The 144179-nt window shown below is 41.8% G+C and overlaps 3 protein-coding genes across 3 annotated transcripts; 2 read left to right on the forward strand and 1 right to left on the reverse strand.

The window, feature by feature from the left end:
• Positions 1-4889: 4889 nt before the first annotated feature.
• On the forward strand, positions 4890-66392 carry clybl (citrate lyase beta like). Its single transcript, XM_040149269.1, has 8 exons — positions 4890-4976; positions 39469-39682; positions 52208-52396; positions 57239-57340; positions 58873-58966; positions 59793-59960; positions 63989-64113; positions 65697-66392. Exons 1-8 carry the CDS (start codon positions 4933-4935, stop codon positions 65790-65792), a joined length of 1032 nt encoding a protein of 343 aa, XP_040005203.1. The 5' UTR covers positions 4890-4932; the 3' UTR covers positions 65793-66392.
• Positions 66393-81054: 14662 nt separating this feature from the next.
• zic5 (zic family member 5 (odd-paired homolog, Drosophila)) lies at positions 81055-85557 on the reverse strand. Its single transcript, XM_040148609.1, has 2 exons — positions 84492-85557; positions 81055-82989 (listed from the first exon to the last, which is right to left on the reverse strand). Exons 1-2 carry the CDS (start codon positions 85531-85533, stop codon positions 82550-82552), a joined length of 1482 nt encoding a protein of 493 aa, XP_040004543.1. The 5' UTR covers positions 85534-85557; the 3' UTR covers positions 81055-82549.
• A 5605-nt stretch (positions 85558-91162) lies between these two features.
• On the forward strand, positions 91163-94781 carry zic2a (zic family member 2 (odd-paired homolog, Drosophila), a). Its single transcript, XM_040148608.1, has 3 exons — positions 91163-92137; positions 93401-93564; positions 93791-94781. The coding sequence occupies exons 1-3, from the start codon at positions 91165-91167 to the stop codon at positions 93983-93985; spliced, it is 1332 nt and encodes a 443-aa protein (XP_040004542.1). The 5' UTR covers positions 91163-91164; the 3' UTR covers positions 93986-94781.
• The last annotated feature ends 49398 nt before the right edge of the window (positions 94782-144179 follow it).

Raw genomic sequence — 144179 nt, forward strand, 5'->3', positions numbered from 1 at the left:
GCTCATTAATTCAGTTAAATGAAGTGAGAGAGGGGGAATCAGAGTGAACCGAACGGGAAAAAAGCCCTTAAAACCATTTCCTGTGATTTGGATAACATGCAGAAAAGTCAGAGGCTCAGTATTTATCTTTTCTTCTCTTTTTCCATGCCTTTTCTCACATTGTAAATGCATATGCATCTTAATTTTCTCACTTTGGTTTTCCCCAACATATTTATTTCCTTTATAGCATTGCTTCTTTCCTCTCTCTCTCTGTTTTTCTCTTGATTGCTGGGTCAGTAGCTTGGCGGTGGATTGGGTAAGGGGGCACAGTCAGGTTTTGTCCACCAGCCTTAGGCTGTAAAGGCTAATGCCTCCTGACACTCTCAGCTCCATCAGTCCCGGCCGCATCATTCTAGTAATGCAGAAGTCATCAGGGCCTAGGATTGCGTGAGGGCTCTCATCTGGAAACCCAAACAACCTTAACCTCATTGAATTCCTGTTGAAGAATGCAAAAATTAATTAATGGATTAAGTTGCTACTTTGTCTCATTGGATTACACCGTATTGTCTGGGACTGATGTGTTTTTGAAGAAATCTCTCTAAAACATTTCGATATCAGTGATCTGGAACAGCAAAAGAGTTAAAGAATATTTGAAAAAAATGCTACGATAAAGTCCATAAACATACACTACTGAGACAGTTGAGGGGATGTTGTAATTTCTGTTCAAAGGCCAAAGTTTAATCTGGATTGTGCGGCCTCTTTAGCTGGTGTGCTGGTCTTTTCCAACCATACTCCACTTCCTTTACAGGCACTCGACTGAATTGTTGCTTAACCTGCGCAGTGACCCTGCCACATGCTATCTACATCCTTCTACTCCAGATCCACCACTGCACTATTCCCCTTGTGGGCAAGGGTTTTGCTATGCGTCAACCAGAGCCACAGACTAGTGAAGAGAAATCCATAAACCTTGTGTTAGGACAGAGAAAAAAAGTCAGCACCAGTGCTTACTCATCTGTTAAAAACGGAGTGATCTGCAAAGTTTGTATGAGAGGGTTTTTGACGGTGCCCTGCTGCTTTGTCAGTGCAGCACATGCTGCAGGCACTGGCATCCCCTATTGCCTTCCAGGTCATTGGCCAGGCTCAGCAGGAGGTGGGCTTCTAGCCCCATGACACGTCCCTGATTCACAGCTGGATCCGTAACAAGGTATCATAGCAAATGAGTCGGTAAAACATCACTGGTTTGAAGAGCGTGAAAAATTGTCATGATATCATTTGTGATTCCTGATCTGGACTGCCGTTGGTAGGAGAAAGAGAGATAGAGGGTGAGAGAGAGATCAGGTAATGAAGGGGTTTTATTCCTCTTCACCATCTCCACCAGTCTCTGCCCCCTCTCTTCCCCACCAACCCACAGCCCCAAAGTGATGCCTGAGGGGGGAGATCTAAGCTAATGTAAGGAGGCAATAATCAAACATCTCGTGATTCTCAGCCAAGTGGCTTATAGGTGCCGAATTCTTAACATGAGAGCTTTATGACACATTGTCCCATTCTTGCATGTGGCTTTGCTTCTCATTGCACATGACCTGTGAGTGGTCATGATGTGTCAGATTGGGCCTATCCCGGTGTGTTGCTATGATGGTTATGGTGTTTGGGGAGGTAGTACAGGGTAAGTAAGGAGTTAGTCAAATGTTGTCAGGTCAGCATTATCACTCTAGAGGTAATACATCTGCTGAGCATGTAATAAAGAACGGGATGCTTTTAACAATTTTCACAAAATAAGAGCTAAAATATCAACATATAGTAAAATGTATTAATTGTAATTTCATTATAAAAAGCAATCTTTCCAGAACAGACATATGCTGTACAAAAAGATGGTCATAATCTTCAACTATTTGATCAGAAATTGGTTTTAAAAAAATTAAAAGTAAATTACTGTAAGTTATTAGGAAACATTTCAGAATATCCATTGTTTTATTGCCAAACTGTGTCATTGTCAGTAACCAAAATTATTTTATTAATTAATAAATTTTTCGTGTACAGTGCATTTGTCATATTTTAGGCTAAAGAATTACATAAAGAAATAATTAAAATCTGATATACTGTGTAATAATATTCAAGATAAAAAATTAATGTGCTATCATAAAAAATGTGTACACAACACATTATGTATTATGCAATAAAATTAGCTGGATAAACCCTTATGATATTTAACCTTTCTATGCTGAGAGTACAGTTGGCTGCGAGGCTATGTGCAGGTTTGATGGATGCAAAGAATGGACAAACATCAGCTCCCTCTAAAACCACAATGGAGACCTTGGATCTAAATGTCATGGTTTCATAACGGATACACTGACATTTGTGTGATGGGATTTAGCCATGGGTTAATATAGCCATTGCTGGCACACTGCATTGATGTCCATCTCACTCGGGCTGTGAAGTCTATCTCACCATTTTTTTTTTTGGTGCCCTCACAGAAGTTTCTTTCAAAGGGATGAATTGGATTCTATGCTGGTTAAAGCCAATTATTTTATCAGAAAAAAAAACTGTTTGATACATAGGTTTGTTTTATATGATGTTAATGTGCCTCAGGAGCTGTTCAGATCATTCGTTTTTGGTGAGTGTTGGGCTGGGGGTGGGGGCTGTTGAGGAAGGCAGGCGATCAGCATTAAAATCAGAGCCATGTAAATCTAATCAATTATACAGTTTTTCAGATAAAATGTTGGTAAATCAAAACACATTTTCCAAAAGTCACAGTATAATGAGAAATTTAAATTGGAAACAGAAACCATTTGTTTATTATAAATGCCAGGGTGAGGTGGTGACTTGCCATCCATAAATTTCGTTATCCTTTCATAGTCCTTTTATCTATGACTACAGCTTTGGCACTTGTTCAAGATTTTAATGAACCCAGGCTTCTGAGGCATCAAGGCCTAGTGATGCATTGTCCATTTGGATCAGGGAGGACAGAGGGAGGACAAAGGCAAAAAGCTTTTGCCTTTGACATAATATTTTATATTCTATTGCCTTACAGGGGGGTCATTAGGTGACTGCAACATTTAACAACATAACAGATTGACAAGAATAAACACATATTCAGCATATATCTGGAATTAATAACCAGACTGACGATCTTGTGTGTGTGTGCGTGTTTGTGTGTGCATGTGGCAAGGGGCGACTTGAATCAAAAAATAATTTTCTGTGCTTTATGAGGACGCAGAGAACCCCCCTGCTCTGGCGCGACCTGGTGTCGGCTGCTTTCTTGGGCTCAGAGGTTCCTAGGGGAGACCAGAATGGAAGTTGAGCATCTTGCTGTGATCCAAAGAGAGTGTGCCAAATGCTATCAAAACTGGATTAGTAGACAACAATTGTGTTCGATGAACGGAAGGGGGAGGGAAAGAAGTAGTTTCCAAGTAACCCATGGATGGAATTTTCCAACTCCATTGCATTTTTATCCCATGTAGGAATGGATGTGCACATAAGCCCCCTTTGTTTAGGAGGAAAATCTATATTTAAAAAGTCCAAGTTTTTCTTACCTGATGCATGGATGTACTGGAGAAGCAGCAAGCACACTGAGGTGTATTTCAGATTTATTGTCTAAAATCCAGTGACACATTTATGAAAATGAAATATGAAATATGTTTTTTATGCGTTCAGCCGTTGGAAGAGAGGGAAACGTATCTATTAAGAATATCACTTATCCAACAAAATGACCTGGACAGTAAATACTGGCAGATAGTCACATTAGTGGTTCCCAACATTTTTAGTTTGTGACCCTTAAAAGTGACGTTGTGTCTAAACATGACCCCTTGTTATAGGTTGCATATAGGTTGTGAGCTGTTCAACCGCAGGCTGGTGTTTCCTTCTCAGATAGTTTAAATTCAATAATTTTTAGAGGTCACATTATTTCGAAATAAAGACCAAAGACTAGAGAAAGGTTAGAAAAAAATTAAAATAGCAGTAATTTGTCTAGGAAAAGCATGGTTTTTCCCCATTTTTTAAACATAGTGCAACCCCATAGATTAATACGGTGATCCAATGGGGGGGGGCACTGCATTAAAAAAAATCCTTTCTCTTTTACTTTGATATAATCTGTGATGTCAAGGCAGGACACTTCCTACTGAAGCAAGAACAAGAAATGGTCATCGTGGATTTAACACTTTTCCTCTTTTTATTCAAGGTCTGCCACCAGATACATTTGGTCCTACAATCTTCAGTAAGTCCAGTAAGTCCGGCAGCACATTCACATTTAAATACACGCACTGCCCAATGGCTGTCCTCTGAATGCTGACATTTGGAGCAAATCCCCTGCTGACTTAATCATGGCAAATATTGCATGTCATTTGTGCACCACACTCGGACCATGCTGATGGTGGTGGTAGTAATTCACCACTGCTGTGAGAGAGAACTCCTGGGGCGACGTGCCTTGTGCTCAAATCTCTCTTTCCTTTTTTTATTCCTCTCCGTTTCTCTCCGTTACAAGCTTCAGCCCGTCTCTGTCCCCTCTGTCCCAAAGAGCAGAGGGACACCAGAGTGTCACTGTAGACGGAGACCATCCGTGACGCAAATAATAAAAACAAAATCTCCAGAATATATCAAAGACAAACGATTGATGACAAACCAAACACACAGAATATCACTGATTAATCAGTGCTTACCAACTGTTTCTATTACTTCTCTTGAATTACCATTTGTAATAAACAACACTGTCACTAAAACTATCACGAACGCGAGGGTAATTTCCCTCTCAAAAACGGTTTCGCCGCTTGCCGCGCCCCCCCCCTTCTCCACAGCGGCACCGCCCCATTACTTGTTCTCTGTTTACCTTCGCATGTGCTTGCAGCCTCCCAAAGCCCGCCCCTCTCCGTGCTTGGGCAAATGACATGGCTCGGGCCGCAACAGGGAACTACTTATGGAACCAATCGCTGCCCGCTCTTGTGGCGCGTCGTAGGAGGAAACATGGCGGCGCACATAAGCAGTGCTGTGAAACGACTAGTTCCCCAGTAAGTCAGTCTATGTTTTGTTTTGGTTTTTTTCGTATGTCTCCTTTTCATAAATGTGCTCTGTCTCTTGTAGAATAACGCACATGCTAAGATTTCACGACGCTTCCCCTCCATGTCGCGTTAGCGGCTGTCGGTCAAACGTGACCTGTTTTGTAGGCTGGAGAGCGGCCAGCGTTAGGGTATATCCGTTTGTCATCTCAGTTGTGTTTCCCAAAACGAGAAAGGACGTACTCGTTTGTTAGTTTTTTGAATGGGTTTTCGAATCGCTGAAAATGTGCAGAACATAAACACCACCGTGGTCCATTGTGGGCCGTATTTAAGCTTTTAATATTTCACGTGTGTGTGTGTGTGTAGCTAGGGCTATAAGTATTTGGACAGTGACACAATTTTCGTAGTTTTGCCTCTGTATTCCACAACAATGGATTTGAAACAAAACCCTCAATATGTGATTGAGGTGTAGTCTTTCAGCTTCAATTCAAGGGGTTTAATAAAAATACTGCATTAACCATTTAGGAATTACAGCCATTTTTATACATAGTTCCTGGTTTTCAGAGGCTCAAAAGTAATTGGACGGTTGACTGACACTCAGTTTCGTGGCCAGGTGTGGTCTGTTCCTCTGTTATTTCATAACAAATTAAGCAGATAAAAGGTCATGAGTCAAGTCCAAGTGCTGAATTTGCATTTGGTAGCTGTTCATGGGAACTCTCGATATGTGGTCCAAAGAGGTGTTGATGCAAATGAAGGAGGTCATCATTAGGCTGAAAACAGAAAACAAACCTATCAGACAGATGGCAGAAACTTTAGGAGTGGCCAAATCAACAATTTTGTTGGTACATTCTCAAAAAGAAAGAATGCATTGGCAAGCTCAGCAACACCGAAAAGCCTGGAAGACCAAAGAAGACAACTAAAAGTGGACTATTACAGAATTCTCTTCCTTGGTGAGCAAAACCTTCTCACAACATCTAGCCAGGTCAACATTGCTATCATATCATTTGTCAAAATCTACAATTAAGAGACGCCTTCGCGAATGTAAATACGGAAGGTTTTCCACGAGGTGCAAACCACTGGTAACACTCAAGAACAGAAAGGCCAGATCATACTTTGCCAGAAAACATCTAAAAGGCCTGCATAGTTCTTGGACAAGATTCTTTGGACAGATAAAACCAAGATTAACTTGTAACAGAATGATGGGAAGAGAAGAGTATGGAGAAGGAAAGGAACGGCTCATGGTCCAAAGCGTACCACATCATCTGTCAAACATGGTGGAGGCAGTGTTATGGAGTGGGCATGTATGGCTGCCAGCGGAACTTGGTCACTGGTGTTTATTAAGTGACTACCGATAGAAGTAGTCATGAAATGTATAGAGCTATACTACCTGTTCAGATTCAGACAAAGGCTGCAGAACTGATAGGACAGTGCCTCACAAGACAGATGGATAATGACCCCAAACATACTGTGAAAACAACCCAAGACCTGCAAATAGACTCATTCATTTTTTTAATAAATTCCCTTTTGAAAATTAATTTTCCATTAATAAAGAAATGCTTGAAACTTCTATGTTTCACATAACTTTTTTTTGCAAAATGTTCAATAGAGAATGCATGAAATAGAAATACAATCAAATAAAGAAATCTTATGTATAGTGCAAATTTCAAAACAAGAAGTGTTGACCAAGGTGGTTTACAGGGAGATTAAATATTGGGATTATTTTATTGATGATTACAATTGAATTGAATAATAGAAATAATAGACCCATTCTTATGGGCAAGAATACATGTATGTCATGTTCAGTTAAAGTTGTCTTAATTTAAGTAGTAGATCTGTTGGCTGATTGCTTAGGCCTATGCTACCCCTTTCATTAAAAAAAAATACAAACACTGATTGAAAGAAATTTTTTAAAAATAGGTCTACTAAAGGCTATTTGGGCAGGTTTGGCAGAACAAGACAGAAAAATAGGCCTTTAAAAAAAAAATAAAAAGGCTGAATAATTCAATGACATCATCTAGTTTTTTTTTATTTTTTTTATTTTTATTCCAAGACGAAAAGGAAGTTATGGTTAAAGTGGGTAACGCATCACAACATTGTTGTCCAGGGTGGCCCTCTGCATATGTGCTTTAAGTGCAGCATCTGAATGACTATTCAGCACAGTGGGGAACACAGTCATCCCCAAACACTCCTAACTGTAGCCAGATTAAGTAAATATGCTTGTCTTCGTGAATTCTGCAAATAAAGTTTTGTGAAACACTGAAGTTTCAAATGTTCCTTTATTGATGGAAAATGAAAATTGCAAATAAAACGAATTGACCAAACATTGAACTCAGCCAATAGAAGAATCATTTGAAGGTAGAAATGATTGGTGATCTGATCCTTTTGCACTGTTAACTTCATTCACAGAACTACAACATAATGTAGGTCAAAATGCATTGCAAGCCCAACAAGACTTGTGCAAGTAATTGGTATTACACAAGACTTCAGTCTACCACAGTGTCATACATGTGTGACAATGACTTCTCCTTTTGAAATTAAGTAATTTTTTAAACAATTATCATCATCATACCGTATAACCCAGTAAAATGTTGGTAAAGTATTAAGGTATTAAAGAATAGATACCAGCCAACCTCAATGGCAGATTGTGGTTTTAGGAGTTTTGGTTATGTAGCTATTTCCTTTCCATCCGCTCAGTACATCTGTGCAGAGCAGCTTCAGCTGTAGTTCTGGTTACCTGGCAACCTCACTGTGATACCAAGAGTCTAGGAAGGCACTGCACCAGCCTGTGCTTTATTTTATTTTCTGATGCATGATAGCGATACTACTGAAGAAACTGGCGACATCTTATGGTAGCCTTTTACTCATTACAAGCATTTTCATCAGTGTTTGGTGTCCGCCAGAAACTTCTGTGGTCTTCTGTATGACTTGCATCATTTCTGTATTTGCTTGTTTTTTCAGTATTTATCGTGCACAAGGTTATAATGTGCAGTTTCGATCTGCTTTAGAGAGGCGTTTATTCAACTTCATGGTAATTTTGGGGGTTGTAGTTTTTGGTGCTGTAGAAGTGTTTTGCTTTATGCTACTGCAAGTGGTGTTTCTAATATTTAATCTACCTTCACTGATATAAATGGAGTGGACAAAATATTAGCTACACCTCTACAGTAAAAAGATATTACTTAACTATCCAAAGTGCCTATTCTCAAGAAGTGTCCTATATTGACCTGTATCCCCAGATGAACATATTCTTCACACGTTAATATCATTTCTATCTGTATCTTAAAATTCATTATTACGATTATATTTTTCGTTACACTCATATTTCAGAAAGCATTTGCAGTGTCTCGGGACAGCCACTCAGTGCAGCCACACAGCTCTTGTCAGTCACTAGTCGTTGTTCCACTATAGATCCCTTCTCATTGGCTCTGCACACCCACACATTTCTGGCCATCTAAGCTAGGAACATTGTAGTCATAATCTGTCCTATCAACAGTTTCAAGTGTTTACGTAACTACACTCCCAGGTGACTTTTTGTTTTTATATCAATTGATCTAACACTTAACGGAATTATGGAATTATGATAAAGAAGGTTATTGGTGTTGCTTACATGTGTGATTTGAGCCAAAGCCAAGATTAAACCAACTGAACAATTGAAATGACCATACGTCCATTACATGACTGATATCTGTAACTTGAAGCAAAGGTCAGTGGTGTACTTAATCAAAGGGAGTAGACTGATGCATATGCAGGACTAATATTCAGGATATAACCTTTGCTGCTTTTATTTTGACAATTCTTTTTCAGTTTTCTTTTTCAGTTCCCCAAACTTGATATAATCGCAGTACTGAATCACTGGACTTCTCCCTTTTAAGAATACCAAGAAATAGAAATTCTTAATGCTCGTCTGCCTTTTGTAAATTGTGAAAGTCTCATAGGAAGTATAATTACAAACTTCTAACAGTCTGAAAGCGAGTTACAAAGAACTGAAGTGGGTTTAATATTCTAGTAATGTGTCTATACTGGTCAACAACATTGTGACATGTGGCGCTAATTCAAGGCGCATGAATTTCCAGAGGCACAAAGCTGATGATCCTGCCAAATTAGAGTGTGAAGTGACTGTCACGCCAGTGTGTGTGTGTGTGTGTCTTTGTCTGTTTGTGCTCGGGGTGATAGCCTGAACCGATTAGAAATATACTATTTTCTCACTCTCCGTAATCCCTATTTTAACTGAGCATCTCACATTGATTTTAATAAGTGAAAGTAACAATATTTGGATACGATTTTTATAATATCTGATGCGCAGACTTGTGTACAGTATAGGCACATAAAACCATACCATTACCATTATAATGAGATTCATATTTAATTTTGGCTGGTGTTTCTGGGCAACAGGACCTACATGGTTAAATGCAGCCATCTCAGATGGCTCGAGCTAGGAGAGGAATGTGTGTGCTTGTTTTATGGACAGCCTAGAGCCCTTGCGCTGGCATTGGCGGCAGACTGCTCTTTGTCACAAACACCCTCGTGTCAAAGATGCAACAGCATCCTGGAGGAAGCATTGACTGCTGCTATGAAGTCGACAAGTGATGAAAGTAGCCTAGAGGTTGTCAATTAAGAGAGCCAAGGCCTGGACCTTATAAGTTAATGGGCAGTTTCCCCTCTCAGTGCCTGCTAGGGCTTTATAGCACAGCTTATAAAACCCCCAAGTGTAATGCACCCCTATAATGTTTTCAATTAAGAGAAGGGGCATAAAGCAGTGCAGACACTTGGCAGTCAAGCTAGAATGTTTATAAAGTGGCATTTGGCATAAATTGGCAGGGGAATTTCCAATTGCTCCAGTTGTTTTAAAGCAGCAGCTACTGTGCAGAATTTTATTTTGATGGCACTTCATGCTGACTGGAAGCATTACCGACTTCCCGGTGTCTTCCCATTACTAGTTCCTTTAACTTGGTCATATGGACGCACAGCCTGAAGTTTAAAAGCCCCGTCTTCTCAGTTGTAAAAGACATTAGAACCAAGAAAAGACAGAATTTTAATATATACGCATAATATTAGACACTCTTAATATTAGTACAAAGTGCCATTACAAATCAGTTAGTCATTTCACAGTAAATTGGCTAATTTCCATTTGAAACTTTCCTAAATTAACCAGAGGAATTTACATGTAATGCAATTGATGAAAATGAAACAAAAACAGAGTAGATTATTATTTGTCAACATAACTCACTCTTGTGCACCACAAATTTCTTGTTTTTAATGCTATTAGAAATAACCAATGTTTAAAGAAAATCCCTTCACCCATCTGGTGTCTTCTGTGGTCGAACTGGCATTGGCTTCTGGTAGAAAAATAAATGAGTGTTGAATAAACACCAGTGTGTTGACACCTCATTTCCTCATTGATTGGTGGTGGAAGCCGAGCTTGAGGTGTGTGGCCATAATCCAATCAAGCAAGAAAACAACCATGGGGACTGTGTAACCAAATTCTGCAGCTATGGGAGAGCGAGCAGGTTGGCCAAGTAACCTCGAACCCTAAGCTCTACACCTTTCTTCAACTATATAATAGTTTATCTAATCTTTTACTTGACACATTCTTGGCCATTGCCTCACAGTACCAAAGTTTTGAATTTCTTTGATGTTTTTCAAAAACCCGTGAACCACTTTTAAAAGCCTATCTTTTCTATTCTCTTTCCCGTTGTATTATATATTGGGACATCTAGTCTCACAGTTAAACGGGACGATTTGTTGGTCAGGCTGAATTAAACAACACTAGCAAAACACATACACGATGGGGTTCGAGTAAACTAAGTCTACACCACAACATCACTGCCCGTGGATATATTTGCCAGTGCCTACCGAGGTGCTTTTTCGAACATTGCCTTTTTTTTTTTTAATTTTTTGAGCCAATGAATCAATAAATCGCTCTATTACCTGTTATTGACCCAGCAAATACTGCCTTTGAAATCCGTTACAGAGCATTAAGTTAACACATGTTGCTGTGTGAAAACAAAACTCTGGTAACTGGCGTGGAGACCAGCTGAGTAAACGTGGTTGAGGGAGCAGTGTGGGGTTGCAGAGAAGAGAGGCCTACACTTGTCCCAGTGCTCACCAAGGTGGATCCATACGGCCAACAGATGGATATGTTACCCTGTATCCCTGTAGAAGAAAAAACAACCAAAGCAAGTGTCTCTGCTCTAGTACTGAAGTCTTTGATCAACAGCACATCTTTGGCTTCAGAGTAGGACTTCTTAGGACCCCAGAGCGCACATGGAATCGCATCTGTATAAACACGGCCTGGGAGGAATGTGTTAACAATGCAACAAAAGAATTTTGTTCTAGAAACGTGGGGTGGACTTGGCTAATGGGTGGTTTATGTGGTTTAGAGTTTGAGCGTGGTGGTCGGATTGAATGAGAAGCTGGGGAAATATTCTCTGTTTTTAATGATAACACAAGTGGGAAACTCGTGTTTCTGCTTTTTACAGATGTAAGCCAATACAAGTGTTGTGATGAAATGATCCTTTATAAGACTAATGCATGGTGTCCAAAAAATTTTGAAATAGCAATGTTTTGGTAACTATAGTTTTTTTTTTTTCTTTTTTTTTTTTTTTAATTTTTAGAAAAAATTATTATTATTTTTTTTACAAATGTTTTACAAAAATCTTTGTGGTCGGGTGTTTCTGCAGTGTAGTTTTTCAAGTTACTTATCCTTAATCTGTTTACGTATTAGGATCATAATCTATTTGGTCGGTGATTAGCTGTCACATTATTTTACATATTACACACGGACCTCCCTAGAGAGATCAGCCACTATTCTCTTGGCATGTAAAGTTGCAGCCCATGTTGATTTATTTATTGAACTGTATTAGAGCACGTAATGTCGGAATAACTAATAATTTCTAGTAAAGAGTGTGTTGGTCTGGTACAGTTTAGCCCATGTATCATTAATTTGGTAGCAGTCAGAGTTGTGTGTGTGTGTGTGGGCAGGATATTGCTTCCAGGTTTGGAGTCAGCACCTCTGTCAAAACGCCAAAGGGGCTCTTTTGGCTATTAAATAGATAAAGCTTTAGGTTCAGTTTACGGCTCTGAAACCTGTAGGAGTACATTTGCATTGCTGAAATTCAATCATTTTTATCAGTTATTAGGGTAAGCTATGTGTCGTCCTGTTCCCTTTTCCTCTGCCACGATGGTGCTTTGGTCTTCTCACGGCATTGAGGTTGGCTCATTGCCATGGCGATGGTCGGCTAGTTCCAGAGCGATGAGGTGTAATTTACCCAGCATTTCCTGTCTGATACAGAGCATCCTAATGAGTAAGAGGCCTGCTTTTATAGCTGAGTTTTTGTTAACCAGACACAGCAGGGGTAGTTTGTGTGTGTGTGTGTGTGTGTGTGTGTGTGTTTGTGTGAGTGATTCCCTTTGCTTTTCTGCCCTAACATGTTTGTTTTAAGTATCTGTACACCTATAGGTGGGACTATCTATAATAGAACATGGGTCCATGCTGTGGCCACGTGGCTGCAGTTCGTGGTTTAACCCCTCGGTGTCAGTGTTGACAGTGTGCCTTGTGATGAGATCTTTGAGAGCAGCTTATGATGCTTGTTCTAGTACCAACTGAATCTTAAAAATTAAATCTTTGCACACTGTCACTGATTGACTATCTAGGAAACTTGGTTTGGAATATCCACAACTGTGTCTGCATAACAAAGTTGTGCTGCTCAATTAGACATCTTCACCAGGAAAACAAGTAGTATTAGTAATATGTGATATTATTATAAGTAGTAGAACTACAAGCAGTATTAGTGGAAAAGGTAGTAGTGTTGTAACAGTAAACCGAAATTAACATGAGTAAAATAATTTTACTTTGATTTGACTTTTATTACATTTATTGCTTAAAGATTAGTCAAATAATTGAACAGTGTCAAATATGTAATGTTAACAGATGCTCAGATATAGGTTTCTCCGCTTCATGTCACTGTAAATTGAATGTCAAATTTTCTTTTCAAACTGCTGGCTAAGCAGTTGTAAGACATTGCACGTGCATGGGTAAGTGCAAATTTTGACATTTTACAGACTTGATTATCAATGGGTAAATCAGTATTCGTTGACTGCAGCCCTCATTGCCTTGAGCTTAACTCAATAGATGCATAAGATTCGGTATCTTGTAATTATATAATTACCGCTGTCACAAACAGGGTTGTGATTTGATGAACATTACATGCCGCTGAAATGAATAGCTACCAAATACCAAGCAACTGGGCTCTTGCAATGTAAATAAATGATAAGGCTAAATTTCCTGTGGTGACAGTGACGTAAAAGACCCTGGCACCCTTTTTGTGTGTGTGTGTGTGTGTGTGTGTGTGTGTGTGTGCGTGTGCGCATGCATTTACGTGCGTGCGTCCGTCCTTCCCCATAGCCCTAAGGAGATATCACTATAATATTCCCATAGTTTTATAGTGTAATCGGCATTACATTTCCCCACTGACTCCACAGTGTTTTGCAGCTTCTGTACAGTGAGAAAACTTGTCTCATTGACCAGTCCGTATTGGACAGCTAGATGATAATTACCACACAAAACCCTCCACTGAAAACAGAACAACTGTGATATGACTTCTCTCTGAAATTCTAAAAATAAAGACAAATCATATTTCTGATTTATCTGTGCTTGCAGAGACGGGTTGGCTGGTTGGTTTTGGTATTTTGCCATATTTGGAAGGGAATTATAACTTCTCATCACATCACTGGCACAAGTTGCAGACAGGCATCCTCCTGTTAGCACTGCACTTCATTAGAACCAGGTTTCAGTGGTACCACACACATTCAAACAGCAGGGCCATCTCCCTAGCATCAAAGGAGGTTTTATACAAAGGGTTGTCTCTGTGTCTGTCTTCCCATCAGTGTCTGCTAATGATGCATGCTGCACATGTTTGTAACATTGACATCCTCCTCTCCCTATCACTCATTCACACTCTCAATCATTGCATCTATTTCTCGCTCTCTCTCTCTCTCTCTCTCTCTCTCTCTCTCTCTCTCTCTCTCTCTCTCTCTCTCTCCCCTCCTGCCTTTCGTGGTGTTTGTTTGGCTGCTGGGTTTTGTTTGTTTATTGTTTCCAGATGGCAGATGCAGACTTCATTTTGTGTGGCTTTCAAGTTCCCAGAGAGCTTTTTACTGCCTTGGCTTAAGCGCTTATCCTGTTTCCTCCAGCCAGGCTTTATGATGGGCCCTTTATATGTAGCAACTGGAAACAACTGTCACTACCAGTCTGCGTCGGGGAGGACAGGAGAAAGCCCAGAGAAAATGTCATTTTGTTTTGTTTTTTTTTTTTTTTTTTGTGCTCTCCATCTGAACATCTTCATTAGTGACAGAGCAGTTGATCCTAAGATAAGGACAATGTTTTTCCCCCGAGGGTGAACTTTACTGGCTTCATAGAATAAGAGAGAATGTCCTTGATCTCGTTCACCACTCTGCAGTTCCACTGCATCATCAGCAATCCCACAGAGAAATAGGATGAAATGTGCAAAACTAATTCTTTGTTGACATGACAGTTAGGCAGCGTGCTCACAGTAGTGATGAAGCTGGTAGTATGTTGTTTTCAGGGCCTTGCTGAGTCTAGTCTGGGCATCATTAAGCGCTGTGACATCACTTATTTACAGGAACCCAGGAGGGCGACTCACCCAGTAAATGTGGGGGAGGACCGGTGCATGTCTTTACTCATCGGATGCGGTTTTAAGACGGAGCAGTAATCAAAGCTCTCAGCTATATAAAACCCACCCCTTTTCCTTAAGGAGGCCTTTTCTTCTGGCTGCTGCTGAATGAGCGATTACCCTAGCATTCCAACCTGCCTGATCCCATTTCTAGCAGTGATTTAATAGAATAGCAGTGGCCAAGGCACTGCATTCACTGACCTACCCTGAAAAAGTAGTCACTGGAAGGAAATGTCAACCTGTTTTGTGTCATATTTCTATCACATGTTATCAAAGAAAGGGCCAAGCAGACACATTTTCTCAGCAGTTTGGAGGAATCTAGGAAGCCAGCTGTATCACTGTCCCATTCTTCATGCACTGGAAGTCATAGCGCGTGTCTGAGATGACATCAGCTCTAATCACGGGATAATTATGTGTTTGTTTACTATATGTCAGGGTCCATGGTGTGTGCCAAGATAGGGGTAGTACTGCCATATAAGTCGGGAATAGCGGCACAGTCATTGCACTAACCTGATCGTGACCCTGCACAAGGGGATCTGAGCTGAAGTGTGAGGGGATCTGACTTTAATGTTCACGTAATCAGTGGTGTTTGTGTTTTACCACCACTGAGCGCCTGGCTGGCCAGTTAATCTCATCAGAGTTTGGGCTGTGGTGCTGGGGTGATCGAGAGGACAGCCTAGAATGACCCATATCTCCATGCCAGGATGGCTACAACATTCCGGCTCTGCTGCGCAGTTCCATCAGAGTTTACTACGAGGCCCTTTGCCAGGGTATTTACTACTGAAATGTCTGGCACAACAAGATAAAGCCTGTGCTAATGCCCTCCAAGGAAACAGCCACTCTCACTATTGGAGAGTCTGCTGTTTTTCAACATGCCAGACTCTTCGGAACTATATTATAATATTGTGGAGTACAAATTGGAATATAAACTGGGTTTACATTGTAACAGCTGTCCATAGTGTTAATAAATAGTAATTTGTTGCCCTAATTTATTTACACGTGGTAGACAAAATGTCATTTAACAACAACAAACTTTATTTCAATAGCTCTCCTCAAAAAAGCTGTTGCCAAGTACTTAACAGTTAAAAAGAAAGGGGAAAGGGTGAGAAAGAAGCAGGCGAAGAACCTGTGGTAGCTTGTGGACAAATCAGATAAAAATATTCTGATTTTCTTATTTCATTCAGAAAATGGTTTGCTTGTTTACTTATCGTTACACATCCCCTTAGAAAGCCTCACTGCACATTGCATCTTTTCTCTTGAACTTTTGGCAGTCTATAAGAATTGAGTGCGTCTTTAGTCTGTGTAGTCAGATGCACAATAGCTATTTACAATTTTTACTGTTTTCACTGTTTTTCTCCAGTGTGAATGCAAAATGCAATATGACTGCTGAGGAAGAGCTTTTGATTATGCATACAGTAACATCACCTGCATACCCTCTTATATAATGCAGTTTCAGACATGATCATAGAGTTGAATCATCATCTGTCTGACAGTGTGAATCGTGACCAAACATTATAAGCTTCTCAAAAATAATACTTATTCCAGGGAATTTGGATCTTGTTCGATCATACAAGTGTACCTAATAAACTGGTAACTCAGAGTGTATAATGGTGTTTCCTCTACCTTGGCAGTTAGTGGCCAGTCACCCAGTAATCTCAACCAAGTGGCCATTAATCCCCACCTAGAGCTCGGCAACATTACTAAAGGTCGCATTCAGACTGATTTAGCCCTATGGGGGATAAGTATTTCTGCTGTTAACCTTGCGATCGTCCGAACAACAGATAAAACTACGGTTGCTGTGATAACCTTGCAGAGCTGTAAAAAAAACCCGTGTCCAGTATTGTAAACCTCTGTGCAGTGTTTGGAATTTTGAGACTTTCCCCCCTGTAAAAATAAAAAAACAAAACAAAAAAAAAACAACAACAAAAATAAACCCCCATAGATCGTTTGTGCAAGCGTCTTATTATGACCCATAGTTAAATTTCATTGTTAGATGACCTCTAATTCATTGTTAGATGGCTGTAGATATTATGACAGGAGCAAAGAAGGAAGTTAGGTGATGTAGTAAATGTAGCATTTCTTATGTGAAACTGATAGTAACCATTGTTTTTTTTTCAATCCATGACCGTTCCACAACCTTAACCGCTGTTATTGTAACCATGATGATGATGGTCTTCTAACCTTAAGGAAGTACTTATTTTGACCCAAACCATGATCTTTCCCTGCACCTCACCAAACCATGGTGTTCCATAAGCTTAGCCATTATTCTAACCATGACGACAAAGCTCAGGTACGCTGCTGCTGGTACACTATGATAAGTCAACGGTTCATTTTTTTGACAGTCCTATTCTGCCCTAGAAGCTCAAATTTTATACTGAAAATTTTATTATTATTTTCATTAGTATTATTATAGTCATTGTCATTACACCTGAGTACTGTTAGCAGGCTGTATAAAAGGCATGTTTGTGGGTCTCCATTGTGAAATACCTACTGTTATACACGTTGTTTTAGTGAGCTGATACTGTTGCACTCACTCTGCTGCGCCCCTGGGAGGTCAGAAACCTGCTCAGTACTCTCCTTCAACTCACCATCCAACCCCTACGCACACAGGCACGCACACAGACACGCACACAGGTCAAATTTAAACCAGTGGATATTTTTGAGCTATTTCAATCCCCTGACGTCTGTATGTGTGTGTATGCGAGGACACAGGGGCAAAATAAAGGAAGTTCCATTATGCGAGGGATGGATAGTTTTCCTATTTTGCTTTGAAGATGTAATTCTAAATATTTAGTTTTCCATGTTATAACAAGGCCAATCATTGATATGGATGCCAGGAATGGCTGCACCACCCTTTTGTGAGTACCCCTTGATCTGCAGTTCACGTTTACTTATGTTTCATCAACCTTGCTGGGCTCCAAGTAAAGCACACAGTCAGTATCTATTCATACCAAAACTCAGATCCACCACAGTCATGAAACGTTAAAGAAAATTTGTAAAAAGAAAATTTGCCCTCCAACCCATGACCTCTTACAATTCACCTTATGGTAATATAATGTGGTAGCACATGATCTATAGATGGCAGATTCAGATGTGTCTGTAAGTGCACCTTCCAAGTGCCATGTAGTATATATTCACTCAGTGGTGAGGGGAACTGCATATTGAAGAATCAGATCCAGTTTTGCAAAGGTCTGATTGGCCTTTAATTTGAAATAATAATTAATGCAGGATACATCCAACTGAGAACATATGTTCAGATCTAAAACCATTTAAAAGAGTTAAAATTCTCGCCTAGGCCTAATTATCACCTAATAGCTGATGTGACAACAAACGAGTAATTATTGTCTCTTTTGCTTTCTAATAGCCCGGCACATGAATCGAGGCACCTCTGTGTATGGTAATAAAGGGTTTGTGTTGATGAAAAATGACCCTGGGTGCTAAATGCTTGTAAATTTAATTTAAATTTTTAACTCGATCTTTCCTAACTTCAGGAATTTTGGTCACTTGCTGTTGCTGTATTTTTTTCTCCCATATTCACCAGATGTTTGTGCCTGTCTGTGTTTGTGCAGTGCTTTTAAACAGATAAGAAATTATTAGACAAAGAATCTGTGTTCATAAAAATGCACCAGTTGTAGTAAAATCTGTGTTCATCACAGAAAGGTAGGCTATTCTCTGTACTGTAAATTCCATTAGCTATTCAGTTATCCAGATGCGTTACCTATATGCTTACAATTGGTACGTTTGTTTAGCCAACAGCCTGCTACCTCAGCTTATTAAATCAATAGATTAAAAACATGCCTTGCTGCGATGTTAAAGACTAGAATACAGACATGCACACAGACACACAAACACAAGCAGCATGGTAAGTTAGCTTATCTTTGATGTACACCGATTGACAAAGAGACTCCCACCTATCAAAGGATTACAAATAAACTCCATTGAAAAGACTGGTGTACAAAAGGTGGCCTATGTTCTTTGTTTGTTTGTTTGAAATAAAGACTGTTATGAATTAGTAGTTTATGTTTCTGCTTTTGATCTAAATGTACCACCTGATACCTAGTCCTTTTTATAGTGGAATTTGTTTAAAGATGTCCTCCAAGTTTAAGCTCACGTTATAAGAGTATTGTTTGCTATTGGGCCATATTCACCATGAAAAGTAGACTATGCACCGAATCAGAAGGCGGTATAGGTCAGACCACAAGCAAACTGCTATGCCTTTTAGTCCCGTCTTCGATGATGCGGTACTTCCTCAGGCTTTTGTCTCCAGTTTGGGGCACAGCTGTCAGGCTAGGTGCTATCCACACTCCCCTCCCAAAAACCTCAGGCCACGCGCCGCTGCACCCCAAACACTAAATAGGAGCATTAGACACACCATGTTAAGGGCTGCTGGTGTGTGAGCTGTGGCTGTGGGTGCGTGTCTTGTCCCATGGCCAGAGACATGCGCATTATCCCACACACACTCACAGCTGCACAACACACTGCAAAAGGTATCCTCTTCTCCCTACTCTTCTATAAGACAACAGATTTATTCTTTTGTGTTAAATGTCCCATTGTCCTATTTCTGACTTCGCTTTTGTCTGTTGGCCATTGACCCCTCTCTCTGCCTTTAATTTCCCCTGCCTAGCTACAGATCTGCACTGTGAAAATACCCACAAGGCCTATCTACCCATATGTAGTGTTGCAGATTTTGATTATGCACCACCGGCATCACACCCCAGCAGGGTATATCCAAACATGAAAATTAATTCACAGCTAAATGCTGCTATATGCAGTCCGAGAGGGAGTGGAGAGGAGAAATCAAACACAGGTTTACACTAGTGAACAGCCGCAGCATTAAGGAAGAGAGCCTAAAGGCAGGCAGAGAAGGCAGTGCTCATTAATGTGCAAAGTAAATGGAACTGTTACCCCCCCCCCCAACAACGCACACACACACACACACACACGTACACACATATACACACATATATGCAATGGTCATTTCAATTTGATTGTGGGGAATTTCAATGGGCAAACAAATTGACCTAAATAAAATAGATGTAAAATATTCCTGGAGCTGCTTAAAAATCAAGTTAATGAAAAAGAAGAATAAAATCAGCATAATGAGCTGAAACTGTAAACAGAGCCGAGTACTCAAAGGATAGTCACATCGATCATTCTGAAATGAGAAAGTCTGGCCAAAGTGCTCGTCGTGTCTGTAAAGCAAACTTGTTAACTTAAAGTTCTCCACAAACTTACCTAAAAACTCTTCAGATTTTTCTTTAAGTATTTTAAATCATTAGATTTATAAAAGGGGAAAAAAAACCCACCTTTTTCTCAGTTTGATATAAGTTATCTGGTTCTATAGTTGTGACTTTTTGGCTGTAGCTATAGCGTCCTTTTAGACTGTCTGCTATGAACTTAAGCATGAAAGTACTTGGGCATGACTTTGTCTCAGAGCAATGCAAATGGAATTGCCCCCTGATGGTTTGGAATGCGCCCAGCTGGCCTTTAAAAGGTGATAATTGGAAAATACAGGATGAAGCCACAGTCAAAGTTGGGACCTTGTGTTAGACTGAGTTAGCCATAGCAAAGATGGAGGAGAGAGAACAGCAGAGATGTACAAGAAGATGAGGTGAAGAACGTAATACTGAATGCTTTTTATTTTATGTTTTCTCTTTGCAGTCTTTTTCCACTTTGTGCAATATGCGAACGGAATCCAGCCTGTAACTTCAATTTAGAGTTTCTAAATAATCCTAACAATGCCACTTCTTTGCCAGGAGTGTAGTGTGGAAATATTTCAAACAAACTGATGAAAAGCTTGAATGCAAACTGTGTCCTATAATATTTGTCTACAAAAGCGGCGCAAGTGGGATAAGAAATTGTTTGCAAACAAGAAATGAGGTCTGAACATTTACAAAGTTATTCTCTCATTAATACTTCGCTTGGCAGTGTTACCTTTTATACTGTAGAGTAACACTCAAGTTTCAAGTTCAGGTTTATTTACGACCCTTTAAAGACAAAATGGCTCATTAGAGCATCATCTCCTTGCTCTTATGGCAAATGAAAGCACCAACGGAAAAAAAATGGTGACATCTTAAGATATCTTGTTTTGTCTGACCAAAGTCCAAAACCGAATGATCTTAAATTTACTATAATAAAGGTAAAGAAAATCAGTGAAGTCTCGCACTTGAGAACCTGTAGCATAGGTAATATTTTTTGGCATTTTGAATAAACCTATTAATTGATTATTGTTGCAGCTCCAGGGAGTATGAAATTAGAATTCATTGTAGGAAAGGCAGACTTTGCTAGTTAAAATGAAAACTACCACAATATATAGACAACAATTACAAAACACAACTAAATTGTTATTGCTGAAAAATGCTGAACTTAAATCGAGTATAATATAGTGATTCTTACGGATTACAAATTTAATTGGATGTTGATATTCCTCTTAATTTGTTTTTGGTAGTTATTTATTTGTGGTCACGTCACAGAAAAGAAATGACTGAAATTATGATGACTGAAAATATCACTCTAGGTTTTACTGAGGGGAAGTCTAAAATGCACGTCCCTACTAATTTATAAAACCTGACACAGCATTCCTTTACTTCTCGGGAAGGAAGTGGAGTGGGAAGGTCAGGAGGCCTGTACGGGAGCTCTTCCCTTTACAAGGCTACATTCAAAGCATTTCTTCAGTCCTCTCCTTGCGTTAGCCTAACCTAGTGTAAGCCTGTGCATCCGGTCTCCATTACTGTGTTCCCTTCTGAGAAAATGTGACAGTGATAAGGCTCTTTTGAAGTCCAGCTTTACTACAGGCCCTCTACAGAAGGACAAAGCCAGCGTCAAGCTGCCAAAGTGAAGAGAAAACTCAGCTAGCTTTCTTTACTTTTCTGAGCTCCAAGTTTGAGTTTTAAGAGGTCCACTTTTATTACTCAAAAATTTCTAGATATGTTCTGGATATCTTTACCACATGATTCAGAATCTCTTCCTCTGTGGGCAGTTGGATAAGACTCCTATTTGTTCTCGTATATAAAATGACCTATTTTTGTGAAGATTATTAAAAATTTCCATATCATGACATTTCAAAAACACTTTGGTCATTAGGCTACACTCCAGTCAAAACAATCTGCAGCATGTCAACCGTCATGCCCTGTGTCGATCAGCAGACATTTCCACCAACAATATGCCAACACCCATTCTGCATTCTGTTCAGGAAACCTTTTACTAACTCCAAATGGAATCTTCTTAATGACTTCCTGATGCCTGCTGTTGCTATCTGCATTTCAGCGATCGGCCAAGTTTGACTGTACTCCTGACTTTTGTCCAACGTTGCATTTCTGTTGCGTTCATGACCACTGAGAATAATGTCAATGCCAATGCTCAGGTCAGCTCAATGCCCTGTGCATATTATGGGTGAGTGAACCCGCATTCAACTCAAGTTTGATTTACTTGCACTGGGTCCTCAGCTGTGCTTCTGTAGGAATGATAGACTATTGATTTATACAAAAGTGTGCAATACATATTGGCAAAGGTTTTCATATGTTTTGTCATCATTTAAAAAAAAAAAAAAAACCAAAAAAAAAAAGCTAGCTTGGTTAGCTGACCAGTTTCCCCTTAAGTAGATCCCAACACTTTAGCTACAGGGGACAAATCTACTGTAATGTATGTATTTACTGTTGTTTGGACTCAGAGACAAGCATTTGAAATTATTTATGTAAAATGTAAGTTTACGTGGAAAGCTGTAGGAGGATTGTAGTGCTTACCTTGATATACTTTACATTGTTTTGCCCAAGTCACTTTTCCTGAATCTCTACAACCAAGGTTGTGAGTGCAAAGTTAACACAATTCATTAGCCTGAAAGGGTCACAGTTCAAAATTAAGATTGAAACGCACTGGTATTTTTGCAGTGTTGCTTTTGCAGTGTAGATTTTGGTAGCCAATGGTGTGGTGCACAATTTGGTGATTATTTTTTCTCAGACACTTTATGAAATGTGCGTTTACTCAAGATTTACATTTAAGTTCATGTTTGTAGGGCTTAGAGAGTTGGAAATTGCTTCTAATAACTTGCAATGCGTTTATGGTAACTATAGGTTTAGTGTTGTAATTCCATTGTAGCCCAATTATCCTGTAGCCATGTTATACCCAAACTGTGCAGAGCCACATTCAGGTTTTCACAAATCTCTCTATAAGTCTGAATAAAATCTATTTGATCTTTTCAAATGCTAATATTTTCCTGGGATAAAGATGGAAAAACAAGTTGTTTACTTTTGTAGCCTTCACACTTAACGCCTGGGCAAAAACCTATATTTGAAAAGGTGAAAGGGTCTACAGTAGCTTTGCTATAAAAGGGTAAACAGGATTTTAAGTTAAAGTTCTTAAAGGGTTACTCTAACAACCTACTGGTAGGCATTAGCACTCTAGAACTTTCAGCCATAAATGACTTTTTTCTGTCACAAAGAGATATAATTATTATTATTATTGTTGTGAAGTGTAAGTCGTTGCTCTAACTTTTCATAAGCATACAAAAATGAAATACAGTAGTTATACTTTCTTTTCTGCAACCTCTGATATTTTTGTAGAAAAGCAACATTGTAGCAACAATTTTTGAAGACATCTTCTTGATCTTGTGTGAACAGAATCAACCTGTATCTGTGACCTGACATAAGTTTAACCTGAGCTCAACAACCTGGGGTGTTAGTGTAAAAGGGACTTTATTCATATCCAAATGCTGTAGCATCTTTAGTAACATTCATTATTTTGTTGTTGAGAAAGTAAGATTAGCATCTGTTCTTTACTTTTAAACTTCTTGATTGCCAGGCTAGTCGCAATATATTGAGATTTTTTTAACACATTATTTCAGGCTGGTCCCGAAATGATTTGGTGCCAGACAAGTTGAAAATATGACACTGTGTTTAGTTTCCATGATCCTCCCAGAATGGGAAGGAAGGGGCACTGGTCATTGCCTACCCCACCTCCACCACACCCAATATAGGCCAAGGTAGGGTCCTGCTCTTTCCCTGTCACTTTCCACCATGTGGCTTTGTCTGTGTTTATGTTTCTGCATGTTTCATCTCCCAACACACCATCATTAGGTTTGCTACATCAGCCGTTGCAGCCAATATGACAGCCTCAGTTCACCATAAGCGCAACATTTGTCAACCTTTGTCTCCTTCTAGAACTATCACACAGTAGTGCATGGAATTCATCTCTCATTGTCTGTTGGGTAGAAAACAACTAAAAAACTAGAACACTAAAACACAAAAAAGTGTTGGTAGTTTCTGGGATTGTATACTTCAAAATGTGATATTGATTTGCATCTAAATGAAGAAAAATAATAAAAACAAAAATGCCAGTCCTTATATCCAGCAATTATTTAGTAATAAAAGATGAGACTGCTGCTAATAGTAACAAATGCCTTTAATATTAGGGTTGAACTAAAGTGGCTGTTCTGTGACTGTTCTTTGCTTGTCTGTAAATAAGCTGTTGATGAAACATTGGATGTGAGTTGGTTTGTGTAGCAACAGGAACACCTGTGGGATATTTCTAATACAATCCAATAGTTATGGATTAAATACTACCTTTTTTTAAAACTGATAATATTACAATCTAATTAAATTTGGGAAGTCTTGATTGAAATTAATTCTAGTTTTGTTGCTATAGTTTGTCAAGTGTCTTTGTAAAAGACAAGAGTGAAGTTCTTAAACGACAGGAAATACCGTAGTGTTATTTCCTTAATTCTATGGTTGGTATTGCTAGTTACCTAGACCCTTGTTAGGCCCAGGAGACGCATCATGGACCCATTGAAATCATTAGCAAACAGGTTTTTATTTTCCCAGGAAAGAAACATGTTCTCTGTTTATCTGAATGGATCAAGACATGTTATCTTATTCAGGTCTGTACCCCAACACTGTGTAGTTTTGATATTATCAAATGAAGCCTTTACTGAATAGCTGTTGTATTAGTTTGCATTACATTTCACAATTGTTACCTTTTTTTTATTGTGTCCACATCTGGAAGTAAAAGCTTGGCTGGTTCATTGGATTTCTCTTCCGGCAGATTAGAGTCTTTAACTGTAAACTCCCCTCCTCTCACTTGCAACACCTCACTCCTCCCCTTGGACATGTCCAAACCCTTCAGCTTGTCATGTGGAACCTCCGTCAGACTGTGAAGAGTCAGGGTGGTTCATCTAAAATTTGCATCCACTTGTTATTTTGGCAATTTACTAAAATCAGATGTTGACAAAGACGCAGGTGCCAATGGTCCAACAAATCTTTTTTTTATCACCTAACAACAAGGTTTTATGTCCTTTTTTTTTTTTTTCTCCAACTACAAAAAAGATAATTCACAGATGTAGGTTTTTATTTTGTGTGCTTTATTTGTAACATTGTATTAACATTATCAAACAGTACTTGTCCGGGGGAATCCTGGAACACCATGAAGAGAACACAGTGTTTGTGAAGCTCTTGCACTTTCATGGGGCTCACTGACTCATCAGTGGCTGTGGCGGTGAAAGCCCGTACAAGAATTCTCTCCATGTGGTGCACAACACCCGCAGAACGCAGAGCCCTGACAATCTGACAATCCCAGCTTCCTATTTGCATCACTACTTTTGCTACGGGAAATGTATTGTTGATTTAATGATGTGGTGTGTAGGCCTGTTGTTGGGGAGACGTTTTGCTGTATTTTTTTCCCAACGTATTTTACTTAACAGAGCCATACCAAAGGTTTGATGTTGAGGTTGGAAACTTGGATACAACCCACTTTACATGACTTAATGATTTAATTACTGTTGTCAGGCCATTTTGTGGCATAGACTAAGTGCAAACATAGAGTACAGACATTGTAATTTTGTCATAATGTGTATAGTAATTTCAAAAAATGTATGTAGACAAGAGACAAGCCTGATGTAGTAGCTAAGGGTTAACGCAGAATGTGTAGGCATACCTCAGTCATGTAAGATCCCATGGGCCGACTAGAAGGGCTTTCAGCTTACAGTGCTTTTTATGTGGGCTGTGGGTAGGGGCTGTGGGCTGCTATGGGGGGTTGTGGCCTATATAATACTTCCATAGTCAGATATTCAAGAAACTTCCTGGTATGTCAGGATCAATCGGGCCTAAGCCAGTCTTAATTAAAGGCTTTGGGTCTGGGCAGGAGTCGAGGGCAAAAGGCATCCCTGTTGGTAAGAAGAATGAAGCGTCTGTCATTGTAACACTATAGGGAGCATCAACTTTATTATTTAAAATTCCTCTTTAATAACTCTTACTGTACAGTGATGACATGCACAAATAATGGTTTAACTATACCTTTGTTTTTCCCCAGTAGCAATTAGCCGTGACAAAAGCGGTAGGAAAAGTCGACTCATATCTCGAGTTTTTGTGGTTTTCACAACTAAGAATTGACAAAACAGAGGAACATCCATAAAGACAAGACAAGTGATTACTGTTACATTATTAACCTATTTATATATCATTCTGCCATTTTGTAACTTAGTAAAAGTGACAGTTGGTTTTTATGCATTCAGGAGAACCTCTATTTACACACATGTTCTGAAGAGGCTGGGTTGACCCCAAGCACTCGACAATGAAAGAAGAGTAAAGCTCACTCCTTTTGTGAGAAATCTCTGTTCAGCTCTACACATAGTATTTTTTAAGTATACTCAAGTTTGTTATTTAAACATGTTTAGTATTATTATGGTGCAAGAGTGTTAGAGACTTAAGTGCCAAAGTACATTTTACAGTAAATGAGGGAGTTTTCAATGGCTTTGGCTACAGAAGCACAGTTGCTTCACAAGTTTTTAAATAGATGCATTTGTATAACAGATGCAGTTATCATGGTCAACCACTTGGGGGCACAGGCAACTTACAGGGAAGATATGAGGAGCTATGAGCTGGGGTGTGAATGTTGTGTGTGTGGGGGGTTCATTAATGAAATGGAATATGATCCAAAAGACTCTGTGCTCACACATGACACATCATGTCCCACAAGAGAGGAAATAAGACAAATGCCACAGATGTCCCTTTTTTCTCTGTCCTGTTTTTCTCTTGTTATAGTTTTTCTCCAAATCCAAACGTTGGACAGACAGTGCCTTAGTATGTTTTGGTCTCCTGAGTGGATCTTTCCAGTACACCCATCTGTCAGACTTTTTTCTTAGGTCTGAGGAGGGGTACGGGGGCGTGTTTGTGTCTGGGCCCGGGTGGGTGGATGGGTGGGGGCAAGAGACCAGACGCAGTACATATCACATCCTAGGCCAAATATCCTAGTAGTCTGATCTACTGACTGATCTACTGTTCCAGTCATATCCATATCCAGGGCGCATCAAGACACACCCCAGCCCAGATTGTCCCATTTAGTCTATGTTATGGGACCATTTTTTTTTTTTTTTTTTTTTAGCTTGCCAATGCAACTACGCCTTTCCATTCCTTGTTTACTCTCTTTTTCCACCTCAAACTAATCCAGTGCTTTATCCTTTCTCAGCTCCCCCTTCATTATTCTCCATCTCCTCTTTCCATTCATTTTTTTTTTTTTTTTAATTTCATTTTTTTTGAACATGAGAGGACCCCTTGACACCTGTAGACTCAACTAGGTGTCATGTCCTCTGCTTCCACTCAAAATCCTAGTAGAGTGGATTTATGCATATATAAAATCATGCTCGAAATGGACACATTTTTATTTTATTTTTTTATTTTTTATTTTTTGCAGTCTTTTTAGACGCTCTCCCATGACAGTCAGATTTGAGGTTGTATCAGCAGCTGTTTTACCTCAGATAATTACCATAATGAAAGTTGGTTTGACATGCTGCAGCAACATTATCTATTATGGAAATTTGAGGTGGTATCAATTGTGAGCAGTGGGAAGTGTTCTAACCTGCAGAACTAATACAGTTAATGCATTCATATCATGGGTGGTTATGTAACTGTACTAGCTGAGATGGAAAGTGCAGCCACCTTGCCAGTCTTAATGCATTCAAGCTCCACAGTGTCAGATGGCCCCAGTGATCCAGGGGGCTCAAGATGGCAATGCTGTTTTACAGTCCTGAGTGTGTCTGCGAGCAGGCCAGAATATGTATGTGTGTGCTGCAGTGTTTGTTAGATTAGGCTCGGATGTGTGTATCCATATGGTTCGGGGACAACACATTTGAATCTTCCTGGTCTTTTGCCAAATGTGTGAAATTAATACTTTGTGTGTGTGTGTATGTGTGTGTATGTTACTGTCTTTACACTGAACCCTTCCCAACCTTGTGTGTGTTTTGATGTGGCGTTTTTATCCAGGTAGGCCTATTTATATCACATGACCTGTGTATGGCCATGTGACTATATAGTCAGTGTTTATATCCCCAGCCATAAAAGGTGGGGGGATGATTAGTTATCCCATGACATACTGTCAAGGGAAGATAGTCTCAGTACATGCTGGTCTCTTTGCTTTGTAATTGAGAGAGAGAGACTGCTTAAAAGTAAACACCCATCAATCCTCCCTGGCTCCCTGTCTCTCTTCCTCGGTGTCTCCCTCTGCTGCCAATGCAGACAGACCCGGTGACATGAGTTGTGGAGACGGCTCCCGACCTCTCCTCCACCTCTTTTCTCTGGTGCACTGTAATCCTGACACCGAAAACCGCCCCTCAGAGAACAAGTGTCAGCTTCAGAATAGAGCGTGCAGTCAGCTCCCCCTTTATTCTGCCTCTGGTAAGCATGCTAGAGAGTCTTAATGTTGATGGAGGTGACAATTAACTATACAATGATCACAGTGATGGCACTTGTACTGCTGCCTCACAGCCTTGCTAAAGAGATAAGTGACTGATCTCAACACGACTGGGACTGAGCAGATGACAGAAAAGCACATAAAGGGACAGTTACTTTGGTGAACACAGTGTAAGCTTGCCAACAGATGTTCTGCAAGCTTTATGCTGTATATTTGACTTACTTATATCAGCAGCCTATTTATAGTTCTCGTTGAAGCTTTGAACCTTGAAGGAGCTTTAGTCCTTTTATATGTATGGTAATAATTACACATCATATATGTACATAATATGATTCTCAATGTTAAAGGTTGCTCTTTTGAAAACAAAATTTAAGCTGTTACCCAGGGAAAGAGCTGAATTTCCATTTGAAGCAAGTCTGTGGGGAAATACCATAAGTTGGGTTGGAAGAATTGGGACTCACCTTGTTTCTGCCACTGACTGGTAAGCTCACAAGTGCCCACATTCACTGCTGCTGCTTCTGCTGCTGCTGACATCTTTGCCTGGCACCCGTGGCTGATTCTGAAAAACAGGGGAAATGTTTTGGAGACACAACCTGAGATAATGACCACCTTGCAACCCCCACTGTCAGGTTGTGAAACGGCCCAAGGATATTTGCATGAAATAAATGAGAATCTTTCTCACGTCTGGCCCTGCCACAGCCAAAGGTTTACTGTCACAGATGCATGCTCCATCTGGCCATGTTCTCCTCATTTTTTTAACTGTTCGGATACACCATCATGGTTTGTTCTTGATTAGGGATGATATTTGTTTAAAGGCTCAAATTATAATCTTTTAACTTTAGCATCTTATGTTTAGCGTAGCAGGGCATAGATTCAAAATCATTAGGATGAAGTGTCTAAAAGGATACCAATAGTTAAAGAAGTCTCATTAGCCTGAACTGTCACAGTATCTCCAAAGTGAGTCATACTTCTTTGGTTGTTCTGCTTGGAATTTCGGGGAATACAGGATTGAAGGGGGTCAAGTGGTCCTCTACCCTGAGCAAACGTGGACATGGTGACAGCCACTGTGACAACAAACCTCCACGAGAACTGGGCTGTCCTGCCAACATTCTCCCCGCCTCTCCACTACCAGCACGGCCTCCCCCCCACCCCTCAGCCCAGGGCTGTGATCCTGCATAGCCGGTATAATGAAGCCATATAAGCCTGTTATTTGCTCCTTTACGGCTTGTTTTATGAAGGTGAGCTGACAAGCAGCTCCCAGAATGGTTCCTGTCACTTTAACAGACAGCATTACCAAGAGAAAAGGAGCATTGGGAGGGAGGGCAGGGCAGGCTGGAAAATGGGCCGGGGCCTTTATGTTAGTCCTGCCAGGGCTTTGATGGGTAGAGGTCTGGCTGCAGGCTATCACTGGTACATTTTACGTCTTCCACCTTTTGTCAGGGGGACATTATTGACGTTTGACCTATGTTCTTATTCCCACCTCCTCTTCACTAATCAATTACCACATCGATCCATTAATCAGACAGAGTGATGGCCAGTGAAAGGGCCCGTGGGTATGTGTGAAGAATTGTGGGATAGGCCTCAGGCAATCGAGGAGGAGGGCCTTTACCTGTGGAGTGCACTGTTTAGCATGTGGCTTAACAAGTAGTCGTAGCCCTTACTTTAAAGGTATCTGTAGTCTCCTCATTCATGAGAGAGGACATTTTTCTTCATGTGCAATGCATGACATTTGTATGTACATTTGTGTGAAAAATGATTTATTAAATGTAAGCAAAATAAAGCTGATTTCTTAAATTGCCGTAACAAATTCCTCTCCTGGGTGCATGGAACGTTATGGAAAGATTTTACACTTAGACAGCCATCGATTTAAGGTATCACACACGCCAACACACACATAGCTGTGTATGTGCTTCCTCTTATTGAAAAATATATTTATTTCCTACAGTGGGAAATCAGAAACACACAGTTGTTCCCAGCCCAGAAGCCAACAGGGTGAAAACCGGCAGGATGCATTCTTATTAACGAAGCATTATTTAGTATGACTTCTGAAACACTGGCTGAAATATCAGCAGCCATTACACTGTGTCACTAAAAACGAGGATGCTTTTTGAATGAGAGCAAACATGTTTTTGTTCGTCTGACTGTTTCCATGGAGGGTATGCCGTAGCATAATTGTGTTTAGGGCATAAACAGAAACAGATCAGACACACAGACAGCCAACAGATCAAAACGGAAGCTGCGGGAGCGGAACCCACCACGCTTTGATTAGGTTTGGTTTGGTTTCGGTTTGGTGTGTGCAGACTAAAGCCATCACCCCAGTCTGTCTCTGCCCTTGCCAAGTTGTTTGCCAAAAGAGGGAGAGATTTGGGAAAGAAAGTTAGAGTGAGAAAAGCTGTGGGCTGTTATTGTCCACCCCCCTCAGGCTGACCAGGGTCCAGCCGACAGTCACCCAGCTCTTGTGGGTTTAGTGAATTGAGAAGACACTTCTTGTGTGGATTTTTCAATTCTTCAACATGTCATTTGGCCGGGAGTGCTATTGTCCCCTGCCCCTTTTCTCCCTGCTCCTTCTGCTGAGACGAGTCGTGTCATCCCCTCGTGATCAGCACTTTTGTTGCCTTTGTTTTTGGCCCTACCTCAGAAGTCCATCTTGTCTTTTATGTCCCTGCCTTTCATGCATAAGGGAACAGTTGTGGCCTGTTGTGGGGCTGTTCCACTGCATTTCCACCAGTGGGGTTTCCTTTCATTCTCTTCAAAGTGCAACAATGGGGCTCTGAAGGCCTGAATGGCCAATGCAGAGTGCACAATCCTACAGAGCCCGCTCATTTTGTTTTGCCAGAGTCAATAAAAATGCTAAGTTAAAAGCTAACCCTCTTATGCCCTCCTCGAATGGAGCGACTTGTTTGACCTTTTTAAGTTCCCCTCTCAATTAACTTTTAAAGATAAATTCATTGATTTTTTTTTTTTTTTTTTTTTTTTTTGGTAAGCTGACATGTCAAATATATTATTCTGCACACATTTAATTTTGCATTGTTATTCATTTATGTATTTAAAATTAATTTAGCCTATACTGTATATACGGCGTGAGCTACACAATGATCGGTACTGTCTTGAATCGATTTATCGATGACTGACAGACAGACAGAGAGAGAGCTGAGTGACAACTGCCGGTCACCAAAACCAGCTTGTGACTTGCTAATGATAGCTTTTATGTCCTTTACATTGTGACTTTTCCCTGTCCTGAGACCTAGATAAAGACATCTCCGTTCTTCTGAGGAGGAGTGGGATTTAACCAGTTTTATGCGGAGGGATGAGGGATGGAAAAAAAGAAAAAAGGAAAAAGTCTGCAGTCGTCTCTGGGCATTACGGCAGAGGCCTTGCATAAAGGCATTGTGTGCCGATTTGTGAGCTGGGAGAAAGCCGGGGACTTTGAGAAGGATTACAGGTAGACAGACATTGGCTGCTGAAGATAACCTCCATGTCTTCATCCTCATTGTGTAGATTAAGGCATAAAACCCAAACTAATGAGACTGGAAAGGGGGAGAAGACATGGATGGGAGGATGAGTAAGGGGTTTTGTTGATGGTGAGAGAGACTGTCACTGGAATTAGCTTTTTAAAACGAGAAAAAGGAAGATGTAGGGCCAGTAGTGATATAATCTGATGAAGAAGTAAGTCTTAAAAAACAAGCTTGCTCCAATCCCGGCCAAACATTAAATGCTAGATTTAGTTGAATGGCTGAAGACTTAGGTCAAAGAAGGGTACATCACGATCTCTTCTGCATTTAGGAGCAGCGTATTGCATTTTTTTTTTTTTTTTTTTTTTTGATAATGAAGGAACAAACAAAGGCCATGTGTTGCTAATGAGGGTAAGAGGACGTTGCTTTCTCAACTGTTCAGAGCAAATTGAATGTCTGGTCTTGGTTCTTTGATCACTTTTTTTGGTTCGGTAACACAGTACAGTCAGTACGGTAATCATCAACGAAATGTTAACAGGTCCAGAGAGAGGCCATCCCACAGTAAACCCTATAGCCCCCTCCTGATCTAATCTGGCAGGGAACGGATTGCTCATCCCAAGCTCCAATTTGCTGGAGGGTAAGTAATGAAAGCAGGGGGCAGAAAAGAAAAAAGTAGAAGAAAAGTGTTTGATTCTTTCCTTTGCCTGTCTTGGGCGTCTCTGCTTAATTTTTCAGCATTTCTCTGCCATCCAATTCTGTCCTCAGACCTGAGGCGGTGTGGAAAAAAGAACATGCACATACAGCATCATGCTGTGAGGAGGAACATGTGTGGGGAATACCTCAGCTCTCTTTTTCATTCTTAAAAACAAAAAGCAGTGTCAGACAGGCAGGTGGACATGAAGCTAGGTAAATATTGATGACTTTTTGACCATTTTATTTCCCACCCGCAGACAGCTCTCTGCAGACAAAGGGCCTGTCGATGCTTCAGCAATATCGATTCCCTCCCTACTCTTTATTCATCTTTATTTTCCCCAAATTTAATCTGGAATTTTAAGCACCACAGACCTCAGAATGTAGTTTGCATATTAAGAAGTAGCTGATTATCGTGGGGTAGAAACACAGATCTTTAATTTTGTGCATTTTAGACACAGCTTCTGCCTGCACCACCATGCCGGAGATAATTGTGGAAATCTACATATTGAGAGGGAGGCTGTCGTCAGGGCCTGTTTTTGGAGTGGGCCACTTGTTATCTGCTGTAATTCATGTGGTAGGATGAATATTACCCCCTGAATTAGGCTATTATGCTGCCAGGTGGAGGCCAGTAGCGTTACAAGAAAAGGTGATCATCACTTCATGATAATGAAGCAATTACTACAGGCTATTTGTGATACAATATTTACGGCAACCAAAATCAGTCATTTTATTTATCAAAAAATTAATATATTGAATGCTGCAGCTGAGGAGGCTTAGTTTTTGGCATTTAGTTTGTTTGTTATTACTGTTACTGTTGTTATTGCATTATACACATACAAGTCCCCAGCCCAAAGGGACACTACTGACTGTATATAATGTGGACAGCTGCAGTATTGAAACATTTGGCATGCAAGAGCATAACATTACATTGAAAAGTAGGAACGTTGTCTTCCATCCCAAGTTTGACAAATTACACCCTCCACAAAAATTTTCCCCTTCCTAAAACACAACTCAAGATTTTTTTTTTTTTTTTTTTTTTTTAATATAAACATCAGATCAGAGGAACATTTTAAAGACAAGTTTGATCCAAAATCTGAATAATCTGACATTTATATCAGATGTTTGGAGGTTCCCACCCCATATCACCGCTGATGGCCATAAACTGTGTAAACTTGTGAATCCCCAGAAAAAGCAAATACAGTAACTCTGTAATAAAATTATCTTACATGCTCACAAAACCCCAAATGCAAGAAGCAGAATCTCAATCAGGACACACACAAGAAATAAGTTTTGTGTATATGTATCTGTGGAATCCTTGATCCTTTCCATAGTTTGACATTTCTTAGTGACATGCTATTACCTGCTACCTTGAGAAATATCAGTGACCGTGTCTGGATTACATGACGGAGGATTTCAGAGATAAGGAGATGAAACTGGGGGAAAACGGGAGCTGAATATGGCAAAAGTGTACATCAGTCACAGAGTTGTCTGAGAGTGGTGAAGATGAGATGTGAAGTTCAAGGATATGTGGTTCAAGGTAGATTTATTGTAGTTAGTCACTACAGAGAGTGTCAGATCATCAGAGGCTATTCTGTTGAATTGAAGATCAGTTGATGGTTCTATACCAGTGAACGTCTTTGTCCAAGACATTCTCTGGTGTTTGAGGAAGACAGACACAAATCTGCATGCAAAAGGCTGCTCAGCCAGCATGGAGAAGTGCTATACTGGTACAAGAACAATGTTTTTTTGGCAGTTCACGATTATTACTTATTAGACAGCAGGTCCAAATATGACACAGTGCACTGTTGGGTCTGGAAAACTAATATACATGGCTCAGGAAGGCCCATGTCGAGTCTAGCACAGAGCTCACCACCCTCTCACCGCATTCCACCCCCCTATCCTCCCCTCATCCTCACCCTTTCAGTGCCACTAGGCCTGGGTCTGCTGCTGCCTTGCCACTAATGGGAACCAGTCACACCCAGCACCATATAAACCCACTAACACATGCTTACCTCTGATCTCAGACCAGTAAACGTTGTCACTGTGGCCGGCTTCCACCGCTTTACAGCTGCTAGTATAGCCGCATAGCCCTGTGTTATCATAACCTTTTCATGTTAAAAAAAAAAAAAAAGGAAAACAACTGGGTAAGGTAGGTGCATATGGTACTTTGGGGACTGTTAAATATATAGAACTCAAGTATATAGTGATCTAATAACGGGGAAATGTCAACCAGATGTTGGATTGTGTACATAAAAATTTCCAGATTGCATCTAGTATATGGAAGTGATGTGTGTATTTGATGACGGTCCCTAGATCCCCACTGGATTGTGATGTTTATGGCTACCTGAACATACAAACAGCTCCTTTTAGGTTTTATGGGAAAATTTCAAATTTTACTATAGCCCCCAGATGTGCATGTTTATATATGATTTTTCAAACCCTAATGCTAAAACCAGCACCACATTAATCCAATTAAAAGTAATTAAATTGAAAAAAAAAAAAGAACATGTTATAGATGTGATCATTCTTGTGTTGTACTGACCAGACATATACACTGACCATATGCTTTTTAAAGCTGTGTTATTGTACTAGCAGATTATGATTTTAAATAAGATGAGAACATTTTTGAAATTACTCCTATCAATTGAAATATAGTGTTGAAAGTTTAGGTACACACTACTTACCCTGTTGTTAAAAGTAATCCTTTCTTTCTTTCCTATCCACACAAGCAACTGGGTACAGGGAATATTGAAGGGTTTTTCAGGTTTCCTAGCTTTTTGCAACAGTGGAATGTAGGGATATGCTGGTTTGATATCATTGCGAATCTAAGGGGACAAATTAATTGCACTGGAGCATTTGACTTTTTTTCATTTGCTTGAGAAGGATGATCTACAGCTCAGTAACTGTAATAAAATTTGTATATAAGGCTATGCATATTAATAAAAGGAGAATAAACCTTGGAAAAGTTAATTTGAAGTGCAAGCTTGGTGAAAAAAGTAAAAAAAAAATACAAACTTTAGGGGTAACTCCAAAGAGAACTGAAAGGATTAGTCAATTAAACAGCTTTGCCAAATTGACAGAAAAGTAAACGACAATTATATTGAAAATTGATTAATTGTTTAAGTCATTTTTCAAGAAAAAATACCAAACATTCTATTGTTCAAGCTTCTTAATTGTGAGGTTTTGCTGCTTTTGTTCAGTTTCCTATCATTGTAAACTGAATATCTTTGTGTTTTGAACTATTGGTCAGACAAAATAAGGGATTAAAAGATGTAACCTCGAACTTTAGGGAACCGTGCTGGGTATTTTTCACTAGTTTCTCACATTTTATTGAATAAACAATACTTGATTAAGTGAGAAGAGAATCAGAGGCTTAGTAATAATGATATGAAAATAATCATTAGTTGCAGCCCTACTCCAACAGGAGTTTACAGTCAATCAGATTAGCCGTGTATCACTAAGGCAAGACCGCCTTTCTTAGAAATGGCATCATGTTTGCTCAAAGTCTCAACATTAGCCATCCATTACAAAGCCTACACTCTGATACCACTGTTTCTTGTTAATGGATTATGTTTCTAATAATGTTTAGTAGAATTTAGAGGCACAGTTTTATTGTAGCTGTCCTGTAGCTATACAGTTCACACTTGTCTTGCATGTAAGGCACCACAATGGAGCATTACATTCAGTAGACTCCATATATTATGTATCTGTAATGTATGGGGCTCAGTAAGCCTTGCTACTGCTTCCTGGAGACTGTGTACATATAATCCTTTTAGATATGGATTTATTTTTTAAGGGGAACGGAGCATGTTTTATTAGACTGTTGCCCCTTGTAGTTGTTTCCATGCCAGGACGAGAAAAAATGCAACCCACAGGGCTCGACAGTATGAGCGTTTCAATCGCATTTGCGACTAAAAGTACGTGTGCGAGCTGTAAAATGTATTTCGGAGCATGTGTGTGAATGACGATGACGCGGTCACAGCACTGAACCAATGTTGTCTGTTGAAAAAATCACGTGATCCACTCGTCAGAGCAAAGGGCCTTCTAGACACCACTTTTTTTTTTTGTCTAAATGGACTGAGCAGAATTTTTTTTTTTTTTTGGCATTTAGAACAAAGAAAAACTACTTTTATTATAGAGGTCTTATACCATTCATATCATTATACTGTGTATATAGTTTAAAGCAGATTAAAAAAGTATAAATATAAATAATTATTTAATTATTAGATAAATACAGTTTGAAGCAGAAATAATTAAAAACTTTGTGGTGCTTCTTGTATTCAAATAAATTAAATAATTTTGCTTGTAAATTTCTCCTTGTATCCTTTTTTTGGGGGTTTTTTTTTTAAGGAAAAACACATTATTTGATACATTTTCATTGCACCCCTTAAGTTCTTTATGTGCTCTTAAATTTTTCAAACTTAGGAGGGCATGTGCTCTTGAGGGAAAAAAGTAAGTGTCAAGCCCTGACCCAGTTTACCTGGTTCATCCCTTCTTTAACCCTGAGTTACCAGTTTACTGTAAAATGAGGCCTATTAAAAAGTAGAAAGAGGTAGAACAGAGGAATGAGGGAAGAGAAATGCTGATTTTGGCCTCTGTTATTGACCTCTGCCTCTAGTGTGCTGTCTCTAGCGAACATCAAGGCATCGTCACTCCCTCTCCCTGTTTTAGTTTTTTCCTTTATAATAGAACCTACTCTTAAATTACAGCCACTATCTTTTGTACTTCAGTTACATTATAATATATTTGCCTTTTAAGTGGGCACTTAGTATGGCTTTTTAACATTTCCCCCTGAGCAGTATGCATAGAATAGACTGATTTCATTTAGATCTCAACAGCCCCCTCTTGCCCCCTACCACTCAGCACTCCCACTTCTGTCCTTTTACCCACGATTTTCTTTTTATAATTTTTCTGTTTGCATTTTTTTCCTCCCTTCTCCATCCATTTAGAACCTGTAGCTCTGTGTTTCTGAAATGACTTTAAGCTCTACCCATTTTCACTGGTCCACAATTTGCTTGCTGGTTTGCCATAGTCCTCCCTCCAACATTTGCCATATTTTCTGACTAAGCTTTTTGTGAATACTGTCCCTAGCTCTGTGTACCTGGAAGCACTAAAATGCTGGAAGCAACCTGAATTGGTTTAACTGCCTGCTCCAACCGCAACATCTCAGTTTAGATTAGGCCTTATTGGGACTGGAGGGCATGTGGAAGCGTAGTTGACAGGATTAAGTGGCTATTGAAGTGACTTTAGTTCCTTTTAGAGAGCAAAAGACAAGAAAAAAGAGTAATTCAGCCCCCTTTTTTTAATAGAAGGATTACCCCCCTTTCTTTCTCTTGCCAATATGGCCCCTCGAAGGGCTTCTGATGCCCAGCGAGAATTAGTGGTGGGAGAAGCTGTTTCTCGCTCTAATAACATATATCTGATTCTAAACATTTAGCTATTCATTAGGGCCAATTGTTTCAGAAGCCAGATTGATGGAACAAATAATTAAGACGCATGTGCAATGATTGTGATTATTGGTGTACACAGTTGTGTGGGTGTGTGCATATATGTGGATGGCAATGGGTACACAAGCCAACATTACTGCGTGTTTGCAATCTTGTGTTTGAACCTTAAAGGTGCTATATGCAGGATTTTGCTATTGCTACATAGCCAATCTTTGCATTACCAGCTGTTTACTTACCAGTCTAGAAGAAACTTTGAGGGTTCAGAATCAAACTTAATTCCTTTACTCACCAAGAGCTGTCTCCAGTGGTGGAAAGCAACACTAAAGTTAACTCTTGTTTCCCTTGTATTTCTATCACTTCTTTTCTTCTACTGAAGTTAGCATGCTAACCAGCCCGCCAATCTCTTCACTTTCCAGTAATAAGTCACTATGGTGTCCAGGCTGCCCTGAAGAAGTAGCACTGCTCAGATAGCGTATCCTAAGCTCTCGTCTTGTCAACGCAATTATGGCTGAAGCTCTTGGCAAGCGGCCATTGTCACCACCACCAGCTGTCAGCAAGAAATCATGTTTGGCAGCAGAGAAAACGTACATATAACACCTTTAAAAACATTTTAGTGAGCATGTAGAGGTGGGAGATGTGATGATTAGCATGTCAAGCATTAGTCAGGTAAAAAGCTTACATTATTAGGTTATTATGGTGGAACAACTTCATGATCATTTTTGCCTTCATTTCTTTTCATTATATAGTTGCTCAGTACATGTTGCTTTAAAAATTAAATGCTTCTAAAAATGAAATAGCCATGAAAAACAGTTATTCGTATGTTTTTTTTTTTCTGGACTTGTATTAAGCATCAACTGAGGAGTGAGGATACACACTGCAGATTGTTTTAACACTTTAGATTTAGTCATACGTTAACTAATTGTGTGTCTAAAAGAGCAGAATTGTCTTTAAAGTAGTTTTTGCATCTACAGTATTCATAGTAAGAATAAAGGTAGAGAATTTGGCCTTTAAAAAAATGAACTACAACAACACAGCTACAATATCTTTCTCAAACTAAAATTTTTTTTCCATGACTTAGCTCCAACCTTTACTGACACCCTTACTCATTCACTTTCTGCCCTGCCTAGACATCAACAGTGTGGCTACATTAACATATGAGTGGCTCAGTGTTCGGGTGAGTTTGTTTTCACCAAAGAGTGCCAAAGCATCTCTCATCCACTTCAATGAACAGTTGAAGGGCAAACGGAATTCCCCAAATGAATCGTTTCCAGACTTTCATTCTAGTCTGGAGGATGTGGCCTCTTTCTGCATCTTCATGTGTAATATAAACACTGTAGATATTATGAAGATAAATGCAGCAACAACCCTTAATTATTTGTTGCCCTTACTGTTGATACTGGGTGTACTCATGAGTAATGTATGCATCAAAAACATGTACTTGTGCATTAATGGTACCCCTGACTGAGTTTTGTGTATATCTGTGTTGCGTGCACAAACACATGTATGTGCGCCTCCATGTGCTTATGTATGTAAATGTTTGTGTTAAAAGGAGGAGCGGTTGGCCTGTGCCAACATCCTGGCAGTTGTATACCGAAGCACGGCGTCATCACCATCACTCTGCAGGCACCTTGCTGCGCTACATACCCCGCAGGGCGGTTCTCTACTGCCCTGGCAATGATGAGCGAAAATTGAGGAAACTATCGTCGTTGGATGTCGACTGTGCCGTCTTGGACTGCGAGGATGGTGTAGCCCTCAGCAAAAAGGTACACAAATACACAAATGCACATGTATAAATGATATGCAGCTTTGTTTGAACAGGCCAGCAAGGAGCACACAAATGCACGGACAGCTGTTTGATCCTGAATGATTATAATTCCATCTCCCTCCTTCAGACAGGTGCTTGGTCTTAATCACTACAAGGAAAAGTACCTAAGTGACACGTTTAAAACAAGCACATTTCACCCCATTATGATGGTATAAAGGCAGTGGTTCCCCCCTATCAGAGTCCTTTAAAACAAGGTGACCATGTCCCACTGGGCAAGCAGCGGGAAAGCACCAGATGCAGCAGGTTAAAAGCATTCTCCTTCCGCCCACACGACCTCCCGATTGGTCCTCCTGAACTGCCCATGAAATTGTGATTGGAGAGTAGGATAAAGAAGGGGCCTGGGTAAAAAGTTAACTAACAAAGGTTTTAAGTCATGATAATAAAGATGATTGATATGGCTCGAGGCTGTTCCTGTAGTAGACAAAGACAATAAGATGATGCCCTGTGCGACTGACAGGCTAAAACTGTGACCCCGCGATGGAGTTGGTGGATGTCAGAGCTTCTGTCTTTATTACGTTCTAGAGGGGAAATGTAGAGAGGAATGCAGGACTGAAGGAGCCATTCAAGCTTGAGGAGAAGTCAGACACTGGACTCTTGAGCTGTCAGCATGTGACAGGTTCATGTCTCTATTTTATTTCAACAAAAGTATCCTGCTCCAATCCACCTATTTTGCTCACCAACCCACTCATTTCACATAAAACTAAGACATTATTTCCAAATTTGTCTGAGTTTGCAAAACACAATTGTGAATTTTGAATATGATATAATTCATTTCTCCTATCCTTTTCAAAGGACTTTTCTCTGTTATCAATTAGCTGGCGGATTGTTCCTGAAGAGGATATTATTTGGCCTTGTATGTGCTGTTAAAAGTAAAGGAGAAATTGACATAGGCTACAGGGCAGTTCATGTTCCCTTAACATGCAAAATAATTTCCCTCAGCTGGCTTGCTGCTCCTCCTTCCGCTAGTAGCATTCTGAGTAATCAAATCAAAATACCAGCAATAAATTCTGGGAAATAGTGCTATACCTCAATAGGTTCCTGTATTATAATCCCATCACTTTCTTCCTTTCTGAGCCAGCTACATCAGTACTGCATGGTACAAAGCATGGGATCAGAGCTGATTTCAGCCATTCATTGCCACCATTGAGTCTGACTCAGTGTGCAAAAATCATGTTACCTATTATGTGTTTGCTACGTCATACTGTGTAATATAAAAATTAGTTATTTACTCAATAACAAAATGCACCTTTCCTACTGGCAGCCTTTCTTCACTTTCCACACTCTCAGCTTCTTCCTCCACTGTGGCAATTGGAAATCCATGGGGGTTGTTGTGTAGTTATACCTTCCCTTAAGATTTTTTTTTTTTTTTTTTTTTTTTGCTGGATAAACGTGTGTGTGTGTGTGTGTGTGTGTGTGTGTGTGTGTGTGTGTGTGTGTGTGTGTGTGTTGCCAGGAATGCCACTAAGAGATTAGTTCTGGATACTAATTGCTATGTTTGAGCGTAATAATTGTTATATTATTAAATTTTTTTTTTGTCTTATTAGATACATGAGGGATATTTACTAAGTATTTGTGACCCCTCTTTAGGCACTAAACAGTCAAATTGTATTTGGCCATATTTATTATAAGGCAATTTTGAGGAAATATTGTGTATTGCAATATGTACTTTAAGGTGTTCCTGTTAAGAGATACAAAATATGGAGTGAGGGAATAGAAATGTATATAAATAGCTGCTGCACTTTATTTTTCATTGTTGAGTAAATAAAGATCCAAAATTGTAATATCTGGATGAAGAGGGTGTAAAGGCTTGTCTAGAGGCATATCAGCTGCGTATTTGCCTTGTCCATCTCAGGCAAGTCTGACACAAGCCTCTATCTGAATTAATACAGCTGTCTAAAAAGGCTGCATAATGGCTTGTTTCGCACTTCATGCACGTTACTTCGACCCAAAGCATATTTTCAAGCTTAGTTTATTTTCTTCACTTTTGCGCGAATAAATACAGTGAATATGTATTGGGCTCTTAGCGCTGCCGAAGTGCGAATGACATACACAACAGCATTGTGCCTGAACGCATCCTGGATATACTGGTGGCAAACTGAAGCTGCTGCTCCTGTGCTACAAACAAGCAACTTTCACTACAGAAAATTGAATTGTCTTATATTAGAGCCACTACGGTATTCTTTCTCTCCAAAGTGGTAGAGAGCTCTTAACATAACACAAAAATGCTTATGCGCTGCACCTAAGTCTTATAATGGTAGGGAAAACCCTCCTTAATGTAAATAGGTAAAACCATCTGCCAGATGAATGTAATGTAATATAAAGTAAAGATCCTCAATCATTATGCTGATTAAGATCTGTTCTGGGATCAGCTGAATTGTAAGTAGTACAAAATATCAAATTTATTATTACATCAAGCCAAATGAAGACAGAGAAACTACTCTGTACAGGTAAATCATTCCAATCTGAAGGAGCCCTGAACATAAAAGCTTTTTTTTTCTTTTTTTTTTTTTTTCTACCAATTTCCCTAGAGACAAAGGGGACCATAAAGAGGAGCTATTCAGAGTATTGTTAGTGAGTAATTTAAGTATAATGAAATTAAACATGAAATATAACATGAAATTGTCATCTTGTATCAAGAGGGAGATCCAGCTGAGTATATAAAGCATTGTACAATGGTGCATAAACAAAAACAACATCCCAATACAAATCTGCAGAGCCTATTATATATGAGAGGAAGACGATTGGTTTTATGGAATGTAATGGACTGTGCTGACATAGTTTATCAATGTCAGCACAGTCCAGCATCGGTAAAATAAGTTGTGAAGCAAGTATCTGTCTGACATAAAATGTAAAGCTATGTCTGGAACAATACAGGAAACCATTACCAAAATTTACTTTCTTTATAATGTATAAGTGTGGTTTAATTGTCAGCTCCGAGTCACAATCCATACACGCAAATATTTAATTTTATCAACTTCATGGAGGTATATATCATAGTTACAAGCTAAACCCAGAAAGTTTGATTTGGAGTTGATGTTCTGTCTTGTACCATTCTATAACATTTCGTTTTACTGAACCAGGTGTGTAGAATTTCAACGTCAGATTGCAAAGCCTCATGTATTTGTGATGAAGAATATTTAAATGTATATAATAGTATCATCTGCATATAATTGAAGTTGATAGTCAGTAAAAACACCTGGTAGATCATGAATCAAAACAGAAGAGAGAAATGGTCCCAAACTAGAACCTTGAGGCAGACATTTTTGCCGAGGTAGGAAATCTGATTTACGGCAACATATTGCTTTTCATTATGAAGATACAAGTTAAACCACAGCAATGCATGTTGTAAAAGGCTAAGGCATGGTGCTTATCCAAAAGGAGATAGTAGTCCACATGGTCAAAAGCTTTAGTGAGATCAGTAAAAATGGCTCCTGTGAGATTACCACTATCAGATGCAGAGAAAACATCATTAGTGAATTTGAAGACAGTGGTATTTGTGGAAAACATTTGCTCCCACATTTTAGTGTGCTTGCACTGCAAAGTCCTACAGTGTATACAGTAGCTGCGATTATATTAACCATGACAACCACACAGTCGGCACTGTGTGTTTGCCAAGATATGCCAGACCTCAACAATGGACTCTTAATTCAAGCCTGATGCTTTCTAGGGAGAGAAAATGGGAGCAAAGCAGAGACAGCTTTCTAAATGCCATCCTGAACCACTGTTTTGGTGAAGGCAACAATGGGTTACGTGAAACACGAGGTTAGTTACTGGGTATGCATAGATAGGCCTTAAATAGGGCTACTGCGCAAAACTACCCTCTTGTTATGTGTTCATTAATGTATTCTTTTCATTATCTTTCACCTTCACCTTAAAACAGGGAAGGATATTCATGACAAAAAGGTACGCGATGAAGGTCAGTCCACCCCCACCTCTTGAAAATTGAAATCCGGGAGTGCCCGCTTTAATTGCCTCCCGCTTTGACTCCAAAAATGTCTATGCTCCGTCTTGGCAGTAATGCTGACTGCTTAAGAGGCAGGGAGATGAGAAAGGGAGTAAAGGGTAGGAGCCACCCAGAGCTTGCTAACTGTCACCACGGACCCAGAGGGGAGAGGAGGAGGAGGAGGGGGAGGAGAGAGGGGAGGGAAGACAAGGCTGACTGCTCTAACACTCTTACACATATCATCATATCTGTATGATCAGTGGGGTGGAGGAAAAGGGAGGGCAGGTTGAAACCCTGGAGCGGAACTGACGGCTACACCTGTCCTCTCTCCTCCTCTCTCCCTTGCCGTCATGTTCTTTTCATTGTCCCTCTCTCTTGCTCGTATCCCCTCTCCAGGGTCCTCAGGGTTAAGATTGTTTATCTCTCTCTCTCTCATGTTCTCTCTCTGTCTCTTAGTGCCCTATGGTCCAGTATTCCTCCTAGTGTTTCTGTCTCTCCCTCTCTTTTCCCCACATGGGTCCCTCCATCCTCCCTGACTCCCCCTTGCCTCCCTGCTGTAGAGATTCTCTCCTAATCCCTGGAAGTTTGGAACTAATGAACTAACTGCTGAGCCACTGCCACGGAGCTTGGTCCCAAACTATACTGTACTTCACACTCGATTTCCTCTCCAGATGGCATGGTGGCGCGGCCGACACGGCGGGGAGCACCTCTTGCACACCAGCACGCGCCTGCAAATGCACACAGGCACGTAAGACATACGGGACACAAACATGCACACAGGCTTGGACAAACATTCACACACAAACACAAACATACGCACATGTTCATGCAAGCGCATACACAACCTGTTACAGATGACAACCCATTGTACATCACTCAAGTATGACACACAGTGCCCTGGGTTCACTGTCAGTACACTATGGAACCAGGACCACTTGTTAGTGCTTAAAATAAGTTAATCCACTATTGTTCATCTGAAGGTATAAACCGTCTAAAATAACCTCTGTTGATACTGATCAACACCCTCGGCAGCTTTTATTGGGCCCATGTACAAGGCAGAAACCAGTTACTCCTGGATTTTTACAGTTTTATGAGTTACGTGGGTGTGTTTACAACCAACGAACATAATTGATTTTGCGATGTTTTACTGATGCAATTTGTTGAAAATTACTTTTTTTGATGCTTTGATTTAGCAAAATTACAGAAATAAGAGGAGATATTGGAGACTGATTTGTGGAAATTTCACTTGTAATTTCTTTATGTACTGCAACAATATGTATACTGAAGCTACTGAATTTACTGATTACAAAAATACAAATTAATATCCACATTCTACAGAAATGGGCAAAATAAGACCATAGAACACAGCAAATATAAAATAATCAAATACAGTAACACAAACTTCAGCCTGAAAAATTAGCAGAAAGCTGAATCAACACGCTGTTGTCAGAATTTAGGCAAACCTTACAAACTTCACAAAGGTAGTATTTATTGTAGGGATATTGCATTAGGGTGGATTATAAGGTACAGGTACCATGCATCTCATTTAGTGCATCTCACGGTAACAGAAACTCAGACTTGAAAAACGGATCTGGACTTGTATATCTACTAGTGGCTAATTCATATAGTAAACTGTTAACCTTGACCTTTTTTTAAATCCTTTTCATGTAATTGTGCGCTGATAAAAATGTCTTCCTTTTTTCTAAATCCACCCTTTTTTTTGTTGTTCTCCCTCGGTAACACCATTAACCACTAGTCCAGAGATATACCTTTTATGGTTGCAGTGAGAGCAGCTGAGGGAAGAATAGAGGACACATTTTAGAGTGGATGACATTATTATGGTCAATTACCTTTTATTTGGATGTAGCGCAGTCAATATATGAGCTATGGTCTCTGCATGAACTGTGTCTGACACCAGAGATCTTCAACTTAACATAAATTATGCAGCCAACTGTCAACTGATACATGACCTCAGTTCAATGCTCACTGTGTTATTTCAGAGGACACTGAAAGATCTGCTCACCATTTAAGTGGATTCAAATGACTAAGCTCTTGACAGAATGAACTCCTGGGAAATAATTTTAACCCGTTGAATTATGAATACTGAAAATTAGTATTTAGTGTGTGTCAGCAGTATGTGTGTATTTACATTTCTGTGTATATATGTGCGTGTGTGTGTGTGTGTGAGATTGCTCAACACCTCAGAGGACCCAGGAGACTTGAAAGAAACTCCCAGTCAGGCTGCCAAGACTCACAAATGGGATGAGAGCCGCTCAGCCAGAAAATAGACCCTGTTCCAGGCAGATCAGAAAGACCTTCCATTCCAAACTCTACTCTCTCTCCTAGTGGATGTGTGTGTTTGTATGTGTTAAAGCAAGACTACGTAACTTTTGCTGAACAGTGGCAGCAGCGCCACTGCAGCCATAAGTAGTAATTACAGGACCCTGTCGCATTAAATTCTGTTGGGCTTCAAGCCCAAGTGGTTCAGGGTACTGGAAGCAGCGCATAGTGACATAGTGCTGGAAAGCGTTACGCACCTCTCGTGAGAGTGTGTACCTGCTCAGTTCAAGCTACATAGCGCAAGAACAGGTGTTTGGGTTGCGGAGTGGGAATGAAAGAGGGGCCATTCTCCCTATTACAAGTCAGTGTACCATCAAAATGATTTTTGAAGCTTTTTTTGGGGTCAAATACTTGCATTAAGTGCCATATGTCAGGTATCGATTGGAGTCCTTTGGGAGGATACACATGCGAACGAAAGGTCAGGGTGCACAGTAGAGTGATGACAGTGCTTCGATTAGCATTCATTGGTTAGGAATGGATGTCTTGTCCGGTGTTGGAGCACAAAGAGACTGGAGGGATTTTAAGGAGTGAAAGTTTTAAAAATTATTTCTGTGTCTTTTTCGATTCAATATAAATTTGTAAATTTCACAGAATATATTTCAGCTTTCTCAGGTCTGTCGAATGTCTTTCGAAACGCACACTCATGCAGCAGCTCCAGATACCGTGGGTTAAGGGTAAAGATTGAGGCCGAGTGAGAGATCAGAAAATGCTGAGACATAGAGAACAGAAAGGTACTCTCTCCATCTCTCATTATCCTGTTACACCCTTGTGTTTTCACTGGCAGAGCCACAGCCCGCACTGCTCTGTGCTACGTGGGCTGCGCAACGCACCCTACACTTGGAGAGTAACCCCAGTAAGAGGAGTGATGATGGAGAAGGGAACCGGGAGAGGAAAACATGAAAGAATGGGTGGAGGTGGAGAGGAATGGAGCAGATGTGGTGCATGAGAGGGGAAAAAATGAGCAAAGCTATATCTCTTATTCAGCAAGAAATGTATTCAATTTTAATTTTCTGTCTAAATGGCAGGGCATGCTAAGGTAATCACTCTCCAGCTAGCTATCCGAAACCATTTTCAAATTATTTACTACTAAAACAATGATAACAAAACATATGGAGGAGAAGAGGAACATTAAGTTTGGTTTTGTAAATCATATCAAAACATTAATAAAAAGTAACATACACTTGTTTAAATACATTATTCTAAGTAACAAATGTAAATAAAATTGTAAGTATTTTTTTTTTCTTGTTGTTTGTTTGTTTGTTTTGTTTGTTTGTTTTTTTTAACCAAAAAAAAGTACCACATTTAGCATTGATTGCAACAGTGTGCGCATGCCTCCAGTCAAAGCTCTGCGCAGTCCGGTTCTCCATCACCCCAATGCGTTGCAATGGTGGCTGCACTTTTTTACACCAGGCCTCAAGACACATGTTTGCAGTTTACTTGTTTTACTGTCACACCTTCTTCACCTTATTAGCACCTTGGTCACATGAACTGATCATGACACCAGTCTGAGTCAGTTCCAGGCAACTGGGAAAGAAATCCATCCTCACAAGGATCTGCCAAGACTCATTTTTCCCCACATTGCACAGCTTCAGTTTCATTTGAACTACGTCAAGAACATTATAGCAGAATACAAGGTTACAACGGCATTCTTGAGGTCATGAATACTTCTTTGCACATGTTAATTGGACTAATTTGTGCATTATTGTGCAATACCAAAAAAAACCCAACTGTTTTTAATTGTGTCTACTTAAACCCAGCAAAACACATGTTTTGCTCCTTTGTGATGCAGCAGCCACTGCTATATGGTAGGACAATAATTAAACATTACTGTTAAATGACTGTGGAATAGTATAGCAATGATACGATCATACTGTGTATTCGTTTAACAAAATTTTTTGGTCTTAATGTATGATTTTCAGCTAACTATATTGAAAAACTGAAAAAAGTTATTGAGGCTTTTTGTTTTACACGTGTACAGTCTTTCTGATGTAATGCATACAAGTGAAACGCAGATTTTCCACTGAACATCAGTTTTAACCACTAGAAAGGGCCATGATCGGCAGATCGCTTCTGCGGTAATAAAGCCTAATGTGAGTCACTTGCATACCTTAATAATAATCACAGTCTTAAAATCAAGCACAAATTTAGGAAACTAATAGAGAGATGTCAAGTTAAGCGTAACTGGTCCTGTGTTAGTGAGTCCTAGTTAGTGTTGTTGTGAGTAGTCTGGATGCAGCATTTTGGGCAAATGGTAAACTGGACAGACTTTGTTGGTGGAGAGAGCTTAGAATGACACATACATTGTTAAAAATGAGACATAAACTGGTAGGAAAAAAAAAAACTCAAATAATTTTAATTATGCAGAGAATAGATGCTATGTATTGTAAAGAATCTGAATGTTGAGCCTTACCCCCTCCATTTTCCCTACAAAATGGATACAAAGCCTTGGGAATTTATTTCCCGGAAACATTGCAATGCAGCTTGTAATGAACTGTAACTAAAGAGCTCTAATTAGATCTTTTCATGGCTAATTAAAGTGTACAAGTAGTGTGTAATAACTAGCTGTTTTTCCAGCTCAGGCTCTCAGTTTTGACCAACTATGACAAGCAGAGTTTACGATTTACAAATTTGTCTTTCTCTATCCTGCTAGTTATGTCTTGTTGTCTGCCCTGACAGGTTAGCGGATAACACAGTGTGCTTCCATCTGACAGAGTGAATTCCTGAATCTCCTTCTGCTACATCTCTGTTATCAACATAGCCTGAATTAGTCAGTCATCTCACTCCAGCTTTCTGGAGTGCAGGATGTCACTTGTCAAAACCCATCCACGATGACTTGAAGCTTGCTCACACACACACACACACACACACACACACACACACACACACACACACACACACAAACACAAACAAGCACACGCACACATCCTGACAAAGACAGATGAACAAATGTGTACACAGTCACACCTCAGGCAGGCAGTCTTCACCTGCAATAGTCTGCAGCTCATTTTAAATGGCATCGCAAGTTGCACAGCGGGGTGCAAAATGCCACCTCTCAAAATGTAAAAAAAAAAGGAAGAATAACTGCGCTCATTGTGACTCATGGTCTCCCAGTCTTACTCTAAACCCTATACTTATATATACACTTTCAGAGAATACAGCACTCTGTTGAAAGGCATGTTGTCAGTGGTAAAAGGTGCAATGTACATACAAGTTGCTTTTGAGAATCCAGACACACAAATGTTAGCAGCTTTTTAGAATGATGCTGATTTTTTTTTTTTTTTAATCCTTTAAATTTTCCTACTTTATGCCATTTGCCTTTATTGCAGTTTCCCAGGCTATTGCTACTGTACATATAATTATTTTACTAGAAAAAATTAATCTAGCCCGTCTTATGCCCTTTCTAAAACGTCACGTCACGCACCATTTGTTTGCACTAATTTCTGCCCAGTATATACAGTCATTACCACTGCACTGAGATCTCATTCAAATTAAATGAAGGGACAGAGAGTGTGAGTCTACACCCAGAGTTCTGTCCAGAGGCGATGTTTGAGTCTGATGCTGGAAGGGAAGGTGGTCCCACTGTGGCCTGTACACACATCAGTTTGGATGCTCCAGTGTGATGTGGTGTCTACAAGGCAGTACCCATGCTGGGTAACGTATACACAGCGCTCTGTAGGATCCGGCACGTCAAGTCTCCGGCTGTGTGTTAAGGAGCTGCCCTCACTCTCCTGGAAGGTCAGCCTCTCTGCACTTGAAAAGCTTCATGTGTGCATCTGTGCATTCAACGGCCCTGCCTGCCTGGCCGACTGCTCGCCCACCTGCCTGCCTGTGTGTCAGCTTCTAATGATGAGGATGATGCAGGGAATCAAAGAGGAGATGGAGCTGACGTTGGGGTGAGCTCTCCATGGGACACCAGGTGATTGGGGAGGGAGCTTTGAAGAAACTTGTTGGATGGCTGTCCATTAATGTAAAATATCTCCTTTTTTTAAAGGGCTTTATTCAAGCTCGGAGTAGCGGAGCCCATAGGGTTCAAGGCATCTGGCAGAATAATCTCGCTCTCCCTTTAGAGAGAGAGACTTTCATGAGAGGACGGTGCACAATGACCTGGCCATCTCCGTAGCCATTCCTGGTGTCGTGGTTTCTGAAACACCACCTCAAAAGGAGAAAAGTGCAGGAGACAATCCTTGCAATGAGCGGTGGCTGGTTACATTAAAAGAATTTTATACATGCAGGCCAATATATCAGGCTGAGGTTAGAGCCGGCGACTTGGCCCACTCCAGTCTACTTGATCTATGGATGTTATAAACCATGCTTTTTGATCATTTGGATCACTGTTTATTTAGTTTGGTCAGGGATCAATGTGACTCCTGGCACATGAAGCAGCCAGCAGTTCTCACATATCAATTTTCTCCAGTCACCATGAACTGCAGAGGGACAGACAGAACTTTATCCACCAAGTAGCAGGTTTATGAATAGTGAATTATGGCTGCGTAAATCGCTCCATCCGTTTTAAGTTACCAAGATACAGTTACTGGTCGATCTTGGCTTATGAGAGCGACAGTAATGGAGAGCAACAGAGAGGTTACAGGAAAATTTGAGTAAGAATCAAAGATCACAGTGAACTCATCATATGATGTGACAGACTCTCTTGTCTCATTCAGTGAGGGAAAAGGGAGACAGAGATGACAAGCAGCAGTCCAGCCTGCTCATGACCCCTATTAAATCCGAGCAAATCTTTGATATGTACTTTGATACCATATTTTATTGTTACTGAAGGGGTGTTCATAATATCAAGTACAGTTCTGCATTCCAGGAGATCAGAGCGGGGGCTGTTTTGTCTCAGAAGCTGTCCCGTGACCCTTAGGGGTCCCCATAAGATCTAATACAACTGAGCCTAGGTCAACTCTAGTCCACTTTAGTTTTTACAAGAGGTTGTGATGTATGGGCTCTCCATGTTATATCTGTCTACAGTTTCTCTCTCATGCGCGCACACATTAACCCGGTGATGGGTCTACTAATGATCAGTTAGTTTGGATATTCCACTCAGATGTTGTTAGGCAACAAATGCAATGCATTTGCGTCATCAAGTTCCCATCTAGCATGACGTTCCATCGAATAGCATGATGCCACATTTGCCACCATCCATTGGTGCAGTATTTTAATTATCCACATTTCATTTTTTTGTTTTTAAGAGAATTTTCAGTAGCATAAATGGGATCAGGAGAAAAAGGATCCCAATCCGAGCATCTCAAAACACACATACGAGCACTCAAAGGCTCCAGCCTCTGAACTGACCTGACAACGCCTAAGCTACCATTTCCTCATGCCACTTAACTCAGACCACATTTCTTCCAGAGAGCCTCTCTCCTCTCACCAGCTCGACTTCTCTCCATCCCTGTAGCTCAGCATCTGGTTTGAATATAGGGACGTGTGCTACTGTGTTACTGATAGAAGTTGGAGCTGTAGGCTTCTCTTTGATTTTTTTTTTTTTTTTTTTTGCATCCTCCTCATCTCTCTTCCTGCTCAGCTCATACAATGCTTGCGTTGAGAGAACAAAGTTGAGTGAGCAGCCACTGTTTTGTTGATTTGTGGCATATTGTGTATAGATTGACTGCAGTCAAGGGAGGATGTAGATGTGTGCTGACTTATTTTGTGCCTTTTTAATATGTTAATGTTTCATCTCGATGTCATTTATTCCAGATTGATGTATGCTCTGTCAATTTCCCACTTTTATCACATAGTGTTTGTGTCTGTTGTGCAGGGATTATTTTCTATGATCATGCTTCATGGCTAATGTCACTTATGTAGGGATACTTCCTTGAAGGAAATTTTATTCTTCACCAGTTTTACAATTATTTTACAGTGAATGAAAGTGGTTTGCATCCATGCATTTTTTTTGTTAAATGTTGAACAGATGTAACACAAAACATCAGCAGTTTTCAGCCTCTTATGATAGTTTTTTCTTTATTAAGCATTTTATGTAGTATATTTGTACTTAAGTCATCAAATGCTCTCACAGTAACTACACTTGCTTTAAAAATGTACAGTTTTGAATCTTACAACTTCACACAGTTTGAATGAATGATCATCTTTTTTAGTTACTCCAAACTGCAATCTGACTAAATTCGTCACATTAAATAATCAGGATTTTGGTCTATTTTCTATGCTTCTCTGTTGCAGACAGAGGCCAGAGAGACCATTTCCAGGATGTTAGTAGAACTGGATCTGGGCCGGACAGAGAAGTGCGTGAGGGTGAACTCGGTGTCCAGTGGCTTAGCTGACGCTGACCTGCAGGTCATCCTGCAGGCTGAGGTTCTCCCTCCTGCCATCATGTTACCCAAAGTGGAAGACACACAGGAGGTGCAATGGGTAAGGTACAAATCTTGACTAAGACAGAGTAGGCTGAATGGAGTAATTTAAAAAAGGCCTTTTTCAGAACCACATGTAACAGAAAAAACACACCAAAAAAAAACAAAAAACAAAAAAAAACAATGTTGGAATACATGCAAAAACTAAACTAAAAATACTAAAAATACCCCCCAAAATTTCTTCACCTTTGGATGTCTTTTAAGAAAAACAGTGTTGGTCTTATGCAAACTCATGAAGAAAGAGGAAACCACGGGAATCTTCAAAGTAATCATAACAAACTTTTCCATTTCCCAGTAAAAGTGGGAATCGATCCCTGTGGCAGGACTCAGGGACAGACAGAGTGTTTTTCTTGGCTTCAGCTCAAGAAATGGATGACATTTCTTCGGATTAGCTTCAGAAGCCTGATAGCTCTCTGTAATAACAAAAAGGTGCCTTCTGCCACTGCCGAACTTACTGGAGACTGCCTTGAATGGTGTCATATTGTGGCTAAGCATTTATTTTATCAAAGTTGAAGTACTCAGACAGACAGGGATATTGAATAATAATAATATGCCACAAACATGAATTACATTACATTTTTTATACTGAAAATGTATTTATACTGTCCACACATTTTCAAAGTCGAAAGAGTATCTTCCCAGTTATTGAGCTACTAGTGTATGAGCAAGATCACATAGATGTATCACAAACTGATAGACCAGATTTGATGCCAGATATTTTATATTATTTATATATTTTTTAAGTTTTTGCACTCTTGCATTTGTTATTGGTAAGTGCATACTTAAAATAACTGTTAAATAAATATGTTTGAAATCATAGCTCATTAATATTCTTCCCATTTTTTTGTTGTTACAAATTACTGTTTGTCATTTGTTCATACTAACTGGGCCTGTGCCCTATTTAGGAGGTGTTTGTCTAGGCTTGGCCATCCCTCTGGCTTTCTATAAAGGGGCGCTGTACGGATGTCAGGTCCTGAAAGGTCAGGAGACAGTGACATCATTAATGCAGGCCGTTCTGATCAACTCCATATGGTTCACTTACCAGGAGGAACCAGGTCGCTGCGTGCCTCCCTCACTTTGTGTCTGAATGCAGTTTCTGCTGATTAAGCAAGAGGAGAAATTAGGATTTATTTGGTCAGAGAGAGAGAGAGAGAGCGCAAGAGAAGTGATCAGTGGTGGTGGAAGAGTCGCATACACAAACACACACATGGTGGTCTTTTCCATAGTTATGAGGACACTCATCGACATAATGCATTCCCCATTCCCTGGCCGAAATGTCCCCACAACAATGGTTTCAAACCAAAATTTGACCACAGACATACGTATGCAAGCACACACAGACACACAGACACACACACACACAGACACACACAGACACACACACACACACACAGACAGACACACACATATCTACACACATATATACATACATACATACATACATACATACATACATACATACATACATCATATATAATATGCACTCAAACATGGTCTTGGGCAGGAGCAGGAAGTTTTGAACTAGTGGTTTTAATTAGAACGCGTCTATTTCCTGCTGCCCTTTCTTTCTTCCAAGTAGCTGTAATTGCTGACAGGTGTTCTCTAATTCTTTCTCTGAGCTCAGCCGTTTCTCCTTTTACTACTTTTCCTCACTTAAGAGGCAATTTCGTTCTGCATGAAATATTTTTTAAACCATCTACTTTTATTATTTTTGTTGTTGTTATGCTGAAAAATCACAGCGACCACGTTGAGAGCTCTAACGTGGATAATTGCTTGGCTTACTTTTTTTTTTTTTTTTTTTCTAATAACAATGCTTTGCGGCGAGCAACACTTTGTGTTTATTGTAAGTTCCTTTTAAGTCAACCCTTCATATTGGTACTTTTCCCCTCAGGAGAAATGCCTGTAAGTGCACTGTAAATCTGTTTTCACATCTGATTTATAGTGTGTTTGGCAGTGTGTTACTGCATTAGCAGGTGCACGTGTGCTCCTGAAACAAAGTCAAGTTTGCAGCTCTGGACGGGACCTTGTTTCTGTCATGTATGCGCATTTAATCTTATCTTTGTCCCTCCCAGCTTTTTGCTGTGTCTGAACATGCTTTTCTGTGTGTCTGTGTGTGTATTCATATGTCAGTGTTGTTAAGCATGAGTCTGATTTTTTTTTTTTTTTTTTTTTTTTCTCTCCACTCTTGTAAGGCACTGCAGTAAATCCCTCACTTGTTTATTTTTCTCCCTTTTTATTGATATTAGCACAGGAACCTCCAGACTGATTTGTCGCTAAAAGATGGACTTGCTTGTTTCCCTTTGTGTGGAAATCTTTAGCTCTGCCTTTCTCTTCTCCCCCAGCCCTTGTGTGACTGACAGGCCTTATTGGGCTATAACAGGCGTAACTCCCTCCTTTGTCTGAGGACAATTCTCACCCAGATTCGGAGCCATGTGCATTCTTTGCCCACCACACTATTTGGTGTGCACTGGGACCAAAAGAATCGCACCCTGTCCTGCTCCTCCTCCTCTACTCCTCCTCCTGTCCCCTCCCCTCATCCCTTTCTCCGCTTCCCCTCTGTGAAATGAACACTTCAGCAGGCCGGAAACATTTAATCTGGCCCCCTTTTGAAGAAAATTAATTGAAACTTGTCCCACTATAGCCTCCTTTCTTTAGCTCCATCTCTCCCTCCTTCTCTTTTCATGATTGGGTGGTGAAATTGTCAGAGGGCTTGTTTGTAGCGTGGCTTTGAATGGCAAGAAGAGGTGTTGTTTCTTCTTTTTTCTTTCCTTTTCTTTTTTCGATTCAGTAGTGAATAACATCTTAAAGGGTCCTAGTTTTGAGAGCCATTGACGGCTAATGGTTGCTGTATGCACCAGAGGAACAGTGAACAAGGACTATAGTACCTCTTATGCAGTGTAAATCAGGCCCTCAAAGTTTATAATAGCTGAAGAGGAGAATACAGCAGAAGGACAGAAACATGTAATCAAAGAGCTTTGGAGGCTTTTTAGCCAGTGGTGCCTCATTGAGCTGTCATTTGTTTTCCTTCAGCAGAATCTGAATAGCCCACTCGGCTCGCCGCAGCCTTGTTAAGGTTTGCGTGGCACAGTGTAGTGGTGGTAATCTCTGTGTGTAATATCAGCTACGTTCCCCCCCGCAACGGGCCATATCTACCTAGTTTCCTCTGTCACAGAAATAGGTTTATCTACACCCTCTTTTCACACTCCTTCTTGGACCCCCCCCTCCCCTTCCTGTGTTTGCAAAGGAGGGGGGATATTATGCTAAGCCCCCAGCGTTAGTTTTTATGTTGCCATAGCAGCCTTGCTCCCACAGGGTTGTGACCTCAGATGATTACAGTACAAAGCCTATTGGGTCTTGAAAACCTCTTTGAAGATGAAAAGTCTTTGATGGTTTGTATTTATGCAAATCTCTCAGATATGATTTATCCAACTGAGATTGAATGGAGAGATGATTAAAATTGCCCCTATTTTTTGAAATCCTTCAATGAAGGCCCACTCTTTCAGTTTTGAGAACAAGAGTGGTGAGTGTGAGCACGGGGGTTATTTTGCTCTTCATTTAGAGAAATAGCAGTGCTGTACCTGAGGTTATTTATATCTGTCTTTTTCCTGGTGTGTCAAAGAGGGAGCGAGAAAAAGGAAAGGAAGGGGGGACATGGAGTTAGACATTTCTACTCTGAGCTTTTTTTAACTCCTTTTTTTTTTTTTTTTTTTGGACTGCCTTTGAAAGGAAATATCTGACGAATGGGGCTTTTGTGTGTTTCCAGATGATAGATTTAGGAATTTGGGCTACCCCACTGGCAGTCCAGGGCTAGCTGTGAACTGGTCTGTTGGAAAAAATTGGAATGCTTTGGTCTTCAAAGAATTAAACTTGGTTTTAATGCCCTGCTTAGGTGAGCTTGCATATTAGCAGGAGTCATGCAGAATAAAGGCCACAGCACAAGTGTCACATCACACTGATTGTTGCTCCAGTCTCCCTGTTCTCTACCAGGGAAGGGGGACGCAAAACAGAATAATGTAGGAGTAAAACACACTCGCAGACATCCCAAATCTTGTTTCTTCTCCCCTTTTCATTTTTTTCATTTTTTTTTCGTTTTTTTTTTTTTTTGTTTCTTCTTTGAGTTGCCGTGTTTATGCATGTGCTCATGTATGCATATACATGTGTGCACGCTCTCTCGGGGGAGCACATGCTGTAGTTGTGCAGAGCCTCTGAAAGAAGGTAGAGCAGAAGACTTCAGACGATGGAGGAACCCTGGTGATAATGTAAAATATTTCATTTCACTCGCTTTTGTTGCTGCTCTCCTGTGCTCACTTTTTCCTGCTATTTGAACCTTCATAGATGTGTCTCTGAATAAGGACTGTAGTGGGAACAGTGTAGGTAATAAAGGTGTCAAGATTTGTATCAAAAGTAAGTTTTTGAACAATAAGATTTCTTCTTTTCTTCTCTGTCTTACCCCACAGTGGATTTTGAAAGATGTGTCATATCATTTACCATTGTTACTGCCGAGCATTTTTTGTTCTTCTTCTTTACCACTACAGAAAAAGCAGGAACTTGAACAGAAATACAGTCTTCCAAAACATATTTTCTTGAAGAGCATTATCAACAGTACCACAAATGGATTCAAGCTGATCTTAAGTCTGAAAAGCTATTTTCATAACAGCAAATGCCACAGAGAATATATGTGCTCAAGTAATGCACAAACACGTGATGAATGTGATGACTGATTGTACAAAGTAGTAAGAACAAATTAATTCATTGTGATTATTTGGAGGTTTATTGTTTTCTATTCACAGAAACAGTGGGTGATGTTAATGAGCTGTGCATGAGATTGTCCTTGTGTGTTAAGTTTGTTGACAGGTTTCAGCACAACTTGAAAGGAAAGGCACTGACAGAACCCATTCGCCTGGTCACCTTTGTGGAAACCGCTGTGGGCCTGCTCAATTTTAAGGTAAATTACAAACAAACCCCCCAAAAACTGCCTGCGTAAGACATTTTGTCGTTTTCTCCATTGTTCACTTTAGATTAAAGACTGCATCAGCGAGCGGAGCGCTCCACGTGTCCAAAATGAAAGGGATTCAAAGCTTTCGGACAGTCTCTCAAAATGAGCCTTTTGAGCCTTTTTTTGTTTCCTCTCTCTCTCCCTCCTTCTGTCTGTGTGTGTCTCTCTCTATCCCTTTCCGGACATGCTGACATTTTTTAATTAGAACTGTTTTAATATCATCATAGCGGAACAGTTCTTAATGATATTTTGGCAAGCATCAAATCAGTTCCTGTTATAGTGCAGCACGACCTTCAGCTACATGGGGAAAAGGGCATGGTTTTGGGCATTTGGGGAGAAACAAGCTGTCCTTCCTTCTTTTGATTTGTCTTTTAGTTCCCCACTCTAATGCTGTGGCCGTAATTGTGGTTGTGAGTGTGTGCCTGTGTGTTTTGATTACAAGGTATGCGTTTGTCTGCTTTCTTGAGAACACGCTGTATCTTTGCCCAGACTGAACCGCAGGTTACGAGCATAAAAAAAAATTCTCCACGGCACAGCTAGACGTGTAATTAATTTGGAGGCCAACAAAAGCAAGAGACATGTTCTTATTGTTTCTCACTCTTCAACACAGAGAGTCACATTCCAAGTTTGTATATTGGATGATTTATTTTCTATTTTACTTTCCTTATTTGATAATAATTGTGGGCAGTAGCCTATCTGGTAGCAATAGGGTTTGTTTTTGTTTAACATTTTTCAGTACATGTATCAGTACGATACCAGACTTATATTTCAATGTCTCCCTTATATCCTGTAGAATCTTTTTTTTTTTTTTTTCATTTAACAAATGAAAGCATGCATCTGTAAATAATGTTGTCTCAACACAAAGTAGCTGTACAAGAACTTTGCCTAAATAAAACCAAAACCAAAGCCAAAATAAAATTTAAATCGGGGAAATATTTGGTTGTAGGATAAGTAAATAAGGCTAAAAGTCTGACCAAACAGGAAGTGCCCGCTTTCGGTGCTTGACAGGTTAAAAACTACACTGCTATGGTACTCAGAAAGTATTCAGGTTTGATACCCAGCCCTTTGGAACAAAGTGTCTTGGGCATGCCAAGAGTGAAGAGGCGTCTTACTGCTTCTGACTATGTTGGTTTGCTTATATGTATGTATATGTGCCTGCAGGTGGCAGATCTAGAGGGCTAGTACACTAACATCAGTCTTTATGGAAAGAAATCTGGAACGAAGGTTAGGGTTTGACTGATGTGTATTTATTGGCATATTTGTTGGAGAACATTTAGTGTGATGATGACTGCTTTGGATGCTTTGCTGCCTGCAAAGGAAACGCAGAAACCCAGATTGTTTGAACTACTGTAGGAATATTGGAGAGTAATTAGGTTTACTCAGCAGTATTTCTGCCAAGATGTCCAAAATGTCTTTCTCTCTTTGCATCTGTGTCACTTTATTCAGCCTATATTATGCTAATGTACGTTTACTCTCTCCAGGCGGTGTGTGAGGAGATCCGTCGACTTTCTCCCAGGGCTGGTCTTCACCATGACGGTGTGGTTTTTGGCTCTGATGACTTCTGTGCCAGCATAGGTAGCTGTCGCACCTTCTGCTTAACTGTCTCTCTCTTTGTTAGCCACAACTGTAATATTCTGTCTTTCTCTCACGGGACTTTTGGCGTAGAACAACATATTATATCGCACTGTAAAATCCAAGAGTTTAATAGCCTGTCTGTAAATACAGTACATGTCTCAGAGGTCACTCACTCTTTCCCTAATTCTAATAGATGATTATAGGACTGCAGGAAAAGTGGTTACAAATATAGTATTCTTTTTATTAATATAAGAGATGATCTGTGGATGTGGGATGTGTGAGAGGTAGTGCAAAATGAGGTGTCCTGATATACAAAACTAATAGATCAGATGGAAGTAAAGACGCATTTCCTGCACATTATTTTCTATATAAGTACACATTAAGGATTTTGAATACATGCAGCCTATGGCTACTTACCACAAGTAAAAAAAGAGGCGGTGTTTAAATCATCTTTAAGTTTATTTGTAGTTTTTTTTTTTTTTTTTTGTCGTTTTTAAAAAAATGGAACACGAAGAACAGTCATTAAACTGCTGATCCACTCTTCTTTTGACATGTTGCAAGTTTTCTGATAAAAGAAGAAATATTCAAGTGCCAAATTTCACGGTGCAGTTTCTTATGAAAAGAAGAGAAACTGTGATACTGTTTATCAGTGTAATTGATGTCCTGGCTTCTGTCACTCTTTCATTCATCTGTTCATCACCTGTCAAGATTTCACTTCCACTGAACCTCTTATTTCCTTGAACACCAGCTTGCGTCTCTGAGATCTTAACTGACATGTGACCCTACTGTACATGCTGTGTGTAACCCCATATTTTTTTTTCTTGAGGTGCCACACGGACCAAGGATGCCAGGGAGCTCCTTTACGCCAGGCAGAAGGTAGTTGTGACCACCAAAGCATTTGGGCTGCAGGCTATCGACCTGGTCTACATCGACTACAAAGATGTGGAGGGGCTGAGGCGGCAGGCCAGAGAGGGAGCTCTCATGGGCTTCACAGGTGAAGTTTCTACTATCTGCATCTCAAACTCGCCCCCGTTCCAATAACAAATGTCCCCAGATACCTGTCATTTCCGCAGTTGCTTCACATCAACTTCATTTGTTGTTCTTTAAGTGTATCCCATATTTTCGTCACTCCTCCCTATGGCACAACGACGGACTTCCCTCAACTTTCTGTTGCAAGCAGCATTCAGGGAATCCAACAGTTTTCACTCCTCCTTCCCTCTGTTGCTGTGTCTTGCTCCTCTGTCTTGCTCCAAATGAGAATAGGAGATGCGATAGTTGATAAATTTAAATGTTTTAAAATGTTGCTTAAAAACTGGCAGGATGCAGAAAATCTCCTGGCTTTTCACTTGCTATTTATATGCTTGTATTGCACATAGTAATGAAGATCTGACATCGAAATTACCATTGCGCCTGTGGTTTTAAAACTGGTTGCTTGTCTTTGTCTTTTTTAGCACTTGCAGTGCTGCTGAAGTGAATTCTGAACAACACTGCGGTCCTTAAATGCTTGTCTGACATTTCTGTTGTGCCTGACAATTTCGTGGCTTTGTGTCTGTATGTGTGCACTTGGGTGCATACCTGCTCGTATGCAAATGTGCGTGTGCGTGCAAGTATGATTAAAGGGAGTTATTAGCAAAGTGTGGTAGCGTCTACTTTAACGGCGCTCTGTGTGTGTCTGTAGCCAGGCAACGCTTTCAGAATGTGTGTCTGTGTGTGTGTGTGTGTGTGTGTGTGTGTGTGTGTGTGTGTGTCTGTGCCCCGCAGATTGCATGTAACAGACCACAGAAGGCAGGACAGCCTGTTCCAAAGTGGATATTTCAGTCATTTTTTCCTTCAGTGCAGAAGATTGTTCTGGTATTTTCATCCCTTGAAGAATGATTAATTCAATATGAGACATATTTTTCCTTTGGCATAAAACCGCATAAACAATGAAAAAAACGAGATCTCATAATATATTGTTTTGTTTAGTACGCTGTCATGTTTAGATTTTTTCCCTTCCAATGTGGGATGATTGAATGGAACAGAACAGCGTCAGGCATTAGTCAGCTTTTCACACTGGAAATAAATGGAGAAAAAGAGGCACTTGGCTCAAATTCATGAATCCCCGAGCACACTCTCCACGTTACCTGCACTTCATATCATCAAATCATCTTGTGAGCTTCTTGCTGTCTCATACAGAAACGGATTTTCCAGATGACCTCATTTGCCACCTCTATTCTCTAATGCTGCGGGCTTGCATGAGTGTTTGTGTGTGTCTGTGTGTTTTTACTCAGCTCTTGTGCAATTTAACATTTGTCTTTTTGCAGTTCTATATTGAAACCTTTACCCAATCAAATTTGATTGTTTGCACAACATGTTAAGCACGGTGGTTCCCAAAATGTGTGCAAATATTTTAAATATAATGTTCTGTTCTGTCAATACTTGTTTGAATCAGAATGTTTTGCGTGAACAGAAATTCATCAGAGAAAGCACAAAGTGTTGTTTACATGTGGTTAAAGGTATTAAATGCTAATGAACGCAAGCACCCGCTTGATGAAATAAGTGGTTAGATTTGATATGGAAAGCACCATTCAAAGCACTGGATTAGTGGCTTACAAGCCATGGGCACTCGGTACAGTGTAATCTTAGTAGCTATTACTGGCCCGAGTGTGCTTAAGCAATAATAAGGTGCTGCCAAAAGCTTCTACCTGTGCAGTAATTGACCTTGGCACTACCTAAGCCGCATACAGCACCCATTAGCACTGAGTACAGAAGACACTGGTGAAACACAAACACCCTGTGCTTCTCTGGTTAAGAGGACGGTGCGAAGGCAAAATCCTGCAAAACCTTGCCATCAAATCTGTTGAGGAGGAATGTAATTTATAAGGGGATTGAATAGTGCAGCATCTTCACTTTATAAGCACCTTGTTTTATTTACTATAAACTGTGTTTTTTTTTCTTTTTAAACACTTAATGATCCTAGTAAATATGTTTGCCTCCCAAAAACATAAAACAGTTCCATAAAATTCTCTCCATTGAGGGACCACATTTCACTTCCATCCCTGGGACCTTGCCCATCATTCGCCTGAGAGCACTTTGCTAAATAGCAATCCTCCAATGAGATGCCAGCACCACATGGCAGGCCAGGATTGGCTGGAGGGCATGAATGATGCATTTTAAGAGAACCAATGGGTTGTAACAGAGGGCACCTGAATCACCCTGTCTGTTTCTTTGCGCTGTCATTCTCCTGTGGTCTTACACAGACACGCACACACACGTGCACACAAACACAAAGCGACCCGCTTACAGTATATTTAAGCCTGCCCACGGTCGTTGTTGAAACACACTCCCGTCTTCAGCCCAGAAGGAAAACAGGTGGGAGAGGAGGGAATACACACTCCTCTTGCCTCATTCCTCTCAAAATGCAACATACATGCATACACCAGGCACACACACTCAGGCTGTTGCACTGAAACAGATTCACAATATTCACATAGAAAAAGTAGGAGAACCAATATACTCCTGGTATTTAAATACTGCAGACAAGTGATGCACAGGCACACGCACAAAAACATGCACACATACACAAGACTGTACACACACACACACACACACACACACACACACACACACACACACACACACACACACACACATCTCCAGTGTGGCCCTGGGGAGTCCTCAGGCTGTTTGTCCAACAGAAAATGTGCAGTTCCACACTGTCTTCTTCACACAAACAAAAACACATCAGCAATCATGCATTCACAATGACACTCAAGCAAATGGCTTTCGAACATGTTTTGTAGTATGAACACACACCCCCCCCAAAGGTATCTATTTATTATAAATTACAGTTTATGAATTATGTTCTGTTGTCAGTAATTGTTCGAGCATTTAACTACAGCGTGTTGATTGTGTAACTGTGGTGTGTGTTTTTCTGAGGTTAACTGGGGTGAGTGGAGCTGGATGAGGGGAGTGGATTCTCTCCTCCCCTTTCCTCTTCTGTCTCGTCTCCCCTCTTCCCCTCCTCTCCGCTCCTCGCTTCTCCTCTTCTCTCCTGGGCTAAATTTTTTTGCTCGTGCAGCCCGCCTGCTCAGCCACCTTGAAGGATTTGTTGTCGGCGACAGAGCTAAGCCTTAAAGTGTCGAGTTCCTGCTGGCTACCGCTGAGCCGTCGTTCTCACCAGACGTTTCATAACCTTAACTTATCACTACAAGTTTGATCTGCAAATGTACACGGGATTATGTCTGCGGCGTTCGCCCAAATTTAACTGAGAGGGAGTGGGAGCAGGAGGGTAGGGGGGTGAGGATTGTGTCAGAGCCTTAATTCCATGTTGGGCTTCTGTTTCAGTTGGATACAAGATGTCATTTCTGAAATTGTCTTAGGAAAGGTGTGCAACTATTGAGATATACGTATATTCTAAACATAGTCCTATAGAAATCGTATAGAAGCAATTAAGAAATTAATATAGAGAAAACACATCGATTTTCTTTGTATTATTTCAATTTAGGAATATTTTTAGTGAACGTGCTTCAAAAATGGTTCATTGTTTATTTGAACGTGCAATAGATATTGCTTGAATTACAGGTGTTTGGTTTTCTGTTATCTCCTTGGCATTTGTTTTTATTAATTAGCAGACTGCTTGTGGGTTGCTGCTTAGGTTCGGCCATGCTTTTAATAGGCCGTTCTTTTCATCATCAGTGGGCTGTTCTAGCTGACTTCGGTCAGATATCGAAGTCTAACTAAGCCTTCAGCAAAGTCTCTCCTCGACAGCAGTGCTGCAAGGAGAGAGGAGTTGCTTGATAGCCTTCATGATGTCATGATGTCCCCCTGTCTCACTCCAGTGGCACTGAACATGCTGACACATATACACGCATAAGTTTAGTCTTCTGCGTTCCCCGTTTCTCTACGTGTCATTAATAGCTCTGTGCCAGGAGGTAAAAACATTGTGTTTTTTTGGCGCAAATGGCTCTTGTATTTAATTTTATTCCAATTTCAGTTTCTGTGTGTGTGTGTGTGTGTGTGTGTGTGTGTTTCTGTATGCAGGTAAGCAGGTTATCCACCCAGGGCAGATCCAGGCTGTACAGGAAGAGTTCTCCCCCAGTCAGGAGAGGGTCCATTGGGCCAAAGAGCTCATTGCTGCCTTCGACCAACATCAAAAGGAGGGCAAGGTAACATTAACATCCTCTGCCAAAAGTAAAATCACATTATTTTTAGAATTTAAAAAATAATTTTAGTCTCTCCTCTATAGTACTATTTTGGTCTGAAATAGCTACCAATTTACACATTGCTGAGACAATTTTGTACTCAAAGAATGTGTACTAAAAAGGAGTTGTATATCAATATGTATTGATTGAAAGATGGTTGCATTATATATATTGTATGCAGATGCAGAATGTACAGAGAACTCAACAAAGAGGTACAGCCGAGTTGCTGTTTCTCATTATAGTTTGTTAGCAGTTGTCCAAGTTGTTTACTGGATATTTCCAGTCATTTTACTGAGGCTACAACCTCATTTAAATGTCACTTTCATTCTTAAACAGAACAGTGAATTTCTCCAGAATCAGTTAGAGGGTTACTGACTTTACTAAACATTTTTGTAAATCCTTTCAAAATTTAAGAGGAGCGGGGAGACCCTGTATAATCCAGGGTTTTTGTTTTTTTGTTTTATTTGTATACGCAACTTTCTCAAATGTGTGTCTCCAGCCTTACACAATATCTGTGCTGACTGTGTGTTGAGATGACAGGGGTCTTTCTCTGCTCTGAGACTCAAACTGATCCTTTGTGTATCCTCTCACACACCTCTGTAGTTCCAGAGAATACATACTGTACACCCGTGGGTGACTCAGAGACATCATAGGAGATGGAGGGGAGGGAAGGGGTGGGGTGGGGTGGGGATGGGCAAATTAAGTGTACAATATTATTGTTCCTAATTTAGTGCATGGTTGGATCCTGTGTGTTGGGCTCTGTGGGCTATCTGCTGAGGTAATACACAATCTGCCCACACCTCTCTCCCTGCCAGGGCTGCTCCTGCTAAGCATCGCCCGAGGGATTCATATCCTACCCATCCCTCTGCCGTGGTGTGTGTGTGTGTGTGTGTGTGTGTGTGTGTGTGTGTGTGTGTGTGTGTGTGTGTGTGTGTGTGTGTGTGTGTGTGTGTGTGTGTGTGTGTGTGTGTGTGTGTGTGTGTGTGTGTGTGTGTGTGTGTGTGTAATGGTTTGAATGGTGAGCAGGGTCAGTCTCTTTGTCTTACACCACGACAGGTGCTTGCTTTTCGTAATTCTCACCTCCAGCCACTGACTACATTTTTGACTTGAGGTTTCTGGAGATTTTTTTTTTTTTTTTTTTGCAAAACAAACAGATGCACTCGTGACACTGTTAAATGACACCTTACTGGATGTGTCAGAATAATATTTTATTCCAGAAGATGTTATAATTAAAACAGTTTCTTTACTGAGTTACATTTTCTTCTGCAACACCCAGTTTGCTGTAATTAATGGCTTTGTGTCATATAATTTATGACATATTAAAAACGTCTGAAATTCACAAATTTTATGCTACCTCCACATACACACAAAATATGCATTACGATCTCTCTCGTAATAAAGTGGCATGTTGTGTTTTTCACACAGTAACTTACTTCTTGTACCTGTAAACGTTATCCTTCATCTGAGAACGCTCACTGTGCACTTACTGTCAATGTCTGGTCTAATGTTTCTCTTTCTGCTCTGGTCTCTGTCACACACCTGTTCAGGGCGCGTTCACCTTCCGTGGCAGCATGATTGACATGCCCTCGCTGAAGCAGGCACAGAACATCGTAACGCTTTCCACCGCGGTGCCAGAAAAATAACACACATGGAGACGAAACGGGAGGAACCGGGCGGCAAAAGAAACTGGAAATGTTGCAGGTCTAATGACAAAAAGTAGCACTTCAAGTACTAATTAACTTTGTTGTCTGACATAGGAGAACATTTTGGTTTTAATTTAAGTTTTTAATTATTGTTGAAATATTTTCATTAAATGCATTTGTTTGTTATTGCTGTTTTACTTTTGCTGCTGAGGTGCAATTTACATTATGACTACACCCTGGGATGTATTCATTAGTACAAACTCTGCACATACCGAATGACAACAGCAAACCCTTGGAAACATAGTGTCGGGGATTATTGCCCTGTGTGGGCACTTTCTTGGCGCTCTCTGCAGTGTGCGCGTCGTCATGTCACTCTCCGCGGCTTGTGTGCCCATGCCTCCCATCTCTCCTAGGTCATGATGAATGCTTTCGCATCTCCATGGTCCAGGCAGCTGGGCGAAAGGGTAAACAAACACAACAAGCCACTGTTGTGGATCTATTCATTGGGCCCCGGTCCTCCAGTCAGGCCTCAGCCCCCTGCTTAGAGCCTGACTCACAAACATCAAAGTCCTGCTCACTGGAGGAAAAAAAAAAAAAAAACACAGATGGAAGAACGTAAACTCACGATTTCGCTTTTTTGTGTCAGTCTCCTTAGTAAAGACACGCAGCTCAGTCTGGGGCAGCTGTGAGCCTGTGGTCTTGATGGCAAAGGCGTGTGGCGTCAGACACACCGTGACCTGTACGAGAAATAAACACTGCATATACACATGCTGATCTCCTGATCTCTCATTTAACACGAAGAGTATAACTTGGATTTTCAGCTATTGTTTCTTGATGACTTCATTTGTTTTCTATCAGCATCTTCAAAAACAACTTCATTTTATCAACAGTGATAAATGGTCGCGTTTAGAAAAATGACCTCCCGAACGGGGAGTAGTAAAAGTAGTTTGTGGTAATGTAACAAATGAAAGTACAATGGGGCTCTGCGGAGCGCTTGTGCACATCTGACTTCCAGAGACAGTGAAGTGGGTGTGATGTTCGAGTGAGACAGATTAGAGGCCATGTTGCTCCAGCAGACCAGGACCGAGGCTTTGTCTCTCTGACTGTGGATGGGAGGATAATTGGGGGGGTGTTGAATGGTTAATAGTGCCATTGGTGACCATGGTAATGAAAGGCACCATACCTCCCCTACCCACCTCGTCCACTCATCCCTCTCTCTCTCTCTCTCTCTCCTACTGTATGATCTATTGTGTCTGGGGCAGGACTGCGGTCTGTGCCAGGCCAGGCCAGACAAAAAGATCGAAACCACTCCTGCACCCAGTCAAAGCCCCGAACAGTAAGCTGTCTCTTTGGCATTTGGCCACATATATTTCTCTCACCCCTGGCTCACTTTTTCTGTCATGAATTCACATTTCGGCTTGTTTGTTTGTTTTCACTCAGTCTACTATTATACCCTGAGGTTGGTGGACAAAACTGCTATTATGTATGACTTTCGTTAAATGAATCCACAAGCGTTATTTGGCTATAGCCCTTTTTTTTTTGTGGGGCTCTGCGGGTCTGCAGAATATTTAGAAGACTTGCCATGTCTTGAACTTGGATGACTTAAATGGTAAAATCTTTCCGAGAGATGTTTCTTCTACCGGTCACTAGAAGGGTTTATAGATTGAGTAGTCTGTAATGATTGCTTGATTCATAATATACCCTGTTTTTTGTCTGCTTTGTCATTAAAGAAGGCTATGGGGATTTTGATGAAACTTTTGACTTTTGAAAATTTAATTCATGTATCATCTGTTGCAGCTAAATCTCGATGCAATCCAATCTGAAATGAACAAAGAACAAGTTTCACAATAAGAATCAACTTTAAATCTTGTATGAATAACTCAAAGTACTTAGAGATTTGTATGGTATTAGATCAAGCAATTAAATGATTTTGAGCTAATGCTAATGAAATATATTTTAGAATTCAAGCAAAATTGCTTTTGTCTGAATTCTTTTCTTTCTTTCTTTTTTTTTTTTTGGGTGAATCTCAGCATTTAATACTTTGGCATTAATATGTCATTTTCAATGTTTCAAGTCCTGACCCTTCAAACGTTAAACGAAACAATTCGGCCAGTCCCTGTCGAGTCAGAGGAGACCAGCACGGCATTACGGGCTGCAGAGAGTCATTGTTAGACACCGGTTTCACACTCGGTAGTTTCGACAGAGGCTCGCCGGGTGAGTGTAGTGGTGAGGGGGACCAGTCTGAGGGGACAAGTTGGCTTTTCCAAGCCGCTCTGCACCAACAGGTGTCCCCACAGACAGGAAGGAAGATCTCAAAGCAGAGGAGGAAGCAGCTCGGGGCATCCTGCAGAGACAAAGCGAAAAGGACAACTCTTCTGAGGAAGATTAGGGAATCATTTGGCCAGTTTATATTTTAACCAAACACAACATCCTCCGAGTGTTTGTGCGCCACATACATGATCTTTTATTTATTTATTTATTTTTTTTTGCTCCTCCCAATAATCTTGCTCTCATTTGATATTTCCACTTAACATCCACGCCTTTTTTTTCCCCCTCCCCCTCCCTGGATAAAGGTGAAACAAACTATGTCCCTTGGTCTTCACAGGGGTCGTTCTGCCCAGCTTTCGTTGCACCTCGACGACTTTGCAGTTCAGAAACATTTGGGGATAAAAAAAGGAAAAAAAGAGTCAAAGATTTCAGTGACATCTCTGTAGATTAGAGGAATGCATCCCTTCCTGCCTCCGCTGTGTAATTCTACATGACATTTCTATTATGCGTGGAACTGATATAATCTTCTCAGTCCGCACGGAGGTTTTATTTAAATACATCTCTCCGGTATTCCCTGAGAGAGTAAATTACAATTAACACGATTATAACCTCACGAAATTGTGACGGGAATCAATTAGGCTGCGAGCAGTGCTTCATACCCCGGTAATGTGCTGGTCGAGATTGCTTTCATAAATTATGAGGGACAGCGCAGGCGGAGAAAATGCATGTATGCAAAACACTGTCAGAGGAAAATTAAAACGAAATGTTTTACATATTTTTCCATTAATCTAAATGGGACCCGTGTGGCAGAGATGGTTTTATTCTAATTCCCCGCCCGGGGACTCCCAAATAATGACTTGATGTTTTAATAGACTTCTAATGACAATATATGACAAACTAATTGCGGCAAAAGATTATTCTAAAGCAATAATATACCTCGTTATTGTAGCCGCAGCACAGTTTGAAAGTGTAAAGCTATTAGCAAAAACGGCTTCAAATACAATGTGTGCGGAGCTGATCGACATAAAACATTTAGTTTAAGCTAATTAACTCCGTTTCAATGTTTAGGAAGATTGTTTAAATAAGTGAGAACATTTTCAGCGTGGCTACAGTGGGCCGTCTTTCTGAGAAACTGTGACAGAACTATAATCATCAGTTCTTGATTTTCAGCATATCACAGCCCTCAGGCAGGCGCACACACACACACACACACACACACACACAAAATGTTTTCTTCTTTATCAATTATTTTCTTTCAATAATAATAATAAAAAGGCTTTAAATTGAGAAGAAATTACTAATTTGACTTTCTTCTGAGATGAGCATTCTGCCAGTTGTAGAATTTGAAAATAGACATGAATTAGTTCAGAGACAGGAAAAAAGGGATTGCACCGTTTTGAGATGTAATTCTGGAGTGAAAAGTACCGTATTATATTTAGAACGGCCGGGCCGAGAAGAGATGGATTAATTTAAAGTGATGATCTGTGGACAGAAATCTTCTGCCTTCTGCTTGTATTGATCTTGTTTGGGTCATTTGCTGTCACGTACTGCGGTGGCAGGCGAGCGTTCGTGGCCACACACTGCCCTTCCTCCGGTATTATCAGCTATTTTGCTCCGGGTGCAAAACGCATGTTGGAGGAATATTTGTTCGAGGGTTCTCCTCAAAAAACTACAGCGATGACAGGCGCATGTCCAGCCTCCTTTTTCTTTTTTCTTTTCCCTTTTCCCTTTTTTTTCTTCTTCTTTTTTTCAGGTCGTTTGCATGATATGAAATCCACCGCGGCCTGTCTGTGCTGCTTGACTGATCTGGCACATGTGGACCATTACTAACTTCATTTGGAGGAGACCTTTTGTCTGAGTGTCTCCGTCAGCAAAAGGCAGTCCGAGGGGACAGAGCTGCGTGGCATGAATCAGGACCCCAACTTTTTTCCCACCTTTTATATTATGACATAAGTCTTTTTTTTTTTTCTATGCAGTGCGTCTAAACACGCCTATGTTGGCCCTTGATCATGATGCAAAGCCTGTTTTCGAACAAAACAATTTTTTTTACAATTTATTTCATATTGGGTTTTTTTGTTTAGTTTTGTCACTGCATGTCAAATTTGGACAATATGTCATCCACACCACCGGACAGATATAAGATACAGTAGCTGCAGCCCACCTGCCGCAGGCCCTGTCCTAACGGTGACGGGCGGGGAGGCGTCTGTATTTATTTGAACCCATGCGCCAAAGTCGTCCAGGCCTCCCAGTTCTCGGGGCTCTCGCACTTCTCGCAGAGTTTGGCTCTCGGAGGTCCCGCTTCCCCCTTAAAGTCCAGGCTGTCTGGGTGCGTTTACCTGGCGGGTTAATATGATCTGCAGTTGGTGAGGGGAAAATGATGCAGCCCGTTAACGGAAATGACACCGACGTGAGGCTTGCAGTGTCCCACCCTCAGAGGCGCTGGGCTGTCGCCCGTTTGCAAATTAAGAATTGTGTCGTCTCAAAAAGGAAAAGGGTAGATACATTCTAGTCAGAGAATTTACCAAGGGGGGGGGGGGGGGCATAGGTAGAATATTTTTAGGTGACTTTACCTTCCTCCACTTCCCTCCTCTTGGCGTGACTCCCCCCAGACTCCCTTCTCCTTAACGGGCCCAGATCAAAGGCTCACCGGCCCCGGCAGAGACCACTAAAACCCGCCCGCTTTGTCTGCTGTTGGCAGGAGTGGGGAAGGTTGTCGTCGTGGGGGGGGGGGGGGGTCGCATGGTAATGAGACTCGTTACACAGCGACAAAAAGTCTTTGCAACTTTTTCGTTTTTTACCCCAAGTGTCCATCTGTCGTCAGACCCCGACTCTTTCAGGTTTCTCCTGTTTCTACTTCTCTGCAGCCAAAGCGTGATTTTTTTTTTTTAATTATTATTATTATTTACTTACATTTCTAGCCCACTTTATTCTCCTGCTTCACAGCGAACCGTTTGCATGTTAGGATTAGTTTACAGACCATAATCGTGTGTTGTCAGAGCGCGCTTTTTCTCATTCCCAGCTTCAGCGGGATGAATGCTGGGTCTGCATCTCTTCCCCCACATCTGCCACAAATTCACGCGCGTACTCGGTTAGGGTCCCACTTTGGATGGAAGTGTGGAACTGCACCTAACGGCACCGAGAGGCTCGAGTCTTGTTTATCTGTCCTCAACCTTCGTCGTGCCTGATCTTACCGGACAGGACAGACCGATAGGAAGTTCATGCGACTGTGACGCAGACAGTTTAAGGTAGAGGAGGAGGAGGAGGAGGGGGGAAAAAAAAAAAAAAAAAGTAAGAGCACCTCATAAAATGAGCAGGTCCGCGGAGGTCTGCGGCCATACAGGCAGTGAACGGAGATCCAATCTCACACCTGCCTCAAGCAGCTAATTAGGCAGTAAAATGTAAATGCAACGCCGAATGGACGGGTTGCGCCCCCCCCCCTCCGCTGAAAATGTGATTAAACATCCTTAGAAACAAATTCTCACACAGGCAGACATATTCATCTGAGCAAGATTGTAACTTTTCAGGGGAAATGTGCGAAAGGTGCGCGCGCAGGCGTGCGTGTGTGCGCGGGGTCGGGTGGTGGGTGGGGGTTGCGCGTGCGCGTGCCCCTGTGATCCCCGCTCTGCCCACTGTCTCTTTGTTCAGCCGTGTTCGCCTGGACGGCGTCGATATCTGAGCATCGAACCCTCAACGCTTCTCGATTCGCCGATGATGGTCCTCGAGCAAAACCGTACTGGGCACCGGACAACTTTGCCGGGGCATTGGGAACTTTCGGCCCGGGCGCCTTAACAGGCTCTGTCAGCTTCAGGCTCCCCGGTTCCGATCTTAAATCCAGATATTAAACGGAGGCTATGCCGTTCCTCTGAGACGTGAAACGTGCGTCAGCGTTTGACCCGTAACCTATGGGACGCGTTAAAAGTTGTGTCAGGCTTCTCTTGCGCATGCAACGGTTGGTTAAAACTGAACGACACAGACGTGCGAATCCGGCGATGATTTCCCATTTCACTGCACAATCGAAAACCAAGCTTCTCATCTACGCCAGCCCCCACCCCAGCCCAGCCCCCCCTCCCTCTCTGTGCCGTCGAGCAGGTGGAGGCCAAGCAGCTGTGCGTGCAGGTGCGCGCACCTTGTTACTGCTGCCGCGGCTTGACGCGCAGATGAGCGCAGCACACGAGCCCGACAACGCCACCCCGACAACGCAGACCTCCTCGGGTACCACGGTTCTCAGCCTGAGCGTGTTTCACTTCTTTTTTATGGAGGGACACCCAAGGCTGGAACTATTTCTATGAATGGGATATCTATAAACCTTTTAAAAAAAAAAGAAAAAAAGTAAATAAAAAAGCAAATAAAGTACTTTGAAAAATATTTTATTAGTCGTACGAAATATTCTAGATGGATAAGGATGTATCTGTCCTGGTCGTATTGCCTTCCATCTCTTGTTTGTCATGCTCCGGACTTCAACATGACACCATCTAATCCAATTAAACACGATAACCCTGGACTCACGTATTATTCTCTTCTTTTTTCCCCTTCAAGTCGCTGACAAGCACTCTCGGGTTCTGTGTGAAAGAGAGAGTCAAGAGCCCTCTCTTAATCCCGGGCACGACTAAAAGTGATTGAACAGTGAAAGAAACCCCCTCATTGGTGCTCGAGCTGGATGGTGTTCCCTTTGTCCGGTGCGCTGGCTTTTTTGTCTGGCACGGCCATCGTGCATAGCAGCCCATTGATCTCGGTCATTTACAGAGGAAAATCACCTTTCCCGAGCTGGCGCGTCAGAGAAGAAGATCTTAATGAATCGACAGAATGAATCAACGGCGTCGAGGGGTCGATTCATTGTTTTTGTTAAATAGTCCAAACTCGTTGTAATCCGAGCAACCTGCTGAATGGGATTTGGGAAACGATTATACACAATTTTTGGGACATTTAAAGTGCCCCTGATTAGTCGTTTGTTGAGACGGTCTAAGCAGATTAGGCCCGCGCCTTTTATAAATAATGACAGATAACGTTCGGTCCTCAGGTTTTCCTCACCCCTCACCCCCATTTCCAGTACAAACCTGAAGAACAGCTCAAAATTTCCTCATATGACGAAATTAAAATTGTACCATTAAGTTTTGTTTTTTTTCCCTCTTTCTTCTTAAAATATTCCCCAGGTCCGAATTAAGCCGTTTCTGGCGAAAATGCTACGCGTTCCTCTTAAACCCGACGCCGACGCAACGTTATTGTAGGTGTTGCGAAATGACAGGTAATTGACATTAATCCGCTCTCTCTGAGACTCGGGGGGGGGGGGGCGTAAAGTAAATGGGGATACGGTTAATGAAGCACCACTTGCCCTTTGAATCTCGGTCACAGTGTGCAGCTTGGAAGTTTGGGGAAACTTCATTCGTTTCGCACACTTTCCGCTGTCTCACGAAGGATTCAGCGGGGGAACTTTGGGATTTTTTTTTTAAACTCCGGTTGGAGCGGATTCTTTTACAAATTAAAAAAAAAAAAAAACCCAAAACAAGCTCAGAGACGGTTTAGCCTTTCAGTGTGCAGTTTACTTTTAAAGTGATGACTCAGATGACTGCCCAGTTTAGCTCTAAGGCATCTAAGAGACGTTGCCAAATTGATGCTTGCCTAATAATGCGCCATTAGCACTACCCTTTCACTTTCCCGGCAACCACCGGGTTGTTATTATGCTTATTATAATTCATATTGGGAGTCCTCCCTATAGGAGCTGTGACAGACAGACAGAGGCCAGGTGGGAGAGGTAGACTTTGAGCGTATGGAGTCGCACCTCTCCTCTCCGTGCGCACGCCGCTCGGTGCTACGGGGGCCCGCTTAATAAGGGCACCTATGGGGCCCTCCTGGATGGAGAAGTGTCCTAACCTCGCCACGGCCGGTCAGAAAATGAAGCACCGTCACCTGCGCCCCCCCCCCGCCGCAGACCCCCGTCACCGAGAGTTCACATTCGGCGCACAACTTTTGACAACGATAATGATGTGCACGGTGATGCTGAAAATCCAAGCAGGGGCTGTAGTAGGGGGAAATAAGGCATCTCCGCGTCTGCTCCGGAGGTGGAGCCCCTCGCGTTTCTCCTCGGGATCAATTCCCTTCTGATGGAGAAGGCACCACTCCGCAGCCTCCAGCTGAAATGATGAATGCTTAATCTGCTGACTGGCCTTCTCCCAGTCCCAGGTGCAGACATCTTATATTCAAATGCCTGCCATAGAATGTAAAATTATAGGCTCAAACAAAATAATTAATGTTATTAAAACTAAGCCCATTAGCTTACATAAGCGGTGGACCTTTATAATTACCACACCTTATGTGATAAATACACCCCTCTTGAGAGTCACAGCTTATATGTTAGATATTGGGCGAACTGTCGGTCACGTTAATAAAATTTGCCTTCTCTCAAGGTTTTAATGTCACTAAGATGAATAAGCTTCGATAGTTTGTCGAGATATACTGTCATTTACCATGGCAAGAGTCTGCGAAGGGCCAAAAGGTGCCCGTCCCCAACGGGGCTGGCCTAATTATACAATTAGTCTTGTGATTGGGACGGTCCAGAGCTGAGTGTCCTGTGGGACAACCAGACACATTATGGCTGTCATCAGTATCTTCGCGGCAAGTAAAAGAGCTCAGCTTAATATGTGTGCTGCCTATGTCGTCGGATGAGGCGGAGGGGGTTGTGACTTCTTGTATACAAACATGGTCCACGTTGCTGTTTCTCTTTTCTTAAATGTCATTTCGTCGGCGCTAGTTAAGGCCGGACATCTCCACTGCAGCACAAAGCAAAGTAAGGAATGAAAACGTGAACGGGGAGGCGCATCCCGGGCACTATTTATACCATAGGTCATCTTTGTATTCAATCATTTCGGTCTTAAGCCTCATCGGACCAGAACCACATCTCTTTGAAGCCACCGGTCAGATGGAGACCCCATATCTCAATCTCATTGCCTATCCAGCCATATTTCCTTTCTGGCTTATCCCTGGTCAGTTGGAAACATCAAGACACCACATTTTCTTCTGCTCATCCAGAGCCATATCTGTCATTGCCAAAACCCAAGTCTGTTAAAGGGAATGGGCGTGAGGCTTGTGATGTTTGGGATCCACGCAGACGCCTCCATGCAGTCAGAGGGAGGTCTTGGCTCTGCGTGGCTGAGGAGGCAGTGGTGCCTCCACACTGGATACTTTACCGCTAGTGCACTGGTTTATCACATTGGATTAGAGCTCCTACGGGGAGACTGGAAGCTGAGAATGATTGGTAACCATCTTCACCAGTTTGCCCACAATGAATGTGCAGTGGCTCACAACTATGGGAAGACAGTCAGGTGTTCATAGGCAGAGCGGGAGCAAAGCCCTTATCTGCTGTTGGCACAGATGGCCCCTTGTCTTTCTTATATTAACAAGACAGATTCTTGAGTTCACTCGGCTCATGTTCCCTCTCTCCTTACCTGGACATAACCCTCCTCCTTTTCCTCCTCTCTTTTTTTTTTTTTTTTTCCAAGGATGCCCCCTCTCCCCAGCTGTGATAGAATGATTTCCCCTCACACTAAATGCTGACCTTTTTCTGCAATAAAACCAGATGCATTCAGGGTCAGCCCTCTGATGTTGCAGATGCGATAGTTTTGCACAAATCTGGTACCGATAGCGATCTCTGGCCCACGATGGAGAGAGTTATGGTGAGAAAGAAGAAGCAGAGTGGGGGTGGATTAAAACGGTGGACTGGCACTATGCTTTTGAAATCATTTTGATCAATCATAGATAGGTTTTTAAGATTTGTTAGGTTGAAAGGCGGGGGATACATGGATTTAAATTTAATCACCCAGGATTACGTCGGTGAGAGTAATCCCTCATATAGCCTACAAAGATATCTCCAAAGGTCTCGATCTGGAATTTGGCCCAAGTTAGTTTTAAAGTATCATCATGTTTTCAGTGTGACAACACGTGAAAGTAGCCTGCATTATGGAGTTGATATGTGTATATATATGATACTTGTTATGACACAAGTGCAATGCAGTTTTTGAATCTCTGCTCATAAACTCAAAAACAGCCCTAAACAATGCGAAATGCTTATTTTAAACTAACCGAAACAGGTTCAGAGTCATACAGGATGTTCTTCATGTGCCAGAGATGAAGCTGTTTCTCTTAGTTCAGTCTAAAGTACCTTGTAAGCAGCATCATCCCTGGGCGCAAATCAAAATATCCAACACACCAAAGTCCATCTGGTTCTCTTTGATATGGTATATAGTTCACCATTTCCCTCCAACTGCTCAGCCCTAGTTTCCAAGTACGCTGAAGCCTACATCCTGCATTTAGAGGCTTTTAGGAAAGCCCTGTCATTCAGTAAGAGACTACCGGGGCAGCATGCTCACGCTTATCTGCACTTTAGTTTCTACTTTCTGGCCGTTGGGCTATATAAGGGCCAGGTAGCGGGGCCCGGCTCATGCGGTTGTCCATGGACGACCTTGCTCTCCTCACCTACTGCCTTGGAGTGGCTCCCAGTCCTGGGATGGGGCTTTGGATCGGCACCAAGTCTCTACCCCCACAGATGTTACTGAGCCACCAGATATTATATCAGTTTCGGGGTGATGTATCATGCTCCTCTGAGTAGCAGTGCATGACAGGAAAGCAGCCGTGATACACGCGACAACATAGAAAATCAGTTAAGTAACCTGATCCCTAAATGGTTTAGTTAGAATTTTATAGTCTTGACGCTCTGGTGTTGCACAAACCTGTCATGTCAGAGAACATCAACTCATTCTGAGATAAAATGAAGAACAAAATGCTTATTATCGCAGTGAGGACCAATGTAAAATGTTTGTTTTTGGAAACTTACTACTTTAAACAGTACAAGAAAATAACAGATTATATTTATGTGAGCATTGAAAATATATAATTCAAGTTGGTACATGAAATATTTTTAGTGCTATTATTGCAAAATAACTGCACGTTTGTTCTCTTTAACAAAGGCTTACCTGTTTGCACCTGTTATTGTAATTTTTCATATCTTATTTTTCTTTTTTCTGTTTCTCTTCATTAAGGTATTTCTGTTCCTTTATCTTCTCTCTCTCTCTCTCTCTTTTTATAATTTAATTAATTTTTTTTTTTTTTACATTAAAAACACAAATTCAAAGAATGGCAAATGAGTGCACATGTTTTTGGATAAACATATTTTGGTCTTCCCTTGACTCATATGAAACACTCAGGTATGTTTTTTTTTTTTTTTTTTTTTTTTTAAATTAAACTCAATAAAATCCAGCAACACGTTTTGAAAGTTCAAACAAAAGGACAACAATAAGCTGTTGTGACTGCTTGCACTCTATCTAACTGCCACTTAACCTCAGATAGAAAGTTAGGTAGGACACAGTCTAAATGTCAGAGCAAGAAGAAACCATTTTTCCTCACAACACAGTTTTCTGCGCAGATTATGATTACATTTAATTGTACAAGCGCCTGAACCTGCAAGACACCATCATGCCTAAAAATTATTAGAATGGGCCAAACATAAGAGGGAAAGACATATTTGAGTTGATTTAAAAAAAATAAAAAAAAATACAAAAATCATGATGTGCTCACTGGGTAATTGATTTAATGAAGCTCCTATGAAACTAAAACCAAGTACAGGTCAGTCGAGTAACCCCCGGCGTGCCCACTGTCAGATGTTTAACTCCCGCACTCCGGTGGGAAAGACATCGGGGCTAATAGGTGAAACCACAGCTGCTGAAGTTGGGCTGGAGAGGAGCGACATTCCCCCTGCAGACGCCCGACAGTCCGAGTGTGTAAAACCGGACAAAGAATTTACAGTTCCCCCTCAGCCTCAGCCATCCACGGATCGGGTGGGGTGGGGTGTGTGTGTGTGTGTGTTGGGGGGGGGGTTCTTCTCCTGAAAAATACAAGAGTTTTTAGTCGCTCCTTTAACTTACTGCTGAATTGTCCCCCTGCAGTCCGGAGTACATGTAGCCTACAGTACAATCTACACTGCCTGCTCGGAGAGCAGAATAAAGCTGAGTCCATGCGCTTTGCTTCCATGGGAAGAAAAGGGGAGAGGGAAAAAAAAAAAAATCAGCTCCGAAGGCAGAGTTGGAGTTGAGAGTCTCGAGATAATCGGGAGAGGTGCAACAGCGGCAGAACCGCGTTGTTTTCCGGCTTGATCGTGAAACTTAAGATTGTAGCCAGGTAGGGAGCTTGGGGGGGGGGACAAAAAGTTGGCAAAGTGCCTGGATGGCAAATATGTTGCCGTTAAACTGGTGCGTTTGCAAGAAAAGGAGAGTCTGAACGACGGAGACTTCCCACAGAAAAAGTTTAGACTTGGGCAGACAAACAGGTGTTGTGCTTCTGGGGCAAAGGCGCACTTGCGTGTAGGCGATCGGGCATCAAATGTATCGGTAGTTTACAGTAATTGTTCAGAAGCGTCAGTCCGGATCGCCGTTTGGCCTCACAGCAAAGGCGGACCGCGTACAAATGACATAGCGTCGTTGAACCCAAACCCTAGTTTCTTAACGAGTCCCATTATGCAGTGGATGGGGGGGTGAAGTGAAAAGCGGCAGTAAAATCACCAACGAAATTTCTGAATCAGGAGCAGGGGCGATGTTAAAGACGAAGGAAACGGTTTCCCCCTTTTAAAAAGCAGGCCCCTGCTCGAGAGCAGCGCTCGTCATTGTTGCGCTGCAACTTCACTAAATGAGAACAAACGGGCCAGATCTAGTCTGACGTACTCCCGAGACCCCGGCTGAACTCAAAAGACGGTCCCCGGTTCTGATCTCTCCGAGCCCTTGTGCTCCAGCTCCGGAGGCAGCTCGTCGCGCCCACTTGTCGTGTTTTAGGGGCAAGAAGGGGTTTGATGTCATTTCGCGACTGAGCCAAAAGCTGGGCCAAAGCTGTCACCAGGTGCTGCTGTTCTGCTGGATTTGATATCTGCTCGGGGGCTTGGGGGGGCTGCGGGCTGCTGTTGGCCTCTCCACACCTGCTTTATTGTTCCCAAAAATTAAAACGAAAGTTAAATAAAATACCCCCCCCCCCCTCTTTTTTTTCCATTCCAATAACTGAACACTTTTCTGTCGCTGTCAAGGTGAGCGAAGCGCACACTGCCGTTCCAGGCGCAGGTGCTTGGATCAAATGACTTGCCTTTTTGTTGTGTTTTTTTTTAACAGAGGCTCTTAACTTTTGTGACCGAAATGATCACTTCACAAGCCGTTTTCGTGCGCATTGTGCCAACAGCATTCAGGAGATGGATAATGCTTGTAAAGTCTGACAAGACGGCATTTGTTTTGGCTCTACGCTCGTCTGAGAAATTATCATTCAACCCCTTTAAAGGGCGCAATTGAGAGGCAGCGGCGTTTTCACTGCGACTTCTCGCTTTGTCCTCCCCCCAGAAAAAAAGTGGCGTCTGCATGTCTGACTCTGCCGGTTACTGATTTGCAGGCAGTATGTTAAGGTGGCCCATGTAAGTGATTTCCACGGGCATCCCACTAAAGGAGAACAAATCGCTGACAAAGGAGCGCCTTTCCCATTCAGCGGCGTCGTTAGGACAACCAAAAAGTATTTCTCAGATAATAAGTTCTACTTCAAAGCGTTTCTCACTGAAGGGTGACTGCTTCACTCCTTTTATTAAGTCCCCCTCCTTTTAATGCCGAAGGAACTGTCTCTGGTTATTTTTCCGTCGTGTTTATTTTGCAACATTCATTGAGCACTTGTTTCCAAACAGGAGCTACAAGAGCAGGCTACTCTTCGGGGCCCCTCACTCCCATAAACGTCCGACCACAAAAAAAAAAAAAGAAAACGAGAGGAGGCCCGCGAGTTTTCAGGCTTTGAGCGGGGCGGCAGATTAAGTGTGTTTTTAGAAAAATCCTTGGGAAGACAGCTGTGAGAGTGACACGGGGCCCTATATTACAGCAGGACAAACCTGCAGTTGCTGTCGTTTTATCAAAGCCTCCTCATGCCGCTGCAGTGCCCCTTTTCCTGGGGTTGTAACACTCGGTTCGTACTCCGGACCGTTCGCCCTCCAGTCCCGATGGAGTCCCAGCATCCTCCAGGTTGACCTGAGTCAAGTGCGTCTTAATTGGTGCAGCCAGGAAGCCCAGAATTATCAACTCGTCTTTGTTTGTTTGTTTTGTTTTTGTTACAAGGCATCAATTTGTACAAACTTCTGTTTTCTCTCTTGTTGTTCAGTTTTTGTTTTTTGAATTTCCTTTCTGAATTTTTCCAGCTCCAACCAGGCAAACGCCGCAACCAGCCTGTCTAGAGCTCGTGTGTCATCTACCTGCCAACGGCGCCTTTGTGGTAACACGCATTTTTTTTTTTTTCTGGAGAGGGGTGCGTCCTGCGCTTTGATTACAGTTCATTTAGAGGCAGTTAGCGTTTTTCAAGCAGACATATTCAGACGTGAGCGTCTCGCTACCCAATCGCCATAGAAATCCTAACGCGCCATGAAGACTGTCAAAGCGACCGGCCTCCCTAGCAGAAGCTGCAGCCCTTTGAAGTGGCGCGGGACTCGCGTTGGTCAATTTTAATTCTATAGACGGGACAGGCAACTCTTTGAAAGTGAGATTGTGCGTTTTAATGGAGGAAATAAGAGGGGGAACTTGTTTTATACACTCTATACAAGGCCTCGCTTATTGTCAGATATCTTTTATCTTTTATTTTTCCCATGAATGATTCATGCCTCGGCTGCTTTGTGCTGTCGGGCCTTTCAGAGGTAGAGCCATCAGGGGGCTATAAGTTTCCCCATTAGCTCAGTGATTAGTTTATACCAGCCTCCTTGGCCCGCTAGGCCCAATTCTGAGATAACAGTGGACATTTTATAGAAATGTCGGGATAATAAGTGAACAGAGCTACTTCTACTTTTTCATTCGAGTTGACAATGACATTGACGTTTTGCTGACTTATTTACAGTTCACATTTAAAAAAAAAAAAAAAAAAATGTAATCATCAAGAAAGGTACAGCTTCCTAAAATACATTTTACAAAGAGGAGCAATCTGAAAATCACCAGAGTCCAGCTGAGTTGATGTATTAACAGTCCAAAACCCTTATTAATCAAATTCATTCATAAATCATAACAATTTGACCCTGGGTAATTATCTACTGTATATGTCCTGGTATTTTTTTTAAATTAATTAGTAGCAAGATTTGTATATTGTAAATTTAATTTTGAACATCAAGGGGTCTGTACAATCACAGCTGATTCATCTTTCTTTCTTTTTTCTTTTTTTTTTTTATCCATCATGTCCAACAGCACCATGCACCTCAAAGAGAAAGACAGATCACTACAAAAGGCATGCGAGAAAGGGACGTTTCACATTACACAGCCTATTCAAGTAAATATTTTCTTCTTTTACAGAACACAATTAAAAATTGAAAACAAAATAAGATGAACAAAAGTTTGAAGAAGAAAAAAACAAACCACATCAGCAGGGTACTACGCATCACCAAAACTGATATTATTATTCTTTGGTGTTTCTGTAATTCCAGTACAACATTGATACCAGCAAATAAATTACAATGTACAAAACAACATTTTTTTTGTAATTAAAACTACACAACATTCACAAGCATCAGTACAGTTACATATATACAAATCCTACAGGGTCAAAGCCTGTCAGTGTAGACATTTAGGGTCTCAAGGGACTTACTCGTACTCTTTAACGAGCATAACACTTGTGTATTGTGAATAAAATATAGTCTTAAATAGTTCTTAAATATTACAAAATTCCATCCAAACACATGTATTGTATAAATCTGAAAAGGTAAATGGGAACCCCTAAGACACCCAGATGTTTGCTTCCTCTTTTTTTTTCCTTATTGGTTTATCAAAGTTTGTACCACATCTTAGAGAAATCACAAGAAATAAAAAAAATAAAATAAAATTTAAAAAAAAAAAAGCCTCAACTCTAGCCACTAGATTTTGTCCATTAACTATTTGTTGCCACTGGTGGTGTTACAAGCAGTACCATTTGTTTTCCTTAAATGTCTGGAGTATGACAGTGATTGATAGCAGCCCAGTTATTAAACTGGAAGGGGATGATGGGAGGTCACATGAAAGGCGATGTCACTTCAGCACACCAGTTGAGTCTTAAGACATGCATTTAATTAAACCCTGAATATTGCTTTTGTCAAAAAAAAAAAAAAAAAAGGTTAATAAAATAAAAAGGTTCTAATCAGAAATAGGCTCACTTTAAAATTTTTGGTCCTTTCGAATAAGAAGCGAGGATTTTTAACCTCTAATTTCAGCTCTAATGTCAGTTAAAGGTTTTATTTTGACAGTTATGATCTGCGTTTTAAAAAGGTCAGGGGTCACACCCGAGGCATTTCTTCCTCGTGTAATTAGGGCTGCATTGCATCCAGGATAAATGTGTCATAGCTGCGTTTAGCACAATCGTTTCATAACACTACAGTGAAAACAACTGATCAGTATCCCAAGCGCACGGGCCAGCATGGATCTACACACTTTGATGGGTCGACCCGGGTGGCGGGTTTGACAGTCCACGTGGCTGTAAACGGGGCATCAGAGCATTGTCCTCGGGTCTGAATTTCTGAAAGAGTCCTCGTCGTCTGAGTCGGATGTGGGCACATCGCTGGAGGGGGTGTGGAGGTGGTTGGGTCCTCCGCTCCCCTGGCACACGTACCACTCGTTGAGGTTGGTGACCTGAGGGGAGAGGTTCGCGGAGCGGTTCCTGTGCGCCTCGGAGTTGGGCGAGAGAGGGTCCCCGAGGGGGTTTGTGGAGGAAATGTAGGCGACGTTGGTGGAAGGGGGCGGCGGAGACTTGCAGTGCACCTTCATGTGCTTCCGCAGCGAGCTCGGGTGCGTGTAGGACTTGTCGCAGCCGCGGACTTTGCAGTAGTAAGGCTTGTCACTGGTGTGTACGTGCGAGTGCTTCTTCCGGTCGCTGCTGTTCGCGAACTTCCTGTCGCAGCCGTCGAACTCGCACTTGAAAGGTTTCTCTCCTTGAAACAAACAAACAAACAAATAAAGAAAAACCACAACACAGATACGGTCAGTGCAGTGCTGTCAAACGGTGATGGAAACGTCTCCACACACCGATTTTTTTTACATTTCTGCACACATCACAAGATTAGAACTCAGAATTCGTTTTTCCATTTGGCTCCACGGCCTCTCTACAGTCATGTCACGTGGCTTAACGAACCTCCGCTTCTCATCATACCACCTTTGAAGTAAATACGACATGAGGGCATTTCCCCATTAACTGCTCCGTGGAGCAGCTTGCACCTCTCCACTGGGGCTTCCTCCTCAGCAGAGCGTGTTCACTGGACACCTACTACGGAGCGACCACTCCACACCCACTTGTCAAAAGCATTTCTTCCAGCTTGAACACGTGTGACATGCCTTTAGGCCTTCGGGTTACGTGTGTGTGTGTGTGTGTGTGTGTGTGCGCGCGCGCGGGGGAGAGGGGGCACTGGGGAGACCACCAGGAGCACGTTTATGCACCGTGGTGGACTCTGCTGTAACTCATCGCATACACAGACACCTGACACTTAAAATGAAAAGCGTGCTTTTGCTAGGTTTATGGGCGACAGGGGGGGGAGGGCAGGTAGGCTACAGTCGTGGCACAGAGCACCGGAGGTGTAACCTGGACTTTCTGAGGGCTTACACTTTTTTGGTAGATTGCTTCTTGACTTCCCCTCGGGATTTAACGTCACCCAGTAAGGGTTTGGAGGCCTATCTACACTGGTGGCCCGAGGCCAAAGTCGAGCTCTTGTTTGGCCAAAACTCGACCCTCCAATCTGCGTAACAACAACAAAACGAGCATTTGGGAAATTAGTGGAAAGATAGCGTACTCACTTTCTCACAGACTCGCTGTCTTGAACTTTAAGCTCTCTGCAACTCTGTCCAACATTTCACCACGACGCCGTTGTTTTGGTTGGACGGTATCCCCGGATAGATTATATTGCTCCGACAGTAGTGCGGGGATTTTAGCCCGTAGCTCGTACTCCTGGCGGTTAGCAGTAAGACCACTGCTTCACAATAGTAAATCCGGCGTATGTTTAAGGTATCGTGAACCATGTGCACGGCATGGTCGATATGTAAACTGCGCTTTTTGCGTGAACGTCCTACGCCTGAAGATAATTACATTTACGCGTGTCCAAGCGCTGCCCTGCCTGTACGTAAGCACGTTTTACAAATCATATGCCCTAATCCTCTCACGCCTACTCCAGGCGTCTCGGTGAGTAGGGGGAAGAAAAAAAAAAAAAAAAAAAGTTTATATTATGAAAGGAAATGAAACACATTTACTCACCGTGCGAATGCGTCACCGAATAAAAGCGTTTTGCTCGCTTGTGCGCGCAATTACGCGCGGCCGCACTGTCCATCCGTGTGCGATGCGACTAGTACAACGGGGTCGCCTCGGGTAGACCACGCTGCCCGGCGATCGGGGGGGATATTTTTCAGACTACCGTGTGCGAGCTCTACACAATTTAGAAGTACTGACCTGTGTGAGTCCTCTTGTGAATCTTTAAATTCTCCGATCGAGCGAACACTTTTCCACAGCCCGGGAAGGGACACGGGAAGGGCTTTTCTCCCGTATGAACTCGGATGTGATTTATCAGTTTGTATTTCGCCTTGAACGCCTTTCCTTCCCGTGGACATTCTTCCCAAAAGCAGACGTGGGTGCTCTGCTCCGGTCCCCCGACGTGCTCCACCGTGACGTGGTTGACCAGCTCGTGCATGGTGCTGTAAGTTTTCGAGCAGGGCTTTTTTTGACTTTGCTCCTGGTCAATCCACTTGCAGATTAGCTCTTGCTTTATGGGCTGCCGCATGTATCTCAAAAACGCCCCCGCCGCTCCGTGAGGAGCAGAAGCGATGTTCACATTGAGGTTCATGGAGTTGTAGCTGTGGAGAGAAGAGGGTCCATAGTGCTCCGGCCTGTGCCCGAAGTGCTCTGGCCTGCCGTAGATGTCCCCCGGTATACCCAGGCGCATCTGCCCATTGAGGGCATGGTGGTGGGCACCTGGGGACGCCTGGTCGTGAAGTCCAGTAAAAAGTGAATGGGCCCCACTTTCCGCGTGCCCATAAGCACCTGTTGGGGAGATGAACATGCCATGGTGATGAGGGGAGGAGGCGGAACTATGCTGGTCGCCAAGTGCATGCATAGCAGAGGCTGAGAGTTCTCTCCTGAGGATGAAGTCCCTGCTGCTTGAGTAGCCTGAGTGGGGGTGAGCCACGGGGAAACCAACTGTGGTCTGAGCAGAAGTGAAAGATGCCGCGGTCTGGGCTTCGGGATGGCTCTGAATGTGCTGAGATGGGCTAAGTTTGAGAGCATTTGTCTGTGCCATGTGCTCTGGTCCAAATGGAGTGAGTGCCACTCCAGGGTCGTTGCCCAGCTCCCCAGGGTGGAGGTGGGCATGGTGGGAGAGAGGGTGATGCCCCCCTAGCCCCGGGAAGCCTGTCATATTCTGATGAGGAAGGGGTTGAGTCGCTGCCAAATCCGCTAATCTTATCGCCGGATTCCTCTTGCTTAAAGGGGGTTCCATAACTACACTGACAAGTCCATCCGCACTCACCGCAATATTTTTTCACCACACCACGCTCTCTAAAACATTAGGAAAATATGCATATAAGGGGTCTGCAAGTTCTTTTGTCCGGCTTCTAACTCTGCTTGCTCCTTTTCCCACTCTGTCCTCAAGCGATTGGCAGAACATACAACAGTTGGAGGACACAGTGGGGAATACAGTTTAGAAATGGCACTGCGGGTATTGGACGGATTTCGGTGACTGGCAGTTAGGAGAACGAAGCGATTGGCTGTCGTTCAGCGCAGGGGCTCAGCAGGGTTCCGCCCCCTCACTCTCTTTATCGCTGTTGACTCCAAAAAGTTGTACTCGGAGAGTTACCAGCAGTTCTGTTTGTGCGGCTTTTCTGTTTACTGGTGCCGGTGAACGTGGATGACCGAAATGTCAGTTTATGTGACAAGTGCGGCCCAGTGTGTCCGCGGCTTGGCCTGTCCAAGTGTCTTACCATTGGTTTCGTGTCGCCATAAGAAGGAAGGAAGGAAGGAAGGAGGGAAGGAGAGAGAGAGAGAGAGAGAGAGAGAGGGAGAGAAAACAGCCTAAAGCGCGATGCTGGTGAATGGATGTGTGTGTGACTTGTGTAAAACGTGCGACCGTGTATAGATATGTAATAAAGACATCGCTGACGACTCAGAGTTTGTGAAATTTGGACATTTTTGCGGCGACCAAGAGGCATTCGGACAACGCGCAGCTCTTAGGACATAACAACAGTGATTTATCAGGAAAATGTAAAAGGACAAGAGCGCAGGGCATTGCAAGGCTAAATTGTACAAAGTGTTGAAACACAGTAAAAAAAAAAAAAAAAGAATAAATTAATTAATTAAAAAAAAAAAGCAAATAAATAAAATTAAATTAAAAAAACATCCGCGGAATAGGGTTGCGTCTGCTTTGTTTTTTAAAATCTATTATTTTAGGTGTTGTTCATTTTAACCTCCTCTCTTCGTAGCGGTTATTAATCATCATCATCATCATCATCATCATCAGTATCATATGGATATGATTCATTCTCTCCGTAGGTTGATTTTAAATAGCCTAACGTGACTGCTGCACTCGAATTTAAAGGAGGGTAGTGTAGGCTGTCATTCCAAGCATATGCCGAAGTTTGGAAAAACCAATAAAAATCTTTTATTCTTTTATTTGTTCAGCCGTTTTTCACAATCCCATAATCCCTAAATGAACTTAAGTCTTGGGTTAGATGTATTAGAATTCAAGGCAGACCTTTGCCAGAGTTAGAAACGCCCAACAGTAAACTAAGAGTATTACAGCCTAATATATCATTTTACTTCAGTGAGTTTCTTCCTATAAAAAGGTTTCGTGTATTTCTTTTTTTTTTCCAGCAAATAAACTAAACCTTATTCACCAGTTTTTGTGATCTTGGTTATAATGGGGTTGGCACGCACTTGTTCAACTCCATTTAAGTTCACTTCATAAAACGGATCACGCAATTTTGAATAGTCCCTGTTGACAGCAGGACGCGTATCTGTCATTGATATGTCTCAATTCAAACACCTTTCCAGTCGATTTGTGATAGCTGGCCTCAAACTCCTCAAATCCTCGTCTCTTCCTGTAGTGCGAAGTTTTCTTCACTTGAACCGGAGCTGGCCTTTAAAAAAAAAAAAAAAAACAACAAAAATAAAAAAACAAACTTGAAATATATTAATCAACACAGTTGAAATCAGCAATAATTGATTTCCAATGTGTAAGAGAGAGAGGGGGTTTCCATGTTATTGGCCTGTTGCGAGTGCTCCTCTGTTGAAACTGATTTCTGAACTTGATAAGGAGCAACTGAGGCGAAGGCTTTGAATAGACATTTTATGTCAGGACCTCTAAAAACTGATGCAGAACATTTTGTAGTCTTACAAAAAAATAACACAGGAATCATTTACAGCCAAAGAAAATCGTTTGGTTTGTCTTTCTATACCGGTGTTGAGATTACTTCTGCCTGCTCGTCCATCAGTTCATTGCCTATTTAACAGCTGCTCGTTTTTCATTGTACAGGCCCAGATGGCACGTCTATGTCATAGTTGTATTTTTTATCAGAACTTGAAATTTACAGAAAAAACAAGAAACAAACAAACAAACAAACAAAAACAAAAAAACAACAACCCATGACCACATTTGTGTCCCTATTCTCACCGGGATTTTTATTTATTTATTTTTTCAATAAATAAAATATGTCCTGCTCCAGAGAAAGCTTCTGGAAACCCATAAAAACACAGAGGAGCAGTGGGTGCATTGTTTATGATGTGTTTGAGGGCCCCTGTTCCGCACATATTACATTAAATGCTACAATAACTGGGACCTAATACATACCCATACTAAAATAACAAGAATTATACGTTTGATGATCATTTCCTCCCCTAATTTTTCATATTTTGAAATGTAACAAGCAGTGACGAGGATTTAAATAACACAAATTTCTTAAAATATCCAAAGTAATAAAGGGAAACTCAAACTGTTGACTTATGGGTTCCAAATTACCTAAAGCTGTCGATGCCTCAGACGAAAGAGGGGGACGTCTTAAACCTCTCTCTCCCTCTCTCTCTCTCTTTCTCTCTCTCTCTCTCTCTCTCTAAAACAAAGACGCTTTGTCATAAACAGGGTTATTTTACCAATAGGAGTCAAGAGGGCAACATATGTGGTCTTAACGGGTCATAGGTCAAACATCCATGAAACACAAGGTCACGGAAGCCACACAAGTAACCTTCCAGTGTGTCAACATATTGATATTGTCAGATAACAGAGGAGGAGAAATATGCCTTTGGCGCCCCATCATAAAATACAGGCGAAGCGACCTTATGTGATCAAGACTATTGTCTATTGATAACCTTTGAAAACATGCGTACAGCGTGAAAGCTTTTAGCTACTTTTTTTTTGCCAACTCTTAACTTCAGATCACATTCGGAGTAATATTTCATGTGATTTATACTTTACATCTGTAGGCCGTGTCTCAATGTGTGCTGCTGCTCCTAAAACCTGTTGAAATACTGGTCTTTGGGGGATTTTCAATAGGCTAGACCCCCTTTCTTCTCCAAGCAGGAGGGAAAACCCGCAGCCATGTGCCTCTACCCGATTGATTTTTTTTTTTCTTTTTAAATTCTCTTTCGCTTTTTCCCCTATCTGGGGACGGTTTTGTGGTTTTCCAGAGAAATAAAGAACTTCTTATAGGGGTCGGCAGACGTGACTTTGAACTTGGATCAGCTCCTGCGTTTCCTGTGGTGCGGGTCGAAATAGAGTTGGAAGAATGGCACACAACGCTCAGCCTGTCCCACTCTGAGCTTAGACGCACACAATTTCCCAAAAAAAAAAAGTTTTTAAAACCTTTCCCTCGCCTTCCCCCGTTATTTGACGTTCGGAGAGCACCGGAGAGCCGAGAGGGGCAGAGAATGTTGTTGTGTGTTGGAACGGAAGAGCTGGTGGGATTTTGATTTGGTGAAAAATGTAAGTAGACTTCCTTTGACTCGTACTTGAATGAGCAGCTGTGGTGCATGGCCTGTATATCCCCATCCGAACGCAGAATCCAGTGCATGCTTGTTATGGAAAGTTGCCAGTAAACGAAGCGAATCCGTGTTTAAAAAAAAAAAAAAAAATGACTTCCCTCTGCCAGTTATGCTTGTTTGTGCCTTTTATGGGAACCAGAAAGGAAATCACACGAAGAAAGTCTTAGTTAGCAGTGTGAAAAACAGTGGCTGTATGGAAGTGGTCTATTGTTTTTCTCGAGGACATCGTTTTGGGGTGTAAAACAGAACATTACACAGACCCAGGCTTCTGGAGAGCACCACAACACCGGAACTCAATATCAACTAGAGACGTGACTTTTTATTTCTAAAACTTTATTTTTTTTCCGAGGTCGGGAAAGGGCTCGACCCTACAGGTCACCGGTGACTTACTTGGATTTAAGCGCAGTTCGCCGTCATGGCATGTAACGCAAATTGGTGCGGTGACTGCGAGAGCCACCGAGGAAGCGGCGCCGGCAGCCCGTGGAACCATTAAAAGAACCAGCAACCACTGGTGGGCTGCCAGTGTGAAGCAGTGGAGCAACACTTAAAGGCCCCAGTTGTGGTTCCACAGCCAGTGGAAAAACCACTGGACTCCATAGTGGCTCCAGAGTTTTGTCAGATTAGAGGGATTCTATCAACATAATTTAGTAATAGATTATTATGATATATGAGCACTGAAGATCTATAAATGGCTATAAACGGATCGGTTTATTACGAGTTGTACTGATGTTTAAAAACAGGTGTCTCGGCAGTCCATTGAGTTTATTGAAAAATAATTTAACGCAAAATTTAGTTTTCAGTTATTATATTAATACGGTGCCTGTTGGCCACACAGATTCTGTGCGCCCTTCAGAAGTCTCTGGGACCGGATAAAAGAATTCAACGTCCAATCAGTGTACGGCGCTCGATGGATGTGAAGGTGCCTGCGCATAACCCCAAGTCTCTCCTGCAGCCAACGGTGACGCGTCTGCTGAGCATTTTTTTTTTTTTTTTTTTTTTTTTTTCGCGTTTAGCGGATAGTGTCCCTCCGGTCGTCACGGCGCTTAATTGTCACACATCTAGGAGCACGCCTCCGCGAGGTTACAGCGCAACAGCGCGACCCCCTTCTTTTAGTTTGCAGATGTAAAGTGCGTCAGGCTGCTGCGTTTTATTTTGATGAAGTGTTTCCTAACCCACCACACATTTTTTTTTTTTCCATCCTGATTTTAAATATTTCCCTTCCCGTTCTCCAAACTTATTATATCTCATCAAATATCTCATATTTATAAGTCTTTTTTTTTTTTAAATCTTCTATACATACTACAACTTGGCACCTACGAAGCATCAACAAACAAAAACACGCTCGCTCCTGTCTCTTTCTCGTGCTCCCCTGCGCCCGCACCCCCCCCCCCCCCCCCCCGAACGTTCTCCTAAAAGTAGGCGGTAATTATTAGCGGAAAATGGCGTTGCGCTCCTAAGTCGCCGGAGCGCTACCTGCTATTGGAGGGGCACCTGGGATTGATGAGGCGCGGTGGCCAATGAGACTGCGAGGAACGAATGAACGGGCTCCAGTTAAAGGGGGCGGAAGAGGAGGTAGAGCCAGTCCACGGAGAAACAGGGACCCTCCGCGATAAGCACGGGCGAGCCAGAGAAATAAACACATACCCAATCGGAACGGCGATTTTTCTGAGATGCCCCAGCTACTCTCGCTCTGTGCACGCAGAGGACGCATAGTAAGATAATTATTTAATTCTTCGAGTGCATTTCAACGCATCCGACTGTCGCAGTCGAGGGGAGAGGACACGAGGAAACTCTTCACTTCGTTACATTTGGATTTTTCGGCCACAAGTTAACTAGAAGTAAATTCAGTTTTCGATAAGCCAAGCTGATTTTTTTTTTTGATTTTTTTTTTTTTTTCCCCCCCTCATGATCGGAGCAACGTTCTGAGTCACACCTGATATGGTGTTTCCAAGGTTGGAAGTTGAATCGTTGCGTGTCAGCATCAACATTTGATTTTTTTTTTTTTTTCTCCTTTAACTTATCCGCTGTAGCTCCGAGTCCTGCGCTGATTTTAAACCAAAAAAAAGAAAAAAAAAAAAGAAAATTGCTCTCTGAAATAATGTTACTGGATGCCGGTCACCAGTTCCCCGGACTGGGAGTGGGCTCGTTTGCCAGGCATCACTCAGCGAGCGAGATGCAGGAGAGAGACTTGAGTTTGGCACAAAATAGCTTTGTAGACTCCGCACACATGGGTGCGTTTAAGCTGAACCACGATCTCTCTCCGGGACAGAGCTCTGCCTTCACCACCCAGGCGCCGGGCTACCCCGCTGCAGCTCTGGGGGCTCACGCCGCCCATGTCACGTCGTATGCAAGCTCTCCTTTCAACTCCACCAGGGACTTTCTCTTTCGTAGTCGTGGCTTCGGAGAATCCTCTCCGGCGAGCAGCCAACATACTATTTTTGGCCCCACGGCGGGATCCCTTCATCACTCCCACACAGACACTCAAGGCCACATTCTGTTCCCCGGGATCCACGACCAACATGGGTCCCACGGATCCCCGAATGTCCTGAACGGGCAAATGAGGCTCGGACTACCCGGAGAAGTTTTCGGACGCTCCGACCAGTACCACCAGGTATCCAGCCCGAGGACCGACCCGTACTCGGCCGCGCAGCTCCACAACCAGTACGGCTCCATGAATATGAACATGGGTATGAACATGGCAGCCCACCACCACCCCGGTGCCTTTTTCCGCTACATGAGGCAGCAGTGTATCAAGCAGGAGCTCATCTGCAAGTGGATCGACCCCGAGCAGCTCAGCAACCCGAAGAAGTGTTGCAACAAAACTTTTAGCACCATGCACGAGTTGGTCACGCACGTCTCGGTGGAGCATGTCGGGGGACCGGAGCAGACCAACCACGTCTGTTTCTGGGAGGACTGCTCCCGGGAGAGCAAACCGTTCAAGGCGAAATACAAACTGGTTAACCACATTCGGGTGCACACCGGGGAGAAGCCTTTTCCATGCCCCTTCCCCGGCTGCGGGAAGGTCTTCGCCAGGTCGGAAAACCTGAAGATTCACAAGAGAACGCACACAGGTAATTATCCATGACGCTGTCAGACCTTTTACCGGTTTCTATCGAGCTAGCCAGGTCGGTGCCGTTACCAAGCGTGCATGTGCCTTCCTTCGGCCGTTGTAGGTGTGTGTGTCTCCCCGAGACGCACACGAATCAAGATCTGATTATCGGCGGCTATTTCAGGCTGCTAAAGTAGATAGTAGGAAAGCAGAAATAGGTTGAGTGGGTTTAGGAGCGCGTCCAGGGGAGAGGAAAGGAGTTTAGAGTAGTGGAAGGATTCCTTTTTTACTTCAGCACACGGCTGCACCGGGCGCAGTTTACCAGTTGTTCTGGGGAGAGACATTTTCCTAAAGTGTAGAAAAAACACAGTTCAGCCCCGCTTGTCGATGTTTTATTGCGTGTGTGTGTGTGTGTGTGTGTGTGTGTGTGTGTGTGTGTGTGTGTGTGATGGGGGGGGGGTAAACTTTAAAATGGGTCAAAGGGGACTGTGGGAGCGCGTTGCGTGCATCGTTGAGCTGCAAAACTGATAGTTAATCATCTCAGTTGGTTTAATGTATCTTGTGCACGATACTGCGCTTTATAGCTCACGTCGCTACCCCCCCCCATAGATAGACTGCTGCCTTTCTTTGGCAATAGACAAAATGTTTCGTATTTATTTCTGAATCGATTTTTACTCCGTGTTTGCTTAGCAGTTGTGCGATGCGGCGTCGCTCTGGCCGCGCGCGGCACCGGTGCCACTGTCTGTGCGCGAGGATCGCCTTTTGTTTTCTCGTGCGCCCCTTTGACAGGAGCCAAGGTGATAGACAGGGCCATTACCAGCCTTTCACATTTGGACTTATTTTCTTGGGAAACAGGGGATGGTGCCGTGCCACGGAGTTGGTCAGGTGCTAATTAGGTTTTTATTGTCTCCCAGCAAATGGTACGCCTTCTGTAGGCCCACTGAGGACGGCCTCGTCCCCCACCTCCCCTCTCCCACCCCCCCCTTCCAAATCACTATGCGCATTATTTAGGCTAAATCAGATGTAGCAACTCCCCCAGCTCATTTTAAAAAAATACGCTTCAAACTTTGATTATCGCAGCGGGGCTGTTTTTAAAATTGTGATTGCTGTGATTTTTCTTTTTTTTTTTTTTTAGTGAACGTGTTCCCGGCACAACTTTTTTTCTATTAGAATTCTGCGCGTTGCACGATCCCCACAGCTCCTTGTTGCTACACACTCGGCCCCGAGGCACTCCCCCGCTCAAGTGTCTGACTCCTTGCTCCCTCTCTTTCCCCTTTTCCTGCAGGAGAGAAGCCGTTCCAGTGCGAGTTCGAGGGCTGCGACAGAAGGTTTGCCAACAGCAGCGACCGAAAGAAACACATGCACGTTCACACGTCGGACAAGCCCTATCTCTGCAAAATGTGCGACAAGTCCTACACACATCCCAGCTCCCTAAGAAAACACATGAAGGTAAATAGCTCGTGTCAGGAAATGTGTTCTGAATAAGCCTACTTATGTCTGAGCCAGGCCTGCATAATGTCTGTTTGTTATCAACACACAAGTGCTACTATTCCTGGTCCTGTTGTGGGCCCTAAATAATTAATTCGCCTCTAAATTCACAGGCTCTTATTTGTGCCAAGATTTTAAAAACCTGTTTGTATTTTTGATTTATTTATTTATTTTCAATCTCCACCAGGTCCACGAATCCTCCCCATCAGCATCAGACTCATCGCCAGCAGCCAGCTCCGGGTATGAATCCTCCACACCCCCCGGCCTGGTGTCTCCCACCACCGAGACCCAAAGCAACACCACCCTGTCCCCGGCCTCGGCCGTCCACAACACCACCAGCCACAGTGGCCTGTCCTCCAATTTCAGTGAATGGTATGTTTAGGACTAAGACGAAATGAAGCAACACACACTCATTTCACAGCACTGGAACATCCAGCAGCAGATTGGGACACGTGCACACAAGAGGCACACAAACACTTGTTTATTTTTTATTTTGCTATTTTTGATTCACCAGGGAAGATGACGATTACCAACAGAGGAAAATATGTATAATAGTTGAGGTGTATTTCATATTGTAAATAATTACTAAAAGCCCACTTTCCCATTGGTTGTGATAGTTTGTCAGTCTTTGGTGTATAGATGTTCCTTCAATGGTAGCTATTTCTCTAACTGGACTTTTAGTGCACATATTACGATAAAATTGTACTATAATGTTGAATATTGTGATCTTGAGGCAAATTGATTGTACTATACTAAACACCTATAAACTGGAAAGAGTGCCAAAGTTAACATTTAACTCAAACAGACCACAATATTATGCTTGTGAATGTATATTTTAGTTTGCTGGGCTTAACTTGTGATGTTTTGTGCTTTGCAAGTTTGAATTGTGAAATACTATCTGGAAGATTGTGAGGAAAATAAACGTTGTGCCGTTCGATTTTCTGTAACTACACCCATCCTTTTGTAAATATCAACTGCCATATTTATCCATTTGTAATTAAATTATGGTATTTACTTGCTACAGATGAAACAGTATTTATAAAGAATGTTTCTTTACTATAAATATGTACAATTACGAGCTAAACATGGGCAGTTGTTTCGTTATGTGCTTTTGTTCAAAGTTTTAAGAGGTGTTTTCTTCCTTATTGTGATAAGAATTTTACTGCATACAAATATAATAAAAGGTGTTGCAAGTGCTAAATATTTTCTTTGCTTTTTCATGCTTTCTATTTTGTTGGTTGCCGGTGCAGTTTAGTGAGTTATATCTTTGTTTGGGAGGCATAGTCGGTTTTGGAAATGAATCTTACATTCTCTGGAAAATGTATCACATCTCAGACTTTATAACTTAGTCATCAGCCCTCGCTAAATTCTTTATGGCCTTAATTCGTCTCCTTAGGCTTTGGAACATTGTGGTGTTTTACCTCGAGCTTTGCAAAGCATGCTTACAGGCCCTAAACAATGTGGCTGTTGTGGTGCTGTACATGAGATTTTGGAAATTCATTTCGACTGCGTGTACACAGTCTGAAATTTATTGAAAATCATCTATAAGAAGGAATTAAATTCCAACTAGTCATGATCTGCTTTTGAGTTTTATTTATTTACTTATTATTTAATTTAAATGAAGAAAACTCGAGCAAGCTAGGCATTTTCATTTTTGCACACTCAGCACACTCAGGGCTTGTGCACATACCGGTCTGTTCATAAAGGGGAAAACAGCAACAAGCTTTTCTCTTCCATAGGTCACATTTTGCCACTTTATATTTTCCCAGCTCAGGTACTGAGTTTATTTGACAACACAGCCTGTACATGCAACCCCCCCCCCCCCCCGGGGGCTGGACACTTTGCTGCACAGGAGTGGGTGCAGTCACAGCCGTGAACTTGAACTTGACTTGGCTCGGTCCTATGGTCTGTGAGAGCTTCTTCGTGCTCTAGTGGTAACCGGTTTCGGGAGATGACCATATGTTCCCGTAGTCCTGTTGTTAATTTAGATGGTTTTAAAGGCGCTTCAGGTGTGTTTGGTGGAATCTGACGTTTGGCTGTGCTGTGAGTGCAGATAATGGCCTACATTACTGTCAGTAAACTTTTATAGCACGTACAGATCTGAGGCTCTTTGAAGAATAAACATCAGAGTCCGAGTAGGCCTAGAATTAAGGCTATAGCCTTTAGATGTATTAAGTAAGGTAGAGAAAAATAACTTAAATGTTTGCCAGCTGGCTGTGCGTTGTTTTTGTGAGACTCTGGCCTCCGCTAACTGCTCATGCTTCTGTGGGAATAAGTTCCTGTCATTATTGTTCCGTGAGTCATGCTTCATGGATGTTGGGGAACATAGCAAGCCCGTGGTGGGACTCGCGAGTTGTGGTGCATATCGCTGCAGGCCGAGTCTCTGCTGCAGCAGGTAGTGGCACTCTGTCTCTGTCTGTGTTATGTGAGCTGCTGTCTCCTGTTATACAAGCCGCTCGCCTTTCTTGGCTTACAGAATTCTGCAGTCTAGTAAATAAAAAGGTGGTGGGATCTCCAGGGAAGCGATGCTGATTACAACCAGGCACTGAGATCAATTAAAATCAGTTAGAAGCTACTAAAAAATGTGTTTGTTTTTTTTATTTTCTCCTTAAAAATACTTTTATAAGTTTGAGCTCTGATTGTTTCGCCTTTCCCATGGTACACTTCACATATTTACATGATCAGTCAGTGAGAAGAGAGTAAACTCATTTTAAATTTTTAATTTTTTTGGCAAAAGAAAAAAAAAAAAAGTGTTAACTGAGGCGGGTTTTATCTCTGTCCCAGGGGTCGATGACAGAAAAATATTGGTTTATATGCAGCTTATTTAGCACTTGCAAATAAGTGGCCGGCCCGGTGACCTCGCCGGCGGAGGAAGGTATGACCTGTGGGGAGTGGGAAAGGTCAGCTTCACACAGTGTGTCGATGCCGGTTCCTGTTCGGCTCCTGCTGCGCTGATATTGATCCACGGAGAATGAAGCACTTTTTTTTTCCCCCCTCTTCTCCCAGCTCCTTGTACATTGTTGACTATACTGTAAAGATACAACACTGTAAGAACACAGAGCTCAACCTGCCTCACTGGGGCTGTAGCTTATTGGTGATGTATTTTTTTTTTTTTTTTTGGCGAGGGGGGGGGGGTTATATTTGGACGCAGGTCAAAGTTCAGGAAGAAATTTTTTTGAAGGCCTGCCATAAGTTCACTGCGGAGTTCGGGTGACCCGCGTAAAAACCCGCTTATCGACTTTTTTTTAATTTTCGGAATAAGATAATTGGATGATGTTTAATTTACGACATAAAACCACATTAGAGACACTGGATATTAAACTACTATTCTGACTGGTATCTATGGAGTTAAAGCCTCTTTTTGCACAATCCACATCTGAATAGCCAGACCTTTGTCTCTCTCTGTATCTAACATCTCCTCATTTTAGCCAGTTCATTCAGTTCAGTTTCAAGGAGGAAAACAACAGGGAATCAGCAAGTTTTTTTTTTTTTCTTAACCTGGATTTACGATTTAGGCTACCTAAAAAAAAAAAAAAGAAAACTTAAAAAAAACCCCAACAACTTCTTTAGCAGTATATAGCAGGACTTATTGCGTGTTCATGAAGTATGGCATGAGCAGATGTTTGAGAATGACAAATATTTACTTGTTTAATCGCCTACTGGATGTCTCATTGCACACAATACGTTACCACTACGTCAGTGAAGACGAATGGTATGTCCCCGTTAGTGTGTGTGTGTGTGTGTGTGTTGGGTGGTTGGGGGTGGGGTGAGTGTGTGTGTGTGTGTGTGTGGGGGGGGGGGGGGCTGCCATAGGCCGTGTTTGGGGACACGTTTATGATCAACACCAGTTGACAGGGGCAGCATGTCGATATTTGAGACGACGTTGTTGAGACCGAGCTCCACTGCGGCTGCAGTTGACCGTGTGAGCTAACAATTGCTCTCCGTGCTAATTGAGGTTAGGTTGAAGTTTGAGTGAGAGGGTGAGGCAGGGAGCGGTTCTGGCCGTGGGCCTCCGGGGAACGACAGCGAGTCCGCGCGTCGCAGTGATGCCCCAGTGTTCGCGCGTCCTGGGCCGTACTTGCTGGTGTGCAACCACAACAGCATATCAGAGCTGTCAGTCATTCCAGGTGAATTCATCTGCTGCTGCCACTCTCTCTCTCTCTCTCTCTCTCTCTCACTCACACACGCAATCTACGCTAATTGTGCGCGGCCAACTGCTTGAGTTTTTTTTCCTTGTTACGAAAAAAAAAATCTATAACGATGTGTTTTTTGAAATAAATTGTGTATTTTTTTTTTTTTTGCATAAATAGCCCTCGTTTCAGCGTGTAAGCATTGGAAAAATAAAAGTTAAAGTAGCAGCAGGGCTGGGGAGCCTCGATTATTGCTCTTAGTCATTTATAATTCATCAAATATGGCAGCGTAATTGTTTTTTCCTCTCCATATGTGTTTGTTAAAGCCATTGAAAACAACATTCTGTTTATTTTGTTTTGTTTTGTTTTTTTATTTTAATGAAGCCTGCCGACAGAGCTACACCTATTTCAACTTTTCCTTACTAGACAGCCACATAAAGTCAAACACAGTTGACCGGATGTACTTCAAGATATGAAGCCTCATAATGCACAGTATGAAGTTCGTAATAATTTCCGGCATTTAAGGACTGTATAGTTGCCTTTCTGGGCTTTTAAATGACAGAGCGCTTTAGTAATCAAACGAGTGTTGTAAAATTTAAATATATATATATGTATCTATATATATATAGATGCATATATGTTATTACACAACTTAAGAATTATTTCAAATCAATAAATAAATAAACAACCGGCCCTAATGCATCATAACAACAACGCGCTGTGGTTATTGTGATCATTAATTCCTGTATTTAAAGCAAACCCTCAAGTTTGTAATAACCAAATTAAATTCTTTCAAAGTCAACAAATAATTTACTAAAAAAAAAAGGATTAAAAATGGAATAGAAAAAAATGTTCCACATAAACTTTTGCCTTGTTTCTCTCAAGGCCCTTATTTAAACTGATGACTTGCATTTGAAGCAGGTATGTTTCATGTAGCAGACGATGATAATTCGACTTGCTCTCTCTGTGATTAGCTGGGTCATTTTAAAATGTATCGATAGCTATATTTCATTTATGGAGTTGAAAATATGTGTGAAGGCTTAAAAAAAAAAAAAAAAAAAAGTTCGTGTCTGTTCCAGCTAATTCGTTTTTTCGGTGTTATACACGGGCCTCCTCAGTAGAAATCACAAAGAGGTTATCGACAACCATGTTTTGAAAGAAAACTTTTAAAACACAAACGCCATCTCCTCTAATTGAATTCGAACTGCTCTAATGAAATGAATGTGTCCGTTCGTCGGCCTGTGTTACTTATAGTCACACAAGTGTCACTTCAAACAGGGGGCCTGTTTGCCCCCCACACCCCGACCCCCACCCCCACCCCACCCACGTCCCCCCCACCCAACCCAACCCAACCCAACCCAAAAAAGCAATGCAAATGCAAATCTCACACATTATTCCATTAAAAATATTCAATAATAAAAACAAAAACAAAACAAACAATAAATGAGTGCATTTTTATAGGCATGATGCAGCTGGATTTGTTCACATCATGGCTACACAAACCCGAAAATGTTGGGGTGACGGAACTATTTTAATGTAATTATTATGTCACTTGTTTAATTTTCTGATATCCATGAAAGCTTTAAAGGAGGCTGTTTGTGAGAGGCCCTTCATGATAGTTCCTCACTGCCTCCCTTAATAGAGAGGCCAGTCCAGCATGGAGACCACTGAAGTCCATATAATTAGTAAATGCAATAAATACATAATTAAAATCTCAAATATCCACATATTAACTATAATAGTGTAATAATGAAAATGTTTCCCTTCTTGTATTCAATCTTTGCTGTTTGCTTCTCTTTCTTGAAGAAAGGAATATAATTTCTTTCTTTTCTTTCTTTCTTTCCTTCCTCCCTTATCTCTCCCTCCGAATCTCTCTCCCTCGGTCTGACTTTGACATGGCTTATGTTGTGTTTGTACTGAAGTCAATGTACAGTCTTGCCTTCCTGTGCAACGCAGCCCCCGTGGCCTTTCATCTGAGTTCAGCGGCCGCCTTTTCTCACACAGATGAATGTGTTTCTGTGAAAGAGCCGGAATGGCTGTCACTTCTCCTGGCACGGCGGAGAAACAAACAAAACCCCCTACTCCTTTAAGGAAGCTGGCGCAGACACCTCCCATCGGACACAAACACTACAGAGTCAGAAGCACAAATAGCCTCAAAAGCTAAACGCTCTCCCTTTCATGCAGAAAGCTTGGCATGACTGGTCCTCTAATGCACACAGAGAAACACAAAGTGGAGAGGTGCAGTGTAAATGACATACTTGAGCTTGACTGAGGTGTTCTTATTGTCGTGGTCTCCCCCCAAAAAAGTGTTAGAATTGAACTAATCCCTCACAAACTCGGCATCGTCCCCCGCTGTTGCTTTTGCAAGCGAGGTTCTCGATATGGCTCCTACACAACACCTTGCCAATTGTGTGTGTCTGCCACATTGGGTAATGTGCTGCTAATACGGAGCGTTTTCAGGTAACTCTTTTCTGCTGCGGCCAAGGCTCTTCAAGACAGGAGCAGCTGTATGATCGAAGGCCAATTATCTGCAAGCAGAATACAAAGCCGGCCAGGTAAACAGTGGCTAATATGACCCCCAGCCCACCCCCTCCTTTTTTTTTTTTTTTGCAGCAACAAGTTGACATGAGAATTCAGATGTTGTTGTTGTTTTTTTTTTTTTTTTGTTTTTTTTAAATACGTATAAGAAAACAGACTGTCATGACTCCCCCTCACACAGACATCAAAACACACATATGATGGTGGACTTCCCTTTCCATTCAAAACCACACTCAGCCGAGGAAATTTTCAATTTCCCAACACCTGTAAACATGCTGTTTTACCTCAGCTCCTTTGATCTTCAAACAGACCAAAGCTGTGCCCTGGGGGACACTGTGTAGAAAGGTGACTGGGTGGTGTGTGTTTTCTGTTTTACGGGAATGCTGGCAAGTAATGGAACGTACCTTGTGGCCATTTTACATTTCATATTTCAAGCTTGTGATGGATGGAAGAGTCTGCCACGCGCCCTTCATCATCAAGACCACCTCAGATGAGGCTGAAACAGGACCAATGTCAGGCCCAGGTCACAGTCAAGTTCAACAACGTGGATCCAACTAATGCAGTCCAGTGTGGAAATCACTGGAAAACAAAATTACAGAGAACAGTGTTTGCTCCGAATCAATTAATACCACTAAAAGACTAACATGTCAGAAAAATAGAAAAAAAAAAAAAAAAAAGATAACTTTGAAAGCAAGAAAAGACCAAAACAAATCAAGTATGAAACAGAGTGTGAGTGCAAGTGCTTCGTTTTGACACACAGCCTAACTTGATGATCTCTGAGATATTGCTCGGTATCTTTATTGAAAAAGACAGCACCGATAGCCCATTAAACGAACCAATTTGTGATTTTTGTTATCCCAGTTGCACATAGTGAAACAGCATTTGATTTGCTTCCTCTGACAGTGACAACAAACTAAAAGGTCATCGCTAAAAAAAAAAAAATCATAAAGGTGTGAAAATGTAGTCTGTGAGTAACTTTCCTGGTTGACCCCTCAGTCAGAACATCCACTGTGACACATTAGAAACGTTTCTGAAGGAATTTTTTTTTATTTTTGGGAAAACAATTCATGCCAATGAACCTAGGTGTGAGCACGGTGTGTTCACGCCCCCCTCCGCTGTCACTCACATTCAGTTCAAGAGTGATCAGAAAACAAAAGTCACAGCTCATATTCAAACAGATTTATATGACGTGACACAGGAATGAGTTGAGTATGCCCCCTACTACTCCCCCCTCCACACACACACACACACACACACACACACACACACACACACACACGAGCCTCCCATCTGTCGCCTACTAGCTTTATCTTCTTTTCAGGTATTTTTCATTGTTTATTGTTTTGTTTTTTTTAAACCCTTGACACGAGCTTAATCTAAAGGAAGGAATGACGAGAGTTTCTGATAAATTCCCCTTCACTTTGAGACGATTTAATTTATGATGTGTCTTGACATGACTGTGTTGAATGTTTAATGTCTTAAAACACATCGGTGGTAAAAGGCTGTCTGACTTCCACAGGTTTATCTAATGAGACAGAAATGAAAAAGGACAGGGATCAAACCAGTTGCAGTCCCCCATGATGCAGACTCTTATTCAGTAAGTCATTATCACTCTGATCTTAACAGCATTTTCACTGTCTGCTTCTCCCCAGAGGGTTCCATTCACCAGAGGACATAAACAAATAACACACTGGTGTAGGCTTTGTCACATGCAAATCGGCAGTTTATTTTTCAGCATTTCAGTCGGAACCAGCATTTGGTCACTAGACTGATGTAGGCTATTTACTGCATTTTTGATATTTTCCCAAATATTCTATTCTATTTGAAAACGGAAGAAGTCAAGGCATTTCTTCAGGGTTTATCAGTGCTAGCCTTTCTCCGCAGGGTGCCGCTCAGATTGCACCCCACAGACATTGTCACTTGTCTTAGAAAAGCTCTGGTTGCTTACCTCCGGTCCTTGAGTTTAGTGGGCTGGAAGGAGCTAATTTGATTGACTTTCACCTCCATTTTTTTTTTCTCTTTCCCTTATACCTCGCAGTCCCTTGACAGTAAGAGACCTTTCTGGTCAGTGGGTTTATTGACAGGCAGTCAGTTAGCACTTGACATGTCAATGCCCAGTCCACTGCAGTCCTGTTAGATTCTGGGTGTTTTTGTATATTTCCCATTGACGGGAATGATTTATTTGCTGGCAATCGAACAGACCGTGGCAGTGTAATCCACTGTAATGCTCCCCAAGACAGTATCCTTGTATAACTATACTAGTGGATAAATATAATAAGGGTTACAGTATGTAGGTTTTGTTTTGGTTCTTTTTCATGCAACTAACATGCATTTATTTATACATATGTCAGAATAAAGAGCAGCAGGTTACATTACAAATGAGGAACCCCCCTCCCATGAAAGCATTCTGTTGAATTTCTCTACTCCTGCCACTGATTGCATATTCTTATGCAAAAGCTGTTACTTTTCTTACACCCACCTCCGATTTAGTCCCGGCCATTTGGCTCTGAAGTGTAAAACCAACCTAAGTCAATTGACCTCCTCAGGGCCCCCGAGGGGAAAAACAAGGTTATGTTGATAAAAGTTGTCAGATTCTTATGTTTTCTTTGAGAAAGACGTTTGAAAAATGGAATGTGGCGTAGTATTCTCACATACTCCCGTTTCTTTAGATGGTAGGCAGTAAGTGTAAACAAGTAACTTCACTAACAGTAGAAGATGTGATTCCTTTTAGAAGTTGTGATTCTCTCTAGTTCAGTTTTCAAACCTAGTAATTGTTCAAGGGAAAAGCCAGGGTCTACAGGCCAGAGAATGAGTGGCATCATACTGATGGATAGTAGTGTGTGTGTGTTGCGTCTGTCTGCGTGTGTGTGCTCAAGTGATAAGAAGTGAGTGAAAAAATTGAGTAAAAAATGTCAGGGTACCACACGTTTGTCAGTGTGCTTTTACTCTTCTCAGTGTCAGGTTTGTGCATATATTTTCGAGGAATCCATATTTGTCTCGCAGCACATGAATATAAACATGACTCCAAAAAATGCCTCACATGCGGCTCTTTTCAGCGCTCCGCGGCAGACTGACATCCCCTCCTGTCTCCTTGTTTTCCTCTGCTCACCTGCAAAGGAGGCATTGATGGGCGTGCGGCGCCCTGCGTCAGGCGTGTTGGCTAAGTTTGCTCCCCACCTAGAGTCTGCCGAGCCGGGGGAACTGAAGCTTTGCCGGCCCCTCTGGAACCCGGCTCTTCCTGGTCCAGGACTGCCATGTGGGAGGCCCCTGTCCCACCAACACTTGAGAAATAAATCAGACACACTGTTGACAGCGGCTTACAGTGAGGCAGGGGGATGGGGAATTACATGAAAAGAGTGGTGTTCATGACAGATGTTTTCATGGCTGGTGAAAAAAAAAAAAAAACTGAATAGTTGAAGGAGGGATTTTTTTTTTATTTTTATTTTTTAAAGGTAAACAGTTTGCAGTTTAAACACACTCAAATGGAATGAGAAATTCCCCCCACGTGTTAAATATTTGGAAAGTGTCAATTCTGGCTGTTGATAAAAGACGATCCTATGCTGCATCAGGGAGCACTGTAGATGACACATTGAGAAGCGTCCTTGTTTTTGTCAGATGCACAAAGAGTTTCACCGAGAATAACAGCCCCTCTCCCCTCCGTGTGCTCTAACACGTGCCCCCCGCACTGCCACAAGATATGACATATTTAATGGAAGAGCCATAGACAGGGTGGTGTGAGGCTGAGGGCGGAATTACTGGAGCTTTAACGCCGATACCCTTGGGACTTAGGCCCTAATCAGGTGACTGAGGTGGCAGAGCCCAGGGCAAGAGTAGAATTATGACGATTATGGCATGTTCGCACATGTCTGAGGGTGGAGTGGACAGACAGACAGATGAGTTCATCAGTGGCACGATTACCTAGCTCCCATGCTGATCAGTAACTACCATCCAGACCTCGCTCTGTCCTCATGCACAGTGGCCTCTCATTAACGGTGGAGGGAGAGCGATGGCCTATGTACATTCTTGCGGGATCACTTTAATGGCGCTCAGGAGTGGTTAGTGAATGGTACATGATTCATGATTATCTCTGTACATGGTGGATGACTGGGCTTTTAGATGTTTTCCTAAACTGGGGAGAAGAATGCCATGCACACTGAATTATAAACTTCCCAGCAAATAGGTGGGCATGTTATACTGTCCTTTAAGGTCAGACGTCACAAGAATGGAGTGTTAAAAAAAGCCTTTTTTACAATTTGATTTTGACTTTGTGTGACTTTGTTATTAAAAAGCATAATACTATCAGATAACCTCTGGGAAGGAGGCTCTTTAACATTGAGCAATTCACTTGTCTTTCAACATGTGTGTGAAAACATTTCATGCTTTCTGACCGTGTGTGACCCTGCATTGTCAGAGAAAAATGCACTGTAAGCTGGTAGGCATGTCAGGCCACAGTATGGGGTCCTTACTTGTGCTATAATCCCAGCCATGGCCTTTTAACCCTCTATGGCTCGCCATTCTCTCCACTGCTCTCTCCTCTCTCTGCACCTGACAGTGGAACACGGAAAAACAAATGGAGACCTTGAAAACCATAAGGCACTGCTTGTTTGCCCTCTAAGTTGGGCTTTTTTTTTTTTTTTTTTTTTTTTTTAATTCAGATAGCTTCACAGTGTTTGTTTGTAGATTTACTTGTGTTTTGTTTAGAAATAGAATGCCTTTGGTGGAGCTGGCCCCTTCTAAATTCACATGCAGCCTGGCGATGATATTGATTTGCTGTTCACAGAGTCTGTCTCATCTCTGATACAAGGGTTGTGGTTTTTGTTCCGGTGAATGTTTTCCCTCCTGTCAGAAAGTCTGTGCATGATGAGATCATGCGTCACATTAAAGTAAGTCTTTAGATACAGACTTGTCTTTTACAGTTTTATCTGACAACTGTGAAAGATACCCCAGAGCTTATTTGTAAAATTTCGCCAAATATCTCCGCGAAATCTGTGTTTAAGTTTCGGAGTGGGTGCGGTATTTTCAGTCGCGTTTTATTTTCTTATTTAAAAGATGTACAAATTCAGTCTTTAGTGATTGTCACCTGAAATTACCGACCCATTGTTTTACAATAGTTACTGATATAATAATCAATTTTAGGACTAAGGTCTGCCATCACACTTTATTGCCCTCCTACATAACAACTAAAACTACATTGTGAACTTGATTTCACTTTTTTCTCTTACCTCCAACAACCCCCCTTACTTTTACTAATAAAGCCACATTCCCTGCTGATGGAAAATTGTCGGTTTATCTTGAGCTGCGGGGGGCCTGGCAATCAGTCCTTAGAAAAGCAGTGCCAGGTTAACCTGCTGTGATAGTGGACTCTAGGGACAGTGCCCCACCTCTGCTTGACATGCAGGGGCTCTGTTCACCAATAAGAGGCATGCCTAACGCACAATAGAGTTGTTCCCAGCCTCTTTAGTTTAACGTTATAAACAACAACCTTCTGGTCAGACCTGTGAATGCTTAAAATGGCTTCATTATTTTTCATATCCTGTCAGATTGAATTTCTGGTTTTGGTCGTGACGAGGACGATGCATTTGCTTCTTTTATCAAAGCTTTTTCTTCGACTTCCTAATTTCATGTGAATGGCTGACTGTTTTGATTGCCTTGCTACATTCTAGCTAAGCTATCAACAGTGCCATACATTATCAACACAAAGGAAAGCTTTTGAGAGTCAATTTCACCCATCTCCTAGAGGAACTGTTAATGGGACACTTACAGTATGGGGGTTTACAAGTCTAGGATGGAGATACGCAATAGCAAGTCGCTATACTACACCTCTCTACTGAACTATGGGGCCGGGCTGAATATAGGGACTTGCATGACTTGAACAATAGACAGTAACCTAGAAGTGCTTCAAGTGGTGTTTAACCTGAGCACGCCAAAGCATTTCTAATGCAGATGCTTTCTGAATCACAAGCTATGCAAAATTGTAAGAGCACTGGAATTGGACAATTTCCCTGGTGCTGGATTTAGATTCATGTCTATGCAAAAGAGTATTTACATCACAATACACAGGCATCATTGAGCCCACAATTTAAATGTATTTTCTTGCAGAGCATGGAGTTTTATAACATGTGGGGTGGCTCTGCCATTGTTTCCAGTTACAGATGGCGCACCAGTTCACTCTCACAGAAGGGTCATTATCAATCAGACCCCAGAACATACTGCAATCATTTTATCCAGCTATAGCCACTGTGAGGTTGAGGTGTGTAGTTGGCACGGTATCAGGAATCGAGGTGTCATCCTCAAGCTAATTGCATGCAAACCATTTCGTATTGACTTGACCACATTTGATTTAATGTAGTGAATTAAGTAGACTGGATTAAATTTAGGAACTCTTCAGATAGCAAGAAAATTAATCAGGAGACCAGTTTGTGATGTGTCACGTTGGGCTTTACCTCTTGTTTCTTTTTTTTTTTTTTTACCACTCAACTGTAGCCTACTTTTCTATGGTCAATTAATAGCCATTGGATGGACTTTTTATTCTGCACTTATGTTAATAAGTGTCAATGAGAAGTTAATTTCATATTATATGGTCATTATATTCATGCTTGCAAGATGTCTTGAGTATATTTTTATTTTAATTATGAAATTTAAATATTAATTGTATATACTAAAGCAAACTAATTTTATGTACAGGATTTTTTGCAATGATTTTTATTTTATTTTATTTTTGTTTTATTACATTCATGCTCCCCAGTGGAGGAATGCTAAGGATTTTGGTGATTTTTAGCTCCACCATCAGATTGACGTTTTTGGTTCACAGTGAAATGTCTTGACAACCATTTGATAGTTTGCCATGAAATTTTCCACACACATTCATGTCCTCTCCGGGAATGAATTATAATGACTTTGTCCATCCTCTGACTTTTTGTCTAGCAGTAACATGAGGTCAAAGTTTGATTTGATATCCTCGTCAGCTTGAGCCGTGCTTTGTGATTAGTGCTATTTAGCGAATGTTAGTGTGCTAACATGCTAAACTGGGATTCCTGGTAAACATCAGCATGTTAGCACTGTCATTGTGAGTGTGCTGATGTTAGCATTTAGCTCAAAGCGCTGCCGTGTCTAAGTAAAGCCTCACTAAGCCACTAGCATAGCTGTAGATGCCTAGTCCAACCCTTTCTGCTAGAAATTACATTGATATACTACTGAACTGTTTTCCCAATTATGTTGTGGGGGCAACGTATTGGACGGAGATCGGCTATTTAGGCGGAAAACAATTATGTAAATTAACAACATATCCTCATTACATTAATAGAAAACCTAATCCAGAAGTAATTCTGTTTTCAGCAAGACGTATTTGCTGTTGCAATTTTATATAGTCTTGTTGAGAAATAACACTTGTTTTTCCAAAAAAGATTTGCACATGTGGAGAACTGTAACTTTTCCGGCACATTCGTAGCCCTCGTAGCACCGCATCAGTACATATGTCGACAGAGGCTGCCACGTACAAAGACAGCGGGATGCACACACAAATGTAGTTGTTAACTGAGGGACAGTAAATGAATATCATATTTTACACAGATCATGCCGGCCAAGCCTGCCTGTTGAACGTTCTCTTCTTTCATAATGCTTCCTGTGCTGTATCCGTGACGATGACTTCATGTTTGAGTCCCTTCTCCAAAGTAAACACAGAGTTAAAGGGGAGGCTCTTCAACTCTGTAGCACTTGGCGAAAAGACGAGTTGACAACAAGTGGCTTATAAGGCTCCTATAGCCTACTATATGCTGCTGCTGTTCTTATGCGGTTGGTCATAGGGATTCCCAGAATATGACTCCCCTGTGTGTTGTTGTCTGTCGCTTAATTAGCTTCAAGTTTTATCACCACATGCTCCTCAGGTATATTTGTTTTTGTTTGTGTGCGTATGCAGCTGAGAGTATGCAGGTGTTGTTTGTTTTGTAAATATAATTGTTTTGTTTATGTTTGTTTATGTATAGGTTGCCATGTGTGGAAAGAAAGAGAGACTACAAAACACTGGTAAATTGTTTCCTCTTATTTAACCATACGTATTGCAGTTGAATAAATAAATCCACGTGTAAATTATTCTGAAAATTATATTCTGTCGAGAACACTGTAAAACATAACAGATGCATATTTTGAGCTCAAATTGGAACAAAGACACGGAAGGCATGCTGTTTTCGGACAGGAAAAAATCAAATCAAGTTATTCCATACCATACAAGAATAAATATCATTAATGAAACACAGGCCAAGTCATTCCTCTGCTTTTCTACTTGAGATAAATTCATGTTTACCTTCTTTGGCTGCTGGCTTTAATTTGTGAGCAAGGCTGACCTGACACTGTGTTGGGATATTCATTGCATCCCTTTTAGTCAATTCATTTAATTATACCATTCTGCCCAGGGTGCCAGCACAGAGCAGCGTCTGAATGTTGCTTCTTCAATCTGCATGTATAAACAATGTCAGCAGCCAGGAGGAGCTAAGATGACCAGTGGACATATTCTGGCACATTGGATATACTTGTGGGGATGTTTGTATGACTCTGTGGAAAAGCAGCTGAGAACTAAGTTGATCCATGTGTGGAGTAAATGGCAAGAGGCCTCCTCATCACGACAAACTCTGTTAATTGGGAAGAAACAGCAGTTGAGATTAGTGTGGAGATGAAACGCGTGTGCAACCATTAAAAGGCTCCCCGAGCTCTTTCCAGAAGTAGTAAAAACACATTGTTTTCACACTTATCAGTGACAAGGTTTTTTTTTTCTCATGTTAGCTCTTTTTTGTGACACATGTGAGATCATACAGTCCTCCTCCTCCCCTCTAGACTGTGTTGCACATCTGTGTGGTCCCGCTGTCAGCTCAATTCACACGTATGCATGCCTATACCAAATTAAATTCCAGGAAAAAAAAAAAAAAAAAGAAATTAAATAGGTAATAAGTCATGACAGTAATTTTCCAACAGGCAGCAGCAACAAGAATGCTTGATCTGAAAATGAGTGAGTTCAGGAGATCTTTTGCTTTTCACTCAAAAGCTGTTCTTTTTTCCTGCTCAGAAGTTCAGATCTCGAACTACAGTGAAACAAAGTTCTTGCCAAGTAGCGCATCAGTGTCAGTGCAGTCCTCCTCAGACATGGAATACGTTAACATAGCTGGCACCATCCATCTGTTAAAGTGATGGCTTTTTGTCACCCAGACATACAGTAGGTGACTTTTATGTTAATGTTCCTTAGGCTTTATGCAGACATGACAGCACATTTACGGAAAGAGCTACGCGCTTGAACAAGTTTCGGTATCTAGTGCACGAGAGGAAGCAGGGAACAGAGAGAGAGAACAGTGTGAAGTAAAAAAATTCACAATAGCAAGGAAGAAGACTGTTCTCTGTTTTCTACAAGCTGCATCACTGATGTATTTTAAAACTTATTTTGCTGTTAAATCCTTAATGAATGACTGTTGTGAGGTGGAGGGACGCTTGCCCCCTCTTCTCACAGGGAATCTACTCATACCTTTGCATCGATTTCATCATTCAGTTTTATGAGAGAATCAATTTTGCTGGATGTTTTATAATATCTGACGGCAACCCTGTCCCCTGAAAATTACATTTTGTATGAAATGTAATTACTACCAGATTAAGTTTTCTGTTAACATAATGAGGTTATGTTGTCATATTTGGCCACGTCACAAATAAGTTGATATTGAATGTATCAGGAAAATGTTTATAGACAACGTATTCGTTTTCCGCAAAAATATCTGTTCTTGCAGAACAATATCCATTTGTAGTGACTACAAAATTGTTAATTAAATTTTTATGGTTATGATTAGGCACTCACAGCACTTGGTTAAGGTTAGGAAAAGATTGTGGTCTGGTTTAATACAGAAAAAAGTTCACAGTGACTTCAGACACAACATGTTTTAATTTGAACTAAAACCGGGATCTTTCCCTAACCTTAACCAAAGCACTTTTGTTGCCTAAACCTAACCACAGACAGGGCCGTGGATGTCAACCCAGTCTCCGGTGTGGCCGTTGTGCACTGTGTATGCACACTATCCACCCCAACCACCTCCTGGCAATTTAATTGCCATTAATAAATGTAGTACTTTATTCATTTAAAAAGTACATTGCCAATGAACATAATCAAGCCAGCGATTACATTTCCTGCAAAACGTATTTGCTGTTGCAGTTTTTCTAGGAGACAGGGTTGCTGATAAGACGTTAATCTGACAACTTCACTTCAGACTTCGTGAGGAAAGTGGTACACAAATGTCACATGGTCCAACAGTGAGATTGTTGTCTTGACTTTTACATAAAAATGAACCTAATACTTATTCAGAAGTGAGACCAACATGTTAAACTGTGATCAGATTAACATAAAGAGGTGTATGTCTGAAAGGGGCTTATCTGTGTATTGTCAACAATGTTGTTATTAAACTGCCATAGAGCTTTTTCAGCAGGAACAATACTGGACACCATGTTACCACCATGTTGAGTAAAAAATATTACTCAAGCAGAGATAAAATTGTCTTTACTGAAAACCAAACAAATAAAAGTCCAATAGCTGTTTTGAAGATTAAACAGAATAATATCCACTGTTATATAGTGTGTGGTCAATGTGAGAAGGGTTGTGTAGCAAAGTGATTATAATTGTTTTACACCAGTAAATTCCTTGTTTTGAAAAAAGTGGACTAAACTGAATATCTTCCTGATGACTGTAGGCTCTTGCCTCTCCAAAATTACCTGAATACAGCACTAAATCAAAAATCTACTTAAGTGAAATCAGAATTATATAGAATATATGAAACTAATGAAAAGAAGAATTTGTCAAGACAAGAGTAGAGTTTTTATTTTACACCCACGGTATTTGCGGCAGCTACAGGTTTGGCAGTCAAAGCTCAAAACAAGAAGTATCCATTTTTAGAGTGCAATGAAGGTCATTATTTGAGTCGTACACAATGTACGATGGACATTATGTTCAGCGGTTGGGAAAATGGCGGCAATGGTTGCTCGGATTGGCCCACTCCCAAAAGCCTCTTGTGGCTGCCACAACATGGAAGCTGAGGAGAAGTAGGAGGCGGCGGGAGGAGGAGGAGGCGAAGGAGGAGTATAGAGGCGAGCACAAGCTGTGATTCTGAAAGAGGCCAGATTCAGCTCTCAGCCGGGCAGCGGCTTAGACATACCCCAAACTCAAAACCCTGGAAACAGTCGAGAAACATGGCTGTGGCAAAAAGGGAACAGTAGGGAAAGAGAAGGAGCAATGGATTGATAGAAGTAAGGGGAAAGGGATGTGCAATATGGCATATGGAATGTCAACATAGAAATTGAGAATAAGGAGGCTTTTTGTTTTTTATGAGGAGCTCTGGATCAGCAATCAGTTTTCTGGGTGGCGTGGTTGCACTTGCCTGTTGGGAGAAAAGTAGGCAAGGTTTTTCTGGAGAGTGGATCAGAAGGTGAAAGAGTCACTACCACACATAACGCAAGAGAGAGACGAAGGATACTCGGTGTAAGGGAGGGATATGATGAAGAACAGCAGATGGATGCAGTTTTGACCGGTTGTCCAGTGTGGTTTAAACGGAGCAATCAAGTAGCGATGACTCAAGAGGACCCATGTAAATCAGAATCCATGTCCCCATATTCATTTTCTTAAAAAACATGCTCAAATCCTGACCACATAAACACGCATTAAGACACTGCCACCTACTCATTGCAAAACACTTACGGGCACATTTGCCATATTCCTCCCCGCTCCTCTGCATGCATAAAGGTATATATTATGAGTGAATTTTAAAGGCTGAATAAATAATTTAACAAAACACGGGGCGGTGGTGGGGGGGACAACAAAACCACTGCGGGTGGTAATTCAAAGCAAAAGAGAACTGAGACCGGCTTGTGTTAACTGAGATTATGCTCCGTGGCTGAAATACAGTGCAGAAATTCCACTGTCTCTGGCTTTCATGTCGAGGATGAAAATGAGATGTGTTGAACCAAGACTTGCAGTGGTAACATGGTGATAAACAAACAAAACGCCACATGAATACCCAATTAGTTCTTTGAGTAAAAGCCTAATGGCACGTTTGGGTAGTTGGAGTAACCAAAACCACTGGTTGGCCACCCTCCACAGCCTCATCACAGTTCACCGTACACTGTGCCTTATGCACTGCAGAGATTCGACACTGCTCTGTTGCCACGATGAGTGCTTCGCGTGTAATTTTTGCAAAGACAGTTTTCATACAGGCTGTTGTATCAAGACAATGCGATGTGTGTTTTGTCTAATTTGAGAAGTGAGATCAAAAAAGGGCGTTCTCTCTCTGAGGAGGACATACTTGAATTGGTGGATTTGGGCTGTGTGTATTCTTTGGCTTCGTGAATATCTTTGTTGTGCTGAAATTGTCCCAAAGCTCTTTTTCCAGTCCGCATTTTTTCCTGCTGATGACTCTGAGGAACAAGTTCTGTGTGTGGTTATGTTTTTTCTTAATTCTGCAGCTGATTTTGAGCCAAAATTATAATAGGGGTCAGACTTTTTTTTTTTTTGACTAATTTGAATCTTGGAGTGCTCCGCATACAGCTGTGAACCTCTTACAGCATGTGTATTTCTGTGTACCTCTGCTCTACGTGCATGACAACATCTTCTAAAAGAAAATTGAACGAAAAATAAATAAAGAGAAAGGAAGAAAAATAATTAAGTATGCATTTCTATTTATTGGTAAGCAAGCTCCTCCTTGCTTCCTCTCTCATTTAGTCAATTTCTCAGTCCATGTATCTTAAGCTAGCGCCTTCACTGTTGTCTTTGTCAGTAGCAGGGAGATTCATCTCAAATTGTCTGTCTTGCTTACAAGATAACCTGTCTCTCCAGAGGTGTTCTAATATGGCAGATGGTACTAATTATCAAGGGTCACACACGTGCACACACCCACCCACACACACAAAGTGTTTAAGGATATTCATGGAATGACAATACCTCTTAATATAGCTTTTAATATATTTTGTGAATTTTTTTGCAGCTGCCAGAGTTCACACATAGCAGAGGATGAAATTAGGTGATGACGCTGTGGAGAGCATGTAGGCTACAGAGTCTTTTTAATTTTACCATACTGGATATTTACCAGCCACGACAGCGTGGCTGGTATTGTTTTCAGCTTGTGAAGCTGAGTGTGTGTGTGTGTGTCATCATGGCAAAATGTGGTCCAGCACACACTTACTGTAGCGGAAACTACCACAGAGACAGTTTTGAGTACTTTGCCCGGTGTTCATATCTCTTTCATTCTGTCTGTGGACAGATTTTGTCACAGTGATAACGTTCCAACCCTGCAAGATGCATTCATGAAACTTAACAGGTGTCTAGTTGAGATCAAAATGAAGGCTGAGTTCAAAGATGGGTGTGGTCCGAGCAAAGGCGCCAGAAGTAGTGGGGTTGGAAGTAGGGAAGTGGCCTTTGGCCCCATCCACTTTACCCTCCTGGTACACATTTGTTTTAAGTCACGGATCACTGTATACCAGGTTCGATCATTCTCATCCACTCTGAAACATTAGGGAAGACAACCGACCCACCCACCCACCCGCGATGCCTGTTAATAATGTTGTAATGACTACCGAGTACCTATGGGTCAGAACGTCAACATGTTTACGGGCATTGCGGCTTGTGTTATACCATTGCAAGATGTCTCCTGTTTCTTTCACTACTATCTCTTCATAGATTGACCGTAGTTTTATTTCCGTGCAAAGCCTGTCAAGTTTCATTACATTGCAGTATCAGCTGCTCCACGTCTTGCACCTCCTAAGGAAAATGAAGTGAATTTTCCTCTTTTTTAAATTTTCACCTTGTCATCCATCTCTGATTTCACTCATATACTCGTACACACACACACACACACACACACACACACACACACACACACACACACACACACACACACGCACATTCACAGTGTGGGGCATATTCTCAGCTGTGTTTTAATGTCCTCCACTTAACAGTGGCTGCAGTTCCTGGTTCTGTGCATTAACCTTTGCAGTGGTATTCAATTAAAGGTCCACACCTGTACCACCACCTTCTCAACCCCCATCCCTCTCCCCCTCCTCTTCAGCAGAGCGAGGGCTAACTGAAGGCATGCTGTACATCCATGGCAATTAGCATGACCTTAAAACCACCATGAGAACCTTGGCACTCACCCCCCGCACATTCCCCTTTGCCCTGTGGACCACTAGCTCTGCCTGTCCTTCTTTCTGACCCTGGTGTGCTGTGGCTATGCTCATACTCAGTGGGGTCCGACCGATTATTGTGGGCCTTCTGCTCCATGGGGCCCTGGGGGACCACATCAGGACACAAGTAGAGGTCACAGGTTCCCTAGGTTCCCTCAAGGGATCTTACTTGTGTCCTAACCCCAAATCATCATTACTCAAATGGGAAGCACAGGAAGCGACTGCTGTTGGATTCCAATTGTTTCCCTTAAGGATGGCCCACTTTGAGGCATGGTAGGACATTTTGAATTTTATTTTCCACAGCACCAAAGCGGTTCCGACAGCCTGTCCCACTGTCCCTGAAATTACTTATTAGCAATAAATGCTTGCATCCTGCCTCACACTTTCCCTTCAGTGCAGAACGGAAATAACAGCACTCTCATGTAACAGAATAATCAAAACTCCAAAAAGCTAAGTAGACCTTTGAGCTTCGATTATTTTGTTACACACGCTGTTTCCAAAGGTCACAACTCTGTGCTACTGAGTGACAACAGCAAATCAGTTTTGTATGAAACGTAATGCCACCTGTATTACATTTTCTATCAACATAATGAAGAAAAGACGTTAATGAACAAATCTCAAATCTACCAAGTCACAAAATGTTGACACTTAACATATCAGTAAATGTTCATTGACAACATATTCTATTTGTTTTCAATACACCATCTGTGCCTGCAATACAATATCGGCTAGCAGCAGCTAAAGCACGCTAAAACTTTTTTATAGTAATGTATTGGCACTCACAGCACTTGGTTGGAGAAAGATCGTGGTCTTGGTTGAAGATTTAAAAAATTAAAAGTGACTTGAGACACGAACCATGATCTTTACCTGTCCTTAAACAAAGTGCTTTTGCAGGCAAAACCTAATAACGTCTATGTGCGATACATAAGGTAAATGTAGCACTTCATACACTAGAAAAAACGTTTTCAGCGAACATAATCCAGGCAACACCCCCATCCAAAAATGGCAAAACTAGTCAGTGGTATATAAATGTGATTTCTAGGAGACATGGTTGAAGGTCAAGAATGAACTTCTATGCTCAAACACTCGCTTCCTAAGTCCTTGCAAAAACGGTTTACTAAATCCTTTGATTGTTGCATAAAGATAAATATACAAATAAAGATGCCCGAAGTACATTGCAGTCATGACAATTGAGAAATCATTATAGTGCCCTCATATTATGTTACAGGCAGAAGTTGATAAGTGGAATAAATCTATATCAAAGCCTTTTCAGAATTGCTTATACTACAGTGTAGGGGCTAGTGATAGCACTTATTGACCAGATAAATGTCTTGAATAGAGTCACAAGCCCACACATGATTAGCCACTCATATGTGCACCCATGCACATATGAGTGTACGCATATGTCCACACACACATACATACACCTCTCCAGCGTCTGTGGACCCCCTGTGAGGCCAGGAGCACCAGTGCCCCTGCGGTTTTCTGCCCTATGGTATCATGCTGGGCAGATATTTCTGTCTGCTCGGATGACTCCTTGACATGGTGTTTATTTGGATTGGCAACTTGTTTTCATTTGAATCGATATGCAGCGCAGAGGAAAGAATAGGTGGACTGAGGAGGGGAGTGGCCATCAGGAGCGAGTGCCTATCTGGCCTGACACGAAGAACATGCACTGACCATGGACGGCTTGAACGAGGGAAGGAGGGAGGAAGGTGCATCTCCTCAGATCATAGATGTCTTCATTTTAGACCTAAAATTAAAGAATAGAACCATAATTGCTATTAATGATGAAAATGCCGTCCTATACTGTAGGGCCATTCCATTCATTACTTTGAACATATGGTAATTGATTTCAGCTAGTCACGAAAAAGTATGAATCCAAAAACCCAAATGAGCCAGCCTCCACACCAGGACAGAAGATTTTTTTGTTCGTTTGTTTTGTATTTGCATTTTTTCGTATTTTTGTTTTGTGCTGTATTTTCTTTTTTTTTTTGTATTTGAATAGGATGAACAGTACAAATAATCTGTTTTCTGTGGATCGCTTACCCGCTAGCACTGCCAAGGGAAGGCTAATAAAATGTCATCAGAGTGAAATGAGAGTTAAGTGGAGGGGAAAAAGCTGAATATTCACACTCATTTGGCTGACACCTGAGGGACTACAGTCACTCATGGCTGCATTGATATGCATCGTATTATGTGCTCCTCACCCGTTCAGACTGACAATCAACAGCTTTAACACCTTTGCTTTAATTTAATTAAAGCTGTGATTGTCAGGGTGAAAACTTGATTTGCACAAATACACGCATTCACGTGTGTGCTTACCCTCACATACACACAAAACACAAGGGTCATTGTACATGTAGGAGGACCAATTATTTCTGTATGGATAATTAGACAACTTAAATGACCATACAAGTAGAGCAGACATGGAGAGATAAGTGGCAGGCCAACACATTTGCCATTGAATCACATACATTTTCTGCGTTAAAATTTTGAAAGTGCCCCCTTTCCTCAGGTTGACACCCTCAGGCTTTCTCTCCAAATCAGAACAGAAGCCGCCTTGAGGCTTGGATCAACATTCCCCTTTCCAAGTCCCTGTTGTGGGGAGATGCAAACTTAACCTATGTATATTTGTGTCTTGGGTCAGAACAATTTCCCATCCCATCCAGTGCCTAAGAGGATCAACGCTTTAGTTAGGGTGAATGGAGACGGTGAATGGGTTGTGAACTGGAAATGTAGGAAGAAAAAAGAAAGGTAATTAAAGCTGTAATATGAGTTTTCGGGGGGTCATTATATATTCCAGAATAATGAAAATGCCAATTTAGCAAATCATGAAAAAAGGCTTTTTGCGTTTAAAATCAACCGTAAATGGAGTATTTTTAACATTCAGTATATTTGTAGGCTTGTAGGTTTTATTCCAGCCAAGAGAGAGCTCACATACTGAGCCCCATAAACAGATGCGAATAAATAGAGCTAAGTATCAAACATTTCTAAAATCCATGGTCATCTTTTCATCTTTGCTTGAAAGATGGTCATGGTGGCATTTGTGGAACATTAAAAGAAATAAGGGGCAGCGAGGTGATGAAAGTGTAGTCAGGTTTTTCTGAGCAAGAGGGATCACTAAGCTAGTTTTTTCACCCTCTCATTACAGACTGGTCTTCTAAACCTTAATGACTACAGTGTTTCTGTTGCCAGTTTAAATTGTTGAGAGTAAAGATAACATAAAGCCAGTTAAAAAAAAGGCACAATTATCTTCTCCCTTTCAGTAAAACACCTAAGTAACACACACCCACTTATCTAATCAGATTTACATACATACATACATCTGTACACTTAGTATATGCATGGCCAACTATTTTCAACCATTTACCATTTCCATTTATACATAAACTTCCAACCTTAGGAAAAACAATTTCATTTTTTGCCACCGTCCCATCGTGTTTACTTGTTCTCTCCGTGAGCAGCCTTGTCTCCTAGAAATTAATTTTATATACCACTATTTCCATCTGAATTCGATATACTGAAAAAGTCAAAAGTGAGTTGAAGAATGAAACAAGATATCTTTTCCCTTTATTAACCTTTTACCAATAGCAACATATTCCTGCCACGACAGAAAAAAAAGAGTAATTGTCACATTATAATGTGAAAAGTTTATTGTACAAGATGATTTATTGTACAAGATAACAAGATGTTTTTCATCTTTGTGTATATATATATAAATATATATACGTATGTATACACACAGTCACACACATTCCCCAGGGAAACCTCCCCTTCGCTTCCCAATTCTCACCTACTTGTGCTTTCTGTCAAGTGTGTCTCATTTGACACAACGTTCACATGTTACACTTTAATTCAATTTGATGTGTGCGATGCAATCAAACTTGAACACCAAACAAGCCCCCCAAAAGCCAAAACCATCGTAAACATGTCCCCCACTGTACATTTCACCTCCCCCTCAAAGTGATAGCCATTCTGTAAAAAGCAAACAAAATCAAATAGGAGCTTTGTGTTTTGCTTTTGGCTCTAATCCCACAAGTTTCCTACTGGCAGCTTAATGATTACCTTGATTGAAATGGCAAGTTAATCTAAACCCAATTTTTTTTCTTTCTCCTCTCCCCCTCTTCTTTTCTCCTCCTTTCCTCTCCACGCCAGGTGAACAGTGCCATTAGCCTACGTCTTCTTATTGTAAGCATTAATCCTTTTTAAACTCTGTTCATCTCAGAAGACTGTGTAGTAGGTTTGCAAAAGCACAGAGGTGTGCATGGAGTGAGGAACAATCCGTCTTCCCTCCGTGGCCTTCTGTACCCCCTGAAGGAGCCTTATCTTTGGGATTGTAATGTAATGAGTGGCCCCTTGAAACAAAAGGCCTGACAGCTCTAGCAGCTCTGTGGCTCCCTGGGACCGCTGCATTGTTATTAGAATCCCCAGGAGTGTTTGTGCACAGGCACACTCTGCCCTTCTGCATCTTTGTGTCAACAAGATCTACCTAAAATAATAGATCCAGCAGAATATCACCAAATATGGGCCAGAAATACCATCAAAACATATCTTAAAAGTCTTGTAAAATACCAGTGCTAGAGGCATTACTACCTGTGTAAAGTCAGTGTAAAAGAGCAGTTTTACACATGTGCACATAAGTGAATTCGTCACAGCCTGGGGAGCTGTTGCCGTATTTTGATGTGCCAATGCTGAAGGATGACGCAAGGCTTAAACTTTAGCAGCAGACATCCCAGTGCTGACCTCTCCATCTCCCCCTCATATTGTCCTTGTCCCTGGTGACAATAGGCCACCAGCGGCTCTGACATTCATCACCTGTTAGCCCCACTCATTCATATGAATATGCCACTCAGTTCTGTTCTCTGGCCTGCAGCATGCTTTCAGGGCACGGGGGGTGGATTAAGACAATGGTGGCATATCAAGCAAAACATCCTCAACGCTGAGAAGCAACTGTACGAGATAACAGACCACATCCACGTGTTGGATCAATTAAAAAACCGAAAGCATTTTGCGATGTGCCACCAAAATTGAGCTTTTCAAAAACTCTCCTAGGTGAATTCATTTGAAAGCACTGAGATGTAGAGCACATGGGAAAACAAAGCTTTAAAAAAAAACAAATACTGATGGTTCATTGTAACATTGTCACAGATGAGTCAAGTACTTCCAGGTAGCTGCGATATTAAGATGCAAACTTTCTAAGAATAAACTGCAGTTTTATTAGTTTAACAGACATTACTGCTAGGTTTGTAATTATGATCTACAATTATTATTTTATAATGATTTCATTATAAAATAACAATTACAGACAACTCAAATGGATGGATATCAATAAGGACACCTACATTTTATAATGAGGAAACTGAAATTTAAAAAAGAGGAACCAAACAAACACAAAGCCTGGTCCACGGTATCTAGCCATGTGGTTATTTTTGTTTATTTTTTCCCAGGTAATGAGGAATCATTGACATTTAAGCCAAATAACTTACTACCAAAGAGGTAGTTCCCTTCTAGATTAAAGGGGTAAAGGAGAGACTATATCTGGAAAGAAATGATTCTTTTATTTATTTTTATTTTTGATGGTTTAAACACCTTAAACAAAATCCCACTCAGCTTGACTGTACTGCATAGAAAATGTGCGTAATATAGGTGGAAAGACCATTTAAAAGGTGATCGTAGAAATGCACCATTCGTTGTTTGCCAACTGCAATAGGATGAAAAAGACAGTGACTAGTGTTTTATTGTGGATGCCAAGTGTGTAGAAAATGACCTGAAATCACTTGTGTGGCTTGAACCCAGCGTAACGCAAGCATTTTTCCAGCTCCACATTTTTCATGACGTGGCCATGAAACAGCGGCGATGCAAGAAATCGGTTGTTTAAAGCTGTATGTCATGTCCATGCCTCTCCAGTGTGTCAGGTGAATATTTTATATCTACAAGCTTCTACGTTTTGTTAGTCCATGAGCTACTAAGCCACTCACCAGCGTGATTGTGTGTGTGCGTTAGACCAGTCTGTGTGTTGAGGGCTGCTTTGTTTTGCTAGCTGACAGCTCCCCTCCCCATGTTGGGCCTGGCAGATGTAGAGGTGTCACCATGTTGATTAATTGTTTATGGTCACCTGTCTGCGTGGCTGCCTGTTTGCCATGCTGCCTTGTGCTAGGGGGATTTAGGGTTGTGGGGTCGAAGTGAAAAGGGGGGACATGAGAAAAGGTGAGGGAAGGGGAGATAACAGAGGGACTGTGTGCGGGACCTTGTGCTCGTGTAAATGATGTCATGCTATCAACCTGGCGTCTTCAGCTGTGTCTGTCGAAACAGCAGTGTCGTCGTGTCGAACACGAATCACAGCTAGCCGCAGCCTGGCAGGGCCTTGCATTCTTATGTTGTTTCCTGCAATTCATAGTGCTGCTCTCTGTAGAGGGAAAAGAGGAGTGGAGCAAAATTACAGAAAAAGAGGAAGAGAGTGAGAGAGATGTAGAAGTTTCAGGGAGTTTCTCTTTTCAAATAGATGGTATTTAGCACAAATTCTCCTGCTGGGTAAATTAAAACCCCTGATGATTGTGCGTTGTTTATCCAAAAAGAACTGTGGCCTCTCAAGTGTGTGAAGAAATTTGTAATTAAGATTTTAAAAGCTAAACAAAATAGCCAGCAGTTATTATAGCAATCTAATAACTTGTAGTAGTAGCATGAGCTCTTTGATACCACACTGGTTAGTGGTTTGAGCAAAGAGGTTTAGTACATTTAAATTAGATTGAGATTCATTCAGCAACGATTTTTGATCTTTTTGATTTTCACTTTTACTGTTCTGTCTCTATTCTATGCTTTTTAGTTGGAGGATATTAGAGACATGACATGAGGAGGCTTGACAGTACTGTTCAGTACCATAGTTTGCTGTGCCCTCATGTAGAGAGAAAGACGCACTGGACCTCTGCATCATTGAGAACACATATCCTATTCAGTTTGAATGCCTTTTGATTTAGCCCATATTATCCATTACTTACTTATTCATAGGCCACTAGGTTTTCTTCCCTTCCATCCATTCAAATCAATATTGCAGAACCCAGTTGTGAGTGTGGGTTGGGGTTTTCTTCAAAGTGGCAATTCTTCCAACCATCTGCGCCTCTCTCTTTCTCTCTCTCTCTCTCTCTCTCTCTCTCTGCACGTTTTAAACCCGCCCTTAGTAACAAGCCACGGAGCACCAATCTGTGCCGTGATTCGGCCAAGCCCTGCCTGCCGACTGGGAAGGAACATCATCAAAACTATTCTGTGTTGCCATGGAAATAGAGACCTCAATAAGTTCATCTTTTTCATGTGTGTTTTTTCGGGGCTTGCTTGGCATTTGGTAGGTTGGTTGGTTGGTTGGTTGGTTGGATGGATGAGTGGCAGAGCTGCAAGCTGTTCCACCAAAGTGTTTCCTCATCCCGCTTCTGCATGTATTGTGTGTTTATTTCTTTAGTCATCAAACATCAAGAATAATCACTTTTCCATCATCATTCTTGTCGTATACCACCAAGATGTGTTTCTGTCTGTGGGGATTTGTGTACAGTATATATGTACAGGTATGCACATTACAGTGTGCGTATTGTTGTATCGAGATATTTAGAGCCAGGTGGATCAAGAGTGGGTGCTGTTGTGAGGCTCCTGCTAGTGAATTTGAATAAGAAGCGTAAAAATGCTCAGCTGGATGAATGGAAAGAAAATGGGTCAGCAGAATACATTTGCTACAGACAGTGTGTTTGATAGACGTTTCAACATATAGGTTATATTGCTCAGTTTAGCCTGTGCTTCGTGCATATGACTCCGAGTGCACCATGGCAGCAGCACTTGCATTCAGCATTGATGTCTTATCAGTGTTGTATCAGTAAATAGTAGTAGTAGTAGTAGTAGTAGTAGAAATGGGTCCTTTGAAGTAACTGGATCTTCCCCTTACACTAGGAGAATACCAATGTATGTTAGGCGTGTCAGTATATACAGTGTGTGTGTGTGTGTGTGTGTGTGTGTGTGGGGGGGGGTAAGAAGAAAGAGAGCAAGAGGAGGGATGTGTTATAGGCATGTCACAGCGATGTATGATACAGCTTGATCAGATGGGTTCCAAGAAATTCTCTTTGATGTTAATATTATTCATGTGAACTCTGTGAGGTAGTGAACGCCAGCTCTCAGAGGGGGAAACGTGAGCAATGTCTCCCGTTCAAGCCCTTATTCACAGAAGAAGAAAAAAATCACCGCCAACCAAGCTGATCTTTCCAAAAAAACAAAATTTGGGGAGGAGAACGTAGTTCGGGGCGGGCTGGAACAGCTATATTCCATGTAATTGGACAATTAAAGTGATATCTTGGCATCTCTTGCTGCCTGCTCTGAGGCAGAGAAATGAGAGCTTGTAATGTATTCTGACCCACATCTTGATATGACTGTGGAAAATAATGCTACGTAACTCTACATGTCTGTGTGTGAGTTTACAGTATCCGTGTGTATCTGTATCAAGCGTGTTTTGTGGCCTCTGTACTACTTAGCAGTGTTAATGTAATTCAGTTAGAGATGAAAATCAGACATGGGGTTCTGCGGGTTATTGTTGCAAAGAAATGGAGAGTGGTAGTGGTCAATTAGATTCTGTAAAATGGTATGAAATACTAAGAGTTCATTTCTTTTTCCAAAACTCATCGTTGCAGTTGAGAATTTTTTTTTTTTTATCCGCGACACAAGGACACAATATGGTTATTTATTTGAGTACTGGCTTGTGAAGAGTATCAGTTTAACAGAGGTTCAATGAAGATATTACTTTTAGATGAAGCTCTGATCAAGATACAATTAGTGGAAATATCACTCGTTTTTTTTATCTTCCGACTGCTGCTAATAAAAGGAAAATGACCTCAAAATTAAAATCATGTTCAACGTCAGCAAGGTGAGGTGAGGGTGGTAGGCTGCATGTGAGTGTGTGTGTGTGTGTGTGTTCTTGCTTATCTGCTTGTAATCAGGACCCCACTTCCATTTCCAAAGCTGACCCTAACTAGATGTGGCTGATAAGGCGGGCTGCTAGATGCATCTGTTTGCCAGGCCTATTGTACTGCAGAGGAGAAGGGATGAGAGGGGAAAAGAGAGAGGGTAGCCGAGAGGAGGGAGAGGGGTGAGTTTGCTTGAATCTCTGAGGGCTGGCTAACCCCCTGCTCCTTTCCTGAAATGGAGATGTTATTACATTAGCAGCTAAAAGGGTTTATTCACAGTTAGTGCAGTTTAGGCATGCAAATGGAGGATTTCAGTGTGCTGTGTTGCCTGGAGGTATAGGACAGAAAGCACAGGAGATTTGCAAGGATTAGTTCCACAGGTTCCTTTTATTATGGAAAGAACCCATCCTGAATGAAAGGGGGAGGAAAGGTGAGTTGAAGAGAAAGCATAGAGGAGAGGCAGTGAGGGAATTTAGGAGGGATGTTTTTTTTTTTTTTTTTCTTAACCACATTAGCCCAGTTGTGAGATACGTGAATGATTTTTGACATCCTGACTCTCACATGTTCTGAGGTTATGCACACAGAGCTGTTTTTTTTTTCCCCCTGCCTGCGGCTGCCATAACAGTTGGTAAACAGTATGCAACCCCTTGCCTGCCCTCCTCGAAGGATGTGTGTTTTCTGCGCAAGCATGTGTACTGTGATATGTCTCACTAAACCCAATCCTGAAGCCCACTCTGAAATAAACGATGGTTATGATGATGAGGCCTTTTGGCAGATTTTACAGTGCACACTGCTCAGTGCACATGAAATGGAGGGTGGCGACCCATTCAGATCACTCATGTTGTGGGCGCGTGTCTGAGACACTGTGGTGCTGCAATCTGATATGCTTGAGTTGTAAAGTTAAAGCCTTCATTATCTCGGCACGAGGCATAAGGTGTCACCTTCACTGGACCTGACACATGCACGCTCCCCTAACCATGGGAGACCACACAGACACACACACACACACACACACACACACACGTCCACACACACAGACACAAACACACACACAAGAGTACACAGCTCAAACCATGGGAGACAATGTTGAGAGATGAAGGCTTTGAGGAAAAGATAGACAAAAAGACTCAGAATTAATCGTTGATGGAAAAGCCAAGGTCAGCCTGGCTTGGGTTTGGTGTAGTGGACAAGGTGACGAGTCCTGTTGGAGGTAAAAGGACACACACACAAACACACATACAGAGGGACGGTAGCAAATGACTCAGATCTGTTGTTCAGCAGGGAGGAGAGAGCGATGGTAAAAATGAAAGAGGAGATTGATGGGACTGTAAGTGTTTCAGTCAGACTCTATGTGATGTCAGCTGCCATCTATTCTTCACTCAAACTATTTTCCCTAACTACTTTATCTCTGGTGCCTTCCACCTTCAACAAGTAAGTGGATAGTGAAAGTGGATACTTAGTTAAGTGGAATCAAGGTCTTTTATTTTGAAAAATAATCCCTACTCGTATTACTTGTACTACGTATTCGTCAAAAATAGAATAAAGAAAACACTCCACATGCCTTTTTAAATTGTAGTAAAAATATCTGCAGTGGCTGCATGTGTGTGTTGCTTTGTGTACTTATGCATATTCGTGTCTTCAGTAAGCCGAGCGACAGCCCTTGAGGTGAAGTGGCCTGTTAAACTCTATTTTCAGCTCCAGACATTGCATTAGAAAAGAACGTGTGAGCCACTGAATAAAAGCTCTCTCCTGTCTGTACCAACAGCGGTCATCCATCTTTTTTGGCAGAGCGGCTCTTTAATTGTCCACATTTGGATGCTTTAACACTTGTACTGTTAACAGCCATTAACCATGAGTGTCCTCACACAACTGTGAAGGAGGGACAAAGACTACAAGCACACAAACCTGTGATGGCTGTGTGAGACACACACACATACACAAACAGGAATTAACGTAATCAAACACAGTAGATATCTTTCACGGGCAGTCTCTTAACAACACAAAGAGACCAACAAAGGGGCAAAGTTGTCTTGTAGCAACATTCTGTTCAATCTCTAAATATGTCTAATTTTCCACTCTTTCACTAATTATTTCTTGAGTGTTTGGCATTGTGTTACAGAACAGTGTGTAATTTATTAAAATATTGTTTTACTCAAATTGCAAAACAGCAGCAACAACAACTTACCCAAATTGTAAATTGTGTTAATTTCCTTAGACCGGGTTTTGAAATATCTGTCTTTATGTTTTTTGCTTCTACTCGAATGAATGGACTTTTGTTTATGGCGCTCACAGCATTAAAAAGTTACTTTTAAAATTCAGCCGCAACACCTCTTTTCAGAAACAATGTCCTCATTACTCTGGGTAATCCACAAATTTTTGGTGTTAAAAGTTTTCATTGGAAATACGGTCTACTGATGAAATAGTCTCTACGAAAGCTGTGGGAGGGTGGCAGCAGAAATCACAGACGTGGATATCTCAAAACGTAAGTGATTAAAACCTAAACTATCTGCGTGTCTAGATTAGATTTCTTTTTTTTTCATTTATATATTAATTTTTCTTGATTTTGGTGAACCAGTTTTGCTAATTCTTTAAGTGTGTGCCAAATATTGTGAATGTGTACATATGTGTTTACATTAATCAATATGTTTGTGTATGCTTGTTTAAATGATAAGGCTAGCATTATTTTATGATGATAAAAAATTACATGAAAAGACTGAACCAAAAATGAATTTATTATCCTGACAAATATTGTCATTGTTAGCAAAGTGTGATATATACATGAGTTTATGCTTTCATACCAAAGAACTCCAGCGTCGTCCAGAGACTATTATAAACACATAAAAGAGGCATGCAGTTGCACTGGGTGACATATTCCCTCACTACAATGAACAAAGCCAGTGTAGTTTCAACATTGTAAACACGGAACTGAGCATGCTCAGTGGCATCTGTCCAACAAGGAGCAACAATTGAGATAAAAAGTGCAGTCACGGAGCAATTCAGAATAAACTACATTGGCCACGTTCATTGTAATGCAGAAATAACCATTTTGGATGACTGTGGAGATCTCGTAGCACAAAAGCTGCTGTTAAAATGACAATACTAGATCTCAGGATAACATCGTTGCTGGTTCTGGTCTTTTCGGGAGATTTGTTGTGAACACAAAAAGATAGACTCCTGCCAGCCTCATTCTTTAAGGCATGCTTTCATTTACATCAAATTTACAGCCCCTCTCTCGACCACTTTCGGTATGTCTGTTGAGTTTAACTTGCGAGAAAATTGCAATTCGAGGAATACACCGTTCTAAGTTTAGATCTTTACACTTCTTTGTGCTCCTTTTACCCAAATTTCAGATGCTATAAAACGTGAAAGCAGTGGCAGGGAAGGACAGTCAAGAAGACAATATCAATCAGTCACTGTGCAGTATTTTACTATTTAATTCCTGCACCACGGCATCACTCCTTCCTCCCCTTGAACATGCATTCACATACTTACAAGTACGCATAACCCCTTCATAAACCCAAACAGTTTTTTGAACACACACTCCCCAGCCCAGTGCCCTGGGCCTGGATCCAGTCAGAACAATAGTTGAGCTGCTCCCCCTGCTGCTACTAGATGGAAACTGCCTCTGGGCCCTGTATCTCTCTCTGAGCTCCGTGTGTGCCTGTACATGTGAGGGGAGAGTTTGCGTGCTTGTTTGCGTGTGCCGGCAAGCATGCGCATGTTACCGAGCTCCTCATCCCATCACATCACACAGTAGGTCTATTCTGCTGCATCCTGCCACAAATATGTATGTGACCTCACCTTCCATTCTCTCACCCCTGTGCCGTTCGGTAACAACAGCTCCAGCATCTGCAAATGATTGTTTGTGGTGGCTGACTGTTACCCGGTCTCCCTTCTTTCTTGTCTGCCCATCCCGCTATAAAAGTCTAATGATCCCGTGTGTTTTTTTGTCTTTTGCGAGAGTGTGAGTATTCGTGTTTTGTCGACACACACGCTAGTCAGGAAGGTTTCCACAATTCCCATAAGGGGCGGTTTTGCTAAACTGGACGAGAATGAAAACTGATTATCAAGCGAAAACAGACATTTTCACTACATAAAAAATTACCTCTATAACACTTGGGGCATGGAAAATCTAGCACTGAATGGGATGTTTTCAGTAAAAGTCATTAAAAGGCATCTCTACCTTAATTTTTTTTTTTTTTCCATTTCTTGTTGCTGTACACTTCCAGAGAGTTTTAAGCACTGATTGTCATTTGCATTTTATCAACCATATGGTCACCTGTCATGTTCACATGACCAAGTGATCAAAGGCATGTCTTTGGTTTAATTGTTCCCCACTGTTAGGCTTCAGCCAGAAAGGACTCTTTCCATCTCTACTTCAGCAGGTGGCATGTACGTGTGTGTGTGTGTGTGTGTGTGTGTGTGTGTGTGTGTGCATGTGCATGTAAGTGTGTGTTTGAAACCATGCTTGTGAGTGCATAATTGTACAGTGCAGCCTGTAAATATCAGGACAGTGTTGTTTGACTCTGTACTCCATCACATTGGATCTGAAATGACACCACGAGCTTTGAGAGTTTCATTCTGGGTTTATTTTAGGCTGTTTGCATCCACCTCAGATTAACAGTGTAGGAAATGTAACCTTTTTACGTGCATCCCCCCGAAGGCAAAAAAGGGCACTGAGTGTGTTCACCCAATATTGATGTTAAGCTGAAAACCTCATATCCATGTTTTATTTTAAATTGTGTGCTGAACTACAAACCCAACACAATGAAAAAACTATCACAATGCTGTCTGACTGCACTGTACCGTATTATACAGTGGTTTCAGAAAAAAAAAAAAAAAGTTTTCCTGCCTACTTGCACAGCCTCCTTACACATCCCAGCACTGTCTACAAATAGCCTACTAAAAAAAAAAAATAATAAAATTAATAAATTTATCATAATCAGGTTGTTTTTTGCATGTGATTGTTCGGGGCTTAATCCCCGCTGTGCTGTAATTCTGAGCTGAGTCTGCTGTGGTTACTTTGCTTGGCGTGGAGTAGAGAAATAGAGGCCAGCGCCTAAAGTCAGTGCTCTGTGACAGCGCTGGGTGAGTGTGGGTCAGGGGGAGGGTGTGGAGGGCATTGGATTGGGTATATGTGCTCGGGGTGGGGGTGACATCGAGGCTGACTGGAAAAGGGTGATGAGGAGGGGGCTCAGGGAAAAGGCTTTAGTTGGAAAGGGGCTTTGACCGGGCCGAGAGAGATTCACATTGATTGGGTTTTAATTTGGTGGAGGGCCCCCTTCAAACTCTGCACCAAGCTCCACCCATCCCCCTTCCATCCAAATCCCCTACCCGCTGCCCTCCCCCCTTCCTGTCCTGATATGAGAGTGAGGAGCTGAGGAGTCGGGGTGGTCTGCGTGGTTGGTCAGAGCCAGCTGATAGGAGTAAACTAAACTCAGCAGGCCTGTTGTTTGTGTTTACTCTGTGTGTGTGCGTGTGTGTGTTTGTGTGTGTGTCTTTTTTCATTCAGCTGAACATAACAACCCCTATGTTGCTTCACATGTTCCGGCACCTTTAAAGGGTTTCTATAAAAACGCAATCAATCATGGTCTACTTTCACAGGTGTTCTAATCACATCACTCTTTTTGTGCCCCTGCTTCCCTTTCTCTCCTCAAAATGTTGTTTTAAATTTATCCTTATTCGTATTATTTTTATTATTATGTCATATTAACTTGCTCTCCCGTCAGTGTAGCCGGCGACTGTGAAAACCTGGTGTTGAAAGAGCACTGAACAATTTAAGGGCATTTAAAGATGGAGTCTCCTCTCCGGTGTTTGCTTTAGCAATCTAATCTCCACCCTAATCTCTGACAAGTTTTCTTTTTCTTCTCTTAATTTCCAGGATCAAAGAGGTTTGAGGTAGAGGTCTTGTCTTAATTAGGTTAGTTATCTCTGCACCAAAAGGATAAGGTTCTCTCATCGGGACTGTTTCAAATTAACCTAATTGGATTTTTAGCAGAAACTCAGCAAATAGTCAGGGTTAAATAAAGAGTGGGACATAAAGGAGGGAGTTCGCATGAACTTTGTTGCGTTAACCGAGAATAAAAGCCCTTAGGAGGGTCATGTTCAAGGTTCTCCTCTCTACTTTCTCTCAGCAAACAGCAAAGAAATGCTTCAGGCTTGCTTCAAGGACAGCTGGTCTGGCCAGGGGCACAGGAAGCCTGGGCTGGGGCCCTAGCTCAGGCTGAGCTAACAACAGGAGAGAGAGAAGGAGAGAGGGCTGAGGCCGCACAGTTTACAACATCCACACACATTTTTATGTCACAAAAAAGTCCAACTTCCTCCATACTGGAATGCAAAACAGTACAAACACAGCCGAATGCCTTTTCCTACTTCTTAATTTGGTAAGCAAACAAAAAAACTGTGCATTACATCTATAAGGTTGAAAGATGTGGTCGCTTCACTTGGTCGCAGCAGGTTAAAGCTCTTGTCTGTTGCCCTAAGTGCTTAATGATTACGTATAAAGTGTTTGCTTTAGCAAAACAAACAATTTAGCAGTTCTTTTTAAGATATTTTTCTATTTTCGTAATGGGATGACTCTCAACTGCTACCTGTTAACCAAGGCGAAGAGTCATTTTTCCTGCACTGCAGCTAAGCATAATTTCTAGGAGAGAGGGTTGGCGGCACTGAGATCAAATCACTATATCATGCTTAGTGTGGACGTGGTATAATTCACATGCACAGCTTGCGCCAGTACTTTGGCCAGGGCACTGATGCCCAGTATATCCAACAGCTGCAAAGCAGCACTAGTCCGTTACTGTCTGTCACCCTCCAAATAAGTGGCAAACAAACAAAAACTGTATGTGAATAATCCTGCTGGAATTTAGATTTTTTTTCCTACTCATAGCAAAAGTCACAGGAATTATTAATAAGCTTTTCCCCCCTTTGATATTTGAATGTTATCAAATTAGCACTTCCTGAAGAAGCAGGGGCTGCATTAAGAATCCCAAATTCCCCACCATGCTGAAGTGTGAAAATATTCCAGGGAGCAGTTTGATTATTACCAGGGCTAGAGGATAAAACTATTCCCTCGTTTCAGTCTCTCAGGGTGAATTAATTAGGAAGAGGAGCAGTGAGACATGTGCAGCAATCTACAAACCTGGTTAACATTAATCACTGGTGAAATGTATATCATTTACACCACACCTTCTACCAGATGAGTTGTAATTTGAAAGGGAGGAAAATGAAATGAATCGTAATGATTTTGATGATAGAGGTGGTAGAAGAAATTGAGAAGGACACTGAGAGAGTCTGAATTAGAAATAAACAATATTTCTTCAAAATAGCATGTGGAATGAATATAACAATTACAAGTGGAAATAGTTAGTGAAAATAGTTCATTTTCCTGACCGGCTGAGTCCATTGTTTGCTGTAGTGATGTATAGATGAGTTAATCAAGAATATTGATTGCTGCAGCTATGATGCAGAGTGTGGATTTTTAATTAGCGCATGCTTGAGTGTGTTAAAACTCCTGCACTCTGTCTGAGTGGAACCAAGTGGAACTGAGCATGTCAGCCGAGAACACAGCTCAATGTCCCCTGAACACGGCTCGCACCAGCACCATGGCTGCTCCACTCCTATTCCAAACCATGGATTATCTCCCCATCTCCCACTCTCTGCCTCGGAACTAGGCCGCCATTTTAGGCCTGCCCAGTCTCTCCTGCCCTTCATTTTGAATTGGAATTGGTCCCACTGTAACCCACTGTGTGTTAAAGCAGTTGTCCTTCCCTGAAGGTCCCTCTAAGGGGAGCTCCTGCGGACCCCCACAGATACTCATTCTCAGAGCTCATTTCATGTATCACATCTCTTCATAAATATTTCACAGTTCTGTGATCAAAGCCCACCTCTGTGAACCCCTGTTTGGCTAATTGCTTTGGCTGATATACAGTGTACTCTAGGCTTTCTATGTCAGCTCTGCACAGAAATGATATTACAAAAAAAAAGAAAAAGGGGTTCTAATGCATTTGACTGTTTCATAGCCAGTTATTAGGAGGTGCAATTATGTGTTTAGCTAAACAGAATTTTAGTTTGCGTGTATTCGATGTTAGGACTTAAAACTCTTAAGTAATTTAAGTAAATATTTTTTATCAGAAAGAGAAAGTCTACCAAACACATGTGAAAAGGTATCACAAGTCTACCTCACAATCGTGTATTTGGATAACACTGCCAGTCCATTAGTGTGTGTGTTTCTGGTCTGCATGCTGTCCACCTGTCTCAATAGTCCATTTGTCCAGCTGCAGAGAGCAGAAGACTGCTCTTGAACCACTGCTTATTTTCCCTCTCAGAGGCCCACCCTGGTCTGCATGGGATGGCCTGGAATTAACTAAAATGCTCTGTCACACAAATCAACCTTGCACTACAGGAAAATGTGCAATGCATCATAGCAAAGATGGTGATGATGATCTGAAGACACAGGAGAAGGATCACTGTAATCGTAGTGATAATGAAGATGTTGAGGATGACGCACTGCAAAAATTGTTTCAAGTCCTTTCCACATGAAGATTCTTCTGCATGGTCCTCCCTCTTCTCTGTGTGTTAGTCAGTCGTCCAGGAATGCACTCTCTCCCTGCTCCCATTGATTCCTCAGCCTGCAGAGCTATGAAACAGCCAGACCACCTTGCCAGGGCTTTGCTGTTTTTCATGTTCCCTAAGTGCTTGGCTCTGTTCACTAAACTCGCCAGCTCTGTTTGTTTAGAACCACTCATCAATCCAGTCGGGCTTTGTAGTGGAAAAATCCCCCTTTTATCAATTACTCAATCCTCCCTTTTTATTTTTGCATATTTGGGTGTGTGTGTGTGAAAGTCCAGGTTCTTGCCAATGCTTGCCCTGCCCTTTTGGCTCCACAACTCTTCTGTCTCCATCTTCCCACAGCTGCTTCCACCAGTGGATCCCTGTGGTCCAAAGATAGTCATTTCTCCCGATTATGCCTTGTGTTTAGTTTAACCATCCTTATCGGTGCAAATTTTCATTATGCAGATGAGGGAGGGCCAGTAGAGCATCCAAACTGGGCAGGAGAGGTTTCCTGCTGCTGTTGTGTACCACTCTGTTTGGCACCCTTGCAGCTCCGCACACACGCCATCTTCCCCGACACACTCTTCCTCATTGCAGGCTGTCACATTTCTTTCTACAGAGGACACATGCACGAAGCGATCACACACCGGGCCCTGGGGCCAGTATTTATTATGTGTGAGTGGGTTTATCCTCTAGGTGCCTGGTGTCCAGGTTGGGGGAACCATAGGACCAGGGAGAGGCCCGGCATTTGTCAGCGGCTGACCGAGGGGTGGTAGGGGCAGGCGGGGCTGGGAGCTCCACTGCGCGGCAGAGACCTGGTTCAGGCCTGGTTCATGTGCTCTGTGGGATCCCGGGCTGGTGTGCTAGCTCTCAGTCTGGCTCTGCTTCAGACAAGCCTCCTGTGGAGGTCAGCTGTGCTGACAGTGAAACAGAGCAGAAAGGGGAGAAACGTGTTGAACAGCACACCTGTCCTCACCCACGAGCAGGGAGTACAGCCCCTTCAACACGCCTATGGAAAATCTGCTAGCCAGCATTTCACAAATAGCTTTTTTTTCTTTCTTACTTTCTTTCTTTCTTTCTTTATTTCCTTGTTTCTTTCTTTCTTCCTTTTGCTTGTTTTAAGACGTATGTTTTACACGCAGTCTCATTTTCGGTCTGCAGAGGAAATATCAGTTTTGAAAAACAAAGGGTACAGCAGCGGCCTCATAAAATGCCTGTCTCCATAGAATAGGCATCTGAGGCCCTGGTTTGAGCTGGTTTTTGCTCCCCTGCTGGGTGTATTGATAAGCAGCACTGAACCCTGCGGTCAGTGTTTAATTGCATTATTTGGAGTCTTCTAGTCACTCTCCTCTTTTCTCCTTAATGGAAGGGGAGAACAAATGTTTACTGATATAGAGAAGTAAGGGTCAGAAAGATACACTGAGGCAAGAAGAGCAGGTTAGCACTCGGGAACTTTAATTATGATATTTACTGATAAGTGAAAGCTTCAAACCTATTATGCTGTCTAATCCTGTGGCTACCGCAGTCATGTTATTACAACAGAGGGAAGGCGGATGGCCAGAGCATGATGGGGGCCTCAGCCTCATTCAGGTCTGACTTCACCGACCTCCCAGAAAATCTGTGGAAATCTATGACATCATTGTTCAAGCCGGCTTTTATCTTGTTGTGGGTTATCGTGCCCACTGTTCCAGACATTCACACATGCGCACACATACACACGCCTACAGAGGAGACTTCCAGCAGAGTAGATTAAAACAGCCTGCACACTTTGACAGACCTCAGTGGGCCCCAGCGTCTGTTCTACGCTCTGATGGGGGACCTTGTTGCTTCTCTGGTAGGTGACACGCAGAAAGCAGAGCAACACTAGAACATCACGGTTTGAACATCATCTGTTTATCAGAAAAGATCAACAACGGGGGAATCAATCAGACCTCTTAAATCACTGGTTCACAATTACTAAATGTTAATGTTTCATTTACATCCATCACAGATTAGTGCATTGGGACTAAAACCCTCTTCACCCCCTCAGAGTTTGTCTGTGTCCCATTGAGTGGGTGGCGAGGTGAGACTGTTCCACACATAAAAAAGGAGGATTGAACAAGTTGCCATGGTTGAGCAGCATTGTAAATCCTTTTTCCCTTCACCTCTGTACCCTTCCTCTCTAACTGATGATGTGTTTTTGTGGTGGCATCTGAAAGTCGCTTTGTCCACTCATCATGCCCTCCCACGCCCTGGACCCTCTATCTATACACACACACAAATGTGCATGCACTTGCACCCACCCACCTACCCCCTCCGCACACAGGGGTCAGAAAGAGGACCATTCATTCAAGTCTAGCCAGCTGCACCCCCTTTCACCTGGTGCCCCATCATGAATGGTCCCTGGATCCAGGCATGGAACCTAAGCAAGGACTCACCCCAAGTATGACACACACTCTCAAGCACGCACACACACACACACACACAGTAATCCACTTTTCAAAAATGCCTTCGGTGTTTGCAGCAGTTGCCTACCACACCTGCTCAAATTGTCAGATTGTGTGTTTGTGTGATGGCGTGGAAGAGTTCCTCATTATGGTGGTCATTGTGCATGTTCTTCTTTTCGGAGGAGCTGGGCTGGAAAGCCTACTCACTGTGGCATAGAATAGAGTGGCCATCAAGTTCATTGTACAGTCTCCAACAAATCTGAGGGCATAGTGTGCTCACACATGCACACATTCACACTGAAATGCTCCACATGACATGAAGCATATCCCCACTTCCTGGAACCCGACATTTCAAGGATATCAGGGCTAATTACATCATCATTAACTCAAGCTGCACGTGTTTGCATGTGTGCATACGTGCTCAGTGTCTGTCAAGTTTTAATGAGGCCCCTTAGACAGGGCTCATTGAACCTTGGGTCCACCACTGAACGACTCGCAGTTCTGATGCGGGCCAGTGTTCGTCGCCCCCTCGAGCCACACAGGGACAAGCACTGCTTATCAGAAGGCAGAAACAGATTCGTTTGCGTTCAGATCGATCAGACACTGAAGACACAAAGTGATGAACATCGATCCCAAACGGTCTTGAGAGCTGTGTGTATGTGCAGTTTTGTTTGTGCCCATCTGACTGTTTGTCCCCGTCGATTTTAGATGGTATATGTATGTGAAAAGATGTGTACGTGTCTATAGTGTGTCTGAGCATGTATCTGTGTGTATGTGTGTGAGAGAGAGCAAAAGAGAGTTGTGGGGTCAGTGAGGAGTTCAGTGTGTCAGAGGTCTCGGAGCCACGGCTCTTTGATTCCACTCCCTAGCGGCTCAGAGAATTTCCTCTCCAGTTTCCCAGTGCTGAGCCCATGCTGGGCAAGGAGAGCCGCGCCAGGAAAATTTATGTTGATGTCAGCAATGAAAACACCACCACCCCTCCACCACGTCTCACAATATTTGTCAAACAGCAGTCTGTCCATTCTTTCTCTCTATCCCTTCGTTCTCTTCTTTCGCTCTGAATATTTCCATTCTTACTGATGTACATTTCTGAAATCTTAAATCCATGTTGGCGAGGGATTTCACACTTCACATGGCTTGTTGTCTCTGTGGGTACTTTGGTAACACAGCCCTCTATTGGTCTCCTCAGGGGCTGGGCCAGTTTGGGGGTGTCTTTTAAGGTGTAATCCACACATAAGGCTCCCTTAGGCTCTGTTCGTGGAAAAGCAAAAACAAAATCACAAAAGAATTACAAATACAGCATCATGCCTCCTCCATTTTTCCATAGCTTCATGTGCAGTGTCAGATTAAAAAATTTACCCGTTAATACAGATGTCCATTTTTTCTCATTTAAGATATATTTATATCTTTTCAGGTATGAATAAGAAGAGTTGGTGAATGCAGCACTTTTCAGGAGCTGACTCTCACATCACTGCCGCCTCAGAAACATTTTTTTTACTTTTCAGTTCACTCAATCTACGTTGCTACAGACATTACAGGATAATGTCAACAGCACTGAAAGCAGATGTAATGTCTACTGTCATCATTAATCTAAAAACGTTTTACCTCTCTGCATGTTAATTTTCATACAACACTGATGGCTGCAAGGAAGGCAGGAAAAGTCTAACATCTAAAAAAACAAAAAAAAAAACACACCTGAAAATGTTGCTTTCAATGTAATGCAAGAGTATCATTAGGTGATGTAAACTAGGCTTCATATGATTTCATTTTGAGGCATCATACAGTATGTGTCTTTTATCACCTATTGCCTTATACACATGATCATTTATTTGAGAGCTAATTTTCTACTAGCTGCTGTATGGCCTCCCATACTGTTGGACGGTTGCTGTGTTTGACTAAATTTTCATGGTGCTGAAATGTGGCAAATCATTACTGCATTAGTGCTGAATGGTTTTATTGCTCCCAAGCTGATGTAGCACTCATCACGTTGTGCCCCGTAGTTGTTTATAGTGCGTTTGGTTACATCTGGAGAGTGCCGGTCACTGAACTGAAGTGTAAGAGGCAAATTGTTTCAGCAGGTGATTGAGTTTTATGATGATATGCAGCCACATGTTTACAATATGTGGATTACATTGCATAACATATTGCAAAAAATACGACACAAATTTTCTCCATTTTTCACTTCTATTAGTGTGTTTGCGTGGTTGTGATATTGTGTATCTGGGTATGGGAGCGACAAGGGTGTTTCTCTGGCATATGAGATAGTGTACTGCAGGTGCTCCTGCCCATGCAGAGACAGATTTGTAGACATGACATTCTCCTCAATGCGTTTTAAACACCTTCTTTCTCTGGTGTATTGTGTGTCACTTTTTCAGGAAAGAAAGGTAAATCTTTTATCTTAGCTGAACTGTCAACTTAAGCAATATGAAGGCAGTCAAACGTACAGCGCCCCCTTCTAAGCTGAGGCGTCTGGTTGTCAATGCATGAGCATACACGCACGTGAACCCACACACACACACACACACATGCGAACGTACACACACGCAGACACACAAACACGCGCGGTTTGTCCAGTCAGTGTGGGTTTTTTAAAGTCCCATTGCCTGAGGGTCAGTGATAACACTAAGTGCTGATTCTTATTGGCTGAGAGATTCGCAGCCTCTCATGACACAGAAAAGACAAGCAACATGTGGTGATCTGTGCATTCTTGTGTGTGTTTGTATTTGATCGGGTTTAAAGTATTAGTGGAAAAGCTGGATGAGATATTTCTATGGGCTGTTGTGGTTGACCTTTTAGGTGTTGGCCTGTTGCTTTATGGGGGGATCAGCATTTTTAGGCTACCAGAACCCTCCATCTTGGAGGAAAACAGCTCAGTAGGAAAGAGGAGACAGGTGAAGCTGAGAGATGTATGTCCGTTTGTGCATATGTGTGTTTTGGTCTAAAAGGTACAGGATGGATTCAGTCCAGTAAGGCCCCTGCCTTGCTCCACCCCATCTGTTCTCTTCTACATACTCACACAAACACAAGCACAACAACTCTTGGTAGTCGTTTTACACTGGGCCAGTTTTGGACCTGGGCCATGCCTTCAGGCAGCCCCAGTCCCTTGATTCCCAGCCCTGTCCCACTGGCCCTCTACCCAGCACCAGCCTCCCTCTACTGGGAGGCAGGCAAAATTACTTTAGTTAAATAACCAGATTGCCATCGCCTTTGCTGCTTCTTTATCGTTATTGTTACTGATGGAATGTGGAATTAGGTGGTATGCATATTTCACACATAAAGGCTGACACAAATAGGCTCCAACCTTGTACCATCAGTGACTGTATCTGTGTTTTTCTCTGATGTATTTTGCATTTCTACATGCTTTGACTTTGAAGCGCCTTCTTTGCATGCTTCCTATCCATAATTCATGTCATCTGCAATTTTAAATCTGTAATCTGCAGAGTTTTCTTTTGTAATCTTTAGAGTAACCCCGATGTTTGTCCTGTGTTTTTATAGATGTGTTTTTATAATATTGTTGCCCACGCTTCTTAAAAATTAAATTATAATTTTAGCCATCATGAAAGAATAAATATGTCTCCTTGCAGGAAAGCTTCTTGCTGCAACTATGTGAAAATACAATTTATGAAAAGTCTCCTTAACAGTAGACATAACAAGTGGGCATTCTAGTCACGTTTTCTCTTCGCCTCCTGCATGGCATCTATCCATCATCTCATTGGTTGGCATGCCTGGCTCCTGCCATCATCACCATGGCAATGTGAGTGTCCTCCCGGTAGCCATCACCATGGCAATGGGAGTGTCCCCCAGCAACCATCAGCATGGGCAGAATGTAAGCCTCTTAACCAGGATCACCATGGCAATATGTGCCTGCAGAAACACTGGGCCATGGTATGTCTGTGGGCATGTGCATGTCAAAGAGAGGGAAAAAAATATAACAGGGATATGAGCTGTATCATCTCTCCCGCAATCTCTCTTTATCATGCACTCTTCCTCTGTCAGTGTTTTCTGACACAGTCTTTCACGTCTCACTGCATCAGCGTAGTGGGTGCGAGTCGTGATGTGGCCCCTGTCCTAAGCGGGGCCCGGCAGGAGGCTTAGACGGCACCGGAGGAGCCGCAGTCCATCCTATCCCGCTGCTGAATACTCTGGGCCCCTCTGGGAGCGCACCGGCCCTGTTTGCTTGGGACGTCATCTAGTGTCGGTGTCCTGATACACAATAGTGAAAGCTGACAAAACCACAGGGGGTGAATTTAGGAGGGGGCCCGGTGGAGAGAGAATCATGCCACTGCCCTAGCAAGGACATGGATGCATGATACACACAATGACACCTTCATAAACAAACACTATCTCTCACATACACAAATATTTATACGGTGCACACACACTCATGAGCAAAATGTGCCATTACACTTCTGTAAAGACATGCACACATGCACACACACAGACAGAGTTAATTGTGCATATTCATGAGCGTACATACAGGGTGTTCCGTTTCGCAAGGCTGACTTTTATTGTTTCCCTGGTGTGTACAGTGTATGTGTGTGCACTGACACACATGGGCATGTTTATATGAGAGTGTATGTGTACGTGTGAAAGTGCATGTCTCCGCATGTGTGTGTGCATTTAGCTAAAGAGCCTGGTGGGTATCAAGAAGCATAGCTTTAAGGTATGATATGTTAATAAAATGTGTCAAGATGTCTGGAACCCATTCTCTCTTTATAAACAAACTTACAGCCTGAGCGCTGCTAATTAGCAAGCCCATCTGTTCGGTTTAGCAAAGTTGTTGAGATTTACCATGGAAACTGTAAAAAGATAAGCTCACTTCGACATAGCAGATGACAAGTGTTAGAAATATCAAATTCAATTCCCCAGCCTGCAGTCTCTTGTTCACTCTCTTATTCAATTACTTGTCCATTAATAAATGTATTAATTTATTTATTTGCAACTAAATGAATTTTTCTTATGTTAAAATGACCGTATTGGCACACTCACACACCAGCAAGGCTGCAGTGTTCGCTGAGGCTCAGCATATGAAGATACAGGGTAACATTCCCCTAACAGCATCATCCAAAGCTGTGGCAATTTGCTGGGAGAACATTAATTGCTGTGGCTGGGGCCCAGGTTTTGCATGCTAAGCACTCTGCAGCAAAGCCTGTAACATGTGTGTGTGTGTGTGAGCGTCTGTGTTTATGAGTGAGAGAGTTTGCATTTGCTTGTGTGCTTGCCTATGTCTGTGTGTGTCAGAGTGTGTGTGTGTGTGTGTGTGTGTGTGTGTGTGTGTGTGTGTGTGTGTGTGTGAGTGAGTGTGCTAGTGTTGGGTGGAGGGTGGGTGGGGGGCACAGGGGGTCCATCTGCTCTCTTCTGCTCCTCTGCACTGATATAAGATTACGTTAATCTGGGTACTTGTCAGGACAGGTTAGTGAAAGCAGACGACTGGGTGGGACTCATGCTAAACAGGTTGGCTAGAAAACGGCTGTTTTTGCCCTCAGACTCTGCGGTGTGGGTTTTGGCACAAGGTGGTGGATGGTAAGCAAACAGTCCAATAACTGCAGTGGATTTTCTGTGCTGCAGATTTACATCGCCCTAATCTCCAGAAAACGACGAATTTAGACAACCTACCCTCTACAGGCGATTAAGGGAAGTCAAATTATTAAAAACCCTTTTCTATGTTCAAATTGTTTTACTAATCATGTCCATCTTGGTTGCCTGTTTGCGATTAATACAGCGAAATCCTGTTCCTCATCTGTTTTTTGTGTGCTTGTGTGTTTGTATATCAAACATACCAGGGTAAGTCCCGTGAAGTCAAGCCCTCAGTTTGTGTGTCCCTGCCCTCCCCTTGCATCACCACTGTTGTGTTTACCCCCTCTTCCCACCTCACCAAACATTTTTATTGAATTAAACGGCCCTCCTAAATCCCATCCTGCATCCTGTGCTCTTCTGATGTTGTTTTCTCTGTAAGCACTTTAAGGCCGTAATGATTTTGTAACTTGTTATGCTAATTAGAGTGGCCCTCTCAGACTGTGCAGCACGGAGAAGGATTTATTGCCCGTTTGCTTGGAGGGGAAGAAAAGAAAGAGAAGTTAGAGTAATTAATCCCGTTAACCAAGGATAATTGGGCAAAAAATAGCCCTGCCACTGGCACTGACTGGGAGGAGTTGCAGTTAACCCTGTTTCCTGTGTTTTATTTCAAACTTAATGTTTCCTCTTGTTTAAACTTCCTCTCAGGATTCCTGCTAATCCGCTTGCCTGCGCCCCATTGGTGGATTGAGGCAGCATTGGGGGCCGGTGAGAGGAGGTGCCTGAATTCAATCAAACATCATTAAGGATTTGCTCCCTTGTCCAGTGTGCCCACAGTCAGGGTTTAGGTTTGTTGGAGCAGATCAAATTTTAAAAAAAGCGTTTAATGAAAGTTTCCGATAACTGATTCATTTTAAATGTATTTTATTTTCAAAAAAAATAATGCAGTTCTTTTTATGTAAATTTGTTTCAGCATGTCGCTCCAAATCATTTTTGATTAAACTGTTGTTTTAATAATATAAAATGGATTTTATGGGGTTTTCTTTCTAAACCTCACAAGTACATTTCTAAGTAAATCTGCTTTTAAGTGCATGTGAATAAAATCTCTTATTTTTCTAAGCAGCATACGTTTAGAAATGCATTGAATTAATTAACACACTGCGGGCAATTAAATGTTCCTATTTTATGACCTTATTAACTGTGGTTAAGTCTAGTCTTTCACCTAACTGTTCTGCATTAAAATGTTTTTATAGGAACAAACATTTTCCAGTTTTTACAGTGGAATTCCCATGTACATAGCCTTTTATGATCAGCTGCAATAACAGGCAGTGCTAACTGGTTCCATACCCACAATCCTCTCCCTCAGGAGAAACACTCATCTGTTTTTGTCAGTACCATGCCGGGACTGTAACCGGAATAGGCAGATCCTAATTTCATCCACTTTCAAGGAATTTACAGGCTTAAACAAGACCTCCTTGAAGACATATTTATGTTACAATAGAAAAAAAAAAGCAAAAGTAAAGGGGAAAAACTGTTTCTGTTCTTCTAAATGGTCTGGTCAGTGTAACAAAGTGCTGTCATGTTTTTCAGAGAATCTGGGAAGATAAGAATCTATATTCAAACTTGACCTTTGATGTGATATTTTCATTTCAGTCTTTTGTCAAAATCTCATTTTATTGCAAATGATAAAGGATTTTGCTCCTTTACTAGAAAAGTCTTTACCGGTTTATATGATTTCATTGAAAATATTTTTTAAAATCTTTTCTTTCTTTCTTTCTTTCTTTCTTTCTTTCTTTCTTTCTTTCTTTCTTTCTTTCAGGGATTCTTGAGGTGTAAAACCAGCAATACCATTTGAATATGTCCTGTTCACATGAAAGGCATCATTTCTTTGCTGTTCTAGCTAATTGCTGTTTTCACTGTTTTCAAGTTCAGTTATTAGCCACATTAGGTCAGATTAAGGACAAGCCTGCCGAGACAAAGCCAGGTAATTAAGAGAGGATATGGAAGCTGGAGTCAGCCCTGTCCAGTTACACTTGACTTCATTAATACGGCTAACTTAAATCAACCGTCACAATGCTAGCAGGAAGGCTATGTTTTTCTCAATGTGAACTTGTAGTTCTGCCTCCCGGACTTCACAATAGGCTGTGTAGCATCCACAGTATGGGCATTGTCACTGTCAGCCATAGGATAGGAGGCAAGGGCATGGCAGAGGAGAGGCTTCCAAGAAGAGAAGTTAGTTAGAGGAACCAGGGGGAGCGCACTTGACATACCCTCTTGCAAGCAAAACCCCTCATTAATTACAGCCTAAATATAATTATTTTCTTGATTTGTTTGTTCTCTGTGGCCACATTATCTATTGCATTGCCTGTGTTTCATTCTCCTCTTGTTTACTTATTTGTCTATTTTTGTGTTTACCCTCCTCTCTGCTTACACCATATGGTTGCAGATCAAATAATGTCAAACATTTTGCCCTTGCAAGTTTTTGCAATTTGCAGTTTCCAAATGTGAGACCTGTTGAAAGGAGGAGTGATAATGGACATGCTCTACCCCCTGTCGTTTTTGTCCCACCATATCTCCCTTCAATTAATGCTACAGCGGGAGTTTCATGTAATAACACTTGCACTTCTGAGCTGTCCGCATGACAGAGGGAGAGGAGAGGGAGACAGGAGAACAGAAGAGGGAGCAGAGGGAGGAGGCTGAGGCTGGGAAGGAAAGAAGAGGGAGAGAGAAACAATTAAAACTGGGCTTGGATGCCATGATAGGACTGTGTTGTGTGGCCATGTGAATGTTGCATGTCAGCTAAATGGAGCAGAGGGGGCATGATTGGCGGTTCGTAGAGTGCATGCTAAGCTTGTCTATCATTGTTGCCGAGCGCAATCAAAATGGTGCCAGCAGGATGAGGGAAGAGTTGACAGCTGTAATTACCCATCGCCATGGTGATCACTTTTGGCCTGCAATGGATGGCCAGCGGAGGCCCCTCCTCCAGTCAGCCTTTAATCAGATTGGGCTGTCAGTTGTCAGGTAGACATGGGTGGGCCGCACACTCTGTATGTGTACCGTCCTGGGTCCCTAACTGTTTTTAATTAGGTATTTCCATCCAAACAGAAGCAACACTGAGTCTAAAAATACAGCTTGTACCTCACAGTTAAATGAAGAAGAGGAGCCACTCAATGCTTGTCCACTTGTCTGTGTTTACAGAACTGGAGCGTAGGTGTCTTTGTACGTGTGGTCATTTATAGGACATATTATTACAGCACACAGGATATCTCTTTGTGGTTATTTATAGCATCTCTTTGAATCTCCATATAATAGCAAACATAATCATTGTCTCAATGCTACCATGTTTGTTTTTTTCTTATTTATACTTTGCAGTCATATATTTATTGTGTGATTTAAGGTGTATAAACCTAAATCCACGTGCATAAATAAAAATATGAAAATGATATATATAAAGTTCCATTTAAGTTTTATCCAGATGTGGTAATTATCGCAATATTTGGTTCACTTCCGTAGCTTTAAGTAGAATTTTACACTGCAGTGTTTATAAAGCCATGCTAAATCGAAAAGTTCTTTTCTTTTAACTCCAGCAAACTGCCACTGCCCATCATGCTTAGATACTCAGACTGTACATAGCTCATTGTCCTTTAATGTGATGCAGTCGTAGCAGCCCATAATGGTGCAGTGCTTAAGGTAACGGAAATCGCCAGGTACAGCCTGATAATGTCAGTGTGATAATTAGTGCAGAGAGGCTTAAACCAGGGGCCCACAGGGAGACAGCCCCTGGTGTGGAGAGATGGCACGCAGCTGGATCATACTTAATTAACTAATTGAATATCATTTTGCCAGTTAGATAGAAATTAGCTGGAAATTAAAACATGGACAATCACGACACTGAATGAACATTATAAAATTAATTTGAGAATGCCTTTTTCTTGCAAAAGCTAATGCTCTGATGATGAGAGTTCATTTTATTCCATTGCGCATAATCAATGTTGTTCATTGCCTGATGCTCATCTCTCATCGAAGCCATTCGATTAGTTTTAAAAGGCATCACAGTTCACCATGTTCTTTACATGCCTTCACTCACACACGGTTTCTGACTCTCCGCAGCCCTGCAAGTTATTCAGAGTGTAGGTGTGTACGTGTGTGTGTGTGAACCGCACCGTATGTGTAGGTAGGACTTTCTTTAGTCTCATATGAGATAGACAGAGTGAGCATCTCCCTGTGAGGAAGGAGGAATATGGCTTTAGAAAGTAGAAAAATATCTGCGGATGTAATAAAAAGGAGGTCAA

Source organism: Xiphias gladius, chromosome 16 (assembly GCF_016859285.1).
Source record: "Xiphias gladius isolate SHS-SW01 ecotype Sanya breed wild chromosome 16, ASM1685928v1, whole genome shotgun sequence".
Classification (NCBI taxonomy): Eukaryota; Metazoa; Chordata; class Actinopteri; order Istiophoriformes; family Xiphiidae; genus Xiphias; species Xiphias gladius.

What these genes read in the sequence shown, in the direction of transcription:
- zic2a (XM_040148608.1), top strand. Translation starts at nt 91,165, where the DNA reads ATGTTACTGGATGCCGGTCACCAGTTCCCCGGACTGGGAGTGGGCTCG. An exon ending in TCACAAGAGAACGCACACAG is followed by an intron (nt 92,138 to 93,400) that starts GTAATTATCCAT and finishes CTTTTCCTGCAG; the next exon opens with GAGAGAAGCCGTTCCAGTGC. An exon ending in CCCTAAGAAAACACATGAAG is followed by an intron (nt 93,565 to 93,790) that starts GTAAATAGCTCG and finishes AATCTCCACCAG; the next exon opens with GTCCACGAATCCTCCCCATC.
- zic5 (XM_040148609.1), bottom strand. Translation starts at nt 85,533, where the DNA reads ATGGAACCCCCTTTAAGCAAGAGGAATCCGGCGATAAGATTAGCGGAT. An exon ending in TCACAAGAGGACTCACACAG is followed by an intron (nt 82,990 to 84,491) that starts GTCAGTACTTCT and finishes GTTTGTTTCAAG; the next exon opens with GAGAGAAACCTTTCAAGTGC.
- clybl (XM_040149269.1), top strand. Translation starts at nt 4,933, where the DNA reads ATGGCGGCGCACATAAGCAGTGCTGTGAAACGACTAGTTCCCCA. An exon ending in GTGAAACGACTAGTTCCCCA is followed by an intron (nt 4,977 to 39,468) that starts GTAAGTCAGTCT and finishes TTGTGTTAAAAG; the next exon opens with GAGGAGCGGTTGGCCTGTGC. An exon ending in AACATCAAAAGGAGGGCAAG is followed by an intron (nt 64,114 to 65,696) that starts GTAACATTAACA and finishes ACACCTGTTCAG; the next exon opens with GGCGCGTTCACCTTCCGTGG.